Source organism: Salmo trutta, chromosome 25, assembly GCF_901001165.1.
Source record: "Salmo trutta chromosome 25, fSalTru1.1, whole genome shotgun sequence".
In the NCBI taxonomy this organism is placed as follows: Eukaryota; Metazoa; Chordata; class Actinopteri; order Salmoniformes; family Salmonidae; genus Salmo; species Salmo trutta.
In genome coordinates this window covers 22,815,513-22,951,229 of record NC_042981.1, presented here as the reverse complement: position 1 = coordinate 22,951,229, position 135,717 = coordinate 22,815,513, and the positions used below count along the sequence as shown (strand labels likewise).

Genomic DNA, 135,717 nt, shown 5'->3' with positions numbered 1-135,717 from the left:
CTCACAATAATCTAACCAGGAATAACTATGTATTTTCCATGAAGTAAGAAAATGCTTTAAAGAGACTCACCTGAAATGATGAGAAAAAGCACTTTAGGGGGATTACGAGTGTAGGTTACAGGTGACAAATTTGAGGACCTCTGTGTCAGCCCCACAGATGTATAGGTGCTCTGTGAAGGCCTCATCTCTATCCTCCATTGCTGAGGATCCCATGTCAAAGGCTAGCAAAAGAGTGAGGCATGAAATGTTATTTCATTAATTTGGATATGCAATGTTGTTTGTTGAGGTTAGTGCCATGCTCAAAGATACAACGGCTGGGATTTGAACAGACAATTCATTATTGCCTGCTGTCACTAACCTCAAGGCTATTGCCACCCCATGAGCCCTGATTATAACATGGCTGTAGCAAAGATATTAATAACCTCCATTATTATGGAGATAATCAGACATGCTCCCTATATTCATTTATTTAGAGAACTAGCCTAATATTTGCCATCCATCTATTGTACCTAGAGGTTCTCCTTTAGAAAATTGTCCAATTTGACTGAGATTCAAATTCTGTGTGATTGCATGTTGGAACACAGGCCACTGAACCGTTCACCTACTTGTTATCAGTTTAACGTTTCATTCCCTTTGACACCGACCCAGTCAGTGTAATAAATTAGCTGACCATTCGGAAATAGCAGGGATTAGGGAATCGTTTTTTGGTTGGTTGACAACATGCACATTTTTAGTCACAGCCTGGGCAGCTAGCTATAACATTGCATAGAACATACCTGCCTGTGAGCTGCTTAGCTAATTATGTTGCTAATGTTGTTGGAAATCGGATAGCCAGCTAGCTAGCTATTACTCCTAAGATTTTCACTGCGACGATTACCTACCAAATGCTTTGTCGAAATGAAATGTTTTGCTACGCTGATGACGGTCATGTACCAATGGATACTGAAGGGGCACCAGTGGTTTGTGCTCACCCGGCATCCGGCTGGTCCAGTCTCATAGTCTCGGTGGCGTTCCAGATAATCTTCACCAGATAACGTACATTTATGTGAATTTTAAAGTATTTATTTAATCAAAACAAGCACATACAGGCTTCATAATTCATGTTAACTGAATTATATTATCTCATAGAACAAAATGTATAAGATCTCATTAGCCTGTGCTAACCTAATACCTTATTTCTGGCGTTTATCCCAGAACCCCCTTCTTTACACATTCATTCCCCCATAGGAATGGCCAATGAACCATTTCTGTTGTTTAGGACTAGCCTACAAGGTGGCGAGCTCTATTGTCCAGCACCCCTGGAGTAATTAGGGTTAAGTGCCTTGCTCAAGGGCACATCGACTGATTTCTCACCTTGTCTGCTCAGAGATTCGAACTAGCGACCTTTTCAGTTACTTGCCCAAAGCTTTACCTGCTAGGCTACCTGGCACCCATAATAATCAGATCATTAAAAAACTACTATCGCATGTGAATGGATCTAAGACTATTTACATCTGTTTTAGATCTCTGTAAACATGTAAGAAGTGTTTAATATGGCAGGAATCCCATCCGTATGATTCAGCATTTTGATAATCTAAGCAACATGACTGCAATGTAGGCGGTCTGGAACACAGCCTCGTTCTTTGTCTTCTTCTTTCTCATTGAGGTTTAATGCCAGTGCACAAAACAATGTTTAGGTGCATTACCGCCACCTTCTGAGCTGGAGTATAAACAAACATACTTCTGGCATATTTTATGCTGGTCAATTATCATGCCTTGTGTGTGTGTGTCTATGCCTTGTGTGTGTGTCTGTGCCTTGTCTGTGTGTCTGTGTGTGTGTTCCAGTGAGTGCTCCTGTGTGTGCTTTGATTTCAGGAAACAAGTTAACACGCAGGACTGAGAGAGCCTCTCTCTGGGGAGAGGAGATAAAACTCTCCTCAACACATTGGATTTGGCCAACACACTACACCTAAATCACTTAGGCACATTTCAGAGCTTTAACTATGTAGGGGCTTATATACGCCTGACCAGGTCCATAAAACAGCAGCTGGGCAATGATTGAGAAACATATAAGAACCATAACATGCTTACAACTACCGTGCATCACATCCATAGTCCAGCAAAATTGCTCACTATCGCAGTGTGTTACTCGCTGTTGCACCTGCACCTTGTCAGATGGGGCAGCAGCACATTCAAAAGTTGGTCAGCATTTCCTGTTTGGCCTTCGCATTCACGCAACACCAATCCCCCCACTTCCAACCCTTGCTCTCTCTCTCTATCGCACTCTCTCCTCTCTCTCTCTATGGGCACTTCCCAGATTCACGCTGGCGGGCTGCTGTCAGACATTTCCTGCCGAGTGTTACGCTGCACCAGCTGTGATCCCTAATGTAGCAAAGGTGATGCCCCCCGTTGACTGTGAGTAGAGAGCCAGTGATGTACAGCCTACAGAGACACCTGCAAGTCATTTGGGTCCAGCTGTGAAGAGTTCATTCAGAGAGTAGCTAGGCTTGGCCCTGTGCGTAATAGAATTGGATGTGCTCCCAAACCTGCAGGGAGGGAGAGCAGGATGGGAGGGTGCAGGGGGTGAGGAGGAGGATTGCGGGGCTACATGCAGCCTGTGGGAGGCAAAAGGGGTGGTGATGTTGCTGCTGATGTTTCCAGCGGAATGTGACGTGATGCGATGTAGTCTGATGTGGTGTGGTGTGATGTGGTGTGATGTGATGTTATGTGGTATGATATGTGTTGTGATGTGATGGGATGGCTGAAAGGTTCTCAGACCTGACCTCAATATTTAGGAGCCACAGGCGGGGAGCTGTTAAAGCTCCAGGGCTAAAGGAGAGAGGACATCAGCAACTTGTGTGTAGCAATAAAATCCCTCCTCCTCCCAGGTGATGGATGTCCCTCTCCTGCTGCCAGAGGTGCCCCACTGAGCACAAACTGGTTGAATAAAACGTTGTTTCAACAGAATTTGTCAACGTATTGTGACGTAGAATCTATGTGTAAAATACGTTGGATATGCAAAAAGTCATCAAGGGAAAATATTGTTTAGAGGGTAATATTTCAACCACAAGATTATGTCATCATGGTAACCAATTTTAAACGTAGATAAATGTTGTTGATTTGTAGCTTTCAAACATCAGATTTTTCAACGTTATATCCAGTATCAGAAAAAAATCTATGATGGGCAGAACCTCCTGGAGAGTTGGACTATCTACAGTTATCTTTTTGGTCTCCCTTCCAGGGTTGTAACTGAGGCCATCTCTGCTTGGCTTTGATATTTCTCACTGACTACTACCAATGTGCTATCGTGAGAATTATTATTGAGAGATCTCTTAATAACTAAATAGATTCACTGTTGCTATTGAAGTCATTTAAAGGGTAGGCTTAACAGAGCAAATGAAATGTAATCATACTTTATACGTGTAACGAGTGCATTGAGAGTCGGGAAGCAAGTACAGGGAGGGAGTTTTTTAATAAATAAAAGAAAATAATAAACACGAAACACAAACAACGCACCGACATGAAACAGAATCAATAACACCTGAGGAAAGAACCAAGGGGAGGGACAGATATAGGGAAGATAATCAAGGAGGAGAGGGAGTATACGTGACAATACGTCATATATCGTCAATGATACTAGGCATATGTAGCATTTGTGAAGTCATTAGCAGCAATTGTTTCAATTTAACCCAGAGTTCAACAAAACAAATTACAATATAGTACATATAGGCATAGGTTTTCAAGCTTTGGTTGATTACAAATGTAATCTTCAAGTTAATTATTCATATGTTGGATTCATGTCTCCATCTCAACCAAAAATCTAAGATAAAGAATAGGACAAAATCTAATTAAACTTTATTCAAAGTGCTTTTAAAGTTTGATTTAGTCCTATTCTTTAACTTAGATTTTTGGTTGAAATGGAGACGTGAATCCAACATATCAATTATTAATGTGTAGACAAACTGGATATTGAATTGTGTTTGTGTCAGGGGCGTCGTAAAGGACAGACCAAGGCGCAGCGGGTATCGTGCTCATCTTCTTTTTTATTATGAGTTGTTACGTGTTACGTTTTTCTTGTTCCCCATTTTCCCCTGTTAGTGGGTTTGTGTCCTGGGCATTACAGGTGTACCGAGTTGCGGCTAACGATGGTGGGCGTGGCTGTAGCTGATTACAGAGGATATCTGTTTGCCGTGTGAGAAGAGAGAGGGAGAGAGAGGACACTTGTTTTTTTTGGTTGATTATTGGTGTTAATTTCTTTGTTTGTGTTTCAGCCTGTCCTCCTGAGGCGCTCCACCCTACCTAGGTCCTGGAGAAAGGAAAAGGTAGATCTGCCCATGGGTGTACATTCTCACGTAGATAACCTATTGTTTTATACACTAGGTTAGCCGGGCGGGTGTCACCCTTGTATTTTCTTGGAACCAGGTAGGACAGTGGGTTAGGGTTTAGAGTGTGTTAGGAAGGTTTAGGTGTGTAGAAGAGGGACCTTTTGTTTATTTTCATTACTTCGACCCCGATCCCAAACATTCTCTTCTCTTACCTTCCCTTGTTGTTGTTTTGTTTCTTACTGATTATTTATGGGTGTGTTATATTGTTTATTTAAATAATTCACTAAACATCACCTGAGGGGTAAAATTGAGTTCTGGTTGTGGTCTGATTTATTTATCGCTCATTGCACCCCACATTTCTTCCCCTTTCATCCGTGTTAGCTGGTGTGTTTAGGCCCAGGCATTTACGTCTCCTCCTCAGACGAGCTACACCCGAGGGGAGAACGTAAGATGAGTGAACACTTAAACAAAATAAACCAGTTCCGTAAGGACACAAGGACTATACGTAAAACAACCACCCACAAAACCCAAAGGAAAACAGGCTGCCTAAGACACCTTCCTCTGATTGGAAACCACACTCAGCCAAACCTGGAAAACGGAACATAGAAAATGAAAACTAGAACCCAAAACACACAAAACAAACCCCCTGCCACACCCTGACCATACTACAATGACAAAAGACCCCTTTACTGGTCAGGACGTGACAGTTTGGTTGTCAATGCAACCAAATATCACAATTGAAGGAGATGTATCTTCTGCTTGGATAGTTCCGTCTGTGTTGCTGACTTAGTCTGGCTTCAATTCCAGTTGGTCTACAAATGAATAATTTATGTGGGATTCACATCTCCATCTCAACCAAAAAGAATAGGACGAAATCAAATCGAACTTTAATTAGCCTAAAGTAAAGGCTATCTTGCAAACTAATGTAACAGTATTTTAAGAGTTTATTTCCAAAACACCTTATCCACCAATATTATTATTCATAGATTTTAGTGTATGTGTATGAAAATGTGTTTTTTTTTCTCGTCTAGCTATTTGAATATGGGATCGGTGTCATTTTAGGTGAAAATGTAAAAAAAGGTTCAGATCCTTTAGAGGTTTGAATAAACTTACTGTAAGTTGCTCTGAATAAGAGCATGTGCTAAATTACTAAAATGTCAAATGCAAAAGTCAAATGTAAATGCATATTTTTTTAATACCAATGTCACACAAATGTATAATTTGAACAGGACTTTATTAATGTTAATGTTGTTATTTGTCATATTTGACTATGCAAAACCTAGCAGTACTACTTACTTATACTTCTGAGACTGAAGATATAGCATTTAGCAAAAAAACATGATCTCTCTCAAATGAAACAATCAAGTGATAGATTTGAAACAAATGCATGTCTGTGATTGAACAACCCTATGCCATGATTAGATAGTGATAAAACACACCAATCTCTTTCATAATTTCTTTAAACAATAAAAGCTAATTTAACTATATTTCTGAAAATGGATATATAGCATTTCTGAATGAAACTCTTCATTTAATCAACCTCAAAATGAGTAACACGTCCATGGCCACATTTTGAGGTTGCTGTAACTATGCAGTTGAAGTCGGAAGTTTACATACACTTAGGTTGTAGTCATTAAAACTCATTTTTTTCAACCACTCCACAAATGTCTTGTAAACAAACTATAGTTTTGGCAAGTCAGTTAGGACATCTACTTTGTGCATGACACAAGTAATTTTTCCAACAATTGTTTACAGACAGATTATTTCACTTATAATTCATTGTATCACAATTCCAGTGGGTTAGAAGTTCACATACACTAAGTTGACTGTGCCTTTAAACAGCTTGGAAAATTCCAGAAAATTATGTCATGGCTTTAGAAGCTTCTGATAGGCTAATGGACATCATTTGAGTCAATTGGAGGTGTACCTGTGGATGTATTTCAAGGCCTACCTTCAAACCCAGTACCTCTTTTCTTGACATCATGGGAAAATCAAAAGAAATCAGCCAAGACCTCAGAAAAAAATTGGAGACCCCCACAAGTCTGGTTCATCCTTGGGAGCATTTTCCAAACCCCTGAAGGTACCACGTTCATCTGTACAAACAATAGCACACAAGTATAAACACCATCGGACCACGCAGCCATAATACTGCTCAGGAAGGAGACGCGTTCTGTCTTCTAGAGATGAACGTACTTTGGTGCAAAAAGTGCAAATCAATCCCAGAACAACAGCAAAGGACCTTGTGAAGATGCTGGAGGAAACAGGTACAAAAGTATCTATATCCACGGTAAAACAAGTCCTATATCGACATAACCTGGACCTTTTCTTTCTAAAATGATCTGCCGAAATTGTTGCAACCCCTATTACTAGCCTGTTTAACCTCTCTTTCGTGTCGTCTGAGATTCCAAAAGATAGGAAAGCAGCTGCTGTCATCCCCCTCTTCAATGGAGGGGACACTCTTGACCCAAACTGCTACAGACCTATATCTATCCTACCCTGCCTTTCTAAGGTCTTCGAAAGCCAAGTCAACAAACAGATTACCGACCATTTCGAATCGCACCGCACCTTCTCCGCTATGCAATCTGGATTCAGAGCTGGTCATGGGTTCACCTCAGCCACGCTCAAGGTGCTAAACAATATCGTAACCGCCATCGATAAGAAACAATACTGTGCTGCCGTATTCATTGATCTGGCCAAGGCATTCAACTCTGTCAATCACCACATCCTCATCGGCAGACTCAATAGCCTTGGTTTCTCAAATGATTGCCTCGCCTGGTTCTCTGATAGAGTTCAATGTGTCAAATCGGATGGCCTGTTGTCCGGGCCTCTGGTAGTCTCTATGGGGGTGCCACAGGGTTCAATTCTTGGGCCAACTCTTTTCTCTGTATACATCAATGATGTCGCTCTTGCTGCTGGTGAGTCTCTGATCCACCTCTACGCAGACGACAGCATTCTGTATACTTCTGGCCCTTCTTTGGACACTGTGTTAACAACCCTCCAGACGAGCTTCAATGCCATACAACTCTCCTTCCATGGCCTCCAACTGCTCTTAAATACAAGTAAAACTAAATGCATGCTCTTCAACCGATCGCTGCCCGCACCTGCCCGCCCATCCAGCATCACTACTCTGGACGGTTCTTACTTAGAATATGTGGACAACTACAAATACCTAGGTGTCTGGTTAGACTGTAAGCTCTCCTTCCAGACTCACATCAAACATCTCCAATCCAAAGTTAAATCGAGAATTGGCTTCCTATTTCGCAACAAAGCATCCTTCACTCATGCTGCCAAACATACCCTCGTAAAACTGACCATCCTTCCGATCCTCGACTTCAGCGATGTCATTTACAAAATAGCCTCCAATACCCTACTCAATAAACTGGACGCAGTCTATCACAGTGCCATCTGTTTTGTCACCCAACCCCATATACTACCCACCACTGCGACCTGTACGCTCTCGTTGGCTGGCCCTCGCTTCATACTCATCGCCAAACCCACTGGCTCCAGGGCATCTACAAGACCCTGCTAAGTAAAGTCCCCCCTTATCTCAGCACTAGTCACCATAGCAGCACCCACCTGTAGCATGCACTCCAGCAGGTATATCTCTCTGGTCACCCCCAAAGCCAAATCCTCCTTTGGCCATCTCTCCTTCCAGTTCTCTGCTGCCAATGACTGCAACAAACTACAAAAATATCTGAAACTGGAAAAACTTATCTCCCTCACTAGCTTTAAGCACCAGCTGTCAGAACAGCTCACAGATCACTGCACCTGTACATAGCCCATCTATAATTTAGCCCAAACAACTACCGCTTCCCCTACTGTATTTATTTATTTATTTTGCTCCTTTGTACCCCATTATTTCTATTTCTACTTTGCACTTTCTTCCACTACAAATCTACCATTCCAGTGCTTTACTTGCTGTATTGTATTTACTTTGCCACCATGGCTTTTTTTGCCTTTACCTCCCTTATCTCACCTCATTTGCTCACATTGTATATAGACTTATTTTTCTACTGTATTATTGACTGTATGTTTGTTTTACTCCATGTGTAACTCTGTTGTTGTATGTGTCAAACTGCTTTGCTTTATCTTGGCCAGGTCGCAATTGTAAATGACAACTTGTTCTCAACTTGCCTACCTGGTTAAATAAAGGTGAAATCTTTTTTTTTTAAATAACCTGAAAAGCCGCTCTGCAAGGAAGAAGCCACTGCTCCAAAACCGCCATAAAAAAGCCAGACTACGGTTTGACACTGCGCATGGGACAAAGATCCTACTTTTTGGATGTCCTCTGGTCTGATGAAACAAAAACAGAACTATTTGGTCATCGTTATGTTTGGAGGAAAAAGGGGGAGGCTTGCAAGCCGAAGAACACCATCCCAACCGTGAAGCACGGGGGTGGCAGCATCATGTTGTGGGGGTGCTTTGCTGCAGGAGGGACTGGTGCACTTCACAAAATAGATGGCATTCATGAGGAAGGAAAATATGTGGATATATTGAAGCAACATTTCAAGACATCAGTCATAAAGTTAAAGCTTGGTCGCAAATGGGTCTTCCAAATGGGTCTTCCAAATGGTCTTCCAAGCATACTTCCAAAGTTGTGGCAAAACGGTTTAAGGACAACAAAGTCAAGGTATTGGAGTGGCCATCACAAAGCCCTGACCTCAATCCTATAGAACATTTGTGGGCAGAACTGAAAAAGCGTGTGCGAGCAAGGAAGCCTACAAACCTGACTCAGTTACACCAACTCTGTCAGGAGGAATGGGCCAAAATTCACCCAACTTATTGTGGGAAGCTTGTGGAAGGCTACCCGAAACGTTTGACCCAAGTTAAACAGTTTAAAGGCAATGCTACCAAATACTAATTGAGTGTATGTAAACTTCTGACCCACTGGGAATGTGATGAAAGAAATAAAAGCTGAAATAAATCATTCTCTCTACTATTATTCTGACATTTCACATTCTTAAAATAAAGTGGTGATCCTAACTGACCTAAGACAGGGAATTGTTACTGGGATTAAATGTCAGGAATTGTGGAAAACTTAGTTTAAATGTATTTGGCTAAGGTGTATGTAAACGTACGACTTCAACTGTAAGTATTTTCTTATGTAATAATTGAAAGTGTACATGCTCAAGATAGCATGCAAAGGTCACAGTTCTGTGGAGATCTTCACAACTTCTTTAATAATATGAGCAGAATCTTGAAATGCATTGATCCCTTGCACTATGTACTTTTAATGTAATTTCAATTGCAATCCAGGTATTTTTGGTTGTGCTTTTAGACAAAGTACAGTGACATTAAATTGTTGTAAAATACAAAATATCTGACATTGTATTCCCATTTGGACCTTGGGCTAGATTGTATCAGATCCACACTAGCCGACACCTGAATAGTGGTTGTTTTGGCAGTGTTTGAGGTGGACCTACGTTAGAGCTGTCAAATCCACAAGCGGCTCCCGGCATTATACATAAAGTGGACATTAAGAGAAATCAGCTTTGTTTACAAGTTCAAACACTGGCACATGAGATGTAATCTACACCTCAATTAGGCTGATAGAGGAATTCTATTTTGTTTAATGATTTCAAATTTAAGTGTCCTTATTTCTATATAGCCTACACTTTCTCATTCTGTACTTCTAGCATGAGTGGGACGGGTGTGGCTTTGTAACTATGATCACACGAGCAACCACTTTGATTTGACAGCTCTACCTCCGACACTGCCAAAGCATCAGCTATTTCTTGTTAATGCTTGATCTGATCGAGGGCTTTGTTGTGCTTTTAAATGGTTGAAAATGCAATGATAGCACATGTTGATGACAACTAAACCAAAATCCGACATTTTTTTTATTGGAATTTGGTTGTGCTTTCAGATGATTGAAAGAATAGTAGTAACACATTGGGAATTCCAAACTTCTGGCTGTCTTTTTGAGTGGGTGAATAAAGGTTGAAATGTCATTGATCAACGTCTCCAAATAATACCCAAATGTGTGCCCAGTAAGGCCTCTCTTCCATTTGCAGATTTGTTCTTGGGGGCATCCTTCTTAGTAAGGTAGGCGGTGCGGTACTTTACTTTTGCACACAATTATCATGAGTATCATGACATAATATTTCAGAGTGGCAGAATATTGTGTTTATTTGCCTTTATGTGAAGTTTATGTTAGGTCAACTCAGATTGACTTAAGGAAAACATTTTAATTTCAAAGAGCGAAGGGTGTCAACAGGTGCGAGAGGAAAGCTACTGGCTGGCGTTGGTCTTTTTTAAGTAGCCATTGTGTCTTCATCAAGGCACTAATGGAAAGAAAACTGACCTTTTGACTAATACAATCCTGATGCAAGGTGCTGATTACAACGTCTCTCAGGAGCAAGGCTGCATCTGATCTTGAAGGTCAGAGATGAAACATTGCAAGAATTTACAATAAGTCATATGAGTTTTATCACTGTCCAGTTCAACACACAGCTGGCAATGTGCAGGAGGAATATTATGGGAAAGGGGTGGGGGTTTCACAGTGGATGTTTTATTGCCTTTTACGCACCTCGTAAATCACAGACATTTTGTTTTCTTTCGTAGCCTTGTTACTCCTTCACAGAAATGAGATTACTCATGGCTGGCAGTAATCCAATTCAGGGGTATTCAACAATAGGAAATCTTATTAATGACCTCTGAAGTCACTTTAACATCTGAGCAATGGCTTGTGTTATAGAGACTACCTTGTCAGTTAAGTTTGGCTACTTGCAGCCTACAGTGGCACCATCATGGCAGGCCAGTAGATGCCCAGGTAACCTGCGGACATACAGTATGATTCAGTTCCACGATGTCTGATACCTACCTACCTCAACTAACCGGTGCCTCCGCACATTGACCCTTGTATATATTGTTATTTTTTACTGCTTCTCCTTAATTACTTGTAATCTCTTATTGTTATCTGTATTTTTTGAAACTGCACTGTTGGTTAGGGGCTCGTAAGTAAGCATTTCACTAAGTTCTACACCTGTTGTATTCTGCGCATGTGACTAATACAATTTGATTTGATTTGCCTGAGACGTAATCGTGTGTGATCGTGTTGGTATGACAATGTAAAAATAAATGGGGTATTGGATGGTAAGGATGAGGGTGTTAGATTCAATTGATTGCGGAGCGAGCAGTCGCACTTCGCTTCACAGGTAATATTACACTTCTTTACATTACAACGGTTTGGTTTGTTTGATCTGAGCAATTTTTCTTAGCTATCAAAGATAATTGTGTAGTTTAGAGTAATTACCGAGGCTAGCTATTTTTTCGTCCTCTTAACGTAGTCAACACTGCTAGCTGCTAGCTGCTCAACACTGCTAGCTAGCCAACCGTTACCGACTAGCAGCGCTGTAGCAGCGCTGTAGATACTAATACATTACAACGGAACGATTTGACTAGTGCAGTGTTAGCTAGCTAGCTACATAGCTGTCTTTGTCATAGCTTGATAATTGTGTAGTTTAGTAATTATCGAGGTTAGCTAGGTTAGCTAGCCAGCTATTTCCGTCCCCCGCGACGCCATGGTTCCATACCTAGCCAACTATTACCGACGAGCAGCATTGTAGAAACTAAATACATTACAAAGGAACGTCTTGATTAGTGTTATGTTAGCTAGCTACAAAGTTGCTTTTGTATAATAGCCAACCTCTACCAACTAGCAGCACTGTAGAAACTATTACATTACAACGGAACGACTTGATTAGTGTAGTGTTGTTAGTTAGCTAGCATTTGTCATTTTAGTCAATAAGATTTTCGCAACGTAAGCTTAACTTTCTGAACATTCGAGACGTGTAGTCCACTTGTCATTCCAATCTCCTTTGCATCAGCGTAGCCTCTTCTGTAGCTTGTCAACTATGTGTCTGTCTATCCCTGTTCTCTCCCCTCTGCACAGGCCATACAAACGCTTCACACCGCGTGGCCGCTGCCACTCTAACCTGGTGGTCCCAGCGCGCACGACCCACGTGGAGTTCCAGGTCTCCGGCAGCCTCTGGAACTGCCGGTCTGCGGCCAACAAGGCTGAGTTCATCTCAGCCTATGCTACCCTCCAGTCCCTAGACTTCTTGGCGCTGACGGAAACATGGATTACCACAGATAACACTGCTACTCCTACTGCTCTCTCCTCGTCTGCCTACGTGTTCTCGCATACCCCTAGAGCATCGAGCCAGCGGGGTGGTGGCACTGGAATCCTCATCTCTCCCAAGTGGACATTCTCTCTTTCTCCCCTGACCCATCTGTCTATCTCCTCATTTGAATTCCATGCTGTCACAGTTACCAGCCCTTTCAAGCTTAACATCCTTATCATTTATCGCCCTCCAGGTTCCCTTGGAGAGTTCATCAATGAGCTTGATGCCTTGATAAGTTCCTTCCCTGAGGATGGCTCACCTCTCACAGTTCTGGGTGACTTTAACCTCCCCACGTCTACCTTTGACTCATTCCTCTCTGCCTCCTTCTTTCCACTTCTCTCCTCTTTTGACCTCACCCTCTCACTTTCCCCTTTCTCCTGATTCTGCCTCCTCAACCCTCCTCTCCTCCCTTTCTGCATCCTTTAATTTTCTCTGTCCCCTATCCTCCAGGCCGGCTCGGTCCTCCACTCCTGCGCCGTGGCTCGACGACTCACTGCGAGCTCACAGAACAGGGCTCCGGGCAGCCGAGCGGAAATGGAGGAAAACTCGCCTCCCTGCGGACCTGGCATCCTTTCATGCCCTCCTCTCTACATTTTCCTCTTCTGTCTTTGCTGCTAAAGCCACTTTCTACCACTCTAAATTCCAAGCATCTGCCTCTAACCCTAGGAAGCTCTTTGCTACCTTCTCCTCCCTCCTGAATCCTCCTCCCCCTCCCCCCCTCCTCTCTCTCTGCGGATGACTTCGTCAACCATTTTGAAAAGAAGGCTGATGACATCCGATCCTCGTTTGCTAATCCAAACGACACCGCTGGTTCTGCTCACTGCCCTACCCTGTGCTTTGACCTCTTTCTCCCCTCTCTCTCCAGATGAAATCTCGTGTCTCGTGACGGCCGGCCGCCCAACAACCTGCCCACTCGACCCTATCCCCTCCTCTCTTCTCCAGACCATTTCCAGAGACCTTCTCCCCTACCTCACCTCACTCATCAACTCATCCTTGACCGCTGGCTACGTCCCTTCCGTCTTCAAGAGAGCGAGAGTTGCACCCCTTCTGAAAAAACCTACACTCGATCCCTCCGATATCAACAACTACAGACCAGTATCCCTTCTTTCTTTTCTCTCCAAAACTCTTGAACGTGCCGTCCTTGGCCAGCTCTCCTGCTATCTCTCTCAGAATGACCTTCTTGATCCTAATCAGTCAGGTTTCAAGACTGGGCATTCAACTGAGACTGCTCTTCTCTGTGTCACGGAGGCTCTCCGCACTGCTAAAGCAAGTCTCTCTCCTCTGCTCTCATCCTTCTAGACCTATCTGCTGCCTTTGATACTGTGAACCATCAGATCCTCCTCTCCACCCTCTCCGAGCTGGGCATCTCCGGCGCGGCCCACGCTTGGATTGCGTTCTACCTGACAGGTCGCTCCTACCAGGTGGCGTGGCGAGAATCTGTCTCCGCACCACGTGCTCTCACCACTGGTGTCCCCCAGGGCTCTGTTCTAGGCCCTCTCCTATTCTCACTATACACCAAGTCACTTGGCTCGGTCATATCCTCACATGGTCTCTCCTATCATTGCTACGCAGACGACACACAATCTTCTCCTTTCCCCCCTTCTGATAACCAGGTGGCGAATCGCATCTCTGCATGTCTGGCAGACATATCAGTGTGGATGACGGCTCACCACCTCAAGCGGAACCTCGGCAAGACGGAGCTGCTCTTCCTCCCGGGGAAGGACTGCCCGTTCCATGATCTCACCATCACAGTTGACAACTCCCTTGTGTCCTCCTCCCAGAGTGCTAAGAACCTTGGCGTGACCCTGGACAACACCCTGTCGTTCTCCACTATCATCAAGGCGGTGACCCGATCCTGTAGGTTCATGCTCTACAACATTCACAGAGTACGACCCTGCCTCACACAGGAAGCGGCGCAGGTCCTAGTCCAGGCACTTGTCATCTCCCGTCTGGATTACTGCAACTCGCTGTTGGCTGGGCTCCCTGCCTGTGCCATTAAACCCCTACAACTCATCCAGAACGCCGCAGCCCGTCTGGTGTTCAACCTTCCCAAGTTCTCTCACGTCACCCCGCTCCTCCGCTCTCTCCACTGGCTTCCAGTTGAAGCTCGCATCTGCTACAAGTCCATGGTGCTTGCCTACGGAGCTGTGAGGGGAACGGCACTTCCGTACCTTCAAGCTCTGATCAGGCCCTACAGCCAAACAAGGGCACTGCGTTCATCCACCTCTGGCCTGCTCGCCTCCCTACCTCTGAGGAAGCACAGTTCCCGCTCAGCCCAGTCAAAACTGTTCACTGCTCTGGCACCCCAATGGTGGAACAAGCTCCCTCACAACGCCAGGACAGCGGAGTCAATCACCACCTTCCGGAGACACCTGAAACCCCACCTCTTTAAGGAATACCTGGGATAGGATAAAGTAATCCTTCTAACCCCCCCCCCCCCAAAAGATTTAGATGAACTATTGTAAAGTGGTTGTTCCACTGGATATCATAAGGTGAATGCACCAATTTGTAAGTCGCTCTGGATAAGAGCGTGTGCTAAATGACTTAAATGTAAATGTTAAATGGTGTTATGTTTTTTTTCTTTCATTTTTGGGGTCAGGTGGAGAGAGCAGCGGGTGGGATTGAAAATAAAAAATATTGTGTACAACTGTATAACTCCATATTTGACTGTTCAACTTCTATGTCTTCATAGAAATAAATTACAAAGAAACGAATATACTACCGTCCAACACCAAAACACATCCTCATTTGTTGACTGCTATGAATATTTAAAGAAATATAACGTATGATTGCTTCTAAAAATAAAGCCACACTGAACTTTTCATTTTTTACATTTTCTGAAATTGACATGAAACTCATATAGATACTTGTCCAAGTTGGACATGTGATTTAGTCACTTTAATCTGAAGGCGATTGCTCATAATGAAGTAATACATGAAGCCAACGTCTTTTCTGACTCCACATTCCAACAATGATCTTTAATCTTTTTTATTCTTATGTTAGTTATTTATGAGATATAATACATTTCAATATTTTATATATTTTTGAGCAAAGCTCAAACACAACACTTTTTGATAGACTACTGTGGGAAAAACAGTTCTCTTGCAACCATCACAGCCCTGAATTCCAAACAGATGACAGCCAGCAAGCTTAGCAACATTTGTTATGGGCCCCTCTTTGATAGAGTATATGAAATAGCAGTGGGGGGCATTAAGTGTCCAACCAGGTAACCAGGGGAAATAAGCAGGGGGAATGTGGCACACATTATGAAAGAGAGCAAGAGGCTGTATGGGATATTGGGAGTGAGAAAGAAGGGAGGGCAAAAAGGAGAGAAGAGGCAGGGTGAAGGGTGAATAACTGGACCTACAGATGTAGGATCTTAATTTGACCTGTATTGTCTCAGTGAAATAATCCCGCAGCAACAGGAGTTGAACGTTTAGTCCAAAATGTTGCTTGATCGGTGGTTAGGCTATAAGCTGGCCAAAATTAGACTACATGAAAAGTGCAATACTGTTAATATAGCCGTATATTAGTGCGGGTTTTCAGTTAATTTATGTAAATCACGAAGCTCATCTGCATTTTCTACAGTGCAGGAAGTTTTTCAGCAACCAAAGAGTGATCAAATTAAGATCCAACATCTGTAGCAAACAAAGGTTTTTAGCTTTCTATGTAGACAGTTGGAATTCTAAAACCAGAAGTATTCCAATGAGTTGGACTACCCTGCCATCTAAAGGCCACACGATTTTAACTTGAGCTCAAACAAAAGAAGAGTCTTGGAGTCTGTACTTTATGTGTGTGAACCATCTTCCTTAATTTGTTGGGATGTAAGAATATCACTTGAAATAACTCATATTAAATGTGTTGTTGACCATACCTGTAAAAATTCCCTTTATTGTCTCAATTAACATGGTCATCAAAAAGATGATTGTTCAGGCATAAAAAAAACTAGCTCTTTTAAAAATGAAACACAGTGATATATAATAACAGCTCAAATATAATGTATATGTATTAGTATAATATTTTTTGGTTCTCCACATAGCTCAAACATAAAGTATATGTTAGTATCACAGGAGGCTGCTGAGGGGAGAATGCCTCATAATAATGGCCGGAATGGAGCATATGGAATAGCCTCAATTACAGAAACCATGTGTTTGATGTATTTGATATCATTCCAATGATTCCGCTCCAGCCATTACCACAAGCCCGTTCTCCTCAATAAAGGTGCCACCAACCTCCTGTGCTTAGTATAGTGTTTTCTTTTCATATAGAAAAGTACATTTAGTTAGCTGTTCTTATTCAAGTGGTGGTAAAAGGCATTGCTCGCTCACTCACTGCCTGATCTGTGTTGGCCACTCACTGAAAGACTTCCAAAAGAAGGGAAGGGGAACATCAACATCCATCTTTTTCAATGTTACTCTTATGTATGGAGCTGTGCTTTGCGATGCCTGCTCCATTAGGTCGATAAATTCATTGAGTCCCCCATAAAAGTGAGACTGGAAAAAATTGACAAGCTCCTTGAGGTCATTGTTCACACGATCCACTGTCACCTCGTTATAGATTTCCTGGATCTTTATTTTGGCAGTATCTTTGTACTCACCAGCTTCAGATTTTGTCACGTGCATGTCACGCTCAAGAGAACGCAAAATTTCCTTCAGGTCTTGTGTCTTCAGAGAGGCGAGTAACTCTACTGCCCTCTGGAAACATAGCTGCAGGAGGTCATGAACTTTCTGGATCAGCTCCTCCAGACTCACGTGTTCCAAGCGTCTCACTACCTTGGTCATCTCATCATGGATGGCACTCATGGCAGACCTCAGGTTGGCAACAATCTTGTTTCCATTGACAACTACATTGCTACCAGGGATTGTGAACTGAACGCCTTTAATTAAAGTTTCAATTATATCAGTTATGGTCTCCATGAGATTTGAGAACCTTTTAGCAGCCCGGTCAATGGTTGCAGACACGGAGTGACTGGCCCTCTCGTAGAGCTCCTGTCCAGAAAGTCTCTCCTCTATTCTGGGCAGAGCAAAATTAGTTTCACGCAAGAACTTAAGAACACTGTTAAGCAGTTCAGTGATGTCGATAGACGGTATGCTGTCAGCTGCATTCCTAAACATCTCTCTCATAGAATTCTGTAGTGTATCAAAACCCAATGGGACCTCATGATAGGCTCTCTCAATGATGTTGGAGACAGAGTTCTTCAGCTTAATGGAGGCACGGTTTACACTGAAGCCAAAGATAGCTGTGTGATACTTGTTTATGAACTTGAGCAGCGCATCTGTGATGGCAGGCATCCGCTCTTTGAGCCCTTCGATGGTGTAATGCATGGTATCCATGTTCCAGGCAACCTGGAAACTCAACTTCTCAGAGTTCTTCAGAGTGGCTTTGACACTCACAATGTCCGTATCCTTATCAGGGGTAGACTGGATGGATAAGGAACAAGTAAGGGGATTAGAATTGTTTGTCTCATTCTTTCAGTATAAACACTGATTAAGGCAACAACAAAAAAGCTATGTATTGTCTCCATAGAAAATAACATATTGAAAACTCTAAGCTTTCAGTTTGACAATTTGTTGGCAGAGGTGTGTAGTATGCATATAAAACAAGTTCCAGTAATTCAGCTGTGTCTTACCAGGTAGCGACTAAACACTTTTCCGTACACCTGTGAAGGTGACCTCCAAGTAAAAAGGAACCCGAGGAAACCAATCGATGGGGAAGCCATGGAAGTGGTGATGCCATCCTTGCGGGAAGCATAGCGGAAGCTCACATCAACAAAGGTTGGGCTGGTGATATCCACATTCAAAGTATGACGAGATACACTGAAAGATAAAGGACACTTGGTTAGATTTTTATGCGATTATGATCTGTCTGTTGGGGAAAATCTGGGCTGAAAGATAGAAATGTACAGGATGTCTGGGGCGGCAGGTAGCCTAGAGGTTAGAGTGTTGGGCCAGTAACCGAAAGGTTGCCCAGGTTCTCCGTTCTACCCCTGAACAAGGCTGTTCCCCAGTAGGCCATCATTGTAAATAAGAATTTATTCTTAACTCACTTGCCTAGTAAAATAAAAAATATAATTATCTTGTGGTACTTACATAGCATCAGGAGAGGCTTGCCGTTTCATCCTAAGAAAAGAGATTACATTTAAATCAGAAAAATATGTTGTTATCTTATTATTTGGTAGCGTGGTATTTTCGAAAGCATCAGTCTTACTTTCATAACATATTTTACCTGAGATTTTGTGAGAAGACATGTTGCCAGTCGACATTTATGTCACTGTGAACCAAGTTGCATTTCCCATTCATGCGGACTGCTCCATTCTCAAAACGAAGAGTGGCGGTGGCTGCAGGGACAAATATACAAAATAAATGTAAACCTGAAAGTACTTGGAGAAAGTAATCCAAAGTAAATTTTTCAAATCTTACCATCGAGGTCATACTCCAGGAAGATCATAGTGGAGGTACAGATGGACTTCAGTGAAGTGACAACGTTGGACTCCTTGTTTTCCAGGGTTGCAGTTGATGTCACATTGTAAATTGGGGATAACACCTTCACAGTGGTGGAGAGGGCACCGAAGGCTGGGATAAACACACTTACAGGCAAGTTCAGGGAGATTTCAGGGATTTCAATCTTCTGTTCTGGGATGGTAATGGTTGGCATTTCAAAGTTGGAAATCTGACTAGCAATCTCATCCAAATGAATGGTGTGCTCACCAATGGTAATGGACTTGGGGAAGGTAAATGATGAGATAGTGATTTCATACTGTGGCAGCTTCACTGACAAGAAGGACATTCTGTTCTGTAGATACTCTGTATCAATAACAAAACTGGGAATTTCCACCTTGGGCAGACCAGGCAGCATGATGTCAAAGCCAGTGGTGCTTATCATCGTAGGGATCTCCAAATTCTTCAAATCAATTGAGAAGGCTGGCACATGGAGAGTGGTGAAGGGTAAATCGAAAGCTGGAACATCAATGACAGGTGGCACTGAGACCTGATCTGGGAGATCAATATTTTGGAATCGCATGTCAATCGTCCTTACAGCCTTTGGGATCTCTTTCACCCAGCTAGGCACTGCTAGTGTCAATTCTGGGATATTGAAGGTGACCCCATTCTCAAATAATTTGGATGGTAAAGTGAAAATTAGTCCCTCTTTGTTCTTTGTGTAAACTACAGTAGTGGACAGATTGAGGAATTGCAATTCATCCATTCTGGAGACCTGCTCTAACTTAAGCACATCCCAAATAGTCTTCTGGTAGACAGGGAGCCGGACAGACTTCAGGAAAGCAAGAGATCCTTCCACAGATTCAGCAATATCCATCTTCACTTCAGCCTCATCATTTGACAGAAGTAAGTCACAGGAATGTGTAACAGAGGAAAGTTGCTCTCTGCCACTCCAGCTGAATGTCTGCTTATCTGCAGTGATGGAAAGATAACATTTCTGATCCACTCCTGCGTCACCCGGAAGATCCATGTAATCAAATGGCTGGGTTGCATCAATGTCTACCTTAGCTGTCAGCGTTGTTAGAGGAACAAAGTCTACGTTTGCTTTAACAGAGTGCTTCCCATTTGTATCAAACCCTGCCCAAACAAGGTTAACCATATTGTTGCAGGTGTAATTCAAAGTTGCATACACACGCCTCAGAGATGCCTCAAGAGCTAGGTTGTTATTGATGTTCAGATTCAATATGGTAACCTTATCGTAAACAAGGTTGGAGTCTAGGTCAGTTTTCACTGTGGATCGCAAGCCATTTGCGTTTAGGTAAATGTTAGCCTCATTGTCTATAGCTCCATAGTAAACACTCCTTTTTACTGTTATGTCAGTTTTTCCTTTGGTAGAGGTCTCCAGTGAGACATAAGATGTAAGTCCCTCCAATGCCAAGTTTTGATCAATGTTCCCCTTGCCTACAGCCTCAATCAGTGGCATATTAAACATGTATTTTAGTTTAATCTTGGAGGCTACATTTGGTTTGGTCTTGGTATTTCCAAGAAGTTCCTGACTCAATTCCAGACTCACAAAGGGAAGGTTGACTCTTGCAACAGTTGCCAGAAAAGCTTCCATGTTCCTTTTAGAGAGACTAACAGTACAGTCGTGGCTGCCTTCTATGTTCTGGTGCTCCCAGGTCAGGGCAGTGGCAAGTTTTAAACCCCTTGACCTTGTCAGGCTGGTAGACCCGTCAAGTTTACCTTTTAGAATATCAAACACAGAAGTTGAGGAAGCTCCAAATCGGGCAACAATGTCAGACTGGTTATAGAGGCCTACATTAGCAGTCAGGGTAATCACAGTGGACTTGAAAGAGAAATCGTATGTCATGTTGCCCATGGCAGGGATCATGATGTTGTTCTGAATGGCAGGTAGTGTGAATGAGGGAAGGGTCAGCTGACTCAATGTTTCAGGAATATGTAAGACTGGCAGCTCCAGAGATGGCAGCACCAGGGTATAAGATGGCACAGAAAAACCCATTGTTGGAACTTTAAAACCTGGTGTACTGACCTCCTTAGGGATGAAAAAGCCAAATGCAGGTAACTCTGCTCTGAAGCTAGAGACTTCAATATTCAGGATGGGTATTTTGTATCCGGGGACTGTGACGAACCTGGGAGGTTGGTTGGATGTGTCAATCTTATATTTGTCAAAATGTGTCTTGGCTTCATTGTAAGAGGTTGTCAGAAGGTTTACAAGTTTGTTTCTCCCTAACCCAAAGTGAGCCCTAAAAATGTCTAAATTACTAATTGCATTGTAGAAGGGTTGTAGGTCATAATCAATGGTGTGCATGTCAGGGTTCTTCTGATACTGAAGCTTTAGGTTCATTTCAAATGATTGCCTAGGGGTGGTTAGAAGTTCCTTGAGGCCAGCATGCTCCCAAAGAGAAAGTTCTTGAATGTGAGGTGTTTTCAATCTAAGATAAGGCACTGTCATCTCAGGGATGGTGAGGGGAACGGTCAAAAATTCAACATTGGCTTCACCGTTCATTGCTGCATAGATTCCAATGTCTTTCTGATTGTTGTCCATGGTGAAATTATGATAGTACTTGTACTGATTGAATCGAGCTAAGCCAGCCCAGGAGGCACGCTGCATTTCAGAGTTAAGTATCACACCAAATTCATTTTGGAGATCAAACTTTCCTGTGAGTTTCAATGGGAAGATAACCTTTGAATTTCCTTCGTTTTTGCAATCTAGGACAATCTCAAAAGGACGGACCAAAAATTCCAAAGTGTTAGATATGGTTCCACTCATTCTTCCCGTAAGCTCTGCATTGTGGGAGGCTGTCAGTGCAATCTTTAGGTCTCCCACATGGGCATCTCCACTTAAAACCGCAATACTGCTCTTGACGAAAGGAAGTTCTGTCTCAGCCCTGGCATCAACAGTGAAGTGGCTGAAAATGACAGATTCAGCATTCATGGTTTGTTTCATTTTCAAGACCTTGCTTTCAGTTTCTCCAACAAAGGTTAATTTTGCAGTGATAACATTGATGTTGAATTCTAGATTGTTTTTGTGTGTGCCTTCATCTGAGTAGTCTTGAATGGACCACTTTCCACTTCCTTCATTTCCGACAGTCACAGAAATAATACCAGATTCAAGACTGGCTGCTGCAGTCTGGATCATGGTGGCTTGGCTTGAAGTTTCAACAGCTGGGATGTTCAAGTTGTGGCTGTAGGTAGTGTCTATTGATGCAGAAATTCCACTCTTTAGGGACAGTGCAATGTTGTTCACCAGATCAGCTGTGTACATCTCAGTAGTGGCCTTAGCAGTGGTCTTTGCTGTTGCTTCTGCAGAGGGTGCGCTGAAAGTCAGTGATCCCTCGTGATCTATAGAGAAGACCATGTGGGTGACATTCACAGTCTCAGTAAACACCAATGTTTCCATCTGAGAAGCTTCTAGACGAGCAGTAGCATCCAAGGAGTAGTCAAGGAATTCAAAGGCTGATTTGGCCTGAGAAGTAAGTGTGGCTGTGAACTTGGAAGTCTCTGGTGCATCTCTATTCAAATTAATTGTTGTTGAGTTCTCTAATGAAGCTACTGTCACAAGAGTGTAATGGGGGGAGTTCACTCTAAACTCGCCATAGAGCTTGCCAAAAGCAGGAATTTGAACTTCACTGTGGACCTGAGGGAACTTGAACTCCGGAATTGGAAGCATTGTAATTTCAAAGTTCTCCAGATTCAACTTTGGGAGGTTGATGGCTGGAAGCTTGATCTCTAAAATAGTTATTTCTGGGAAGGTCAAGTCTGGGAGGTCGGATAAGTAAAGTGCTCTCAAGTCTCCAAAGATGGCCTCGGGTGGAGGCATTGGAACCTCATATTCTCTTACTTGGTCGATGAATGCAATTATTTTTTCTTTGATTTCCTCAAAATCTATGTTCATGGCTGGGACAGTGTAAGAACTCAGGATGGTGAACTCAGGGACGGAGATTTGAGCCGGAATGCTTATGTCCTGCAGCCTGTTCAGGTTGATTTGGATGGCGGGAATGACGAGGTCAGTGAGAGGCACTACAAAAGAGGGAATCTCAACCTCTGCTGTCTTCAGTGCATCCAGAACACCATCCACAGCCTGACTGATCTGGTTTAGTATATCTTGGTCCTCAGCCACCCTGCGGATTTCCTCAATCAGCTTGTTGAACTGAACAGAAATGTAGGCGACCATGTTGGTATAGGAGTCACTTGCCCTTTGCAGATAGATGAGTATCTCCTCTCTAATATTCATGCCATCAACTCTATCTCTCATGTCTTGAAGGGCTTGCTGTACAATCGTCTTTATATCGTTGAAGGCTGTAGTGTCAATCACATCTTTCATCATCTTCACGACTTCTGCAATTTTTGTCTCTTTGAGTTGTTCCAAGTATTTGAAGATAGAACCCTGGATCTTTCTAACAAATTCTCTGGAGGCCTCTATTTTTTGTGCAATTCCATAGGTTTCAATCTGATTATTAACATAACTTGTTAGTTCACTGATCTTCTGGTTAGCATCATCAACAAATACATTGTAATCAAATTCCTTTATAATCTTGATGACTGAGCAAATGTATTCCTTTAGCTCATCAATACTTTGCTTGAAGTTAATTGATTTGAACTGATTTATAGACCCATCCAGTAGTTGCATAACTTTGTCATACATGACTTCAACGTCTATAGATTTCAAAGCATCAACCAGTGATTGCACAGTTTCTTGGATTCGGAATTCCTTGATCAGCACTACAGTCTGATCCATGAATACTTCAAATCTCTTGTCAAACTCATACCTGAGAAGCAGATCTCTGATATAAGAATACATAGCATTGATTTTGTCTGCAATTTCATATTCTTCAATCCAGTTGACAATTACATCCTTTATAGATTCAAGGACCCTGGCCATCTGCTCAGTGGGAATCTTAGCAGTTAGCTGCTCCACATATTTAGCTAAGTCAAAGTTGATTGAGAGTGTGTAATCCCTCAGATCCTGGAAAAACATTGTGACATCAAAGGTCTCGATAACCTGTTTCAATTCACTAATTTTATCTTGAAGTTTTTCTTTGATTCTAAATCTACTATCAATGTCCCCCAACCAGGCAACACTGCTGTCTCCTAGCTTCTGTAGATCAATCTGTCTGATGACATCCTCAATTGCATTAATGACTCTGACAATTGTCTCTCTGATATTAAAATGGTAATCGACATCCTTCAGCATATTTCTAATTTGTGAGAGGACATTTGAAATGGCGTCTGACAAGTCTCCGCTCTCAATGCTGCCCCTGACTGTCGCAATCAAGTCTCTGATTTTGGTTGCAATATCAATCAGGGTTTTTTCAATGTTCACCTTAAGATTCTCAACAGAGGCTTCCAAGTCTTCCAGCGTCACAGTATACTCTTGTGTCAAAATAATCAGTTTCTCTTTCACATCATTCACTTTGTTCTCCAAATCAATATCTGTCATGAAGTGACTGACTTGCTGCGGCAGATTGTCCAAATGGACTCTTAGCCCACCAATTAGCTGGTTAATGTCTAAGCTGATGATATATTGTTGCATGGCCTCCAGAGCACTGACAACAGCAGTCTTGAGAAGATCAAAAGCAGCAGGAAGGCTTTTAATGAAGGGAAGCTCGATGATATGTGAGTTACTGTTCTTGTCATATTTCAGGAAACCGGAGACACTGAATTCTTGGTTTTCCTTCTCTGACCTTTTGTCTCCACCCTCTCCAGCCTCGTTTAAAAGGTTTGTAGATATTATTCCCTCAAACTCAATTCCAAGCATCTGAGCATTGTTGTAAGTGCTGACGTCTTGATTATAAGCGTGGTTGTCAAACTTGGATTTAGTTTTCCAGGTTAATGACTGTTCACTGGGTGTTAGAAGACCATCAAACTTGTTATCCAGGTGAGCAGCAGATTGCCAACTCTCCAGCATATGTGTGGTTGTGGCCCGGCAGTCATGTGAGTAAGCAAGTGCAAGAGGCTCTGCTTTCACAAGCAATTTGCTGTAGAGCTGCCCAGTGTGCTTCCCAAACAGGTCCACCTCACCATCACTGTTGATTATGGCATTGACAGTGACACTAAATGGCAGTGCCATGGTGCGAATAGTGCTGACAAAACGTAATGATTCTGAGTTTATCCTTGCATCACAGTTAGACTTGGAGGTCAGTCCTGCAATCTCAATTTCACAGTTGTGGCTCATCTGTGCATCCATTATCTTCCCAGTTGTACTACACTTCAGAGTGCCAGCTAGGTCAGCATAGTTTATTTCATAAGTGTGTCTGAGCTCATGTTCGTCTCCGTAGGCTCCTCTTAAACTTCCACTCAGGTCCAGCTTGTTAGGCTCCATTTTTACCTGGCCTTCATTGTTCATACGGACATCAAAGAGCTTGAGATCATTTTTCATGTCAATGGAGGTAACAAAAGGCTTCACGTCAACCTTTATATCATGCTTGTAGGAGGTGTCCTCACAGATGAGGTTGTCTGTCTTAGAGCGGAAGGCCAGGGTCCATAATGTGAGAGTCAGACTATGGGTGTTTTCTGTCTTCATGTTCTGCAGAGATCCCTTCATGTTGTTGGAGAAGATTAAACCCCGCCTGTTCAATACCAGGTTTGTTGTACTTCTTGCATTTGAATCATAGGCGTTGCCTCTGAAGGCACTGCCTAGAGAAGCCTCAGTACTTGATATTCTGCCCTCGAAGCTTAGCTCGGCTCTGCTGTCTTCAGCCATTCCTTTCGTCGTGGAGGTCAGGGAGGCTCCACTACTATCTATGCCCCCATTGTAGATGTTCTCAAACGTCAAGGGACTGCACTGCAGGCTGTTGGTGCCACTGGTAACCAGGCCATTTCTGTTCACTGTCACAGTGGCCTTATGCAATCCACGTCCACCTTTAACGGTAAGGGAGCCTTCAGAGTTGACTTCAAGACCGTCCGTGTTCAGGGAACCTGTGAGAAGGGAGTAAGCCTGGTTTGTTGCATCATCAGCCTGGGACTCAACTCTCAGAATGATTACCTCACTGGAGATTCCAAGTTCAACTTTGTTTTTAAGTATATTGCCCAGGGCATTGGAAACAGCATCACACTTCAGAGATAGTTGGCCATCCTTGTACTTGATCTCTGCCACATGCTTGAGAGCATCATCCTGCACATTGGTTTTGGACACAATTGACAACTTGTCATTGGCATACACTCCCTTGATCATGTTCTGAGCCTGGATAAGTGGGGAGTTCACCCGCAGGTTGGACTCTCCTCTTCCTTCTCTATCGAGGGGGTGAATGGCATAGTTATATCTGTAGGTGGAGTCGGCTTTCCATGAGCCCACTCTGATGGTTCCATCCAAGCTACCATCCCCTGTGACCTCTTCAGAAGTGGATTCTGACATTGCTGAGTAGTACAGAGAGGTCTGCAGGCCCAGAGGACTTGAGGCTTCAATTTTGTAGTTGGCCTTAGCATTCAGTTTGTCTGTAACGCTCAAGGTTTCAAAGACACTGAAGCTGGCATTGATGAAACTGTGGCTCAGGGACCCATTGACTAGGTACTTCAGATTATCTTCCACTGTTCCTGAAATCATGCCTGTGCCTTTATGAAGACAAAAGGAGATGAAACCATTGTCATTATATAAACAGTGAAATATGGTGATCTTCTATATTCTTAAATGTATGTGTGGAAAATATACAGTGCATTCGGAAAGTGTTCAGACCCCTTTCCTTTTTCCACATTTTGTTAAGTTACAGCCGTATTCTAAAATGGATTAAATAAACAATTGTCCTCATCAATCTACATGCATTACCCCATAATGACAAAGCAAAAACAGTTTAAAAAAAAATTGTTGCAAATTTATTACAAATAAAAACAGAAATACATTATTTACATAAGTATTTAGACCATCTGCTATGAGACTCAAAATTGAGCTCAGGTGCATCCTTTTCCATTGATCATACTTGAGATGATGCTACAACTTGATTGGAGTTCCTCTGTGGTAAATACAATTGATTGGGCATGATTTGGAAAGACACACACCTGTCTATATAAGGTCCCACAGTTGACAGTGCATGTCAGAGCAAAAACCAAGCCATGAGGTCAAAAAATTCCCCGTAGAGCTCCGAGACAGGATTGTGTGGAAGCACAGATCTGGGGAAGGGTACCAAAACATTTCTGCATCATTCAAGGTCCCCAAGAACACAGCAGCCTCCATCATTCTTAAATGGAAGAAGTTTGGAAGCACCAAGACTCTTCCTAGAGCTGGCCACCCAGCCAAACTGAGCAATCGGGGGAGAAGGGCCTTGGTCAGGGAGGTGACCAAAAACCCAATGGTCACTTTGACAGAGCTCCAGAGTTCCTCTGTGGAGATGGGAGAACCTTCCAGAAAGACAACCATCTCTGTAGCACTCCACCAATCAGGCCTTTATGGTAGAGTGGCCAGACAGAAGCCACTCCTCAGTAAAGGCACATGACAGTCCGCTTGGAGTTTGCCAAAAGGCACCTAAAGTACTCTCAGATCATGAGAAACAAGATTCTCTGGTCTGATGAAACCAAGATTTAACTCTTTGGCCTGAATGCCAAGCATCACGTCTGCAAGAAACCTGCCACCATCCCTACGGTGAAGCATGGTGGTGGCAGCATCATGCTTTGGGGATGTTTTTCAGCGGCAGGGTCTGGGAAACTAATCAGGATCGAGAGAAAGATGAACGGAGCAATGTACAAAGAGATCCTTGATGAAAACCTGCAACCAGAGCGCTCAGGACAACAGACTGGGGCAACGGTTCACCTTCCAACAGGGCAACTACCCTGAGCACACAGCCAAGATAACGCAGGAGTGGTTTCGGGACAAGTCTCTGAATGTCCTTGAGTGCAACGGGTCTGAAAACTTATATAAATAGGGTATTTCTGTTTTTTATTTGAATACATTTGCAAACATTTCTAAAAACCCGTTTTCACTTTGTCATTTTAGGGTATTGTGTGTAGATTGATGAGGGAAAATAATCCATTTTAGAATAAGGCTGTACCGTAACAAAATATGGGAAAAGTCAAGGGGTCTGAATCCTTTCCGAATGCACTGTACATTAAAATATAGCAGCGACCAGCAATGAACGGGGTTCACAGGATGACAGAAAGGACAGAAGATCAGTTGGATAACACAGCAAACTGCAAACTCTATCATGTAGGAACTATCTTCCTTTATGTGCAATCAGTGAACATTACCATGTTTATCCTGTTAGGGATAGGGGGCAGTATTTACACGGCCGGATAAAAACGTACCCGATTTAATCTGGTTATTACTACTGCCCAGAAACTAGAATATGCATATAATTATTGGCTTTGGATAGAAAACACCCTAAAGTTTCTAAAACTGTTTGAATGGTGTCTGTGAGTATAACAGAACTCATATGGCAGGCAAAAACCTGAGAAGATTCCTTACAGGATGTGCCCTGTCTGACAATTTCTTGGGCTTCTTGACTCTCTTTATTGAAAACTGAGGATCTTTGCTGTAACGTGAGACTTCCTACGACTCCCATAGGCTCTCAAAAACCGGGAAAAAGCTGAATGATGTCTTTGGAGCCCCTGGCTGAAAAACATTAGCGCATTTGGATGGTGGTCTATCAGAGTACAATGAGACTGAGGCGCGTGCACGAGGCGACCCCATGTTTTTATTTTCTCTGTCTTTGAACTAAAACAACGACTCCCGGTCGGAATATTATCGCTTTTTTACGAGAAAAATGGCATAAAAATAGATTTTAAACAGCGTTTGACATGCTTCGAAGTACGGTAATGGAATATTTCGAATTTTTTTGTCACGAAACGCGTCGGGCTCGTCACCCTTCGGATAGTGTCTTGAACGCATGAACAAAACAGAGGATATTTGAACATAACTATGGATAATTTTGAACCAAACCAACATTTGTTATTGAAGTAGAAGTCCTGGGAGTGCATTCTGACGAAGAACAGCAAAGGTAATCACATTTTTCTTATAGTAAATCTGACTAAGGGCTAAACTTGGTGGGTGTCTAAATAGCTAGCCCGTGATGGCTGGGCTATCTACTCAGAATATTGCAAAATGTGCTTTCACCGAAAAGCCATTTTAAAATCGGACATAGCGAGTGCATAAAGGAGTTCTGTATCTATAATTCTTAAAATAATTGTTATGTTTTTTGTGAACGTTTATCGTGAGTAATTTAGTAAATTCACCGGAAGTTTGCGGTGGGTATGCTAGTTCTGAACGTCACATGCTAATGTAAAAAGCTGGTTAAAATCAGCGGTTGACCCTAGAGAGGTTAACTCTCAATACCACAAGAAGGATACAAGTGAAGTTTTGTCTAGCGCTGTAAGTTGTTATCTTTGATTGCAGCAGGTAACCATTCTTAAAGTCATTACTTAATGTACTGAGTTTATATACCAATTCTGGAGTCAATTTGACTAATGGTTAACCTGTTATGGATAGGGGCAGTATTTTCACGGCCGGATAAAAAACGTACCCGATTTAATCTGATTATTACTCCTGCCCAGAAACTAGAATATGCATATAATTATTAGCTTTGGATAGAACACACTCCAACGTTTCTAAAACTGTTTGAATGATGTCTGTGAGTATAACAGAACTCATATGGCAGGCAAACACCTGAGAAAAATCCAACCAGGGAGTGGGAAATCTGAGAATTGTATTTCTTCTTTTGAATCCCTATCAAAACTACAGTGTCTGTGGGGTCACGTTGCACTTCCTAAGGCTTCCATTGGCTGTCAACAGCCTTTAGAAATGTGTTTCATCCTTCTCCTGTTACTGGGCAGAAAATAGGAGCTCAGTCAATGAGTGGACTGCCTGAGGACAAAGGACTTGGTGATGCGCGAGCCCACCAGCGCACCCCTCCTTCTTTTTCTTCTTGAATGAATACGCTATTGTCCGGTTGGAATATTATCGACGTTTTATGTTAAAAAGACCCTAAGGATTGATTGTAAACAACGTTTGACATGTTTCTACGAACAGTAATGGAACTATTTGACTTTTCGTCTCTGGTACTGCGCTCGCGCATTATGCCTTTGGATAGTGATCTGAACGCACGAACAAAACGGAGGCATTTGGACATAAATATGGAGTATTTCGAACAAAAATAAAATTTCTTGTGGAAGTAGGAGTCCTGGTAGTGCATTCTGACGAAGATCAGCAAAGGTAAAAGAATATTTATAATACTAATTCTGAGTTTAGTTGACCCCAGAACTTGGCGGGTATCTGTATAGCTTGCTTTGATGGTTGAGCTATGTACTCAGAATATTGAAAAATGTGCTTTCTCCATAAAGCTATTTTAAAATCTGACACAGCGGTTGCATTAAGGAGAAGTAGATCTATAATTCTTTCAATAACTGTTGTAAATTTTATCAACGTTTATGATGAGTATTTTTGTAAATTGATGTGCACATTCACCGGCAGTTTTGGTGGGAATACATTTTCTGAACATCACTCGCCAATGTAAAATGGGGGTTTTGGATATAAATATGAACTTTATCGAGCAAAACATACATGTATTGTGTAACATGAAGTCCTATGAGTGCCATCTGATGAAGATCAAAGGTTAGTGAATATTTTAGCTGTAGTTTTGGTTTTGTGATGCATGTCCTTGCTTGGAAAATGGCTGTGTGGTTTTTCTTGTGAACTTTATGTCCTAACATAATCTAATTTTATGCTTTCACCGTAAAGCCTTTTTGAAATTGGACAATGTGGTGAGATAAACGAGAAGTTTCTTTAAAATGGTGTCAAATAGTTGATTGTTTGAGAAAATGAAATTATGAGATTTTTGCTGTTTTGTATTTCGCGCCATGCTATTTCATTGGCTGTTGAATAGTGTGTCCCGCAGGTGGGACAATCACGTCCCACCTAGCCCATAGAAGTTAAAGGAAAACTACACCCAAAAATGATCTTTTGGTATTTGTTGCATAAGTCCATTGATATAGTCCCAAAATGTTTTGCATGTCAGCAATCAAGTTGGTGGTTGTAGATATCCCTCTAGTGGTGTGGGGGCTGTGCTTTGGCAAAGTGGGTGGGGTTATATCCTGCCTGTTTGGCCCTGTCCGGGGGTATCATCGGATGGGGCCACAGTGTCTTCTGATCCCTCCTGTCTCAGCCTCCAGTATGTATGCTGCAGTAGTTTATGTGTCGGGGGGCTAGGGTCAGTCTGTTACATCTGGAGTATTCTCTTGTCTTATCCAGTGTCCTGTGTGAATGTAAATATGCTCTCTCTAATTCTCTCTTTCTTTCTTTCTTTCTTTCTCTCTTTCTCTCGGAGGACCTGAGCCCTAGGACTACCTGGCATGATGACTCCTTGCTGTCCCCAGTCCACCTGGCCATGCTGCTGCTCCAGTTTCAACTGTTCTGCCTGCGGCTACGGAACCCTGACCTGTTCACCGGACGTGCTTGTTGCACCCTCGACAATTACTATGATTATTATTATTTGACCATGCTGGTCATTTACGAACATTTTAACATCTTGACCATGTTCTGTTATAATATCCACCCGGCACAGCCAGAAGAGGACTGGCCACCCCTCATAGCCTGGTTCCTCTCTAGGTTTCTTCCTAGGTTTTTGGCCTTTCTCAGGAGTTTTTCCTAGGGAGTTTTTCCCAGCCACCGTGCTTCTTTCACATGCATTGCTTGCTGTTTGGGGTTTTAGGCTGGGTTTCTGTACAGCACTTTGAGATTTCAGCTGATGTACGAAGGGCTATATAAATACATTTGATTTGATTTGATTTGATTTGATTTGAAGTTCTCAAGTTATATAACTTCCAAAATAGAGAAATACAGGCGGAATGATGCATTTTGCATCATATGATGCTGCGTTTTGCATCATACCAGCGTCATCTATAGGCCAATCAGTTCAGTCATTTTTAATAAAGTTGCTCATGTTCTCTAGTTTCTGTGTGCACCCCCCCCAAAAACAAAACAATTACAGTCTATGCTTGTGTTATTTGACCATGTCAAGGAAAAACAAAATGTAAGAATAACAATAGGTTACACAGCTTCACTATGAACCCCTAATGAAACGTGGAAAGATCAGCAAAGTTTACCTTCAAGTCTGTAGGCGAGTGGGCTGACAGGCGACTGAGCCCTGACTTTAAAATGAGCAATATAGCTGGGAACATCAACAGTGTTGTTGCCCCCGGAGATGGATCCCTCCCAGTTGTAGAAGTTGCTGTTTACTTTGGAGGTCACCTCAGCAAGGCCAAGCAAGGGCAGCACGAAGTCAAAAGAGCGAGGTATGGTGAAAGTTGGGATTTGGATCTCATTGGCAGGAACCATCCAACCTATTTCAGGAACATCAATGGCAGGAATGGACAGGGTAGCGGGAATGTTTAACTCCTCAGAGGATTTTCCTCCCCAAGGCACAACAAGGGAGATTGCCATTTTGTTCTGGTTGAACTCGTATCTAAATAAACTGTCACTGTTGTAAAAACAAAAAAGAAGGTGACAAATTAATTCATTGTTATTAACGAAGAATTTATCCTGATTTCCCCTTACACTTTGCCATTATTACATTTCATTTTATCTCCTGAATTGAATCAAATCAAAGTTTATTTGTCACGGGCGCCGAATACAACAGGTGTAGACCTTACAGTGAAATGCTTACTTACAGGCTCTAACCAATAGTGCAAAAAAGGTATTAGGTGAACAATAGGTAAGTAAAGAAATAAAAAAACAGTAAAAAGACAGGCTACATACAGTAGCGAGGCTATATAAGTAGCGAGGCTACATACAGACACCGGTTAGGTTAGTCATGCTGATTGAGGTAGTATGTACATGTAGATATGGTTAAAGTGAATGGAATGGATTGACATGGAAATACAGTGCCTTCGGGAAGTATTCAGACCCCAAATGTATAGAAAATTATAAACAGAAATACCTTATTTACATACGTATTCAGATCCTTTGCTATGAGACTCAAAGTTGAGCTCAGGTGCATCCTGTTTCCATTGATCATACTTGAGATGTTTCTACAACTTGATTAGAGTCCACCTGTGGTAAATTGACTTCATTGGACATGATTTGGAAAGGCTGTCTATATAAGGTCCCACAGTTGACAGTGCATGTCAGAGCAAAAACCAAGCCATGAGGTCAAGGCACAGATCTGGGGGTGTGTACCAAAACATTTCTGCAGCATTGAAGGTCCCCAAGAACACTGTGGCCTCCATCATTCTTAAATGGAAGAAGTTTGGAACCACCAAGACTCTTCCTAGAGCTGGCCACCAGGGAGCTGACCAAAAACCCGATGGTGACTCTAACAGAGCTCTAGAGTTCCTCTGTGGAGATGGGAGAACCTTCCAGAAAGACAACCATCTCTGCTGCCCTCCACCAATCAGGTCTTTATGGTAGAGTGGCCAGACAGAAGCCACTCCTCAGTAAAAGGCACATGACAGCCCGCTTGGAGGTTGCCAAAAGGTACCTAAAGACTCTCAGACCATGAGAAACAAGATTCTCTGGTCTGATGATGAATCCAAGATTTAACTCTTGAATGCCAAGCGTCACGTCTGGAGGAAACCTGGCACCATCCCTACAGTGAACCATGGTGGTGACAGCATCATGCTGTCGGGATGTTTTTCAGTGGCAGGGACTGGGAGGCTAGCAGTAATAAAGCCTCTCTTGAAAAAGCCAAACCTTGACCCAGAAAATATAAAAAACTATCGGCCTATATCGAATCTCCCATTACTCTCAAAAAATTTTGAAACAGCTATTGCGCAGTAACTCACTGCCTTCCTGAAGACAAACAATGTATATGAAACGCTTCAGTCTGGTTTTACACCCCATCATAGCGCTGAAACTGCACTTGTGAAGGTGGTAAATGACCTTTTAATGGCATCAGACCGAGGCTCTGCATCTGTCCTCGTGCTCCTAGACTTTAGTGCTGCTTTTGATACCATCGATCACCACATTCTTTTGTAGAGGTTGGAAACCCAAATTGGTCTACATGGACAAGTTCTGGCCTGGTTTAGATCTTATCTGTTGGAAAGATATCAGTTTGTGTCACGTCCTGACCAGTATAGAGGATATTTTGTTATTGTAGTTTGGTCAGGACGTGGCAGAGGGTAGTTTATTTATGTATTACGGGGTTTTTTGGTCACTGGTTTATGTTGGTATTTCTATGGGTATGTTCTAGGTTAGCTTTTCTATGTGTAGGTTGGGTGCTGGACTCTCAATTGCAGGCAGGTGTTTCTAGTTGCCTCTGATTGGGAGTCCTATAAATAGGTGTGTGTTTTTGTTTGTCACTTGTGGGTAGTTCTATTTGCACTGCTGTTTGTTTAGCCTGCAAATCTGTTAGCTGTCGTTCTGTTTCTTGTTTTTTCCCGTTACTCACTTGAAATAATAATATTAAAGTATGAGTATTCCGGTACCCGCTGCGCCTTGGTCACATCTCTACGACGACAGCCGTGACAGTTTGTCTCTGTGGTTGGTTTATCCTCTGACAAATCAACTGTAAATTTCGGTGTTCCTCAAGGTTCCGTTTTAGGACCACTATTGTTTTCACTATATATTTTACCTCTTGGTGATGTATTTTGGAAACATAATGTTAACTTTCACTGCAATGCGGATGACACACAGCTGTACAATTCGAAGCCCCACAATTGCCCTCCCTGGAAGCCTGTGTTTCAGACATAAGGAAGTGGATGGCTGCAAATGTTCCACTTTTAAACTCGGACAAAACAGAGATGCTTGTTCTAGGTCCCAAGAAACAAAGAGATCTTCTGTTGAATCTGACAATTAATCTTGATGGTTGTACAGTTGTCTCAAATAAAACTGTGAAGGACCTTGGCGTTACTCTGGACCCTGATCTCTCTTTTGACGAACATATCAAGACTGTTTCAAGGACAGCTTTTTTTTCCATCTACGTAACATTGCAAAAATTAGAAACTTTCTGTCCAAAAATGACGCAGAAAAATATATCCATGCTTTTGTCACTTCTAGGTTAGACTACTGCAATGCTCTACTTTCCGGATACCCGGATAAAGCACTAAATAAACTTCAGTTAGTGCTAAACACGGCTGCTAGAATCTTGACTAGAACCCAAAAATGTGATCATATTACTCCAGTGCTAGCCTCTCTACACTGGCTTCCTGTTAAGGCAAGGGCTGATTTCAATGTTTTACTGCTAACCTACAAAGCATTACATGGGCTTGCTCCTACCTATCTTTCCGATTTGGTCCTGCCGTACATACCTACACGTACGCTACGGTCACAAGATGCAGGCCTCCTTACTGTCCCTAGAATTTCTAAGCAAACAGCTGGAGGCAGGGCTTTCTTCTATTTATGGAATGGTCTGTCTACCGATGTGAGAGACGCAGACTCGGTCTCAACTTTGAAGTCTTTATTGAAGACTCATCTCTTCAGTAGGTCCTATGATTGAGTGTAGTCTGGCCCAGGAGTGTGAAGGTGAACGGAAAGGCACTGGAGCAACGAACCGCCCTTGCCATCTCTGCCTGGCCGGTTCCCCTCTCTCCACTCGGATTCTCTGCCTCTAACCCTATTACAGGGGCTGAGTCACTGGCTTACTGGTGCTCTTCGATGAGGCCCTAGGAGGGGTGCGTCACTTGAGTGGGTTGAGTCACTGACGTGATCTTCCTGTCTGGGTTGGCGCCCCCCCTTGGGTTGAGCCGTGGCAGAGATCTTTGTGGGCCATACTCCGCCTTGTCTCAGGATGGTAAGTTGGTGGTTGAAGATATCTCTCTAGTGGTGTGGGGGCTGTGCTTTGGCAAAGTGGGTGGGGTCATATCCTGCCTGTTTGGCCCTGTCCGGGGGTATCGTCGGACGGGGCCACAGTGTCTTCGACCCCTCCTGTCTCAGCCTCCAGTATTTATGCTGCAGTAGTTTATGTGTCGGGGGGCTAGGGTCAGTCTGTTATATTTGGAGTATTTCTCCTGTCTTATCCGGTGTCCTGTGTGAATTTAAGTATGCTCTCTCTAATTCTTTCTTTCTTTCTCTCTCTCGGAGGACCTGAGCCCTAGGACCATGCCTCAGGACTACCTGGCCTGATGACTCCTTGCTGTCCCCAGTCCATCTGGCCATGCTGCTGCTCCAGTTTCAACTGTTCTGCCTGCGGCTATGGAACCCTGACCTGTTCAGCGGACGTGCTACCTGTCCCAGACCTGCTGTTTTAAACTCTCTAGAGGCAGCAGGAGAAGTAGAGATACTCTGAATGATCGGCTACAAAAAGCCAACTGACATTTACTCCTGAGGTGCTGACCTGTTGCACCCTCGACAACCACCGTGATTATTATTATTTGACCCTGCTGCTCATCTATGAACATTTGAACATCTTGGCCGTGTTCTGTTATAATCTCCACCCGGCACAGCCAGAAGAGGACTGGCCACCCCTCATAGCCTGGTTCCTCTCTAGGTTTCTTCCTAGGTTTTGGCCTTTCTAGGGAGTTTTTCCTAGCCACTGTGCTTCTACACCTGCATTGCTTGCTGTTTGGGGTTTTAGGCTGGGTTTCTGTACAGCACTTTGTGACATCAGCTGATGTAAGAAGGGCTTTATAAACACATTTGATTTGATTTGGCTAGTCAGGATTGAGGCAAAGATGAATGGAGCAAAGTACAGAGAGATCCTTGATGAAAACCTGCTCCAGGGTACTCAGGACCTCAGACTGGGGCGAAGGTTCACCTTCCAACAGGACAACGACCCTAAGCACACAGCCAAGACAACACAGGAGTGGCTTCGGGACAAGTCTCTGAATGTCCTTGAGTGGCCCAGCCAGAGCACGGTCTTGAACCCGATCGAACATCTCTGGAGAGATCTGAAAATAGCTGTGCAGCAACGCTCCCCATCCAACCTGACAGAGCTTGAGAGGATTTGCAGAGGAGAATGGGAGAAACTCCCAAAATACAGGTGTGCCAAGCTTGTAGCGTCATACCTAAGAAGACTCAATTCTGTAGTCGCTGACAAAGGTGCTTCAACAAAGTACTGAGAAAAGGGTCTGAATACTTAAAACCTGTTTTTGCTATGTCATTGTGTGGTATTGTGTGTAGATTGATGATGGGGAAAAAAACAATTTAATACATTTTAGAATAAGGCTGTAACATAACAAAATGCGTAAAAAGGGAAGGGGTCTGAATACTTTTCCGAATGCACTGTAATCCCAACCCCACTTAATATGTGAATTGTCAGATACTTACGATTGAAGGAACAGTTTCTCAGGCACGGTGGGTAGAGTGAGTTCTGCAAGTCTCCTCTTGTTTCTTCCAGCAACTTTGTCCAGCCAAATGTTACACGCCTAAAATGAGATGTACTTTCTAGATTGAGAATTGTTGTAGAGAAATGTTATCAATGGAAACAAAATTGTTGCAATTTGTTAACATTTTGTATTAATTTAACTAGGCAAGTCAATTGGGTGTAGAACATTTGAAAAATGACTGCCGATGCCATTAATCAAAAGATACAGTCAGCTCAAAGTATTGGGACAGTGACAATTTTTAGTTGTTTTGCTCTGTACTCCAGCACTTTGGATTTGATACAATGAGGTTAAAGTGCAGACTGTCAGCTTTAATTTGAGGGTATTTGAAATCATATCGGGTGTACATAGTCCTCCCATTTTAGGGGACCAAAAGTATTGGGACAAATTTACTTATATGTGTATTAAAGTAGTGAACATTTTAATATTTGTTCCCATATTCATAGCACACAATGATTACATAAAGCGTGAGTCTCTAGAAACTTGTTTGATCCATTTTCTATTTGTTTTGGTTGTGTTTCAGATTATTTTGTGCCCAAATTAAGGGTAAATTATGTATTGTGTCATTTTGGAGTGACTTAATATATTTCTAAACACTTCTACATTAATGTGGATGCTACCATGATTACGGATAGTCCTGAATGAATCATGAATAATGATAAGTGAGAAAGTTAGACACACAAATATCATACCCCCCCTCAAAAATAAAATAAATGCTAACCTCCCCAGTTATTGTAATGGTGAGCATGTCTTGGGGCACGATATTTGTGCGTCTGTAACTTTCTAACTCATCATTATTCACAATTCATTCGGGACTAGCTGTAATCATGGTAGCATCCTTATTAATATAGCAGTGATTATTCCCATTACTTTGGAGCTCACTGTATTTTAAAAACACAACTCTTACCTCAATGGCTTTGGTAACAATATGCCGCACTTTCATATCAGTCTTAGCCACCTTCTGATCTAGTATGTCATCAATTAGCTTTTGTAACTCCCTCTGGTAATCTTCTGTGTTTGGGATGAGTTTTGGGATCTCAGAGTTCAGGTCAGACTTCATCTCCACCTCAAACTTGTTGTCATCTGTATGGGAAAGCACATGTAAGACTTGAATCATTTCTGTTTGTAGTTACATTTAGCTATTGCCTTCAGGTCACACAGTACAGAGAAAAAGCTGTATGACACTTACCATATCTCACAATGACTGTTTGCACGGAGGAAGTCCCTGGAATATTGACTGCTGTCTCTAATTGCATGACTAGACCATCGGTGTTCTTCAGGGTTGCAGTAGCAGAGGCATCTGAACTCAGGGCCGGGATGGTCATCTGGACTTGCAGCATTCCATTTTCCATAGACTCAAGTCTAAGTTAATAAACATTCAAAGAAAGGCATGTTAGTTAGTTACAGTATTACCAACATTGCCAAAATGGTAAAAATATAATTCTGGGTTCTCTTTTACCTGGCACGACCAACTAGAGACAACTGTGGAATATTGTGGTTGGTCACATCTAAGGTGATGCCACGTATCTTCTTCCCATTCACATTGCTGTCTGTGACTGCCAGCTTAATCCCTGCCTCAATGTCATAATCAGGGACATGGACTTCAGTGGTCAGAGTGTTCTTGTTCCGGTTGTACTTCAGTGTTGCGGTCGCCTCTGTGGGCTCAGAACCTAATATGAAGAGGACAGATGTGCCTCAATTCATTTTATGTACATTCTATTGGAGTAGCTATATAATTTGCCAGTCTTAATTTGTTATTTAAAAAAAAAAAAATTATTGGACACATACCTGACGCCCTCAGGGTTAGCTTCAGAGAGTCCACTTTCTGGCGTCCCTCCTTACCCTCTCTGAGAGTTTCAGAAGTAATGGCAGCAGTGTATTCTGTTACCTCGTCTGTCGGTTGGATCTCCACAGCAAGCCTAATGAATTGATAGACATGTGTCTCTTAAAGATTATCCTTTGAATCAATAAAATGATGCAGTTGAAATCAAATGTGTTTGGAAATCCTGGCGATGGACTCAACTCTCACCTGCTCTCCCCTGTAAGGGGGTAGTACGGAGCATCATCTGTTGAGCTTGCATTGGTGTAACGCAGTGTTGTGCAGATATTCATACCAGTAAACAGGGGCTGGCATTCAGTGGAGTCTGTCATACCCTCCCCTATCGGCGGCACCATCTTAGTCTGGGTGGAGGACACTGACATCAGCTTGTTGCTGGATTTTGAAGAGATGCAGGAAAATAATGACAAAATCTTTAATATTACTTTTTACATAGTAATGCTTAATATAACTGATTCAAGTTTAGGCTGGTTTATGTAAAGTATTCTATGTTAAAAGATGATGGCATTTGATACAACTGGATTCTTAAGTACGTACTGCGATTCACACTGACAACAGTATGTGAGTTACCCTTAACGTTCCACTTATATTTAAAAACAATTATTTTAAGTAGACGTATTTTAAGTAGAAGTTGGAGTAATTCCCACCTGACACTGAATAGCTGAGTGGTTCCCTTGGGTGCAGGGATGGAGAGTTTGATCTCATTTCTGCTCATGGTGACTTTGGCGTTCAGGGAACTCTCATGGTACATGTTGGTGTGCATCTCAATGCCAGCCACCACAAACTCAGGAATTTGGATGCCCATTTGCGTAATAAACTCCACACCGACAGATGGCATGAAAGACAGCTGCTGCTACAGGTAAGAAAGGCATAATTCACACTTAAAAATAACCTAGGATCCTAAATGAATCATATAATTTGTTCAAATAGGGTTGAAATACATTCAAAGTGTTCCATAAGGCATATACATTTAATTGAATAGAAACAAAAGAGCAGGCAGCTTACCATGCCAGGGGAGAAGTTCAGACCTCCCTTGGCTCCAGGGGCAAAGACACCAGACAAGGAGAATTTCAAGGGTAAGCCAGATGCGGAGGGCAGAGAAAAGCTCTCATCCAGGAAGATATAGTGGGCATAAAGCTCGTTGTCAGTGCTCGACATTAAAGACTGCATGACCTGTGCAAAAATAAAGAGAATAAGGCTAATTGAAACAGAAGGAATTTGGGTCAGTGGAGGCTCCTCAAAAGAGGAAGGGGAGGAACATTCTCCTCAGTGAATGTCATAAAAATGTAAGTAGTGAAAGATTTAAAAAAAGTTATCCTTTTTAGATGAAACTATACTAAACATATTCACGTCACCAAATAATTGATTAAAACACACTGTTTTGCAATGAAGGTCAACAGTAGCCTCAACAGCACTCTGTAGGGTAGTACCATGGTGTAGCCGGAGGACAGCTAGTTTCCGTCCTCCTCTGGGTACACAAAACCTAGGAGGCTCATGGTTCTCAGCCCCTTCCATAGACTTGCACAGTAATTATGACAACTTTCCGAGGATGTCCTCCAACCTATCAAGGCTCGTGCAGCATGAATTGACATGTTGTCCACCCAATCAAAGGATCAGAGACTCAATCTACTACTGAAAGCATAAGCTACAGCTAACTAGCACTGCAGTGCATACAATGTGGTGAGTAGTTGACTCAAAGAGAAAGAAAGACGAAAGTTGAACAATTTTGAACAAATACATTTTTTTTCAAATGAAGGAGAAGCGAGAGAGAGAGGGGTAGCTATATTTAGTTGTATTTTTTTCACTTGCATTTTACTTAGCTAGCGAATGCCGGCTCAAACAGAAAGGGATGCTATGTTAGCTAGCTGGCTATGGCTATCCAACACTGGAACTCTTCCAAGTCAAGATAAGATTTTGGATTTATTAATTCATTGCCATCGAGGCCTGCCGGTGTAAGTGCTAAACTGCTTGCTGACTGTACACTGTACTGCATGATTGTAGAGGGTTTACTAACGCGTTAGTTCTAGTAGGTATGTTAACTAGCTATGACATTAGCTAATATGGTAACAACGATGTAAGATCTGTGTGTAGCGATTAGCGTTTATGATATGAAGGTTTGGCTTGGAAAGGTTTTTTCGCCTGGTCACAGACAGCTGATGTGTTGTGCACTAAAGTCCACAAGCGAAGGGAAAAGGTGAGAAGAGGAGAACGCGTAGATGCGAGAAGGAATTGTAAAATGAGCAAAATGATCATGCGGTGTCTATGTGGCTGCTATGAAAGTGAGTTGTGTTTGCGTGTGATTGGGAGTATATTCATTCTGCTGATTCTGTTGAAAAGGCAAAAGAATGAAACGGGGATAAATATACCTGAATTTATCCAATAGAAACTCTCGTTTGCAACTGTTGGACTAATGATTACACCCTAGATCAGCTAGATGCAGGCAAGAGTGTGAAAGGCGATATTGAATGTGTTAGTCTGTCACTGTCACGCCCTGACCTTAGACGTTTATTTTCCTCTAGTTTGGTTAGGTCAGGGTGTGATGTGGGCAATCTAGTTTTTCTATTTTTTTGTTTTGGCTGAGTGTGGTTTCCAATCAGAGGCAGCTGTCCATCGTTGTCTCCGATTGGAAACCATACTTAGGCACCCCTTTTTCCCTCCTTGAGTTGTGGGATCTTGTTTTTGTGTTGTGCCTGTGAGCACACCATGACTTCACGTTTCGTTTGCGTCTGTATTGGTTTTGGTGAGTTTAATTTATTAAAACATGTGGAACTCTACGCACGCTGCGCCTTGGTCTACTCATTTTGACGATCGTGACAGTCACTTTGATTACTCTAATTTTGCACCTAAGCTGTAAACTTTCATTCATAGGCTAAGTTGTAGCAACCTCATGATGGGGAAAATTAGAGTATCATGTAGTAGCCTAAACCTATCGACGTTACATTGAGCTGGGTGACTGGAATATGAATGACAGTCATCCAAAATGCTCTAATAGCGATAAGGCCTGCTCATAACAAAAAAAATCATCCTCCCTCTTCTTAAACATCACCGTCCGCCGCTGCTTTTGGTGTGGGTAAGTTCACTTTAACTCAATCAGTGTATGGAGATAATTAAAATCATGTTTCCCACTGGGCACAGACGTCAATTCAACGTCTATTCTACGATGGTTCTACGTACACTGAATACAAATGCAACAATTTCTACGATTTTACTGAGTTACAGTTCATATATGGAAATCAGTCAATTTAAATAAATAAGGCCCTAATCTATGGGTTTCCCATGACTGAGAATACAGATATGCATCAGTATCTGGTGTGTATCTGGTGTGACCATCATGCAGCATGACACATCTCCTTTGAATAGAGTTGATCAGGCTGTTGATTGTGGCCTGTGGAATGTTGTCCCACTCCTCTTCAATGTCTGTGCGAAGTTGCTGGATATTGTTGGGAACTGGAACACGGTGTTGTACACGTCCATTCAGAGCATCCCAAACATCAAACATGCTCAATGGGTGACATGTCTGGTGAGTATGCAGGCCATGGAAGAACTGGGACATTTTCAGCTTCCAGGAATTGTGTACAGATCCTTGCGACATGGGGCTGTGCATTATCATGCTGAAACATGAGGTGATGGCGGCGGATGAATGGCACGACAATGGGCCTCATGATCTCGTCACGGTATCTCTGTGCATTCAAATTGCCATTGATAAAATGCAATTGTGTTCATTGTCCGTAGCTTATGCCTGTACCACCACCACCATGAGGCACTCTGGTCACAACTTTGACATCAGCAGACCGCTTGCCCACACGACACCATGCACGCTGTCTTCAGGTGGATGGATTATCTTGGCAAAGGAGAAATTCTCACTAACAGGGATGTAAACAAATTTTTGCACAATATTTGAGAGAAAAAAGCTCTCTGTGCTTATGGGAAATTTCTGAATCATTGAACCAACACTTTACATGTTGCGTTTATATTTTTGTTCAGTGTACTTTCATTGAAATGATGTGGAAACAATGTTGATTCAACCAGTCCGGGTCCAGTGGGTTAGCTCTGTTTGTAATTTCCTGTTTTGTTGAGTTATCTAGTTCGCACTTAGTTCACATACCAAAAACAATAGCACCATTTTTCAATGTGATTATATGTTCTTTTTCCTTCAGAATGACCTGTTCAGTCAACCATGATTTACCTTAAGAGGCATGATCTTGAAGAACACCTCAGAGTACATGGCTAGGCTCTGGGCCATGTGTTCCATCTCACTGGACTTGATGTATCCAACTTCATTTTCAAGAATCGTTAGGTATGCCATAGCCTCAGGGGAGTCTTGAGAGCGAAGTTCCCTGACAAGCTTTTGGAAGTTCTGTCCAATGTCTCTTATGAGGTCCTGTGGGGCCTATAAGATATGGAGGATTAAACATGTCTTTAAAAAGCCAAACCAAAAAACTATTCCTTGAACATCAATACATAAAATCATACACTTTTACCTCTCTTTTCCTTCTCTCACTCCTCAAGTGGGGGATCCAGTTCTCCAGCACCTGCTGGACCGAGTCTGGCATCTTGTGACCCGCCCAGTACATGGCCTTGGAGACCGAGTCAGGGAAGAAACCCTGCTCTCCAAAAAGGGCCTCAAGTCTCGGTTCAAATCCATTACCTTCAATACCAACCTTAAAAAAATAAGTGAGAATACGTTATAAAACTTAAAAAACACATAAAGGGGAGACAAGATATCAATGTAATCACACCAATATAGATGCAATTATTCTTTGAAATAATATGCATTTAAATAAAATGTTTCATTTATTAGATAAATACACTTTTTGTGTCATATTTACCAAATATGTTTCTAAAGTCTTTTCAAACATTACCTCTAACATGTCACTGTTGTACCCAAAGGCTTTGAGGGTGGTCTCCAGCAGGACTTCCTTTGGCAGGGAGTCAGTGGAATCAAAGATCATGTTGCCCTTCATGGAGCCCATGGCAGTGTCCATTTTGTAGTTGCGGGACATTCTGGTGAAGGGGTTAGCAGGATGCTGGTGGTCTTGCAATGCCTCCTCGATATACTGTCTTATTCTTGAGGAAAAGAGAAAGAGCGCTTTTCAGAACCCACAACTTGTTGCACAGTGATTATGGGGATTGGGAAAATAAAGGGTATTATTTTGTTGCTGTGATTCTATTGAACACAATCATGCCCATGATTTTGTAGCTGGACAGACAGATGAAAAATATAACTAAATGAAGATGATTTTCTTACACAGATGTCAAAAACATATACAGTAGGAGATGCAGAAAACAACAACCCCTTCTACCACTGTGATCACACATATTAAGTTATCCTTGTAAACTACGTATATAAATGAATAGGGAGTGACTGAACACATCATACAGAAAACAGTCACTTACTGCTGCGTTGTGGGATCATCAGAGTGCCGGATGTTGTCAAGGTGGGAGGCCACAAAGCTCCTGACCTGTGGGTCCTGCTCGTCGTTCAGCGTGGTGATCACCTTGCTAAGGAGTGCATCGTCAGGACTCTTCATAAGCATCAGATAAGCTGCCACACGTTTCTGGACGGGGTTCTCAGCATCCTGGTACACCTCCAAGAGACTTTCTCTGACCTGTCATTCACAGCACAAACCTTTTAGCTTATTAGTACAGATTGTTATTGATTAGATTATGAACAGTGTGCTAAGTAATACAAGTATATAACTGAAGAGAACTCAAAGAAGAACGTTGAGAATTTATTGAGTAGGTTTAGGTGTTGGGTATGTTGGAGGGCATTGAATCACCTCCTGGTCGATGTCCATGAGTCTGAAGGCCTGAATTGCTGCCTTCTGGACAGATAGAGAAGCCCCGTTCCGCACACAGTTCATGAGGGACTTCTTCAAGCCCAGACCGACATCACCGGTAGATTTCATTGCTTTACCCATAACACCTACAACCTGGAATATGGTTGTGAAAAAATTAAGTTGCAAGGTGCAATACCGACTAGCTGTATCTGTATGTTAGGTATACAACAACACAATACTTAAAACAATACTTTTAATATTGCGTATAAGCGGTTGCATACCCTTAGTGTCAGGAAAGTCATATCCTCATTCCCTGAGCAGTCTCCCAACATGGTATCCATGAACTCTTTCACATCTCTGACCTCAGCGGTGGGATGTCCTGGGTGGAACCTGCAGATGAGTGTTGGGAATATGTTAAAGTAGCGCTGAATTGTGTTGGGATTAGGCTTGCAAAATTCTGGCCACTTTCAATAAATTCCCTGGTTGTCTTGAAATCCCGGTTGGAGGAGTATAAGCATTAAGCAGGAAATCTGTAATTCTCCAACCAGGATTTCGGGAAAACCAGGGAATTTATTGAAAGTTTTGCAACCCTAGTTGTGATGGTAATTATTGCCCTATGGTGGTTAGCTTCAACAATTAATTAAATAAAAAAATCTAAAAAGTTACAAAGCTATTATGGTTTCAGTCAAATAAACTTCAACCATATTCCCCCCTCCCCAAAAAAAGGCAATTGATGAGATAGATGATTTTAGTTATTTTGAGGTAGAGTAAAAAATAGTAAAGAGTGTAATTTCACTTACTTCCTGACTGTGTTTGCCAGAGCGTACATAATGGCTTTGCTCTGTCTGTGTTGGGCCACACTGAGCATATCTCTGACCCGGTGGGAATCAGGGCTCGACTGGAGGCTAAGGGCGTACACAAAGGCGTCCCCCTCCACAGCGGTGCTGTCCATCGTCCTGATGACTTGGAGGATGGCACTGGTGCACTCCGGTGTTCCACACTGGGCCAGGGCCTGCGAGGTCAGCATACCACCCTCCATCATCATCTCTTCCACAGCCGGGCTCAGTGTCTCGTTCTTAAGGGCACGGAGCTCGGAGACCAGTTTCTGGAAGAGACCTGGCCTCCTCTGGCCCTGGTCAGTGCTCGACAGATCACTGAGGTCTCGCAGCGTGCTCAGCACAGCTTCTTTGGTCTGAGTAGGAGCCTTGTCCTCTGGGTACTCCATGCGAAGGGGTTGAATGCGGCTGGTTTCAACCTCTACGTCAACGTACAGGGAGAAAATAACAGGTATGGAAAACCCTTTAAGAAGTTTCCTTCAACTCATGTTATCTGCATAATAATTTACACTTTACTTGACATATAATGGCCAAACGACAGGGTCATAACCCAAGCCAAATGAGCTGAATTTAATGTAATAAACTGATATCAGCTTTCATGGTATCAGTATGTAATTGTTAACACAATGTTACGCAGCTCTTATAACAAGGGGATATTTTTAGCAAGAGCCATCACAGATCACAACAAACACTCACACTTTTCCTGATAGTACAGTACATGCCTTCGTGTTCCTTACCAAAGACTCTGTTGTTGATCTTTGCTGAGTCTTTCAAGGTCAGGCTCTGTGTCACCACAGATGAGATTACACTATTCCTGCAGATGGGTAAAAATTGGCTTTACTGAAATCAATTCAAATATTTTTTGTAACACACATGATCTAGGCTTGAATATTTTCCAGAGAACCCTTTTGAAGCTTCTATAAAGAACCATGCTCATACAGTTCTAAATGGAACCGTGATGGTGCTATAGAGAACCCGTTCCCTATAAATAACTATTAAAAAAAGGTTATATATATCACCAAAAAGGGTTCCGCTATCGTTACAACCCCTTTTGCCGCTGTACAGAACCCTTTTCAATTGTTCTTTATCAAATCAAATGTTATTTGTCACATGTGCCGAATACAACAGGTTACAGGGAAATGCTTACTTACAAGCCCTTAACCAACAATACAGTTTTAAGAAAAATAAGTGTTAAGTGCAGTAGCAGAGAGAACAGTCTATGGCTGCGGTCCAAACACTTAAAATATACACCCTATCCCCTCAGCCCTCAAATGATATGGTTAAAGTATGGTTAAAATTCCCTAGTTTTTATTGTTGTGTTCATTGACAAGTTGAATCAGGTGTGCAGGCTCTGGAATGGCTGGGGGGTCCCTGAGGAGAGGTTTGAGAACCACTGATTTAGATATCAGTTCTCAATTGACGCAAGGCCATATATGAGTCTTTCACAAGACACCATCACTGGACATAATCACATTTAACATGTAATGGCATAGCACAACAGATTAGATAAACTGGAATGACACTCACTCACTGTTGCACAAAAAGAGCTGTGAGCAAACCACCACTGTGAACCGCAAAGAACCACTGTGAACCGCAAAGAACCACTGTGAACCGCAAAGAACCACTGTGAACCGCAAAGAACCACTGTGAACCGCAAAGAACCACTGTGAACCGCAAAGAACCACTGTGAACCGCAAAGAAGGGCTCAAAGGGTTCTTTTAGTCATTATTGTTCCACACAGAACCCTCACCCTTTTCAAAGAACCCTTGAGGAACACTCTTTTCTTAATGTGTAAGGGATGTTTTCTATTGGGGACTTCATTTTGAGTAAATATGATAAGCTGCTAGCATTGTGATGACTGGACTAATGTATGAATGAAGCCAGAGAGTTGATATGTTGCACGTGTAGTTTGTATTTCTGCATCTAGGCTAATATGCCCTTCTCGTTCTCTGCATATTCTCTCACCAGTTGTGATATGTTGGGGGATTCTTGGGGAGGTTGGGCTATGGCCATCTTTTTTTAGTGCTGATCTGATGTAGAATGTAGGCCTACTTGATGTTTGCAATGGCATTGTAGAAGAACCCGTCACACGTAGTGCTTTGAATTAATGGCGACTTAGCGTTATAGGCCCACAGTAGGCTACAACAGCACACACACACACACACACACACACACACACACACACACACACACACACACACACACACACACACACACACACACACACACACACACACACACACACACACACACACACACACACACACACACACACACACACACAGTGTTGATTGATCATGCCATTATTTATCTTGGGAAACGAGAATGGGTTTGTGCGGGAAATCATGGTAACCCGGTTCCCGCAATTAAACCCTAGCACACACACGCACAGTTGCACACCGCACATACACATAAATGTTTGTCGGTGACTTACTCATGTGAGAAGGGCAGGAAGATGTGCTTTTCTGTGCACACAGCATTGGTCATATGCTTTCTCCTGTTGTCAAACTGATAGTTGCAGTCCTGATTACTACTGATGAGCTTGGACAAAGGACCATGCTGAAGAAAGAGTGATAGCCGTATGTTGACATTATTACCTTTTTTAAATTTCCTGAAAATCGCACTTTTGAAGTAAAAAGAAAAGACACATATCTATCAAAATGGCTGTAAGGTTTGTTCAGGACTTCCTTGAAATGTCAGATATTTTATAGACTATAGTTGCTCTAACATAACATGACATCATATAATACATGATATGTCACTTTTAGCAGTCACTTTAAGAGCAAACATTTTTGTACAGGTGTAGGATTTTAATTTGATCACCCTGTTGTTGCAGGAAATGTGTAGTGTATTCAAGGTTAAAAAGGCGTCTAAAGTTTGTAATTTTCACTTTTGTACCAACCCCTACAAAAATGTCCATTCATTATAATCCACACAATATTTCACATTTCCTGTTGCTGTTGCTGTAGGATTATTTTTCTACTGTGAGAAACTGGTCAAATTAAGATCCTATATCTGTATGGGTGGACGCAGAGGGAATCGAACCCACAACATTTCCAACACAGTGAAGTTGTACAGGTTTAATGTTTTGGAAGTCAGGTCTCACCAGGCTTGGGAATAGGGCCAGCGGGCTGCTGGGGAGCTTCATTCTGCGGAACTGATCACACTGAGACAGATCTCTGGTGAGAGTCACATCTGTATCAATGTCCTTCCTGGAGTTGACCGTGTAGTCAGTCTTGCACAGGCCATGCACAGTGTTCTAATGAGGAAAGGGAAAAATATACATCAATTTTTCCCTGACTTTCCCTCGGTGCAATAGTGCACTTCTAAGAAACACCTGACCTACCATAATGTTGTTGCTCTCCTCCACGACAGGGACGTTGAGTGCGGAGATGATGCCCCTCTTGATGTTCAGGATGTTGACAGGCTCATCTGGCTCTGGGTAGAGGCGTATCCCAACGACCGGCTCCCATGTGATTTTCAGAAGGTTCCTGAATACACACAGTACACCAGACAATAAGTCAATATTGTCAAATTCATTATAGTTGAACTGTTCTTTCACAGGACTAAAAATAATAGACTATTCATTTTACAAGACTATTCATTTTACATGTTATTCATTTTACAAGTGAAAAACGATTGAAATAGTTTTTAAAAAATGAGGGAAAGTGATGGAGAACATTTTATGTTCAAATCATCATCAAATTGACAATACATGTTTTATCTTTATGGTAAATGTTTCCACTGACTTCTCCATAGCAGCCTGGAAGGCCTCAGCTCCTGCGGCCTGTTTATACACAGGCTCTCCCTGAGGGTCGATGACCGACACCTCACTGAGAGCACAGTCCGCTGTGTGAAGAACGAAGCTGCATTCTTGTGGGACTTCGAGTTCAACCTAAACAAGAGAGGTCAAGCAAACAGAGAGAGGGAGGGTCAGTAAGATAAGAGCTCACCCGTTTACCAGGAGAAACAAGAAAAAGTGGAGCCACAAAAACAGACATAGGCCTACCTGACATGTGACTTTGGGGCCATTCCTGAGATTGGATGTACCACTCACACCGTTTATGCTCTCTGTTGTGTATTGGTACACATATTTCTTAAAGGTCTTAAACCTTGCTGACACTGGAGATCACAAATAACGGGCAAATCAATTTGAATAATGTCACTGAATGTACAAGTATTATATGAAGTATAATATAATTTCCATCAATACTTCTAATATATTAGTTACTAGCCACGTTTTAGATGCACAGTACCAGTCAAAAGTTTGGACACACCTACTCGTTCCAGGGTTTTTCTTTATTTTAATAATATTACTATTACTGAAATAACACACATGGAATCATGTAGTAACCAAAAAAGTGTTAAACAAATCAAAATATATTTTATATTTGAGATTCTTCAAAGTAGCCACCCTTTACCTTGATGACAGCTTCACACACTCCTGGCATTCTCTCAACCAGCATCATGAGGTAGTCGCCTGGACTGCATTTCAATTAACAGGTGTGCCTTGTTAAAAGTTAATTTGTGGAATTTCTTTCCTTGTAAATCCATTTGAGCTAATCAGTTGTGTTATGATAAGGTAGGGGTGGTATACAGAAGATAGCCTTATTTGGTAAAAGACCAAGTCCATATTATGGAAAGAATAGCTCAAATAAGCAAAGAGAAATGACAGTCCATCATTACTTCAAGACATGAAGGTCAGTCAATGCGGAAAGTTTCAAGAACTAGAGTTACCAGCCTCAGAAATTGCAGCCCAAATAAATGCTTCACAGAGTTCAGTAAGTAACAGACACATCTCAACATCAACTGTTCAGAGGACACTTCATGAATCAGGCCTTCATGGTCGAATTTCTGCAAAGAAACCACTACTAAAGGACACCAATAATAAGATAGACTTGCATGGACCAAGAAACACGAGCAATGGACATTAGACCAGTGTAAATCTGTCCTTTGGTCTGATGAGTCCAAATTTGAGATCTTTGGTTCCAACCGCCGTGTCTTTGTGAGACGTAGAGTAGGTGAACGGATGATCGCTGCATGTGTGGTTCCCACCGTGAAGCATGGAGGAGGTGTGATAGTGTGCCTTGCTGGTGACACTGTCTGTGATTTATTTAGAATTCAAGGCACACTTAACCAGCATGGCGACCACAGCATTCTGCAGCGATACACCATCCCATCTGGTTCGTGCTTAGTGGGACTATCATTTGTTTTTCAACAGGACAATGACCCAAAACACATCTCCAGGCTGTGTAAGGGCTATTTGACCAAGGTATAACGGCTGTCGTATAGAGGGGACCAAAGCGCAGCGTGTTGAGTGCTCATTATGATATTTACTAACTCAAAAACAAAATAACTGCCCACAAACACAGGTGGAAAAAAACCCTACTTAAATATGATCTCCAATTAGAGACAACGAGGACCAGCTGCCTCTAATTGGAGATCATTCCAAAAAACAACAACATAGAAATAGAAACATAGAATTTAAACATAGAAATAGAAAACATATAAAACCACCCAAAAACACCCCCTGTCACGCCCTGACCTACTCTACTATAGAAAATGACATCTTACAAGGGTCAGGATGTGACACAAGGAGAGTGATTAAGTGCTGCATTAGATGACCTGGCCTCCACAATCACCCGACGTCAACCCAATTGAGATGGTATTGGATGAGTTGGTGTCACGCCCTGACCTTAGAGAGTCGTTTTATTTCTCTATTTGGTTAGGTCAGGGTGTGATGTGGAGTGGGCATTCTATGTTGTTTATTTCTTTGTTTTTGGCCGAGTATGGTTCCTAATCAGAGGCAGCTGTCTATCTTTGTCTCTGATTGGGAATCATACTTAGGCAGCCCTTTTCCCACCTGTGATTGGGGATTCTTGTTTTTGTGTAGCTGCCTGTGAGCAGTCCCAGAATGTCACGTTTCGTTTTTCTCCTGTTTTGTTGTTTTGGTGAGTTTCATTTTCATTACAAGATGTGGAATTCCATGCACGCTGCGCCTTGGTTTATATATGACCGGGAGTTTGAAGATAGCGATCGTGACAGAAGATCCCACCACAAAAAGACCAAGCAGCGTGCGCCTACGGTGAAGACGAGTTGGACATGGGAGGACATCCTGGACGGCAAAGGATCCTGGACGTGGGAGGAGATCCAGGCCGGAAGGGATCGCCTCCCATGGGAACAAGTGGAAGCAGCGAGGGAGGAACAGCGACGAGATCGGGAGTCACGGCAACGACGGAAGCCCAAGAGGCAGCTCCAAAAATGGGGGCGGGAGGGCACACGGGGAGATTGGCGGAGTCAGGGTTGAGACCTGCGCCAACTCCCCGTGCTTACCGTGGGGAGCATGTGACCAGTCAGGCACCGTGTTATGCGGTGATGCGCACCGTATCTCCAGTGCGCATTCACAGACCGGTGCGCTCGTTGCCTGCGCCCCGCATTTGCCGGGCTAAAGGGAGCATTCAGCCAGGACGGGTTGTGCCGGCTCAGCGCTCCTGGTCTCCAGTACTCCTCCTCGGTCCAGGATATCCTGTGCCAGCTCTACGCACTGTGTCGCCAGTGCGCCTGCACAGCCCAGTTCGTCCTGTGCCAGCGCCCCGCACTTGTCGGGCTAAAGTGAGCATCCAGCCAGGACGGGTTGTGCCAGCCCTACGCTCCAGACCTCCAGTGCGCCTCCACGGCCCAGTATATCCTGTGCCAGCCCCACGCACCCGGTCTCCAGTGTGTCTCCCCAGTCCGGTGAGACCTGTTCCAGCTCCACGTACGAAGCCTCCAGTGATAATCCATGGCCCGGAGTCTCCAGTGATAATCCATGGCAAGAAGTCTCCTGTGATGATCCATGGCCCAGAGCCTGTAGTGATGATCCATGGCACAAATCCTCCAGTGATAATCCATGGCCCGGAGCCTCCAGTCATAATCCATGGCACAAAGCCTCCAGTGATGATTCATGGCCCGGTGCCTCCAGTGATGATCCATGGCACGGAGCCTGTAGTGATGATCCATGTCACGGAGCCTGCAGCGACGTCCCCCAGTCCGGAGCTTCCGGCAACAGTTCCCAGTCCAGAGCTTCCGGCGACAGTTCCCAGTCCAGAGCTTCCGGCGACAGTTCCCAGTCCAGAGCTTCCGGCGACGTTTCACAGTCCGGAACCTGCTGAGACGGCCTGCAGTCCGGAACCTCCTGAGACGGCCCGCAGTCCAGGAACCTCCTGAGACTGCCCGCAGTCCGGAACCTCCTGAGACGGCCCGCAGTCCGGAACCTCCTGAGACGGCCCACAGTCCGGAACCTCCTGAGACGGTCCGGAGTCTCCAGTGACGGTCCCCATTCACGGAGTCACCAGCGACGGTCCCCAGTCCGGAGTCCCCAGCGACGGTCCGCGGTCCAGAGTCCCCAGCGACGGTCCGCGGTCCAGAGTACCCATCGACGGTCCACGGTCCAGAGTCCCCAGCGACGGTCCGCGGTCCAGAGTCTCCAGCGACGGTCCGCGGTCCAGAGTCTCCAGCGACGATCTGCGGTCCAGAGTCTCCAGCGACGGTCGGCGGTCCAGAGCCTCCAGCGACGGTTGGCGGTCCAGAGCCTCCAACGACGGTCAGCAGTTTGGAGCCTCCAGCGGGGGTTCCCAGGTCGGAGCTTCCAGCGATGATCCACGGTCCGGTTCCTCCGGCGATGATCCACGGTCCGGTGACACAAACGCGGAGGGATCAGCGGGCGGAGCGGGGGCTACGCCCCGAACCAGAGCAGCCACCAAGGGTAGATGCCCACCCGGACCCTCCCTTATAGGTTCAGGTTTGCGCCTGGGAATCCGCACCTTTGGGGGGGGGGGGGTACTGTCACGCCCTGACCTTAGAGAGCCGTTTTATATCTCTATTTGGTTAGGTCAGGGTGTGATGTGGGGTGGGCATTCTATGTTTATTTCTTTGTTTTTGGCCGAGTATGGTTCCTAATCAGAGGCAGCTGTCTATCGTTGTCTCTGATTGGGAATCATACTTAGGCAGCCCTTTTCCCACCTGTGATTGTGGGATCTTGTTTTTGTGTAGCTACCTGTGAGCAGTCCCAGAATGTCACGTTTCGTTTTTTTGTTGTTTTGGTGAGTTTCATTTTCATTAAAAGATGTGGAATTCCATGCACGCTGCGCCTTGGTTTATTTATGATCGGGAGTTTGAAGATAGCGATCGTGACAGTTGGACTGCAGAGTGAACGAAAAACAGCCAACAAGTGCTCAGCCAATGTGGGAACTCCTTCAATACCGTTGGAAAAGCATTCCTCGTGATGCTGGTTGAGAGAATGCCAAGGCTGTTCAAAGCTGTTATCAAGGCAAAGGGTGGCTTCTTTTAAGAATCTCAAATCTAAAATATATTTTGATTTGTTTAAGACTTTTTTGGTTACTACATGATTCCATATGTGTCATTTCATAGTTGTGATGTCTTCACTATTATTCTACAATGTAGAAAATAGTAAAAAAATTAATTAATGAGTAGTTTTCACTGGTACTGTACATCTACATAATGAAAAACAAAACATCATTTTTTTAAATGAAGAATAAAAAAAATGTTTTCCCTTAATTAAGTCAATATTTTTTACACAACATCCTGGGTTCACAGTCGAAGTTCCACATCACCACTTGAACTCTGGACCTTTACTGAGTAAATGGAAATTCTCTTAGTGAATAACATCAATTGTACTAATCATGAACATCATGGCGCAAGAGTTCAGATCCAGCCAGGTTATCTCTGTTATCTCCAGTTCCACTAAAACTCAAAAACCAGGACAGGCATCGATCTAAAAGCATTTATTTACTGAATGTAAGATTAACAGTTCAAGTAAATCCTTAGAGACTTACATGGGCATGATGACATCTGTTCATCAGCATTCTCACTGCCTTTCTCTAAAAAGCAAATAAAAGAGTCTTAATTTTTGTGAAAACTTTTACGTTGGTGTAGCATTTATTTATACTGAACAAAATATAAAAGCAACATGCAACAATTTCTAAAAATTTGACTAAGTTACAGTTCATATAAGGAAATCAGTCAATTCAAATAAATTCATTAGGCACTAATCTACAGATTTCACATGACTGGGAATACAGGTATGCATCTGTGTGACCACCATTTGCCTCATGTAGTGTGTGACACATCTCCTTCGCATAGAGTTGATCAGGCTGTTGATTGTGGCCTGTGGAATGTTGTCCCACTCCTCGTCGATGGCTATGCGAAGTTGCTGGATATCGGAGGTTACTGGAACATGATGTCGAACAGGTCGATCCAGAGCATCCCAAACATGCTCAATGGGTGACATGTCTGGTGAGTATGCAGGCCATGGAAGAACTGGGAAATTTTCAGCTTCCAGGAATTGTTTATAGATCTTGCAACACGGGGCCATGCATTATCATGCTGAAACATGAGGTGATGGTGGTGGATGAATGGCATGACAATGGACCTCAGGATCTCGTCGCGGTATCTCTATACATTCAAATTGCCATTGATAAAATGCAATTGTGTTCATTGTCCGAAGCTTATGCCAGCCCATACGTTAACCCCACCGCCACCATGGGGCACTCTGTTCACAACGTTGACATCAGCAAACCGCTCACTCGAACAATGCCAAACAAGTGGTCGGCGGTTGTGATGCCGGTTGGACGTACTGCCAAATTCATAAAAACGACATTGGAGGAGGCTTTTGGTAGAGACATTAACATTTAATTCTCTAGCAACAGCTCTGGTGGACATTCCTGCAGTCAGCATGCCAATTGCTCACTCCCTCAAAACTTGAGACATCTGTGTCATTGCGTTGTGTGACAATCCTGCACATTGTAGAGCAGCCTTTTATTGTCCCCATCACAAGGCGCACCTGCGTAATGATCATGCTGTTTACTAAGCTTTTTAATGTGCCACACCTGTCAGGTGGATGATTATCTTGGCAAAGGAGAAATGCTCACTAACAGGGATGTAAACAAATTTTTGCACAAAATATGAGAGAAATAAGCGTTTTGTGCGTATGGACAATTTCTAGGATCTTTTATTTCAGCTCGTGAAACATGGGACCAACACTTTACATGTTGTTTTTATATTTTTGTTCAGTATACTTAGCTACATTGAATCTGTGTAAATATCAGACATGCAGTCGAGCATACATTAATAGACATCTATTTTTCAAACTATCCAAAATAATTTAATGTCATTAATTAAAGTAGATTGTAGTATAGAATATAATTATTTTCCTAATATATTAGTAAAATATGGATCTTCCTATATTGACTAAATAAAATGCAAATGATGAACGGTTTTCACTATCTTATGAAAATCAGAGAGTAATAAAATATTAAAACTTACGAGCAAAGACATTGGTGCTCAGAAGAAGTAATAGCCAGATCTTGGGGTCCCCCATGATGGGCGCTCAACGACAAAAAAAAGCTCTGTCCCTTATGTTTGGTTGAGCTCTCTCTCAACCGTAACTGATTCACTAACCACAGGACCTAGATTTTTTATAATGTCTCCCCATATCTCTCCTAGTCCCTCCCAAAGACAGCCCAACTGAGAGCTATGGTAGATAAATCAAAGTTGCAAATGTTGTGGCCAATCCAAAGGTCATCAACTTTGACTAGTTAAACAAAGGAGACAATTGTCACTATTCTAGAATATGTGAATTGCACATTTGTCAGTATTGATTCTCCCGTTTAGCAATTGTTTTGGATCAAAATATCATTGTCTCCTGTTTTGTTTCTCAGGGATCTACTGCCCTGTAGCAACTTGCAACAACTACCCGTTGCAATAATATGTAGGTCAGTATACTGTATGAGGAATTATAGCTATGCCCTGATCCATGTATAGTTTTTAGAAAAGTTGGAAAAGGTTTTTGTACATGATTTGAATTACACAAAAGTCTATTATAGAGATGCACGCTGAACAGTAGGATTTGGTATATACAGTATCAGTTAAAAGTTTGGACACACCTACTCATTCCAGGGTTTCTCTTTATTTTACTATTTTCTACATTGTAGAATAATAGTGAAGACATCAAAACTGATATAACACACATGGAATCTTGTAGTAACCAAAGAAGTGTTAAACAAATCAAAATAAATGGTATATTTGAGATTCTTCAAAGTAGCCACCCTTTGCCTTGATGACAGCTTTGCACACTCTTGGCATTCTCTCAACCAGCATCATGAGGTAGTCACCTGGAATGCATTTCAATTAACAGGTGTGCCTTGTTAAAAGTTAATTTGTGGAATTTCTTTCCTTCTTAATGCGTTTGAGCCAATCAGTTGTGTTGTGACAAGGTAGGGGTGATATACAGAAGATAGCAGTATTTGGTAAAAGACCAAGTCCATATTATGGCAAGAACAGCTCAAATAAGCAAAGAGAAATGACAGTCCATCATTACTTCAAGACATGAAGGTCAGTCAATGCTGTAAAATTCAAGAACTTTGAAAGTTTCTTCAAGTGCAGTCCCAAAAACCATCAAGCGCATTGGCTCTCATGAGGACCACCACAGGAAAGGAAGACCCAGAGTTACTTCTGCTGCAGAGGATAAGTTCATTAGAGTTACCAGTCTCAGAAATTGCAGCCCAAATAAATGCTTCACAGATTTCAAGTAACAGACACATCTCAACATCAACTGTTCAGAGGACACTCGTGAATCAGACCTTCATGGCCGAATTTCTGCAAAGAAACCACTACTAAAGGATACCAATAATAACCAACAATACGCCATCCCATCTGGTTTGCTCTTAGTCGGACTATCATTTGTTTTTCAACAGGACAATGACCCAACACACCTCCAAGCTGTGTAAGGGCTATTTAACCAAGAAGGAGAGTGATGGAATGCTGCATTAGAAGACCTGGCCTCCACAATCACCCGATCTCAACCCAACTGAGATGGCTTGGGATGAGTTGGACTGCAGAGTGGAGGAAAAGCAGCCAACAAGTGCTCAGCATATGTGGGAACTCCTTCAAGACTGTTGGAAAAACCTTCCAGGTGAAGCTGGAGTCCAAGAATGTGCAAAGGTGTCATCAAGGCAAAGGGTGGCTACTTTGAAAAATCTCAAATATAAAATATATTTTGATTTGTTTAACACTTTTTTGGTTACTACATGATTCCATATGTGTTATTTCATAAATGTAATGTCTTCACTATTATTCTACAATGTAGAAAATAGCAAAAAAAATAAGAAAACCATGTGGCTCAGTTGGTAGAGCATGGTGTTTGCAACGGCAGCATGGTGTGTGCAACGCCAGGGTTGTGGATTCGATTCCCACGGGGGGCCAGTACAACATCAAAAAAAATGAAATGTATGTATTCACTACTGTAAGTCGCTCTGGATAAGAGCGTCTACTAAAATGTAAATTAGTAGGTGTGTCCAAACTTTTGACTGGTACTCTGTATTTATATTTTTAAGATTTTGGAACTTGCAGAGATCTGATACAGGTCTGATAAACGTTCAGTTTAATATCTGTTTAACATTCCAAGAACCCTATCAGTATGACTTAACGATCTGATAACCTGTGCAACCCTACTGCTATATAAGCGGCCTGGAACATGACATGCTGCTTCTGCGGCTGGTGTATGTAGTGTGCCTCATTGATTACAGTGGGGGTGTTTCAACTACAGCTAAAGAAACATTAAAGAAACAGACATTCAACGCTTGAAGTGTACTTTTGGCGGGAGCTGTGTGACCCATCAGACTCAGCCTATTTTCTCAGCTTTTCTGCCGTAGTTTAAAATCTTATGCCAACCTACAACTTGTCAACAAAAATGTAAGGATTCTATACTTGGCAAAATAGTTTTTCCCAAACAGGTTAAATGGCACAAGATGTGACTTGATATCAAACATAAGGATAGCATTGTATTTTTAAAAGCAAACACACCAGTTAATGCACACCTGAGATGCAAAGTAATGTTCGTTTTTCAGTAAACAGTGTTATTTGAATATAACCTCTGAGGTAGCTGACATGGTCTGCCAAAGCACTTTTTTTATTTTTTAACTTTCAATTAACCCCATAGTCGGATGTTGAGGCGTGTGTGCTGATTGGTCACCATACATTTGTTTTCCTGGAGGTGCCAGACCTATTACTGTTTGAATTTAGCTTAACCTTGGTGGTGAGAAAATATGTAGGTATGAAAGCATCCGTTTTTTCAACAAGCAAAAACTGCACTTTGTCACGGGCGTCATAATGAGTAGACCAAGGTGCAGCGTGGAATATGTTCATCTTGTAGTTTTAATGAAAGAAGAATGAACACTTGCAAATTAAACCAAAAAATGACAGCAGACAGTTCCGTCAGGTACTTTACAACTAAACAGAAAATAATTACCCACAAAACACAAAGGAAAAACAGGCTGCCTAAGTATGGCTTCCAATCAGAGACAACGATAGACACCTGCCTCTGATTGGAAACCATACCCGGCCAAAACATGGAAAACAAAATATAGAATGCCCACCTACCTATCACACCCTGGCCTAGCTAAACAGAGTAAACACAGCTCTCCTAGGTCAGAGCGTGACACACTTTTTCTGGCATGTGTCAGACTATGTCTTTTTTTGGGGGGGGGGGGGGTGCTGCACCTAGTCTACCCACATCCCCAGTGTAAGCCTGCCTTAGCAAATGGGTTTCCCAACAATCACTATGCGTAAATAAAAATCGGGTCACTAAACTCGCTAAAGATAATAAAAAAGCTTTCTAAGCTTTTTCACACGGCAATGCACAGTAGCTGTAAAATGCTGATTGTACAGTGAGAGCACAACAGCCTAACGTTTAGTGACCCCTGATGAACTGTAAATAATGAATGTATAGTTCACCTGGTTGGGCAATAGCCAACTACAGCCATCCAATATATGACACAGGGGAAGCAGGCAAGTAGTTGGAGTATCACTATCAAGTCAGATGGTATAGGCTTTGAGATGAGGAATTCCTAAGCAAAACTGTTGCCATAGGGTCAATTCCATGATAACAAGATGCTGAGACTCTGATTTTTCCATTTAAAATGTATGTCAAACAAAATCCAATGATTGCAATATTAAACAAACCACACAACTCTATGCACAGTGACTACTTTAAAAAATGTCCTTTGAAAATGTTACAACATTTCGCACTGTTGTTCATGTACATTAGTTTTTGTACAGTTGAAGTCAGAAGTTTACATACACCGTAGCCATATACATTTAAACTCAGTTTTTCACAATTCCTGACATTTAATCCTAGTAAACATTTCCTGTCTTAGGTCTGTTAGGATCACCACTTTATTTTAAGAATATGAAATGATTGAATAATAGTAGAGAGAATTATTTATTTCAGCTTTTATTTATTTCATCACATTCCCAGTGGGTCAGAAGTTTACATACACTCAATTAGTATTTGGTAGCGTTGCCTTTAAATTGTATAACTTGGGTCAAACGTTTTGGGGAGCCTTCCACAAGCTTCCCACAGTAAGTTGGGTGAATTTTGGCCCATTCCTCCTGACAGAGCTGGTGTAACTGAGTTAGGTTTGTTGGCTTCCTTGCTCGCACACGCTTTTTCAGTTCTGCCCACAAATTTTCTATAGGATTGAGGTCAGGGCTTTGTGATGGCCACTCCAATACCTTGACTTTGTTGTCCTTAAGCCATTTTGCCACAACTTTGGAAGTATGCTTGGGATCATTGTCCATTTGGAAGACCCATTTGCAACCAAGCTTTAACTTCCTGACTGATGTCTTGAGATGTTGCTTCAATATATCCACACATTTTCCCTACCTCATGATGCCATCGATTTGTGAAGTGCACCAGTCCCTCCTGCAGCAAAGCACCCCCACAACATGATGCTGCCACCCCCGTGCTTCACGGTTGGGATGGTGTTCTTCGGCGTGCAAGCCTCCCCTTTTCCTTCCAAACATAATGATGGTCATTATGGCCAAACAGTTCTAATTTTGTTTCATCAGACCAGAGGACATTTCTCCAAAAAGTACGATCTATGTCCGCATATGCAGTTGCAAACCGTAGTCTTTTTATATGGCGGTTTTGGAGCAGTGGCTTCTTCCTTGCTGAGCGGCCTTTCAGGTTATGTCGATATAGGACTCATTTTACTGTGGATATAGATACTTTTGTACCTGTTTCCTCCAGCATCTTCACAAGGTCCTTTGCTGTTGTTCTGGGATTGATTTGCACTTTTCGTACCAAAGTACGTTCATCTCTAGGAAACAGAACGCGTCTCCTTCCTGAGTGGTATGACGGCTGCGTGGTCCCATGGTGTTTATACTTGCGTACTATTGTTTGTACAGATGAACGTGGTACCTTCAGGGGTTTGGAAATTGCTACCAAAGATGAACCAGACTTGTGGAGGTCTACAATGTTCTTTCTGAGTTCTAAAGGCAAAGTCAACTTGGTGTATGTAAACTTCTGACCCACTGGAACTGTAATACAGTGAATTATAAGTGAAATAATCTGTCTGTAAACAATTGTTGGAAAAATTACTTGTGGCATGCACAAAGTAGATGTCCTAACCGACTTGCCAAAACTATAGTTTATTAACATGAAATCTGTGGAGTGATTGAAAAACGAGTTTTAATGACTGCAACCTAAATGTATGTAAACTTCCGACTTCAACTGTAAATGTTCAGTGGACATTGTTAGAGGTCTTTGTGCATAGTTGTAGGATTTCTTTAACTTTTCAATCATTGTTTTTGATTGAAATACATTTGAAATAGTCTCAGCATCACTCTGCTACCGTGGAATTATAGTCAAGTCAACCTTGTTCATTCTAAATTGAGGGATGTAATTTATGAGAGACCTGGAAATCAGATTTACATCAAATGCAGAAAAGGGCTTTATTACAGACAGAAATGCTCCTCAGTTTCATCAGCTGTCCTGGTGGCTGGTCTGAGACTATCCCGCAGGTGAAGAAGCTGGATGTGGAGGTCCTGGGCTGGCATGGTTACTCGGGGTCTGCAGTTGTGAGGCCGGTTGGACGTACTGCCAAATTCTCTAAAACGTCATTGTAGGAGGCTTATGGTAGAGAAATGAGCATTCAATTCTCTGGCAACAGCTCTGGTGGAAATTCCTGCAGTCTGCATGCCAATTGCATGCTCCCTCAAAACTTGAGACATCTGTGTCATTGTGTTGTGTGACAAAACTGCACATTGTAGTGGCCTTTTATTGTCCCCAGTACAAGGTGCACCTGTGTAATGACCATGCTGTTTAATCAGCTACTTGATGTGCCACACCTGTCAGGTGGATGGATTATCTTGGCAAAGGAGAAATGCTCACTAACATGGCTGTAAACAAATGTGTGCACAACATTTGAGAGAAATAAGCTTTTTGTGCATATGGAACATTTCTGGGATCTTTTATTTTAGCTCATGAAACATGGGACCAACACTTGACATGTTGCCTTTATATTTTTGTTCAGTATATTTTACTCAACTAGAGATAAAAAATAAATTGTTTATTTAAAAAGATGGGCCTGGCTAACACGGACTGTTTCCTCACCTTATTTGTTGGTTATTTACCTACCTGGTAGGTATCTCTATTACAGAAAGTCAAATAAAGGTTTGTGCCAACCGGGAGTGTGACTTCTTTCCCCAATGATTTCCTATGGCTGAGGTATTTTGTCAGTTATCAGTTATTCTATACCAAGGCTAGATGAGGCTGAATGGCAACAACAACAACACACACACAACTGCAATACTTGTGAATCTCATTGGTACATGACTGTTCAGTATAATGTCCATCATGAATATCCACCAGTTGAAAATATGGATTTCTTGTCTGAATTATTATATATTTTTTAAATGTTTTATTTTACTAGGCAAGTCAGTTAAGAACAAATTCTAATTTACAATGACCGCCTAAACCCGGGACAATTGTGCATCCCCCTATGGGACTCCCAATCACGGCCAGATGTGATGCAGTCTGGATTCAAACCAGGGACTGCAGTGATGCCTCTTACACTGAGCTGCTGTACCTTAGACCGCTGCGCAACTCGGGAGCCAATTAAGGTTTTATTAACAGGGACATACATACACAACAAAGGAAGTTTATAAAATAAAGTAATTGATAGGAAATGCAATTTACTACATAAATTATAGTCAGAGCCTCGCCCCTTTGTTTGCTTAACTGGGGGAATGGGATGGATAAATGGATAACAATAGGCAGGGTGGGGCTCAACAGGCGGAATGTGTCCCAAAGCCCTATGGGCCCTGGTCAAAATTAGTGCACTTTTTACGTCCTGACCATAGTAAGTTGTTATTTTCTATGGTAGAGTAGGTCAGGGCGTGATTGTCCGTTTTTGTATTTCTATGTTTAGTTTCTAGTTTTGTATTTCTAGGTTGGTTTTTGTTTGGCATGACCTCCAATTAGAGGCAGCCGGTTGTCGTTGTCTCTATTTGGAGGTCATATTTAAGTTGATGTTTGTCCCACTTGTTTTTTGTGGGTGATTATATTTTGTGAGTAGTGTTTGTTCCTCCTGCGTCACAGTTTGTTGTTTTGTCCTTCAGTTTATTTTTTTGTATTGCATTAAGTTTCACAGTTTAATAAATATGTGGAACGAAACAGACGCAGAATTTTGGTCCAATCATTCAAACAGCCATGACAGCACTATGTATACGTGTCATAAGCGTCGTAATGATCGGACCAAACTGCAGCGGGTATGTGAAACATCTTCTTGATTTATTAAAGAAATGAACACTGAACAAAAGAATGACGAAAAACAGTCCTGTAAGGTACTCTGACTATACATGGAACAACCACCCACAAAACACAAGACAAAAACCCCTACTTAAATATGGACTCTAATCAGAGTCAACGAGATACAGCTGCCTCCAATTAGAGACCAATCCCAAACAATACCACATAGAAATAGAAATACTAGAAATGATTGAACCCAGGTCTGTATTGACGCCTCTAGCAATAAAATGCAGTGCCTTAGACCGCTGCGCAACTTGGAAAGCCCTCAGGCCCATCTTTTTAAAGAAGCACCATTTATTTAAGTAGTTTTGTTCTGGTCACAAGATAATCCAGATAATTACAATAAACAGAGCCACAATCAGGCAGAAAACCTAATGTTCTATTCTCAGCAAGGGCCATCTTTTCAAAGAAAACAATGAAATTATCTCTATTTCAGCTAAATAAGCAGATTTGTTGAGATTACAAGAAAATCCTAATAATTCAGCTGAAGAGCGCCACAGTCATGCAGAAAAATCTGATTGTTCTATTAGAACAATCAGTTTCCTTGGCTGATGTGGCTGCTACTTAGAAATACTATAACAGTAAATGAATAGATGACATTCACTGCTATGAGGCCGTCTCCAGTATAACGGCATAGTTTACACAGCCCACCGCGGACCTTTGACAAATACATCTCCGTCCAATAGTCTGTTTTGCAGTGGTGTAAAGTACTTAATTAAAATTACTTGAAAGTACTACTTAAGTATTTTTTGGGGGTATCTGTACTTTACTGTTTATATTTTTGACAACTTTTACTTCACTATATTCCTAAAGAAGAATATGTACTTTTTACGCCATACATGTTCCCTGACACTCAAAAGTACTCGTTGCATTTTGAATGGTTAGCAGGACAGAACAATTGTGGAATTCACACACTTATCAAGAGAACATCCCTGGTCTTCCCATTTGCCTCTGATCTGGCGGACTCACTAAACACACATGCTTTGTTTGTAAATTATGTCGGAGTGTTGGAGCATGCCCCTGGCTATAGGTACATTTAAAAATCAAAGACAATGGTACCTTCTGGTTTACTTAATAAGGAATTTGAAAAGATTTATACATTTACTTTTGATACTTAATTATATTTAAAACCAAATACTTTAGACTTTTACTCAAGTACTTTTTTACTGGGTGACTTTCACTTTTACTTGAGTCATTTTCGATAAAAGGTACCTTTATTTTTACTCAAGTATGACAATTGGGTACTTTTTCCACCACTGCTGTTTTGTCAACGAACTCAGTGTATTCGAACACTGGTGGTAACCATATGATCCCAATGTAGGGATCATGTAGGTAGCCTAGTAAAACGATGCCCCCCTCTGGTATATTATTTTACGAACTATCTGGATCCTAGGGTGAGGTTAAATGCGGCAAACACATTTTGGTTGAATGCATTCAGCTGTGAAACTGACTTGGTATCTCCTTTCACTTCGTTGTTGTTTCCTTGTTTACTACTGAAATATATGGGCGGACTGAAATGGACGGACCCACTGTAAATGTATTTTTTCATATAAAACGTGTCCCAGTGCAACATGCCTAGATCTTCCCACTGGGGCATGGCTTATGGAGAGTTCTATGAAATAAGCGCTGGTATGGCCGTATTGTAGCCCAACGAGTTCTCACACGGGTTCCGATGGCTATAGTGTAGCAGGGCTGCAAGCAAAAGCCATAAAGGCAAAGAGGGATGGGCTATCAGCTGATCATAGCCAATGTAGATGATGACCTAGTTACCTAGCTTTGCTATCGAAACAGGCTAGTTTTTACTTGATTTGAGCTTGTTCTGCTACTGAGATATGCCTCGACTTACTATCAAGGAGTCGATGTGCAGCAGCGCGCTTTTATTTTGAAGGCTAAAACCGGAAGTTCCTGTTTTGTATGCTGGCAGCAGAAACAGTATCTAGTTCCCATCCCATGACTTGTATCATAACAGTAGGGAATGGGGGTGGTCAGGTTGACTACAGCTAAACAGAGACTAGACAGGACCGCAATCTTACCACAATGCCAGACGGACTTATTACAAGCAGGTAAAATTAAGAAAATTTCGTAGCTGTCTTTCTTTGACGTTTCGGGGTTGCCTGATAACATGAACACTTGTGAAACACATCCCCATCGTTGTTTACTTGTTGAAGCCAGTCTTTGTTTTTCCCTGTACCAACCCAGGGGTCCCTTTGACTTAGTTGCAACTATTCACCAAACTATTGTGCACATATTAATTAATACCAGCATGTAGTGAAATAAAAGTTGTCATTGACATGTTTGCTGGATTCCTTTCTTGCTGTTTACCGTTGGGACAGTGTGGAATGATGTTTATGCAAGATGTCACTCCACAGTTCTGTTCTTGTATGAATCTTGCACTTTGTGCAGTTACTTTTGGTCAATGTCACAATGTTTTTCATCCCAGGCCGTTGCAGAATGAGGTGACAGGCATAGATCTGCAGGTGCCTCTTTACCAGGAGATCCGTGGTACCATGATGACAGGTCATGTGGAGTACCAGATAATTGTGGTGACTCGGCTGGCTGCCTTCAAATCCGCCAAGCACAAACCTGAAGACATTGTACAGCTGTTGGTAGGTAGTCACAGGTAGTCGTAGTCCCATGTAAGTTAGGTGGAAACATAAGTATTAGCATCCTGCCCCTGTGCCCCTAATCACCTCTAATTGAAAGTGATGGTGTAGCAGCTACTGCTTGGTCTGAAATTGTGGTAACACTTCACTGTAGCATTCAGTATGTACAGTATGCATTCCTAAACCCTTTATAACAGCTACATAATGCATAATAACATTAAGATTTTGAACAACAACCAAATTTCGTAGCTGTCTTTCTTTGACGTTTCGGTTGGATTTGTAACGGTTGGATTTGAACCCCAAAGCATTGCTATAAAAGCTACAGGCGTACCTATACCATGCATGTTTTACATGTGTTTTGCAGGTTTCAAAGAAATACAGTGAAATTGATGAGTTTTACTACAGACTCATGGGTCAGTATCCGAAGATCACCTTACCAGCCATGCCTCGCAAGGCCCTGTTTGTAGGCGAGGCAGACATCCGGGAGCGTAGGGTGGCCTTTGACGAACTGGTCAAGTTCATCTCCAAGAATTCTACACTTGCTACTTGCCCAGAGGTGTTGGAGCTCTTAGGTAATGTACCACAATGCACTACAGTAAATAGTATTTTTTCTATAGAATTTTTTGACATTTTAATGTGCTCTTTCCTACTCGTTCCTTCTAAATATGGCATCATGCACTGTAAATAACTTGTTTGATTTGCTTGTCTGACTGAAACTTGCACTTTCTAACTCATTCACCTACATTAATGCCACCCCTCTATCTTAATGCAAACTACATAGGTCAGAAAATGTTCAACTTTGGGGATTAATACTACTGCACTGCACCAAACTGTGAAATTATTATTTGAACAATGAGGTTACTGTATATCAAGGCGGTCAGGGGTTCAAATTGACATGTATCTGCCTGGCTAGTTATTTAACAAAAGTATAAATTATTAACCAACAGAAAAAATAAACAGTACTTCCCTGTAGTGTAGAAGTTGCCTTATTTAATCAAGAATATAATATCATAAAGAATATTTGGCTCACAGTTCATATTTCTGTAGGGGCGAAGTCCACAATGGCAGATTTGAAAACCAGGAACGTTGCAGATTGGCAGGACCAGGATAAAGAAGAAGGCTTTAATTTCTTTGAAAGTGAGGAGACCCCTGCTGCTGCTGCGAAAGTAACCAAACATGTTCCACCAGTGAAACCTAGGGAAGAGGAGCAGGAACATGACGATGATGATGAGTACCTTGGACCTCTAGGCAATTTAAAGTAAGAACCTTGCTGAGGTTGTGTTCATTTTAGATGTTTTTCTCAATGGTTTTGGCGTCTTCTCAAATATCTGTATTCTGGATCAAATGGATGAAGAGAAAATATCATTTCAGACTGTAAATCAACAACATTTGAAAATTGGGATACTTTCTACAGGCACTGTATGGTATTTAATATGTTCTGTCACCCTTTCCCCCAGGTGCACGAGGCAGAAGAAGAAAAAGCCTCCACAGGCTAAAGTATCTACCCAGCCTAAGTTATCTCTGTTTGATGAGGCTGAGGATATAGATGATGACTTGTTTCAACCTGCAGCCAAAGACAGTTAGTATAAATATTTAAATACAGATTCTGTGTTCCATTTATTGCTTCCATAGAAACTGTCATAATAATGTCATAAGCTGTCTACAAACAGTGTCAGTGTCAGAGATTCCAGACTGACATCCCGTAAATGAAAATATCAGATCTGGTCCCAAGGAAGCCTGCCTCTTGTCCAATTTAAGTTAAACTCATATCTTCATTGTGCTAACAGGCAACGTTAAGCTGTTTAAGGAGCCAGACTTGATAGGGAAAGTGAAGTTGGGGGACCCTTTACTACTTCCAACAGCATACAAGGATGTGGCATCTGCAGATTCAGGACTGGATGAGGATACAGATGAACTTTTCAGGTATACAGTCACAGTTATTTGCGAGACAAGGTGGTTATTACAACATTGTATTAGCCATTCAACATTGTCCTTGTTTCCCTTTTCAGGATAGAAGACAACTTTGACAAGCTCCTCCAGTTGAAGAAAAGTATCAAGGCAAGGCCAGTTCCTGCCCCCAAACCCAAACTGGCCCCAAAGCCAAAACTGCCTGTGAAGCCCTCCTCTCTAATCTCAGGTGGTGGGGGCCCAGTTGTGTGTGTTCTTCCAGTTGCAGATGAGGTGAAGGATCAAATCGACATTCTCAAGTATATCCAACAAAATGAGTCTACATCTATTGATGATCTGGATCTATTTTAATTGGCAACTAAATGATAGTAACTGATTAGGACTCATGAAGTTGTTAGCAGGCTACAGAGGAAAATAACAGCCTAAAATTATGCCTATGATTATATTTTGACATTACCCAGGATTATTCCATCAAGGATGACTTTTTGAAGTCTGATTCTAATAAAAAGTCTACTGAACATGTGTAGTTACAATCAGTGCCGGAAATGGGCCTGTATGGTATAATTTATTGTTACCCATATTGCTTTCCTACTTTTTATACTGGAAATGCTGTATACATTACCATGATTGAGTGGTTCCAAATGCAATGTCTTCACAAATAAATCAAACTCATTTTTTTTAATACCTGCACAGTCATTTTGGATTTATCCTACTAAATGTCTTGTCGGAACATATTCATGTAAAAATGTTTTTAAACAACAAATTTTACAAAATGGTATGTTTACTTGCATTATTTATTGAAAGCATCCTATATTACAGTACAAGTCAGCACAAATGAAGTCTGATAGTTACTGAATTTTATAACAATTTCAGTTTTTTTTAAAGTTCCATCCTAAATACTATTGAAAATCAGGTTATGGTGGTGCCCATCTGAGATGTAAATTATTTTGGTCCAGCTATTACTCAGAAGACAGCATTGTCATAGATTTTTGTCTGCTGGGGCCACCTCTAGGAAGAGCTGCAGGAACACAGTGACTTTCTCCAACAGTCCAGGGCAGAGTTTGTAGTGAATGAATGGCACATAAACCAATACACCACTGAAGATGAATATGGTGACGTAGAGGTACTCTATTGTGGGGTTGTCAATGATAGGTGCCATCACGAGGAAAATCGCTGCCATGATGACCAAGATGGGGATTACAATGGGAACCTGGGTGAATAAACAAAAACAGTGGTACTGTCACAAGAGTTGAGAAAGCAGATGGGTCCATTCAGGCAATTTAATTTTAATAAATCAATCGTGTGTTGTTCAAAAGGGCTCAGACCTTTATAAATAAAATAAGAAATTAGATATCTTATGAGACTCACGCTATATGTCCTGGGAAGTTCAGGTTTCTTGATCTTGAGGTAGAGAAGCCCAGACAGAGTGATTGTATAGAAGAACCAGGCTGTAAAACTGGCAATATCAATGGAGAGGGATGGAAGATAAATAAAGCAACAATTTGATAAATGTATTGAGACATTTTGAAGTCAAAGCATAAACTACCTGAAGAAGTTGACAATGCTCTGGAAGTCCCCAGGGATGAGAACCAGAAGTGAGATAGCCGTGGTGAAGATCAGGGCTGGAGAGGGGGTCAGTCGATTCACATGGGCCATGGCAAGAATATCAGGCTGGAGACAAAAACAACACAAATGTTGACATAAAAACTACAAAACTATCTAACTCAACACCTACATCAGACTATGCCAAGGTTTCCTTTTGAAAAATGTCAGTTAAAATTGCCTGTCTCTTGCATGTGTTTCTCACCATGTGTCCCTCTCTTGCAGCCACAAAGCACACCCGGCCACCACTAAAGAATGTTCCATTCAGGGAGCCAAAAGCAGACAAAGCAGCTGCGATGGACATCACCCATCCCCAGCTCCCGAGCACCTTATTCCTGTTAAAGACAACAATGTAATTTGTCAGCTCATCAAACATTGACATTTCTTTTGAGAGAGGTGTGTGGATGGAGTTAAGCTCTCTCACCCCCAGGTGACAGCCACTGCACTCGACAACATCAGTTCTCTGGGCGTCATGGCAGCCAAGTAGCTCACATTGACCAGTAGATAGAGCATGGTTACCATGGGGATGGCAATCATAACGGCCCTGGGCAGATTTACCTGAGAGGGTGCAAGATGGATAAAGATATGTTAAGTCCTTAAGATCATGGAACAAAGGACATTACTTATTACAGTGCATTCTTACCTCAGGTCTTTTCAGTTGTTCTTTCACATAGTTTAAGTTGTACAAGCCAGTGACGGACCAGAGGCCTTAGTAAAAAGCCATCCCTATGGAGCTCACACCCAAGTTCGTACAGTCAAAATATTTTTTTTTGTACAGTAACATTCCCCTGTGCAATTTTCACTACTCCTCCGATTACTATAACCATCAGGGCAAATAAGTAGCTTTGCCACCAAGAAGACCACCTGAATTCTCATGGATAAATGTACATTCAAGATTCTGGCCATGGCTACAACCATGGTGGCTGCAACAGCAGCACATTTCACTATTAGCTGAAAGGAGAACAGTCTTGGTAGAAAGAAGTCCCCTCCTGATTCTTTAATAATGGTTCCTAGCTCAGCTTACGAGAGTGCCCCCAGCATGGCTACTAGGCCAGACAGGGCCCAAATGATCAGGCTTGCCTTTGGACTTCCAATGTAGGACAGCACAAACTGAGGGGACATGAATATACCCGATCCAATCATGATTCCTGCTACCAGTGAAACAGCACCGACTAAACCCAACTTGCACTTCAGTTGAAGCCCTTCTGTTTCTGTTTTTGCCATGGCCAGCTTACTGATTCAAACAACAGGAGAAACTGTTGTCAATGGTCAATCCTTTCTTCTTAAGCAAGACAAATAAATACAAAGACCTGGAAAATCTTTGATGCTGGGTGCAAAGTACTTAGTAGTTAATATTAACTTCTCAGGTTGCAAAAAGTATATTGTTGTGTCTTCTTTGTTTATAGATGTAAAATGGTTCCCATACAGATTACCCCCCCAAAGTGTTTGTTAAAGATTCACCAAATTATTACTGCAACAAAAAAAAGGTCTGATTGACTAGGAGAGTGAGAAAGGGGGATGCTATGTCATTGTACACTTGGATAATTCCTTTGCCTGAAGGTTGGAAAGGTTAAGGCCAAGGTTGACCTACAGTATCTCACCATTGTTATATGTGTTGGTCATAAAGCCACCTGCAATTGCTGTCAAAAGCCATGTAAATGTAAAAATGACAGCTGAGGTCTTGCCCTCTAGCTAATGATGTAGTTCTGCAGACATTTTACACCATATTTCCATCCTGATAAGTGTATCAGATGCAGTTAAAAAAATAGATAAGGGCACACTATATCTCTGTTGGTGGGGTGGTCCAAAGATCAAGACCATTTGGCAGGATGCGATAGAGTAGACTTGTCAGGTATTGTCTCAGTTGATTTGCCTGTATATCCTATACTCTGTATTTTTGGTTTATTTCCTGTGGGCTATAACCTCAGTAGTACAAAAAAGAAAACGGTTTGTTTTTGCCTACTCCAGGAAAAACATACTTTCGCAGCACTCAATATCAAACTGTTTAATTGTTCTTTACCTCAGGGTGTTTTAGTTCTTCTGTGACATAATTCAAAGTGTTTCAACCATCATAGGACCATAGTCGCTTTAAAGGAATCATCAATGTTTTCAGTGTACCCCTCGAAAAGCAGCACCACATCTCCAATAATTATCAATGCCAAGACCTCCAGCTTGACCACCATGCAAAATACCTATATGAACATATGACGTACATTCATACTGTTCATGAATTTCTTATTTAAGCCTGCCAGCACCATCTTGCAGATGTCCTCCAGCACAGGTAGTCTCCAATGAAGACTGACATCAAACAAAGTCCATAGGCTGTACAGTTTCAATTATAGTCTTATTCAAAGTTGACTTAAAGGTGCAATATGCAGAAATCACACCGCCATTTCCTGGTTGCAAAAATTCTAATAGTTTGCCTAATTTCATTTCATGTGACAAAACAAGCAATGTAAAGTGGTGAGAATCATTGTACCATCAAAACCGCTGTGAAATATATTCTATGTTTAAAGCTGTTGTACAAAACCGAAAATAAACAAACTTAAGAACATTAAAACAACAATCAATATCGACATTTCACTATCAATCATGTTACTAGTATGCAAATCATCAAGACACATTTCAGCATGGCTAAGAACCCACTAACAAAAATCTCCTCAGAGTCAAGTGAAGCTACCTAGCCATTTCATTTGCGCTCACCCTTAGAGCACAATGTCAACAGCAGAATGATATCAAATCAAATCAAACTTTATTTGTCACATGCGCTGAATACAACAAGTGTAGACCTTGCAGTGAAATGCTTACTTACAAGCCCTTAACCAACAGCGCAGTTCAAGAAGAGTTAAGAAAATATTTACCAAATTAACAAATGTAAAAAATAATAAAGTGGTAATTGAGGCCTGCAAGCCTTATATGGATTTCCTGCCTCAACGAGGCAAGACTGTGTTTTGTTAAGCCAGGGAACGCTTGGGGATAAAATAGGAAGCAGCCTGCACAAACGGGCAGAGGAGGTGAGAGACAAGAGAGCGATGAAGAGTGAGAGAAATGAGAGCGATGAAGAGTGAGAGAAATGAGAACGATGAAGAGTGAGAAATGAGAGTTATGAAGAGTGAGAGTTATGAAGAGTGAGAGAAACGAGAGTTATGAAGAGTGAGAGAAAAGAGAACAAAATCTGTGTGAGTACCCGTTGTGACCTGGACTGTCGGACTACCTCCCTTGTGTACCAGACCGGATTGGCTGAGAACTCGAGTGTGAGGATTACCCCTGAAAAACGGAACGGACAACATGAACGGCTTGTGGACTGTGAGGTGATTGGTGAATTACCCCTTCTTTCCCCGTGTACAAAACCCCCTAATAAACGTCCCTTTTGCATTCTATTTGTGCTACTGGTGCCTGTTTGTTACTGAACTTGGTCAAGTGGAAACCCCACAGCCTTGAGCCTGCTACGGGGGCACAGGTTAGAAATCATTTGTACATGTAGGTAGGGGTGAAGTGACTATGCATTGATGATAAACAGCGAGTAGCAGCAGTGTACAAAACAAATGGGTGGGTCAATGTAATAGTCCGGTGGCCATTTGATTTAATTGTTAAGCAGTCTTATGGCTTGGGGGTAAAAGCTGTTAAGGAGCCTTTTGGTCCTAGACTTGGCACTCCGGTACCGCTTGCTGTGCGGTAGCAGAGAAAAGTCTGACTTGAGTCTCTGACAATTTTAGGGTCTTTCCTCTGACACCGCCTATTATAGGTCCTGGATTGCAAGAAGCTTGGCCCCAGTGATGTACTGGGCCGTACGCACTACCCTCTGTAGCGCCTTACGGTCAGATGCCGAGCAGTTGCCATACCAGGTGGTGATGCAACTGGTTAGGATGCTCTTGATGGTGCAGCTGTAGAACATTTTGAGGATCTGGGGACCAAATCTTTTAAGTCTCCTGAAGGGGAAAAGGTTTTGTCGTGCCCTCTTCACAACTGTCTTGGTGTGTTTGGACCATGATAGATCGCTGGTGATGTGGACACCAAGGAACTTGAAACTCTCGACCCGCTCCACTACAGCCCGTTGATGTTAATGGGGGCCTGTTCGGCCCACCTTTTCCTGTAGTCCACAATCGCCTCCTTAGTCTTGCTTACAATGAGGAAGATGTTGTCCTGGCACCACACTGCCAGTTCTCTGACCTCCTATAGGCTGTCTTGTTGTCAGTGATCAGACCGACCACTGTTGTGTTGTCAGCAAACTTAATGATGGTGTTGGAGTCGTGTTTCACCACGCAGTCGTGGGTGAACAGGGAGTACAGGAGAGGACTAAGTACACATCCCTGAGGGGCCCCAGTGTTGAGGATCATCTTGGCAGACGTGCTGTTGCCTACCCTTACAACCTGGGGGTGGCCTGTCAGGAAGTCCAGGATCCAGTTGCAAAGGGAGGCGTTTAGTCCCAGGGTCCTTAGCTTAGTGATAAGCTTCGTGGGCACTATGGTGTTGAACGCTGAGCTGTAGTCAGTGAACAGCATTCTCACAAAGGTGTTCCTTTTGTCCAGGTTGTAAAGGGCAGTGTGGATTGAGATGGCGTCATCTGTGGATCTGTTGGGGCGGTATGCAAATTGGAGTGGGTCTAGGGTATCCGGGAGGATGCTGTTGACGTGGGCACGGGGACTATGGTGGTCTGCTTGAAACATGTAGGTATTACAGACTCAGTCAGGGAGAGGATGAAAATGTCAGTGAACACACTTGCCAGTTGGTCCGTGCATGCTTTGCGTACACGTCCTGGCAATCCATCTGGCCCCGCGGCTTTGTGAGATTAGCTCGTTACCTGTATAAAAGACACCTGGGAGCCAGAAATCTTTCTGATTGAGGGGGTCAAATACTTATTTCCCTCATTAAAATGCAAATAATTTTATAACATTTTTGACATGCCTTTTTCTGGATTCTTTTGTTGTTATTCTGTCTCTCACTGTTCAAATAAACCTACCATTAAAATTATAGACTGATCATTTCTTTGTCAGTGGGCAAACATACAAAATCAGCAGGGGATCAAATACTTTTTTCCCTCACTGTAGTTTTCAAGCCCTGCCACATCCGACGAGCGTCAGAGCTGGTGTAGTAGGATTCAATCTTAATCCTGTATTGATGCTTTGCTTGTTTGATGGTTCATCTGAGGGCATAGCAGGATTTCTTATAGGCGTCCGGATTAGTGTCCTGCTCTTTGAATGGGGCTGCTCTTGCCTTTAGCTCGATGCGGAGGTTGTCTGTAATCCACGGCTTCTGGTTGGGATATGTACGTACGATCACTGTGGGGATGAGGTCGTCGATGCACTTATCGATGAAGCCGATGACTATACTCCTCAATGCCATTGGATGAATCCCTAAACACATTCCAGTCTGTGTTAGCAAAACAGTCCTGTAGCGTAGCACCCGCGTCATCTGACCACTTCCGCATTTAGCGAGTCACTGGTACTTCTTGCTTTAATTTTTGCTTGTAAGCAAGAATCAGGAGGATATAATTATGGTCAGATTTGCCAAATGGAAGACGGGGGAGAGCTTTGTATGCATTTCTGTGTGTGGAGTAAAACTTTGGTAAAACTGTTTTAAGTTTGACTGCATTAAAGTCCCCGGCCGCTAGGAGCGCCGCTTCTGTGTGAGCATTTTCTTGTTTGCTTATGGCCTTATAGAGTTGGTTGAGTGCAGTCTTAGTGCCATCATCGGCCTGTGGTGGTAAATAGACGGCTACAAATAATATAGATGAGAACTCTCTTGGTAGATAATGTGGTCTACAACTTATCATAAGGTACTCTACCTCAGGCAAGCAATACCATAACTTCTCTGTTCTGCTGGTGTATCGAAAATCCTCCAGCTCTATATTATCCATGTCGTCGTTCAGCCACGACTCGGTGAAACAAAAGATATTACATTTCTTAATGTCCCGTTGGTAGGATAATCGTAATCGTAGGTCATCGATTTTCTTTTCCAATCATTGCATGTTAGCAAGTAGAATTGATGGCAGTGGGAGTTTACTCGCTCGCCTACGGAATCTCAGAAGGCAGCCCAATCTGCGTCCTCTTTTCCTCCGTCTTTCTTCACGCAAATTACGTAGATCTGTGCCTGTTCCCAGGAGAGCAGTATATCTTTCTCGTCAGACTCATTAAAGGAAAAAGCTTCCTCCAGTTTGTGGTGAGTAATCCCAGTTCTGATGTCCAGAAGTTATTTTGGTCATAAGAGACGGTAGCAGCAACATTATGTACAACACAAGTTAAAAAATAAGTTACAAACAAAGCAAAAAAACGAACAAAATAGCACAATTAGTTACGGGCATGTAAAACCTCAGCCATCCTCTTCGGCGCCATTTTAACAAGTCTGAAAGCACAGATAGAATCATGAGCCAAATGTTTCACCGGATGTATAAATCTGAAGCATCCGGTTGGCATTTCCACTCACCACAAAATATGGTAATGAAAGAAAGCCCAGTGGCCGGTAGTTGAAGCAAGATGGATTTTGGCCAACGTTCTGCAAATTTTGTCATTGATGCAACATTTCATCCCAGTACAGTTTTCTGTTCCCAAAACTAGAATCTGCTATGAACAGAGTGGACTACGTTTTTAATACTTTAGCCTTTGCAAAAGTTAAAAAAAATGTTGTTGTTTAGAAGGAGCGGAAGGGCGAATTGAGTTATTGCACACACGCACTTCACAGAGTAGGCGTTCCCTAATGTAAATATGCAAATACATGCCAGAATGCGCCAATAGGGTTTAGCTAGCTTGTGCTTGGCTCTGCCCACCTCATTGCTTGTTCTGCCAGCTATAATTAATTTGCTACCATTGGAAATGACAGGCTGTGGTCTATCTTGGGTTAGTTATACAAATCTTTGGTACAAGTACAATCCACACAGAGTAACTAGAAAAAGCACAAGTTCCTCCAAAAATGTACTTTAGTACATGTAACTGTTATTTGTAGCACATTACTACCCACCTCAGAGCAGAGGGAACCCAATGTGGCCTGCATGCTACAGCCTGCCCAGATCACCTGGCTGGCTTTGGGGCTTCCTATGTTGGCCAGCACAGACTGAGGGGACATAAAAATGTCAGCTCCCTTCATGGTCCCAGCAATGAATGAGAACACCAATAAGCCCCACTTGAGGCTGAGTTTCTGTGTTTCAGCCATGTGGTAGGAGATCTATCCTCAACAGTTATTTGTATTAAGCTGGAGAGAGGTGTAAATGTTTTGTTCTTATAGGACAAGTTGCACCTACTGTTACATCAGTTAATAATTACAAGATTGTGAGTGGTCAACTTTAATCTCCTCAAAAATGAAACGTACCAGTAACAATGTATACCCATTTTCCATAATTTCAAACATTCTGGAATAGTAGTAACACCTCAGAGACCTGAGGAGGGATGACTAACTAAAATGTTTATGATGTTGCACATTGTTTTCGATTAAGTTGTTTCTAAACCGTCAATGGGAGCCAAGGAAAAACACTTTTTGTCAGGGTCAGTGACACTCAGAATGTGGATGGAATATTTTTTGAGCAGCCTAGCTTGTCAATGTTCTGAATGTTGAACCCCACATTACTGAATAAGTTAAGTAAGGCATGTTATGTCACCCTGTGTCCTGGAGCAAAGCATGCTGCATTATTGAAAATACAGTAGACTGAAAAGATGGGCACAGTTTTGGCGCCAGAAATTGTGTACCTAAACCAGTGTTAGTGTTCCATTGTAATCAACCTGTATGAGATAAGAAATATAATGTATTATGTACTCAAAATCAGCACTAATATAACTTCAATGTACAGTTTATATAATGGAAGTGAATGCATCTCTTTACCTCAGGACGTTTCAGCTCTTCTGTCACATAATTCAAGTTATTCCATCCATCGTAGGACCACAGTCCCTGGTAGAAAGCAATACCTATCGGATTGATGCCCAAGTTGGTCCCATTAAAAGAATCCTCAAAACTTTCTGTTTCCCCTCTGACGAGCAACACCACTCCCCCAATAATTATTACTGAAAGAGCCAGCACCTTGGCCACCATGAAGAACACTTGCATTGACATGGCGAATCGTACATTCAGACAGTTAACAATGGCTGTCACCACAATCCCTGCTGCAGCCACAGACTTCACCACCAGCTGTGGGCATGGACAGTCCTGGTAGAAAGGTGCCAATGCATATTCAGCAAAGCTCAGTGAGATCCCTGCCACACTGGCAGGTCTCACAAATATGACTGAGCTGAAAATTAAAATGAAGGCCAATACTGGGCCTGACGTCCGTAGGATATAGATGTACTCTCCCCCCGACTCTCGGATGACTGTCCCCAGTTCAGCATAGCAGAGAGAGCCAAGCATAGCCAGCAGGCCACAGGCAGCCCAGACCACCAGGCTTCCTCCTGGGCTTCCTATGTTGACCAGAACGAATTGAGGGGACATAAAAATCCCAGATCCAATCATAGTGCCAGCCACGAGCGACACAGCGCCAACCAGTCCCACTTCCCGTTTCAGGCTGAGCTTCTGTGGTTTGCCATCCAGAACTTCAACTGCTGGAAAATTGTGCTCACCAGTCATGTTTTACCATAGAGCAACAAGATATTTGCTGAAGTAAAGCTTTAAAGTCTGTGTCCAAGTCACTTGTACCACCATGAGTGGGTTAATAATTACAGAAGTAAGAGTGAGTATGACTATTTTACAACCACATTTCAGTGCCAAGGGAGTGTTACAGATTAGATAGAGAGATTTTTTTTTTTGGGGGGGGGGGGTCACTGGGGGAGTAAATAAGTACACAGACAAAAATAAATAACTTTATTTTGCACCAATGTCTGAATAGTTTTTCCCCAAGCATTTCTGTAAAATGAATGTGTGTACAGTGCCTTCGGAAAGTATTCAGACACCTTGACTTTTTCACATTTGTTCCGTTATAGCTTTATTCTAAAATTGATTAATAAATACAAATCTTCAGCAATCTACACACAATACCCCATAATGACAATGTGAAAACAGGTTGTTAGAAATTTTTGCAAATGTATTAAACATAAAAACATAAATACCTGATTTACATAAGTATTCAGACCCTTTTCTATAAGACTAGAAGTTGAACTCAGGTGCATCCTGTATTCATTGATCCTCCTTGAAATGTTTCTACAACTTGATTGGAGTCCATCTGTGGTAAATTCAATTGATTGGACATGACTTGGAAAGGCACACACCTGGCACACACATGACAGCCTGCTTGGAGTTTGCCAAAAGGCCCCTAAAGACTCTCAGATGATGAGAAACCGTATTCTCTGGTCTGAGGAAACCAAGATTGATCTCTTTGGCCTGAATGCCAAGCGTCACGTCTGGAGGAAGCCTGGCACCATCCCTACGTTGAAGCATGGTGGTGGCAGCAGCAGTCCGGCAGGGACTGGGAGACTAGTCAGGATCGAGGGAAAGATGAACGGAGCAAAGTAAAGAGAGATCCTTGATGAAAACCTGCTCCAGAGCTCTCAGGGCCTCAACCTGGGGTGAAGGTTCACCTTCCAACAGGACAACAACACTAAGCACACAGTCAAGAAAAACCAAGAGTGGCTTCAGGACAAATCTCTGAATGTCCTTGAGTGGCCCAGCCAGAGCCCGGACTTGAACCCGATCTAACATCTCTGGAGAGACCTGAAAATAGCTGTGCAGTGACGCTCCACATCCAACCTGACAGAGCTTGAGAGGATCTGTAGAGAAGAATGGGAGAAACTCCCCAAATACAGGTGTGCCAAGCTTATAGCATCATACCCAAGAAGACTTGAGGCTGTAATCGCTGCCAAAGGTGCTTCAACAAAGTTCTGAGTAAAGGGTCTGAATACTTATGTAAATTAGATATTTCAGTTAAAAACATTTATATAAAATTGCAATACATTTTAAAAACCTGTTTTTGCTTTGTCATTATGAGGTATTGTGTGCAGAATGATGAGAAAAAAACGAATGATTTAATCAATTTTAGAATATGGCTTTTTGTCGTAACAAAATGTGGAAAAGGTCTGGGGGTTTGAATACTTTCCGAATGCACTGTAGGTAGGGGTATAGTGACAAGCAGCAGCCTATGTGGTGAGTGTGAAAGTATGTGTGTGTGTGAGTGCGTGGCATCAGTATGCATGTGTGTGCATGTAGTGTGTGTACAATATGTGTGTGTTGGAGTGTCGGTGTGAGTGTGTGGGTAGAGTCCAGTGTGTGTGCATGGAGTCATTGCAAGAGAGCTAATGCAAAGGTAGTCCGGGTAGCCATTTCATTAGCTATTTAACAGTCTTGTTTAGAAGTCTTACGGCTTGGGGGTAGAATCTGTTCAGGGTACTGTTGGTTCCAGACTTGGTGCATTGGTACCACTTGCTGTGCGGTAGCAGAGAGAACAGTCAGTCTGTGGCTTGGGTGGATGGAGTCTTTGACAATTTCTTGGGCCTTCCTCTGACACCGCAGGGAGTCAGTGTTGTACTGGGCCATACTGTATGCACTACCCTCTGTAGCGCCTTGCAGTCGGATGCCAAGCAGTACCATACCAAGCGGTGATGCAGCCAGTCAAGATGCTTTTTGCGGATCTGAGGGCCCATGCCATATCTTTTCAGCTTCCTGAGTGGGAAGTGGCATTGTCGTGCCCTCTTCACAACTGTGTTGTTGTGTTTGGACCATGATAGATCCTTAGTGATGGGGACACCAAGGAGCTTGAAGCTCTCAATCCTCTCCACTACAGCGCCGTCGATGTGATTGGGGGAGTGCTCGGCCCACGATCAGCTCCTTTGTCTTACTGATGTTGAGGGAGAGGTTGTTATCCTGGCATCACACTGCCAGGTTTCTGACGTCATCCATATAGGCTGTCTCATCGTTGTCTGTGATCAGGCCTACCACCGTTGTGTTGTCATCAAACTTAATGATGGTGTTGGAATCGTGTACGGCCACACAGGGAGTACAGGAGGGGATTAAGCACCCACTCCTGAGGGGCCCCCGTGTTGAGGGTCAGCATTTGCGGATGTGTTGTAGCCTACCTTCACCACCTGTGGTTGGCCCGTCAGGAAGTCCAGGATCCAGTTGCAGAGGGAAGTGTTCAGTCCCAGGGACCATAGCTTAATGATGAGCTTAGATGGCACTATGGTGTTGAACGCTGCGATGTAGTCAATGAACTGCATTCTCACATAGGTGTTCCTTTTGTGGGAAATGGCAGTGTGGGGTGCAATAGAGATTGTGTCATCTATGGTGGTATGCGAATTGGAGTGGGTCCAGCATGTCTGGGATGATGGTGCTGATGTGTGCCATGACCAGCCTTTCAAAGTATTTCATGACTACAGATGTGAGTGCTAAGGGGCGATAGTCATTTAGACAGGTTACCTTGGTGTACTTAGGCACAGAGACTATAGTGGTCTGCTTGAAACATGTAAGTATTTCAGACTGGGTCAGGGAGAGGTTGAAAATATCAGTGAAGACACTTGCCAGCTGGAAAGCGCATGCTCTGAGTACGCATCCAGGTAATTCATCTGGCCATGTGGCCTTGTGAATTTGAACCTATTTAAAGGCCTTACTCACATCGGCTCCGGAGAGCGTGATCATGCAGTCGTCCATAACAGCTGGTGCTCTCATGCATGGTTCAGTGTTGCTTGCCTCAAAGGGAGCATAGAAGGCATTTAGCTCATCTGGTAGGCTTGCGTCACTGGGCAGCTCGTGGCTAGGTTTCTCTTTGTAATCTGTGATAGTTTGCAAGCCCTGCCACATCCGACGAGCATCAAAACCAGTGTAGTTGGATTTGATCTAAGTCCTGTATTGACACTTTGCCTCTTTGTTGGTACATCAGAGGGCATAGCGGGATTTCTTATAAGCATCCGGTTTAGTGTCCTGTTCCTTGAAAGTGGCAGCTTTAGCCTTTAGCTCAATGCGGATGTTGCTTGTAATCCATGGCCTCTGGTTGGGAGATCTACCTACGGACACCGTGGGGAAGACGTCGTCGATGCATTTATTAATGAAGCTGGTGACTGATGTGGTAAACTCCTCAATGCCATCGGATGAATCCCGAAACCTATTCCAGTCTGTGCTAACAAAACATTCCTGTAGCTCAGCATTCGTTTCATTGGTCCACTTCTGAATTGAGCGTCACTGGTACTTCCTGTTTGAGTTTTTGCTTGTAAGTAGGAATCAGGACGATAGAGTTATGGTCAAACTTGCCAAATGGAGGGCGAGGGAGAGCTTTGTATGCGTCTCTGTGTGTGGAGTCAAGGTGATGTAGTTGCACAAGTGACATGCTGGTAGAAATGAGGCAAAACAGATTTCAGTTTTCCTGCATTAAAACAACCGGCCACTAGGAGCGCTGTCTCTGGATGAGCATTTTCTTGTTGGCTTATGGCCCTATAAAGCTAGTTGAGTGTGGTTTTAGTCCCAGCATCGGTTTGTGGTGGTAAATAGACAGCTACGAAAAACATAGATGAAAACACTCTTGGTAAATAGTATGGTCTACATCTTCTCATGTGGTATTCTAACTCAGGCGAGCAGAACCTGGAGACTTCCTTGATATTAGAGATCGTGCACCAGCTGTTCTTAACAAAGAGACACATACCCCGCCCTTGAGTTTGTGAGACGCTGCCATTCTGTCTTGCCGATGCATAAAAATAGCAGCTAGATTTATGTTAACCATGTCCTTGTTCAGCCACGACTCCGTGAAGCATAGGATATTACAGTTCACCATAAGCACACACATACAACGTATGAAGCAACAGTACACCCATCATCAGTACTTTTATTTTAAAAAAGAAACAATTGTCAATTTTATAACTAAAAATGTACAATTATTTGCGTAAAACTAAGAGTGAAATATGACAGACTCGTCCTCTGGCTTCAAAACAGAAGTCCTAACTCTCGTTGTACGGTAGTTAAATGAAAACAGTCTAACCCAGCGATTCTCAAATGGTGGGTCGCAAACCAGATTTGGGTCGAGGGAGGTTTGGAATGGGTCGCGATTGTCTGAGTAAATGTTTTTGTCATTTTTATTTTATTACAACGAAAAAATACTCGTCTGAACTGAAATGATTTAAACCAGGAAGAAAGTGTATAGAAGTGATAGTATATATTTTCTTCAATCACAGTATTTTCATTATAGAGCTATTAGCAGTGCTATTATGGTTGATTTTGGGCTCTTAAACCATTGAGTTACGAACATTCTTCATCAAGAATATGGGCAAAATTGTATTATTGACAATGAGAGTTGGGAATGTTGTTCCCTTGGCAAATAATTGATACATTTACTATCAATATAGCATTTAAAATAGCTTTCCAGATTATATTTTGCAGATCATTTTTCACTATGCCAAATTCAGAATTCCACTTCCTGTTTCAATCGGTCTCGGGGTTTTGACTGCCATATGAGTTCTGTTATACTCACAGACACCATTCAAACAGTTTTAGAAACTTTAGGGTGTTTTCTATCCACAGGTATTAATTATATGCATATCCTAGCTTCTGAGTTTGATTAGTAGGCCGTTTAAAATGGGCACGAATTTTTTTCAAAATGCGCTGTGGCGCCCCCTATCCTAGGGTAACGTCAAGAGGTTAATAAGGATCCGACCCTTTTTTTGTTGTTGTCTAAAATGACATACCCAAATCTAACTGCCTGTAGCTCAGGACCTGAAGCAAGGATATGCATATTCTTGATACAATTTGAAAGGAAACACTTTGAAGTTTGTTGAAATGTGAAATGAAAGGTATTGGTATTCTTTCACTGTAAAATATACTGTAAATTGGACAGTGCAGTTAGATTAACAAGAATGTAAGCTTTTTGCCAATATCAGATATGTCTATGTTCTGGGGATATTTTCTTGTTACTTAGAACCTCATGCTAATCGCATTAATTTACGTTAGCTCAACCCCGCAGGGGACCCACCGATCCTGTTGAGGCTAGCTCCCGCCTTTCTTTGGATTGGTGGATACAGATCATTATTGTAATTTATTTATGAATATTCTATGAGAGTTGTTGACGTCAACCACCTGTATTCAATGGAGATAGATGCTATGCTACTAGCCTCATGACATGAATATGCATAGCCATCTCGAGACAAAGCCGATATAAAGTGTTTTTTTATCAAAGCTGCAGGGATGTCACGTGTCCTATATTAGTACACTCGAAACAACATAAGCATTACGAAACTTATATTCCATTATATAAACCTCATGTAGCAAAATAGCTATTTCGGTTGCCCAAATTCGACACTCTCTCATTGACCTCAATACTAAAACGTATTCCTTGGTGAAACAACGCAAAAATGGCACCTGCTGGATGGAGCCATATTTTCCACGGAGTTGGGTCTTATTATTATTAATTTATTTGTATTTTTTTTTTATCGAGTTGGGCCTCTTCCTTTCCCTCTGAACCAGTTGAGAACTGTTCTAACCTATAGGAGAGCGCTTCGACACACCCCCTCCTTTACACACGCCTACTACTTTCCTTTGGACACAACCACTTCCTTCCACACGCTTGCTACTTTCCTTTCAACACACCCACTCGCCCATATTCCGGTCGCCATATTGAGCTGTAGCTACCTCCTTCTCAAACTATTTGGTTGAAAAATCTTACTAACCCTACCCACTAGAGAGCAGAATACTGTGTTCATAGCTGGAATGCTGTTCGATCTAAGTGCCAGTGCGACGTTCTACGTCACGTCAACATACCGGATGTTGATACAGAATCCGCAGGAACAGCTGGGAGAGAACAACAAAGCGACAACGAACCCAACAGACTTTGGGGAATAAAATAATTAACGTGGAAAAGGACGGCTTAGCTAAAAATAGCTAAAGCCCAACTAGTCGAAAAGTCTTTAAACGGTAAGACTGGGTTGTGTTTAGGTAACATGTCATATTTTTCCGACCTTCTCTTGATGCCATCGACGTCGTTTGCTAAATATGGCGTTACTGAGTTTGGCAAGACGGCCATGAAAGAGAGAGTTCGTGCGCGAGAAACAGCGTCGTTAGGGACTGTATTATCGTTAGGGACTGTATTATGACAGTTGTCAGGGATTTGTGTTCTTCATTGAACAGTTTTTTGAACAGAGTATAGAGATGTAATTTAAATGATCTCTCTGTCTTATCTTTCAGAGAACACCATTTACCTTCCGTTTGGTCCTGCAGGTGAGTGTGTACTGAACCATGGGGCGGATCTTCCTGGACCACATCGGGGGCACACGCCTCTTCTCCTGCGCCAACTGTGATACTATCCTGACCAACCGCTCAGAACTCATCTCCACCCGCTTCACCGGAGCCACCGGCCGAGCCTTCCTCTTCAACAAGGCAAGCGACACCTCCGCTGTAACACCATGACACCAGCCAGAAAACTCCTTTTATGCATAAACACTCAAACTAATATATTTTATTCCAGGCTCACTATCACTATACTTAGCTAAGTATAACACACAAGTGTACTCACATTATTTACACAGCAAGTTACACTACACGTGACACCTAGAAAACCCACTTCCACAAATGACAGAAGTAACACACCTAGCAAACACATACATGTTTATTACCATGTTATGACTGTGGAATAACCTCTTCATTATTATTATTCATTATCTTTAAGGTGGTGAACCTGCAGTACAGCGAGGTGCAGGACCGCGTGATGCTGACGGGCAGACACATGGTGCGAGATGTCAGCTGTAAGAACTGCAACAGCAAGCTGGGCTGGATCTATGAGTTTGCCACCGAGGACAGCCAGCGCTACAAGGAGGGCCGCGTCATCCTGGAGAGAGCACTCGTCAGGGAGAGCGAGGGCTTCGAAGAACATGTCCCCTCTGACAACTCCTGAGCTGATGCTCAAAATACTTGCTCATCCCCACGCCCCTGCCCTAACCCTCCATAGCCCCAAGCTCATTATTCCAGAGACTGGTCAATAGTCTTGGCTCCACCCACAGCTTTGACCTAACTAGGACTTTTTAACCTCTCCTGATTGGCTGGATCTCTTGATGCGTTGTTGGCCTCTCCTAAACCCCTCTCTCTTTCAGAGACCACCTTCTGTCACCTAGAGACATCGACGGGCCCGCTTTCACATAGCTATGGACTCCATGCACACGTGCACACACAGGATTTTGAAGGCAACTACACACACTGGAAGGCACAAAGACTAATATTTACACACTTGACATGCTCACATGCAGGATTAGTAGATATATTCACTGACTCTGGATATTTTGTCAACTTTACAGCTGCAGTCACTATAACTCCCTCCCAGTGCTGTGTGTACTGTGTATCCTTATCCTCTATCTGGCTGCTGTGCCTGTGCATGCATTGTGAGGACCTGCTTGTTGCCATGCACATCCCCACAAGTCCCTCCTTCTGTGTGTGAGGAGTGCGAGCAGCCTATTGGCTCTTAGTAAGTTAGGAACTGAGCAGGGTAGTATCATGCCCAAAGACTGGTGGCCTGCTGGGCTGGCCTTCATATGAACTGTTGCTGTTCCTCACAATCTCTGACAATTCCCAGCTAGTTGGAATGAAGGGATCTGTGTTCTCTGTCATGCTGTTCTTTGTTTCCAATCTCTGCCCAGGTTAATGTTCAATAGATAGAAATAACACATGATCATCAGAAATTATTATAATTGTATTAATGGTTAGTATCATTATTGTATTTTTATTCTCAGTGGAGTCATTGTTTTAATTGGTTTGCTTTTCAAATCAAAGTTTATTAGTCGCGTACACAGATTTGCAGGTGTTATAGCAGGTGCAGCAAAATTCTTATGTTACTAGCTCCAACAGTGCAGTATAATGTCACGTGAATACAATACAAATAATTGAAAAACATTTACCTAGAAATTACAGAATGAGTATAAAAAAATATTGCTTTTATTATGATTATTATTGGTTTTTTTAATGTATTTTTAAAAAACAAGGTCTGATGTTTTTCTTGATATGAGGTATAAAAAAAGAGTAAGATTGTCTCTTTTTCCAGTTAGCCTGCTTGGGCAATTTTTCCTCTGTACTGATGATTTCTGAATAAAGTGTGTATTCTTGCTAAAAGTAATGTTTCCAAATGTTGTTTGGTGCAGTTTGAGCTTTAGATCACTAGATGGCACCAGAATACTGATTACATACTAAAAATACAATGCGTGCTGTGATGTAACAATGGTTATCCTATAGACCAGTGGTTTCCAAACTGTAATAGTAAAATGCACAACATGGAATTTCGAAATTGGGTAGTGCATCATCAGTTCCTCTTGTCATGTTAGTCATTGCAGACCTTTTGAGAGCTATTTAGAACCTGTCAGAAATGTCCAGATCAACTAGCCCATGTCAGCTAAGGTCTTTTAATGTCGTTTTTTTAGCCCAGAGATATTGTTGTAATTTTTTTGTCACTCAAATATCACATGAATAAACATTAGACATGGCAAAATGTATAGAATTCCAAGAAAATTTGCTTTAGATAAACTGCAAAATGTTCTTGCACCCTAGAATTGTAGAATTGCAGGAAATAAGCTTTAAACCTGCACAATTCTCTCTGCAAACAAGAGGGGTGTGAACATTTTGTGTCATGAACAGTGCTTGTGCCCATAGAAATAGATGTGGCGCAGGATGTTCCCCAATGCTGGAAGGGGAGCCCCAAGTGAAAAAGTATGTAAACCCCTGCTTTAGACAGTGGACGTGTTTGACATTGCAGCTGAGTCGAGACTGAGTGATCTACAAATCGCCTTGCATCATAAATAACCTCAATAGTATTTGGAGATCAGTGAGTCAGTCACTATTTTTTTATAGACTGAGGGCTAGATTCGTGACAATGACCACACGAGCAGCCGCTCTTATTTGACAGCTCTAACACAGTTACACCAGCTAAGCAGGTGTCAGCTATCTCTGGTTAACACTTGATCTGATTGAATCTAAGGCTAAGAATAACAGCAAAGTTGGAGGGTTAATCACACTGCGTTAGTGAATAGCCTACACAGGAACCACCTCACCACTTTCACCTGTCTCAAACTTTGTTACATCACTGCTAAAGAATGTAAAGATTCTAAATGGAAACATACAATTTGAATAATTTTTACACATACAACACAATTGAAAATACAAGGAAGATGCTCTCCATTAGGGGAAAGTGGAGAATTAACACACATAAAAAATGAATATAAAACTACTAACTCACATCAAACTGATTGTGGAGATCGTCAAGGTGGGTACAAAGAGTAGTGGAAAATGTGAGAATGGGAACCAAGTCAACCCAGATAAGGAGTCAAACAGGCACAGCTGTCTGAACACAGACCAAGCAACCACAATAATTTGTTCTGTGACTCAACACAGGCCACAAATATCACCACTATAAAGGGGTTTGGTGGTGTGTGAAATTGGCTTATTAACAGGCAGTGACAAAGCATTCCTAATCCACCCATACATATTACAGAGCTGAACACGGGGGATATTTTTACAGTTGATCCTGTTGGAAGCCATCTTTGTCTGTGGGTGTTAGTCTGAGTGTGTTTGTGTTATGGATGGTAGAATCAGCAGCATCTGTAATCACTCAAGCAAGAGTGCTACCAATCACTTACCAGGCAAGCTCTAACAAATCCTGATTAACTGCACAGGTTTTGCGGGACAGAATGGGTTACCCTGTGTGATCCATTTTGTTAGAACTAGCTGTGGTTTGTGCACAGTAGTGTACTTGTGAGGCATCTCAGGTGATTGAACTAAAGAGGATGAGGGTCAGGGTGTTAAAGGAGGGTGGATTAAAATAGCAATGTTGAGTGCCAGACATAACCAGCTCCACCAATACTCAAGGTAGACAAAACAATCAGATGAACAAACAAGTTTCTTGTCCCCAATATGTATTGTGTTGGTTATCCTTTTCCCCTCTGACATGCTGACAACATTGCCCATGTTGCGTGTGCAAGCGTTGCAAAATACATTTACACATACATGTTATTCAATAATTTCATCCAAATCACTTGCGCACGTCTGTGTAGCCAGGTGCTAAAATAGAACTTGGTTACATTTTTGACGCATGACATGCATCAAGTCCCACCTCTCCCATCTCCTCATTGGTTTTTAGAAGCATATACCACGTGGGTGATTGAAAGATAAACTGAGGTCCACACTCCAGTCCAGTTGGTAGCGGTAATGCACCTTAAAGTTGGTTGCCAACCACCATCTAAAGTCCACAAAAGAAGAAGAAGACTGAAGGAAGAGAGATTACTAGAAACTAACTAGGTTTCCCCTTTTATCTGTGGATTAAGAAAGCTATGCTAAAAAGAGCTCCTGGTTTCATGTTCCTCCAGGGATGAGAAGGAATAGGAACATGTCTCGTGATGTGTCATTGCAACCAGTCAACAGAATGATGGAAGCTGTATCATCATCCTTCCACCCACTGTAATATCTATCATAGTGAGTGTGGACTTCATTTCAGCCAAAGCACAAGGATGATGAAAGCAACAGTTAAGGTAATAATTAGAGCCATATGCATAATTGCCCTGTGATTTATAGTCCCTGGAGTGGCTATTTCTAAAAGTCCTGTATCAACCTGGCCTGCATTCGCCCTCATTTATTCGCAAGGATGTCAGCGTCACTCCCTCCCTCTCTACCTCAAGCATTAATGAGCTGGGATTTAAAATCAGAGCAGAGACTCATGCTTGCAGACACAGCTCATAGACCCAACACCCACGCAATGCACACACACTGACACACACACTGACTCATACACAACTGGCATCATACCGTTAGCAGTAGAGGAAAAAATAGCATGCTTTCCATTGACATCATTCTGCATCACGTTGCTAGGGTACGGATGAGTCAACATTTGTTGCCACGGAAACACTGCTTCACCTTCAAATCGCTTGCCCTCTGTCTGTCAGTGCCACAGCAGACTGGTGTGGTGAGTGTGTTTATATATATGGTCTATGGTGTGAGCTCACTATGGCTGTAACATGAGCGTGCACGGTCTTATTGATTCATTCACTACAATGTTTACTAGGACTGCTCCAAGAGACCACAACTACAATATTCTAATGGTAGTACAGCTTGTCAAAGTAGTTTTGTTGAATTTTTGGACCACCGACAGTGGTGAGCTGATATAATGTTGGGTCAGCATCCTGAACACCAATCAGTGAAGAATGAATTTTACATTGCACATTTTCAAACAAGACACACAAAGCAGGGCATCTGCATGGGATGAAATGTTATATTTATTGAACAGCGTGATAACTGACAACATTGGCCTGTAAAGATTTATCTGAGGACAGTGATTGTAAAAGAGTCCAGCATCAGAAGTTGATTCTATTATGGACAATAACAAAACACAGAGAAAACCCAACAGAGAAATAGAGAATTTTGAGAAACCAAGAAAGATAAAGGAAAACAAAGAGAACAGATGAGAGAGAGACGGAGAGAGATGGGTGAAATGTGTAAATTCCAACTGTTTCAGAGATTCTAGTAATAGAAAGATGAGTAGTTATTTGGTAAGCCATTGACATCCTGATGAGAGAATTGTTAACGCAGTCTAATCACAGTGGCTGGAACCAGCCCATACACCTGAACAACAGGGCCTCGTATTCCAAGAAACAAAAACACATCGATAACCATCGATGGTTACCATCTCATTTTATTCTTACAAAAATTATAATTTGACCTGCAGTATTGAGGTGGTCGGTAGATCAAACAGTGTCCTTCATAAAAATGGTTCTGGATTGGCAGTCCACTAGGTTACTAGTGGACATAGCACTGCCCATGCTATCGTTTTAATTTCTTTGTTTTTTTTGTCATAATCGGTAGAGCCTTCTCAGCTGTCGTTCGCTAATTGAGTTTAGCGCACTGAGAGCATCGATGCAAGTTTTCTGGGGAGAGAAAGAGGTGGGCATGAGGCTTCTTTGGATTAGGGCGACTTCAAGGCCAGTTTTCCACTCCAAGTCTGGTCCTCTGTGTCCCCCTTGGACGTTGTGGGTGTTGTCTAAATTACATTCTTCCACCCTCCACCCTCTCTTTCTAAGCTGCTTTGCATTTGCTCAGTCTCAGATCTCGATTCCTGAACCTTCGCCCATTCCAATAAAGAGTGTATGAAAGTGTTGCTGCAGTCCACAAATACCTTAGCAGCGATGCGTGGTGGAACTGCCCTGCCCAGTTTTGGCAGACTACTACATTTAGTTTGATTCCATTCTACATCACATGGCTGATTTCTGCCTTTGGATTTCCTGGTGCAAAAGCTACTTCCAGCATGTATACAAAAATGATCAGGTTTACAGGTTTATCGAGAGGTAAGCAATGAAAACAGCTTAGCTCGTCTATAAAGGCTCAATGTAAATGGATTGATAGTAGCCTTAATGTGTTAGACAGTGTTCAGATTCCCTGCCAGCAAACACTTTAAGTGCACGATTGACTCATCACTTCGACTGAAAGCATTCAGTTCTACCGGTAATCAGTTTTTGTTGGCTAATGATTGCTTGCAGAAACAGTGATTAATTTGGCTTGACTAATGGATAATCTACATTGGCTAAACACAGAACAATAAAGGCAAAAATGATCATAGCATACACACATCTAATGTATGAGTGCTCTATACTATGGCTCTCTTCCATCACTTAAAATAAATAAATACATAACCAAGGGAAACACAAAACAATAATAAAATCAATTTAAAACACATAGCTATAACTGAACTAAGAAATAGTATTCTGGCTATTATTATGACACTCTGGTTCAAGAATGATATGAAATAAAATCATATAAGAGCAGAAAGGATGAACGAGGAGTCCTCTTAATTGTATAATGCAAGGAAAGACCGCAACAGACGGTCAGACACATGAAGGCGTTACATCTTAATGGCTATGATGAGTCACTATGACCACTTCCCGTTCCCACCCACCACCTTTTTCTTTTCGTCCCCGGTCACAGACTTCCAGTTGAGATGACAGGCCAGCTCCAATAGTTCCAGCCCTCCAATCAGCTTCTGTCCGAAGTAGACCCATCATCAACAGGAAGTACAAATGGAGCGGGACCCAGAGCCAGAGGTATGCGTAGTTAGGTTATGAAGGAGCTCCAGTAGAACAGAGAGGCTGTTTTGATCAGAGCCATGTGGAGCTCTGTCTTACATGGGGGCACGCGGCACACTCCCTGTGGAAAGCCCCGGGGCTCAGCGGCGTAGAGGTCACTCAGGCGGACCTCCATTTCAGCCCAGTGCTCCTGGGTCCTTTTATTTTTTAATTTTATTTCACCTTTTTTTAACCAGGTAGGCCAGTTGAGAACAAGTTCTCATTTACAACTGCGACCTGGCCAAGATGAAGCAAAGCAGTGCGACAAAAACACCAACACAGTGTTACACATAAACGAACGTACAGCCAATAACACAATAGAACAAATCTATGTACAGTGTGTGCAAATGTAGAAGAATAGGGAGGTAGGCAATAAATAGGCCATAGAGGTGAAATAATTACAATTTAGCATTAACACTGGAGTGATGGATGTGCAGATGATGATGTGCAAGTAGAGACGCTGGGGTGCAAAAGAGCAAGAGGGTAAGTAATAATATGGGGGTGAGGTAGTTGGGTGTGCTATTTACAGATCGGCAATGTACAGGTACAGTCCTGCAGGACGGAAGGGGAGGATAGAGGCCTCGCAGCAACGCAAAGGGAAGTGGATCTCCCGGGGGAACTCCCCCAGGATCAGGTGGTGCTCTGTCTGGGGGATGTTCTTGGGGTAGGCCACGGTGATGTCATGGACGGCATCCAGGTTGTTTCCTGTAAAGGAGGGGAGGGGTGGTTACACAACCTGTATGACCAACATCGTGCATCTTTATTTTAACCGTGGGGTTTGTGCAGACGCTGATGTGGAAGACCCATACACTTGAGTCAATGTAACTAAAGAAGTGAGGGAACAAGTCCGATGACATCACCGCGGTTCAGAACACTGGCCAGCTAAGCGGCGCAAGCGGCAGTACTTAAGACTGCTGGAGGGCTGCCAGGATTATGTAACAAGGCAATATGAGATGCCTGGGGGTGCTGTAATGTGTCACAGTGTTGATGAAGCACTAGTCTGAGATTTCTAAAGAAAAACACTGTTTGATGTGGCTTGTTATTTTTTTATTTAACCTTTATTTAATGAGGTTCATCTCATTGAGATAAAAATCTACTTTCCCTTCACGCTTGAATCATTTGAATGACATAGGCTAACGCTTGTCATAACAAGTGCTAACTAATGAGGACTACAATACAAAGTCACTAAAACACCCTTGGTTAAACTTTAGTGCATGTTGTGCAAAATGGGTAAAGAATAACAGTATATATCAATAAAGTGAACCCCTGACCTTTGCAGAGAGAGTCCATGATGAAGGTGAATCCGGTGGTGCGGTGTTGCAGCACATACTCAAACCTAGGCAGGTCGGTCATTTCCGCAAAGTCATCACTTCTTGCTCTAGTGTAGTCTGCAGGAGAGAGAGGACAACAGAGAATGTGAAGTAGCCTCAATAATATTGTCAACATCTATAATAATTGACTGTCACAAGATGACATTTTACATTCAATTCTTCGATAGGGTTTAACACACTACTGTAAGAGTGAGAGAACATTAGTTTTATATCATGTTCCTCCATAGATATTAATAAAATATCATTTTTTATCAAGTTGATTTAACTAAAAGATATGACACTAGCCTAGCTGGAGCTCTACACCTGTGGATCCCTAGCTATCCTCTGAGGGACAATGCTAAGACATTTTTGATCCAGAAAGGGTCACAGAAATAGTCAGGGGGCCACACTGATCCAAATCCCACCACCAGCCGTCCGGGAGAGTAGGAGGGAATGTAGGATGTATTACTAAAACTATTACTTATAATGTGTCATATCTGGCCCTGGGTCTGTAAGTCAAACTGATTTTAAGAACATTGTATGCACATACACAGAGATACACATAGACCACCCATACATCCTCAGGGAGTTACAGTATAAAACCAATGTTAACAGGCTTGGGGATGAGAGCTGGAAACGGTTGATGCAGGGTGCTCATGTCCTATCCAACAATCATTGCCCTGGTTGGCTGGTTGGCTGATGTCACTGAAAGCTGTTACCGGTCAGGTCAGTGCCCTCAGGGAAGAGGAGGAGCTGCAGGGGCTCTCTGATGTCACAGAAGTATTCCAGCATGTTCCCCATGTGGCTGTGGTCCTCCTCCCACTGACGCTTGATGAAGATGAAGCACTGTGTAACCCATGCTGAGGTGTGTGTGTGCGCACATGTTTATCTGTGTGTGTGCGTATGTTGCCTATACCCACCTTGAGGTAGATCTTCTCCAGGTGCAGGTAGCTATACCTCAGCAGGCAGCACCACAGGAACATCCAGTCCAGGTGGGTCCGGTGGTTCATGATGATCACACTATGCTCCCCTGGGATGAAGCCATCACCCGTGATCACCACCATTACCCCAAACACCAGCTCCAGCAAGGCCTGCACAGAGGGAGGGAGGGAGAGAAGGAAGGAAGGAAGGAAGGAAGGAAGGAAGGAAGGAAGGAAGGAAGGAAGGAAGGAAGGAAGGAAGGAAGGAAGGAAGGAGGAACAGAAAGACTGTCATTTAATTTGGTCCTACTGTATTCCCCTGTATTTGCATTCTTATTCACAAGAGCACCCTGTATAAACCTCATCATCTCTAGACAAAAAAAAGGCCAAGAATAGTACAAAACAAGGTCAGTGAGAGGTCAAAAAACATCAGGGCAAGAGATCAAGAAAGGTCTAGGGAACACATCAAAGAAGGTTAGGAGGTCAAAACCAAAAAGGCAAAACAGTTAAACCACCGTGGTCAAACAAAGGTGATAAAAAAGACAGATATAAGTAAGAAGATGCAGAGGTAAGGAACACAGACAGAGACAGGAACAGATTGGTGTAAATATATGAACCACATGCAGTCTGTGATCCAGCGGTACCAGGCGGGTGACATCAGCATGAGAGGAAGCACAGAGACTAGCATTAAGATGCTGCCAAGGAAACTACCCAGAAACAGGGTCACCACAAAGTAAAGCCCCCGCACTGACACCACCATACCTGGAAGAGAGAGAGAGAGAGAGAGATGATTTCACATTTATATTTGGACTCTCTTAATGCATCAGTGAACTTGTTAGTTCACTACAGTAAAAGCAGTTAAACTGATCATGAAGCAGATATACTGTACATAGGATATTAACACTTCCAAAGTAAGCTAATCAATTCTCTAGAATTCTCGGCGGATATGGAACAGCAAGCTTAGGAGTAATGAGGAAGGATTGGATGAATCATGGAGTTGCCTAACGTAAGACAAATGGAGTTATCAATGTCCTCATAACTAGTAAACCCTCCTGTTCTGTTCATCTTCCTAAACACTTCCACACAAACAGTGGAAAAACCAAGGCAGACATTCCTATTGTGGAATGTAAATAGGGGTTGGAGCCAGGAGTTTCTTACTGTTAAAATTCTGTGAGCAGGGAGACTGGAATATATGCAGCTCGCCTGACAACCTTTTTTTAGACCTGAACATTTCACATTTCCACTGAATAGCCTAAATATTTTTGCATATAACTCAGCCTACAGCTGTCTTTTGTTGGATCATGCTTTCGAGAATGATGCCATCTGGGGTCCACTCAACACTGTCATACGCCTTGGCCTATATTCCATTTTGTTCTTTTCAAAGCTACTGCTGTATTACAGTAGGTGTTATTTCTAATAAATCAGATGTAACATAAACATGCTGAAATTCAAAACCCAGTACAGAGACTTTGACAGCTGACGGCAAATCTCCATATGATCATGTCAGATGATATTTAGTCTTGCCCCACAGGGACCCTTTGTGTCTACTAGTGTTCATAGAAATCAGTTGCTGAGTGGAGCAGTGTATCAGATTTAGGTTTATGGGGCCTTAACAGCTCAGTATTGCCAACCAATGAGCATATCCTAACAAAAAGTATAAACCCAGCAGGTGGGACAAACTTTCCCAGAACTACTGTCAGTGTCACCTATTACCCTAAAAATGGGGATGTTGGCTATGTATGCTATGCATGTGGCTTTGGATAAAAGTATAAGCCTATGAAGAAAAAAATAAATCATAACACTAAATCAGTAGAACATATGGCTTTATTCATGCTGTTAGTCTTTATTGCTTGGTCTTGCAGACACAGTGAACCTGAGCTCGGCTACAGGGAGTTCTGCTCTACCAAGCAGGTGTTTTGAACTGTGGTTCACACTCCTCCACCTCCATTAACGCTGTAATCGCACAAGTCTCCCATTTCCATCCCCCTCACGTAATTACCACCACGCTTAGCAACAGCAGTACCATTACACGGCAGGTCTCCCGGTAGCAGCATTCAAAGTGGTTGATGGAATAACAACTCAGGTGTGTGTCATACAGAGCCAGGATGGGCGTATAAGGGTTGTTGTTTTTTAGCAATGGAAAATATGAAGCACGGGAGAGGTGAGGAACACGCTGGCTCAGCACAATTGTCACAATTACGCCTCCCCTGTTACTGCTCTCCCCCATAACATACTTACACACACACACACACACACACACACACACACACACACACACACACACACACACACACACACACACACACACACACACACACACACACACAAACACACACAAACACACACACACACACACACACACACATACGTGTCGGCAGGAACATGCTAGAGCACACACACCTTTATGGTCCCCAGAGGATGAGAGGTGAAAAGTGATAAAGTCATCACATCATGAGGGATGTAGGCAAGGGAGGGATGTAGGCTATTCACACGCTCACGGAAAACATTTTCTTTCGATGTTCAATGGTGTAGGACTAATAAAATCATAGAAAATGTGATTTTAAGTCTATATAATGAGGGTTGATTAAATGTTTATTCAATCACCATAGCAAAATGTGATCTAGCCTAACTGCAATGAAACATATATATCTGCTCGTAGTCTGACCCTGCATAATCTGGAAATCATTTTGAGTGGAGACCAGATATCACCATAGAGGAAATGGAAATGAGAGGTCAACCATGTCTAAACAACAAGACGTGCCCATTCTTGGTTCTCTGCTCTCAAAACCATTAGCCAGAGTAATTCAACTTGTGAGTTAGGCTAGCTGAACAACCCTCTATGTTGCAGTGGAAAAACAGAGAGGACTTCAACCCCTGGGTTCCATCTCCACTGTGCTCACAGCTAATTGCTGCCTGCTGTCTGTGATGAGTGCTGCAGTTCGCAGGGAGGGGAGGGTGAGGGTTAGTCAGCGGGGAAAAGAACAACGCTTTAATAACTTTTACCCATTGGATCTCTGATAAAGATCAGGGAGAGTACAAAAAAGCCAGAACACAAACACACACCCAGATACACACACACACACTCACACCTGTAAAAAGGCTTAGTTGTGCCAATGATCAATACGCAGCCTGTGGACCTAGTCAGTACATACAGTAGACTGTAAGGTTAGCCCACTTTCAATATGAACTGTGCCTGTAATAGACAGGGCACACTGATTGCACTTGAATAGGACAATGGGGCCAGTGTAGCCCATTCATAGATGCTAACCACCTTTAGCGTCTATGAGTGAAGGTATCTTCTGGCCTGGGAAGTTCTGTTAACACTCATCTCTTGCGGTACAGTTTTGGAAACATAAGGAACATATCTTTCATATCAGCAAGTAATAATAATAATAATAAAAAGGTTCAATTACTATACACCTTTATAAGGTTGGGGTTAGTGTTCCCACACAGCCATATCTCCATGTTACAGCGTTTATTTACGGAAGACAGACAGAAGACAGAGGCGACCACCTGTGCTAATTAGCTATCTAGTGTGCTCGAACACCTTTGTGTAAGTGTAACTGGGGAGGAATTGTAGTGAAAGTGTAGTTCGTCGGTTTTAGGGACACAACTGTATGGATGTGTGCAAACCGGCTACAGTAAGGGTATACTTTTTATTTGAAAGATTCTTTCTTGCTGATATGAAAGATAAGTGATGATAATTGACGTTTGTAAACGTTAAAACAGAGTGTCGGGATTGTAGTTCACATGGTCCCCCTGGTTAGCAGTGCTTATAGCAAAACATTATTGGGATAATGCCTTGGGTTCTAGAGAGCAAGTGCCAGTGCAGTGATGACTTCATATCTAAGAGGCCGACCATTCAGTTAGGACTCTCGTCAGGGTTAGGCCAGTTGGCCCGGATACTGTGCCCACAGAGGCCCACATAAAGCACTGCCATCCCTCCTCCAGAAAGAAACACCTTGTGCAGAATGTGTGCGCACGTGTGTGTAAAGCTTTCTAAAAATCTCATCAAGAATGATAAGGCCTAGAAGTGTTTGGAATGTGACCAGGAGATAGCCTGCTCATTTCGCTAATGGACATCACCACTGTGAGGATTTGTGTTGGTGTCAGAACACATAGAGGGCAAATGGTCTTATTATGGGTTGTGCTTAATCCCTGGAAAATAACTCAATTTGACAGAGAGAATGCAGTTTAATGAGGTTGATGCTGCAGTCTAAACTGGAAGAAAAACATCAAAAGCATAGTAGTTAGTAGACTCTTCATTTATTCATCATGAGCTGAGCCATTTTCACATTCCAACAGCACACCTTGATTTCAACTCAATGACAGGGATTATTGGGTAGGTTACCAGCTAAATCCTTTTTAGCTACTGCAATGACCTGGCAGTGTGGAAAGCATCACTGCTTGGTATGGCAACAGCACCGCCCTCGATCGCATGCCACTACTTAGGGTGGTGCGGACAGAACCAGTACATCATCCAGGACTCTAAATTAGGTGGTGTACGTGACATTAAAACTTTTCCACCTTCACATGCAATACCTAGGCTAGTTCTGCACCCCTAAACAAATAAAAAAGGTCTTAATGTGTGTTCTTGTAAAATAGTAGTGTCAGCTGTAAACATAATTGCTAGCTAGCTAGTTTTTCCCCCCAAAAACTAAAGCAATGCTTTAACTGAAATGTAATATACTCTTTACTAACTAGTTATCTGCTTTTATTTTAGCTGCTTAGTTAGCACGCTAGATTCGCTAGCTACCTCAGCTTTGCCAGTCCTGGTAGACAGTTAGCCTAACGTTAGCAAGCTAGTCTAAATAACAGCTGCTGGCAACGGCTGGCTTGCTAACACAGGCTTATAAACTGGTTCGCCAAAAGAAAGTTTCACTCAGTATCAGAGGATCATGAGAAATGTAAACATTTGGCAAAAATTGTTACCCACCTGAATGTTATTCGCTTCAAATTCACTACAAATTAGCACCTGTCGGGTGGGGCAAGACGAAATGTCAACAACTTGGTTGCAACATAGCTACTAGCCAGCTAGCATTAGCAAGCTAGCATAAAACCAGTTGCTGAAGCGAAACCTCTTTTGCGGACACGCTGGTTGTTGTGAACGCATGCGTGGTAGATGCACAAATATTATTTTTGTATATTAAGATTGCATTTATGAAAGTTAACGTTGTGAGATGGATGCATGCTTTGCAGCCGCCATAGCTAGCTAGCTAACCTTTTAACTCGAATGACCTCTCAACTTCTTACTCTCACTCAAGCACATGCCATCAGGGGACCCTGTTTATGTGGGCTGGGTGAGGAAAAGTGGACAGCAGGCCTGCTGTGTTGGCTTGAAGGGGACTCGAACAGCTTTATCAGACTTCCTCCTCTAATCAAAGTGCATAAGAGAGAAGAAGATAGTGTTGGTGATTATGTGTATTTGTGATGCATATAATTAGCAATCAACTGTACTTCATAATGATTGTGATCTGGAATCTCTGCTCCAAGACTTTTAAAGGAATGACAAAGAACAAGCTGGTGTCATTTTGTTATTTTACCCAAAGCTGTGACCAGTTCCTCTGTTACTAAATTACCACAGCAGTCAGTGAAGTGTTTATTTCTCTCTCTCTCAAGACTTTTCATGGCCTGCTCCCTGTGTCATGCACATTATCTGAGTGTCTGAGTGGACTGTAGGGGTTCATCAGTTAACATCTCCAGGGTCAGCGCATCACTTCAGAGGGATACTGAAAGCTATGCTGTGAAACAACCTCACTGAGTTCTGTTTCAATGCTAGTTCACATTTGACAACAGAGAAAGACACAGATGAGATGAGCACACACACCCGGCCATTGCTGCATCCTTCCTGTTGAATGGTGCCTGCAAGCTCAAACTGAAGAAGAAAACACGTGATGACCTTATCCATCATCAGTACCACTGAATTTTTGACAAGAGTATTTAAGTTAATGGACCACGTGAAGAGGTGACACTACAAGTCCCTCTTGAAATAGCCTACTTGGCTTTTAATTAAACATGTCAATACGACACTCAGCGGTATGCTTCCATTTCTCAGAAGAGATTCTTAATAAAAGAACCTGGGTGAAAACATAGGGTGAAAACATTCAACATATAACAGTGTAAGAACATTGTCGTTTCACTCGGACTGTGAGACAGACAGAGGATGTTGTTTTCGGGCATTGGACATTGTGTCTTGGGTTTATTTTCAAAGGAGTCTATAGATAGCGCTTTAACAAGACTTTATTGGAGAGAAAACATTTCTTCTGGTTTGTTGTTTTTAAACATTCTTGTCCCTTCTGACCCCTTGTACTATTTGGGAGATGTGGCAGCCAGTGGGGAGGTGTGATGTCACTGACCAGAGCTAGGCTAGGTTTCTATTACAGAGGCTCATGGGGCAGGGTAAATTCAAAACAAAATAGATTTTTTTGCTTATAAGGTTCCAACCTAAACGATCTCTTCAAGAATCAAGAAATGTTCAGCAAATAAAACTTGCAACTAGAGCTACCTGCTCTCTCAGTCCTCTTCCCCGTGAGGGGAAACCAGCAGCTGATAAGTGTGGCGCCTGATTGAGTAGCCAGCCACACCCTTAACGAGTTTATTGAAGTCAGCCGTGCCTGTTCATCTTCAAGCCAGTGTGCGCATTCCCGGCTGACTGATTGGCTTGTGGTGCTGGTGAGGACATGGACATTAGGTGGATGACCCTCATGGTACCATACTCCTTTCTTCTCATGAGGGAAGCTGTCAGGGGACCAACAATGACCCATCCCAAGGATTCAAGCTGATAGCTGAATTCCAGGCTGACCACCTGGCTTGTAGTGCTGGTCGTGGTAGTAGGGTTGGCCCTGACAGCTTCACAGGAGAAAAGAGAGGGGAGGAGAAAGGGGTGCATGGGGTTCAGAAAAGAGACAGGGATGATTTAACTCAAGTCTTCTTCCCTTTCACCCCACCCCTCTTACTGGGTCTTGCATAATTGTCTAATTTCCTTATCTCCTGTCTTTCTCGTTTACTCTCTCTCTCTACCTCATCACTCAAATCAAAATCAAATCAAATCAAATTTATTTATATAGCCCTTCGTATATCAGCTGAAATCTCAAAGTGCTGTACAGAAACCCAGCCTAAAACCCCAAACAGCAAGCAATGCATGTGAAAGAGGCACGGTGGCTAGGAAAAACTCCCTAGGAAAAACTCCCTAGAAAGGCCAAAAACCTAGGAAGAAACCTAGAGAGGAACCAGGCTATGAGGGGTGGCCAGTCCTCTTCTGGCTGTGCCGGGTGGATATTATAACAGAACATGGTCAAGATGTTAAAATGTTCATAAATAATAATAATCATTGTAGTTGTCGAGGGTGCAACAAGCACGTCCAGTGAACAGGTCAGGGTTCCGTAGCCGCAGGCAGAACAGTTGAAACTAGAGCAGCAGCATGGCCAGGTGGACTGGGGACAGCAAGGAGTCATCATGCCAGGTAGTCCCGAGGCATGGTCCTAGGGCTCAGGTCCTCCGAGAGAAAGAAAGAAAGAGAGAAAGAGAGAATTAGAGAGAGCATATTTAAATTCACACAGGACACCGGATAAGACAAGAGAATACTCCAGATGAAACAGACTGACCCTAGCCCCCCTGCACATAAACTACTGCAGCATAAATACTGGAGGCTGAGACAGGAGGGATCAGAAGACACTGTGGCCCCATCCGATGATACCCCCGGACAGGGCCAAACAGGCAGGATATAACCCCACCCACTTTGCCAAAGCACAGCCCCCACACCACTAGAGGGATGTCTACAACCACCAACTTACCGTCCGAAGACAAGGCCGAGTATAGCCCACAAAATTCTCCACCATGGCACAACCCAAGGGGGGGGCGCCAACCCAGACAGGAAGACCACGTCAGTGACTCAACCCACTCAAGTGATGCACCCCTCCCATGGACGGCATGGAAGAACACCAGTAAGTCAGTGACTCAGCCCCTGTAATAGGGTTAGAGGCAGAGAATCCCAGTGGAAAGAGGGGAACCGGCAAGGCAGAGACAGCAAGGGCGGTTCGTTGCTCCAGCCTTTCCGTTCAGCTTCACACTCCTGGGCCAGACTACACTTAATCATAGGACCTACTGAAGAGATAAGTCTTCAGTAAAGACTTAAAGGTTGAGACTGAGTCTGCGTCTCTCACATGGGTAGGCAGACTATTCCATAAAAATGGAGCTCTATAGGAGAAAGCCCTACCTCCAGCCGTTTGCTTAGAAATTCTAGGGACAATTAGGAGGCCTGCGTCTTGTGACCGTAGCGTACCTCATCTCTCTCATCTCTCTCTCCCCCATCTTTCTCTCTCTCTACCTTCCTCTCTATATCTAATCTCTCTCGCTCACCTTCTCTCTACCGCATCTTTCTCTCTCTACCGCATGTCAATTCAATTCAAAGGGCTTTATTGGCATGGGAAACATATGTTTACATTGCTAAAGAAAGTGAAATAGATAATAAACCAATGTGAAATACACAATGAGAAATTAACTTGAAACACATTCTCTCTCTCTCTCTCTCTCTCTCTCTCGCTCTCTCTCTCTCTCTCTCTCTCTCTCTCTCTCTCTCTCTCTCTCTCTCTCTCTCTCTCTCTCTCTCTCTCGCTCTCTCTCTCTCTCTCTCTCTCTCTCTCTCTTTCTCTCTCTCTCTCTCTCTCTCTCTCTCTCTCTCTCTCGCTCTCTCTCTCTCTCTCTCTCACTCTCTCTCTCTCTCTCTCTCTATCTCTCGCTCTCTCTCTCTCTCTCCCTCTCTCTCTCTGAATGGTGAGGTGAGGCTGTTTTTTCTACTCTGGGCTCCAGTCAATAAGGATTCCGTTTTTTGGGGGGGAAATCACACGTGCCATGTGTCACAGTGTGCAAACATAGAGTGATTGAATTAACATAATACAATCAGTGACAAAGCTCCTTTGCTGTGCTGTAATCTTTTCAAATCTTCACCTTCCTTATCTTATCCTTGACTTTATGTTATCTTTGTTTGCCTACTTTGTAAGTCACCAAAGCATTCACGTGACTGTTGATGAACCCCTTGGCCCAATGTACTTCACTGCTATGCTCGCTCCCTTTGGCCAACGTACCTCTCGCTACACTCTCTCTTGGCCCAGCCCTACTCTGACCTCCTTTATGTCTCTACCCATTCCCATCATTATCTCTTCTGTTTCTTCTCTTGTTATGCCAATATGTGCATATTTATTTTATTTATTTATTTCACCTTTATTTAACCAGGTAGGCAAGTTGAGAACAAGTTCTCATGAGTGGAGGTCGTTTGACCGCTGACCCATTACGGATGCAGGCAATGAGGCAGTGATTGCTGAGATCTTGGTTGAAAACAGCAGAGGTGTATTTAGAGGGCAAGTTGGTTAGGATGATATCTATGAGGGTGCCTGTGTTTACGGCTTTGGGGTGGTACCTGGTAGGTTCATTGATCATTTGTGTGAGATTGAGGGCATCAAGCTTAGATTGTATATATTGACTATATAGTGGATTAATTAGAAAAGAAAAGCAGCATGATTGAGAAATAAGAGGTGTGCTGTGTGAGCGTGTGAAGAGGGTCAAATGTGGGTGGCCCCTGGCCAATGCCTGAGAGTTGGCAGCACTGCCAATCCATGTGTACAATCGTGCAGTAGGTACAGTGGACAACAAGCAGTTTAGCAGTTACACCGGTGGGCCCCCCTGGGTAAATTAATAAAACCGAAAATTTACCTTGACTTGGAAGAGTTGGATAGCCTTAGCCAGATAACTAACATAAATAGCATTCCTCTATGTTTGAGTCAAGTTGTTGAGTAAGCTAAATTAGCTGCATTAGCTAGCTAAGTAAGTGAAACTGACGAAATACAACGAAATATAGCTGTCTCTCTCTGCTGCTTCTCCTTAATTTTTGAAGAATTGAATTTGTTCAAAACTGTTAATCTATTGTCATTCTCTCTTGAGTCAACTATTCACCACATTTTATGCACTGCAGTGCTAGCTAGCAGTAGCTTATGCTTTCAGTACTAGCTCTGATCCTTTGATTGGATGTTCATGCTGCAAGAGCTCTGATAGGTTGGAGGATATTCTCCGGAAGTCGTCATAATTACTGTGTAAGTCTATGGAATCATGAGCCACTAAGGGTTTGTATTAAAGTCACTGTACCCAGAGCAGGATGGAAAATATCTGTCCTCCAGCTACACCATGGTGCTACCCTACAGAGTGCTGTTGAGGCTACTGTAGACCTTCATTGCAAAATAGTGTGTTTTAATCAGTTATTTGGGGACATGTGAATATATTTAGTATATGTTTTTTTTAATGTTTTTCTAAAAGGGATAACTTTTTTAATGTTCAGAGCATTACACAGAGCAGTATAGTGAATGGTGGTTGGAGATGTCAGAGACAGAAGATTAAAGTAAGAGAGAGAGAGAGAGAAATAGAGCCAGCAAGAGCTTATACTGTTCATAAGCCACTGTGTCAACCAACATATCATGCTTGTGCGAGAGGGTGTGTGTTGTGTGTGAGGGGTGTGGGTCCAGGTGTGAGTGTGAGTGTGTTTGAATGTGGGGAATGGTGCTGAGGTTAGAGGGGAGAGTGAGGGAATGAGAGAGCGAAGCGAGTTGTTGACTGCAGGAATCAGAGAAAAGTTGGAGGGTGAAGGGGTCAGACTGTGCTGACACACTGGGATCTGTGGCAGATTGTTTCCATAGGAAAGAATTTCAAGAATTGGCTAGGAGAGATATCAGTAATATGCTGTGATCACTCCGACAACAGTTTAATACACAGCCAGGCACCCATACACACACTCACTCATGCACATTCTTGCACCCAGCACCACAAGCCAACAACGGTGTGCGAGACACAATCCGTCCCAGTGTCACTGTGGAATTTCTGATGTTATCGCTGCCCAAATGAAAGCTGTCGCCCTTGCAGACCACCATGTACTTAAATGGTTGTTCACACAAGGACATTGCCAAAGAAATTACATTTATCGAACAACATGGAGGGCAAGAGAAAGAAATGGATTAAAATCAGATGTCAGTTCACTAAGGGGTTGAGTTATGTACTGTTGGAGCTAGTAACACAAACAGTTTGCTGCACCTGCCATAATACCTGCAAATCTGTGTACACGACAAATAAACTTTTATTTGATGTAACAACTACATGATTAGTTCTCGATTTACTCCAACTTGATTAAGGGATGGAGTGTTGGACCTTTGAACTGAGTGGATTTAATGCTACTGTTACGATGATGCCAGATAACTGATTTGAACAAAAACCTCTCTAACCTATATACTATAAACAATTAGATCCTGCAATGGCTTTTTTGTTTGTTTACTGTATTGTATCCTATACATTTTTAGCATTCTTATCACCAGAGTGTCATGACTATATAGCGGTGGCGACAAGACAAAGCAAGTCATGATTACTGATTGGCTGGGCCCAACCTTGAGAGAATCCAAGATGGTGTAGCAGTCGTACGTGTGTTTGTCTTGTCCCGTCTTGTCCCATGTAATAATCGGTTTCATCATTTTTTCGTATATATTTTAATCTCACTTTCCATCTACGATCTAAATATACTTTCCTGCAACCCGCTTCACCCAATGTGGTACAGATCTGCTATTTTTATATACGTTATAACTGGAACCTCCATCAGAAGCTAGCCAGCTAACTAGCTACTAGCTAGTAGTCACTGTTAGCAGTCTTCACCTTTAGCTCGGTCAATACCTGCCAATCTGCACAGCGCGATATCAACCCAGAGCATATCGGATTGTTTTTCTCCACCACATCACCGGATTCCAGCCGCAAGCTCTGGGCCATTACACCGGATCATCGCAGCTAGCTAGCTGCAACCGAGTGGCTACTGCTGGCTAACGCCTCTGTCGAAAAGCAAGCACCAGTTAGCCTTGAGCTAGCCTCGTGCTAGGCCCAACTCCCGGCAAGCCGAAGTGGTATACCCGCTAATTCATGGGCTACAAAAACTCTTTTGCCAATTGGCCTGGACCCTTTATTGCTGACACATAGCCCCGCCGATCCAGCATGACTGGTCTGCCAACGTAATTGTCCGATGTGGTTTCAACAGGCTTTTCCGTTGCGATGTCGCCGAAGACCCATCTGCTAGCCCTGGCCCGCTAGCTTTCTGAACGCCTTGCCTCCTGCTTGCCTAGCATAGTAGCGACTACCGAACGGCTCCCTGATTCACCTATTGCATGCCTCTCTCTAATGTCAATTTGCCTTGTCTTCTGCTGTCTTGGTCAGTTATTATTGTTTTATTTCACTGTACAGCCCCTAGTCCAGCTCAACATGCCTTAGATAGTTATTTTGTCGCACATCCCACTCATGGGGAGACCTCATCTGGCTTAACTGGTGTCTCCAGAGATGCAAGCTCTCTCATCGTCACTCAATTATCCATAGCATTGACCAGTGGCTCAATGCTATGGATAATGGCAAGTTTGTAGGGGTACTATTTTTAGATTTCAGTGCAGCATTTGATTTAGTGGATCATGAGATAATTTTGACAAAATTAATGCATTATGGTTTTAAGGAGGTAGCATTGAATTGGGTACAGTCATATCTAACTGACAGGAAACAGTCCACCTATATCAATGGTTCATTTTCTTCCCCTCATGCTTTAAACTGTGGAATACCGCAGGGCAGCTGCCTTGGGCCACTTCTTTATTTAATATATACCAACGACCTTTCCTATGCCCTAGCTGAAACTCAAGCTACTGTATTTGCAGATGATACTACAATTTATGCAGCAGGACAATCGGTTCAACAGGTACAGCAAGCTTTACAAGGAGATTTGGAGAATATTAGGGAGTGGGTTTGCCAGAATAAACTTGTTTTAAACACCAAGAAAACCAAAGTTATGTTGGTCTGTTCCACTAGGAAAAGGCCAAAACAGCATGGGAAACAATTAAGTATGGGAGGAGTACAAATTGAAGAAGTGGCAGAAACCAAACTATTAGGAGTGCAGCTAGACAACTGCTTATCATGGTCATCTCAAATAACTAATCTATGTAAAAAAATTATTAAAACAGCATGCATAATCAGAAGGATAGCTAAATATTTACCAGGAAAAATTCTTAAGCAAATAACACAAGCTTTAATTGAGAGTCAAGTGAACTACTGTTCTGTGGTCTGGGGAAATGCATCATCAAGTGAAGTTAGGAGGCTGCAGATTGCACAGAACAAAGCAGCAAGGATTGTTTTACGGTGGAGATATGGTTTTTCTGTTGCAGTCATACGCAATGTTCTTGGTTGGTCATCAATCGACAAGATAATTGAAAAAAACATGCTTATTTTATTTCATAATATACATCATTTAAAACGGCCAAGTACAATTCACAACGGCAATCAGTTGGTAAGAGACAGACATTCCGTAAATACTAGGAATAGATTGTCCACCATCTATGCGTTATCCAGACAGAAAAGAGAAATAGGCAAAAGAACATTTCGATTTAGAGCAATAAAGAAATGGAATAAATTAACTGAGCAAACCAGAAACCTTTCAATATATACATTTAAACATTATTTTAAAACAATTTAAATATAATACACAGAAATGTTGTGGGATTACAGTAGATGAAGAATTCATATTTTTTAGATTGATTATTTATTTTTATTACGTTAGTATATTATGTATGTTTGTAATAGTGTGTTATATGTGAAAATGTGTTCGTATATAAATTGTATTTTAATATTTAAGGACTCTTGGAAGATTAGTCCAAATGGGGACTAAAAGAGATCCAATTAAAATAAAATCAAATCAATGCCTAGGTTTACCCCCACTCTACTCACATCCTACCCTACCCTTGTCTGTACATTATGCCCTGAATCTATTCTACCACACCCAGAAATCTGCTCCTTTTATTCTCTGTTCCTAACGCACTAGACGACCAGTTCTTATAGCCTTCAGCCGTACCCTTATCCTACTCCTCCTCTGTTCCTCTGGTGATGTAGAGGTTAACCCAGGCCCTATAGCCCCCAGGCATTACACCTATTCCCCAGGCGCTCTCATTTGTTGACTTCTGTAACCGTAAAAGCCTCGTTTTCATGCATGTTAACATCAGAAGCTTCCTCCCTAAATGTGTTTTATTCACTGCTTTAGCACACTCCGCCAACCCTGATGTCTGAATCCTGGCTTAGGAAGGCCACCAAAAATTCTGAAATTTCCATCCCCAACTACATAATTTTCCGTTAAGATAGAACTGCCAAAGGGGGTGGAGTTGCAATCTACTGCAGAGATAGCCTGCAGAGTTCTGTCATACTATCCAGGTCTGTGCCCAAACAGTTTGAGCTTCTACTTTTAAAAATCCACCTTTCCAGAAAAAAGTCTCTCACTGTTGCCGCTTGTTATAGACCCCCTCAGCCCCCAGCTGTGCCCTGGACACCATATGTGAATTGATTGCCCAACATCTATCTTTAGAGTTTGTACTGTTAGGTGACCTAAACTGGGATATGCTTAGCACCCCGGCAGTCCTACAATCTAAGCTAGATGCCCTCAATCTTACACAAATTGTCAAGGAACCTACCAGGTACAACCCTAAATCCGTAAACATGGGCACCCTCGTAGATATCATCCTGACCGACTTGCCCTCTAAATACACCTCTGCTGTCTTCAACCAGGATCTCAGCGATCACTGCCTCATTGCCTGCGTCCATAATGGGCCTGCGGTCAAACAACCACTCCTCATCACTGTTAAATGCTCCCTAAAATACTTCAGCAAGCAGGCCTTTCTATCCTGGAAGGATATTGACCTCATCCCATCAGTAGAGGATGCCTGGTTGTTCTTTAAAGTGCTTTCCTCCCCATCTTAAATAAGCATACCCCATTCAAAAAATGTAGAACTAAGAACAGATATAGCCCTTGGTTCATTCCAGACTTAACTGCCCTTGACCAGCACAAAAACATCCTGTGGCATTCTGCATTAGCATCGAATAGCCCCCGCGATATGCAACTTTTCAGGGAAGTCAGGAACCAATATACACAGTCAGTTAGGAAAGCTAAGGCTAGCTTTTTCAAGCAGAAATTGGCATCCTGTAGCACTAATTCCAAAAAGTTTTTGGGACACCGTAAAGTCCATGGAGAATAAGAGCACCTCCTCCCAGATGCACACTGCACTGAGGCTAGGAAACACTGTCACCACCGATAAATCTACGATAATTGAGAATTTCAGTAAACATTTTTCTACGGCTGGCCATGCTTTCCACCTGGCTTCCCCAACCCGGCCAACAGCTCTGCACCCCCCGCAGCAACTTGCCCAAGCCCCCTCCCCTGCTTCTCCTTCACCCAAATCCAGATAGCTGATGTTCTGAAAGAGCTGCAAAATCTGGATCCCTACAAATCAGCAGGGCTAGAAAATATGGACCCTCTCTTTCTAAAATGATCCACCGAAATTGTCCTAGCCTGTTCAACCTCTCTTTCATATCGTCTGAGATCCCTAAAGATTGTAAAGCTGACGCGGTCATCCCCCTCTTCAAAGGGGGAGACACTCTAGACCCAAACTGTTATAGTGTCACGTCCTGACCAGCAGAGGGCATATTGCTTAGTCTAGGTCAGGATGTGGCAGGTGGTTTGTGTTTGTTTAATGTTGGATGATTGGGACTTCCAATTGAAGGCAGGTGTGTATAGTTGCCTTTGATTGGAAGTCCTATATAGGTGTGTGTGTTTGTCTTTGGGGTTGTGGGGAATTGTTGTGAGCACTGCTGTGTTTGGTATAGCCTGCCACACCGTCACATTGTGAGTACCGTTCATTGTTTTGTTTATTGGTTTTCAGTGGATGCTCTACTCCTTTTGTTTTCAACATTAAAAACATGAGTATCCACACTTCCGCTGCGCCTTGGTCCTCTTTCACTGAAGACAATTGTGACAGAATTCCCCACCTACAAAGGACCAAGCAGCGGAAGAAGGCTGGCGAGGTAAGGGAGACCGAGAGGCACCCCCAAGAATTTTTTAGGGGGGGGCACAAGGGGAGTGTTGCGGGGCAAGTATGGAGCCCCAGGCCAGCTCCCCGCACTAGCATGGAGGTGCGTGGTCACAATCGGGTACGCCCAGTACCAGCACCACGCACCAGGCTTCAAGTGCGTGAACCCAGCCTCATCAGTCAACAGTCGTCAGTGCGGCCCGCCAGTCAACAGTCGACAGAGCTGCCCGCCAGTCAACAGTCGTCAGAGCTGCCCGCCAGTCAACAGTCGTCAGAGCTGCCCGCCAGTCAACCATCACCAGAGCTGCCCGCCAGTCAACAGTCATCAGAGCTGCCCGCCAGTCAACAGTCGTCAGAGCTGCCCGCCAGTCAACAGTCGTCAGAGCTGCCCGCCAGTCAACAGTCGTCAGAGCTGCCCGCCAGTCAACAGTCGTCAGAGCTGCCCGTCAGTCAACAGTCGCCAGAGAGGTCAGACTGCGCTGAACTGCCGGAGTGGCCAGACTGCGCTGAACTGCCGGAGTGGCCAGACTGCGCTGAACTGTCGGAGTGGCCAGACTGCGCTGAACTGCCGGAGTGGCCAGACTGCGCTGAACTGCCGGAGTGGCCAGACTGCGCTGAACTGCCGGAGTGGCCAGACTGCGCTGAACTGCCGGAGTGGCCAGACTGCCCTGAACTGCCGGAGTGGCCAGACTGCCCTGAACTGCCGGAGTGGCCAGACTGCCCTGAACTGCCGGAGTGGCCAGACTGCCCTGAACTGCCGGAGTGGCCAGACTGCCCTGAACTGCCGATGTGGCCAGACTGCGCTGAACTGCCGGAGTGGCCAGACTGCGCTGAACTGCCGGAGTGGCCAGACTGCGCTGAACTGCCGGAGTGGCCAGACTGCGCTGAACTGCCGGAGTGGTCAGACTGCGCTGAACTGCCGGAGTGGCCAGACTGCGCTGAACTGCCGGAGTGGCCAGACTGCGCTGAACTGCCGGAGTGGCCAGACTGCCCTGACCTGCCGGAGTGGCCAGACTGCCCTGACCTGCCGGAGTGGCCAGACTGCCCTGACCTGCCGGAGTGGCCAGACTGCCCTGACCTGCCGGAGTGGCCAGACTGCCCTGACCTGCCGGAGTGGCCAGACTGCCCTGACCTGCCGGAGTGGCCAGACTGCCCTGACCTGCCGGAGTGGCCAGACTGCCCTGACCGCCCCGAGCTGACAGACTGCCCAGACCGCCCCGAGCCGCCAGACTGCCCAGACCGTCCCGAGCCGCCAGACTGCCCCGACCGTCCCGAGCCGCCAGACTGCCCCGACCGTCCCGAGCCGCCAGACTGCCCCGACCGTCCCGAGCCGCCAGACTGCCCCGACCGTCCCGAGCCGCCAGACTGCCCCGACCGTCCCGAGCCGCCAGACTGCCCCGACCGTCCCGAGCCGCCAGACTGCCCCGACTGCCCCGACTGCCTGGAACGGCCAGCACCTGAGCCACCTCCAGGATAGGTGGGTTGGGGAGGGAGGGTGTAGCACAGTGCCGTCGGTGACGGCAGCCACCCTCCCTTCCCTCCCTTTTTGTTTAGGGGGTATTGTTTGTTGGTTTTGTTGGGGTATTGGGGATTTTCTTGTGTTTTTCTTTTTTAGGTGCATCCCGGAGTCTGCACCTTGAGAGGGGGGTACTGTCACGTCCTGACCAGCAGAGGGCATATTGCTTAGTCTAGGTCAGGATGTGGCAGGTGGTTTGTGTTTGTTTAATGTTGGATGATTGGGACTTCCAATTGAAGGCAGGTGTGTATAGTTGCCTTTGATTGGAAGTCCTATATAGGTGTGTGTGTTTGTCTTTGGGGTTGTGGGGAATTGTTGTGAGCACTGCTGTGTTTGGTATAGCCTGCCACACCGTCACATTGTGAGTACCGTTCATTGTTTTGTTTATTGGTTTTCAGTGGATGCTCTACTCCTTTTGTTTTCAACATTAAAAACATGAGTATCCACACTTCCGCTGCGCCTTGGTCCTCTTTCACTGAAGACAATTGTGACATATAGACCTATTTCCATCCTGCCCTGCCTCTCTAAAGTCTTCAAAAACCAAGTTAACAAACAGATTACCGACCATTTCGAATCCCGCCATACCTTATCCACTATGCAATCTGGTTTCCGAGCTGGTCACGGGTGCACCTCAGCCACGCTCAAGGTCCTAAATGATATCATAACCTCCATAGATAAAATACAGTACTGTGCAGCTGTTTTCATCGACCTGGCCAAGGCTTTTGACTCTGTCAATCACTGCATTCGTATCGGCAGACTCAATAGCCTTGGTTTCTCAAATGACTGCCTCGCCTGGTTCACCAACTACTTCTCAGACACAGTTCACTGTGTCAAATCGGAGGGCCTGTTGTTTGGACCTCTGGCAGTCTCTATGGAGGTGCCACAGGGTTCAATTCTTGGGCCGACTCTTTTCTCTGTATATATAAATGATGTCGCTCTTGCTGCTGGTGATTCTCTGATCCACCTCTACGCAGATGACACCATTCTGTATACATCTGGCCCTTCCTTGGACACTGTGTTAACTTCATTGGGGTAGCCCCCCCTTCTTCTCAATTTCCGCCTGAAGACATACCCAAATCTAACTGCCTGTAGCTCAGGTCCAGAAGCAAGGATATGCATATTCTTGGTATCATTTGAAAGGAAACACTCTGAATGTTGTGTAAATGTGAATTGAATGTAGGAGAATATAACACAATAGATCTGGTAGAAGATAATACAAGGAAAAAAACATACGTTTTCTGTTTTTTATTGTTGTTGCATCATCTTTCAAATGAACAAGAACAGCCAAACATTCAGATAGGATGCTGGGGATAATTTGAATGAAGAACATAAGAGGACAACAATAGTGGAGCAAAGTTTCAGACAGATAACTTCAAGGATGAGCGAGCTACATGACATTGAGCATAAAGTCACCCAGGTGTCCCACACAAATGTACCCAAATGTACCCAAGTGGCCGAAATTGGTACAGTGATACATTTTGAAGCAAATAACTATATACATAAATGCTATTCTAACACATCCCCCCCCCAAATTTTTTTTAAATAAAAATAAAATAATAATAATAGTAATTTAAAATCAAAAATAACAAGGGTAACTATTTACACACTTTCTATTTACAATATTGGGAAGACCCTCAGTCCTCTACACAAAATTGTGCTGCTGATGCCACGGCCCATAGCAGTCTCTTTCTGCTGTAAAGCAGAGGGTTACTGAACAAGTGGTGCAGGTGACGGCGCATTTCCTGTGACAAAGCGCACAACGACGCCTCCCTACTTTGCCCTTTTTGCCCCGAGACACATTCATGCCTGCAGAGATGAATTTGGGCAGGTGAACACCACTGGTTGAAGGAGCAGAAGGGACAGAGGTAGAAGGGACAGAAGGTGATGCAGTGGACTTGCTGTAGCTAGCAAGCTCCTGGATGAGCAGCTCCCTGAAGGCTAGCTGTGAGATAGGGGGCTGTCCACAGCTCTTAGCCATTTCCTTCTGGAGGATGAAGGAATTCACCACAGCAATGTCGATGAAATTATAGAAAAATGTCTTGTACCATTTCATTGTCTTGTGGAGAACATTGTAGTATCCTATCAGTGTGTCTGACAGGTCCACACCTCCCATGCCCTTGTTGTAGTCCTTTACAGCAGCAGGAATGGGGACATTGTTTGTGGTCCGTGCCCCGGTACCGTCCTTCACACGCCTGACGACGTGATCGCCACTGAAGGACTTGTGGATACTTGTGCACATGACCACCTCTCTGGTATCCATCCACTTTACAAAGAGCAGGCCATCTTCACGAATCCATCGCATGGTACCCCGCTCAGCCCGCTTAGGCATGTCATTCATCTTTGTTTTCAGAAAGCCCACTCTGTTGGTCCGAATGGTGCTACAAGCCCACACATCCCGCTTCCTCAGGTCTGTAAACAGGGTAGGGCTTGTGAAGAAGTTGTCCACAAACAGTTTGTTGCAATTCCCCAGCAGTTGAAAATCCAATAACTCCATAATGGAATCATAACTAAGTCCATTACCAGTAGAAAAACTGTTTTTCCCCTCATAAACAAAAAAATTGCAAGTGTAGGCACACACAGAATCAGCCAAAACAAACAGTTTGTAACCCCATTTTGTTAGTTTGTTACACATGCATTGTTTGAGGCCAATTCTGGCCTTTGAGGCTAATTCTGGCCTTTGAGGCTACCATCCTGTCATCTATGGACAGGTTCTGGGCGGGCTGAAAATAGGTCTTGCAGGACTCAACGATGTTGGGGTAGAGAGGTCTGATTTTGCAGAGCCTATCAAATCTTGCTGTGCCTCTCTTCTTGTCATTCTCCCCATCAACTTCTGGGTCACTGATGTGAAGCGCCCGTGAGATAGACAGACATCTTTTACAAGACATGACAGTGGCGGGGAAAGGCAGTTGATAGAGAGCTGACATTTTCCAGTAGTCCCTCAGAGTTTTCAACTTCACCAGCCCCATGTAAATGACCAGTGAAAGGTAGCAGAAAAGGTCTTTCCTGCCTGCTTCTTAGCCCCATACTTATTTGTGTTAGACACCAGGGAATCAATAACAGACGAGGTGAAAAATAGTTGAAAAAGTTGAAGGGGGCTGTACTTTGCAGTCATGTCTAGTTGAGGTCCTGGCTGCCTTTTCGGTCTAAATACTGGTGGAATTGGTTCCACATCATCTTCTAGCACAGAGTGCCAACGGCCCTCTGCCCCTCTGTCTGCAGGTATCTCTCTTCCCCACCTCCACTTCTTGGTCACTGTCTTCACACCTCTAGATGGCTGTGTAGGTGTGGAGCCGGAGACAGCAGGGATCTGGCTGGATGAACCAGCTTCAGAGGGGGATGGACACCTAGACATTGGGGGCTCATATTCAATCACTGCCACTGTGAAATAAAAAAAAATCAGTAAGAATACTTTCACGTATGAGCCCTGTATCAACACGTAAAATAAACAGATATGTATTATATAGAGAACAGGGAATATAATCATTATGGTGAAGTGCTGTTCCATTCCATGTTTATATAAAATACATTTAAAAAATATATAAGACACACACACACACACACATCCACAATGTATAGCCAATGTGTACTTTACACGTTTCATTGCACATTTCATTACTGATGAAATTTTTATATATTGCAAATAAAATAAGAAAATCTATAAAAAAAATCTCAAATGAATAATATTTGATATTATTAATTTCAAACAACGACATTAGCATGAGAATTAGCCTTATCAGTCCAACATAGCATCCTCTCCATGGAGAAACATGTCTTCTGCCTGTGAGTCAAAACTAGCCTCGCTGAATGATTCATCTTCCTGAAGCAACACGGTCTCGCTTTCTCTATCAATTTCCTCTATAATTTGGGTTAAATCTGTATACCTAGACTTTGTTTTAGCTTTTCCTGATTTATTCGCCATAATTTAAATATATAACATTTCTGAAAATGCTCTTGGTTATGTACTGCTATGCATAACACTCGTGGCTCCGTCAAGTAGGATTTGCAATGGCGAATTAACCTCTTTTACGCCAGAGTTTACGACAAAGGTTGGTCTTCGAACGTATAACCATTACATATTGCCGTTTACCTCAGCTCATTGGCTATCTTCAAAGCTAGATTTCAAGATGATCAGTGGTCATTGGGCCAAAATACAGTCAATCAACGATAGACCGGTCCTACCATTGGTGCGCAATGAGGTCATTGATTGGTGTCTTCAAATCGGTTTTCTTCGGTCAATACGCCCCGGGAAAAGAACCATGACATTTGGTTGTGTTACTAACACCCAGAGGATTGCAATGAAACCAACCATGACTTGATAAACGTTTGTTTAGTGTGTGTAATTACCATGAATGTTTCGTCGAAAGTTGAATGAGACGGAAATCACGACGCAAGCGGATTACAAATGTTTCGTGTTAGGCTATAAAAATGGATTTTATCAAACAAAACAAACATTCACTGTGTAGTTTGGACACATGGCATTGCCACCAGAGAAAGATCTTCAAAGGTAAGCGATTTATTTTATTGTTATTTATGAATTTCGTGACGCTAGTGCTTGGTTGGAAAATGCTAGTAATACTTTTGTGTTCTGGGCGCTGTCCTCAGATAATCGCATGGTATGCTTTCGCCGTAAAGCCTTTTTGCAATCTGACACAGCGGCTGGATTAACAAGAAGTTAAGCTTTTAAATGATGTAAGGTACATGTATTTACAAGAATGTTTAATATTACGAATGGTGTATTTAGAATTTTAGCGCTCTGCAATTTCACCGGATGTTGGCCAGGTGGGTCGCTACCGTCCCACGTACCCTAGTGAAGTTAACAAACCTCCAAACGAGCTTTGATGCCATATAACACTCCATCCGTGGCCTCAAAATGCTCTTAAATGCTAGTAAAACTAAATGCATGCTCTTCAACCGGTTGTTGCCCGCACCCACCCGCCCGCCTAGCATCACTACTCTGGACGGTTCTGACTTAGAATATGTGGACAACTACAAATACCTAGGTGTCTGGTTAGGCTGTAAACTCTCCTTCCAGACTCACATTAAGCATCTCCAATCCCAAATTAAATCTAGAATTGGCTACCTATTTCGCAACAAAGCCTCCTTCACTCATGCTGCCAAACATACCCTCTTAAAACTGACCATCCTTCCGATCCTTGACTTCGGCGATGTCATTTACAAAATAGCCTTCAACACTCTACTCAGCAAACTGGATGTAGTCTATCACAGTGCCATCCGTTTTGTCAACAAAGTCCCATATACTACCCAGCACTGTGACCTGTACGCTCTCGTTGGCTGGCCCTTGCTACATATTCGTTGCCAAACCCACTGGCTCCAGGTCATCTAAGTCTTTGCTAGCAAAGCCCCGCCTCATCTCAGCTCACTGGTCACCATAGCAACACACACCCGTAGCACGCGCTCCAGCAGTTATATTTCACAGGTGATCCCCAAAGCCAACACCTCCTTTGGCCGCCTTTCCTTCCAGTTCTCTGCTTCCAATGACTGGAACGAATTGCAAAAATCACTGAAGCTGGAGGCTTATATCTCCCTTACTAACTTTAAGCATCAGCTGTTAGAGCAGCTTACTGATCACTGTACCTGTACACAGCCCATCTGTAAATAGCACACCGAACTACCTCATATTTTTCCCCCTTTTGCAACCCAGTATCTCTACTCGCACATCATCATCTGCACATCTATCACTCCAGTGTTAATGCTAAATTGTAATTATTTTGCCACTATGGCCTATTTATTGCCTTACCTCCCTACTATTTATTGCCTTACTACATTTGCACACACTGTTCATAGATTTTTCTATTGTGTTATTGACGGTACGTTTGCTTATCCCATGTGTAACTCTGTATTGTTTTTGTCGCACTGCTTTGCTTTATCTTGGCCAGGTCGCAGTTGTAAAGGAGAACTTGTTCTCAACTGGCCTACCTGGTCAAATAAAAAAATAAAAACTTCTCCCTGCGGTCCCACGGCCTCATCATTATCAGCCTCTGTATATTAATAACTCTTTATGCACTGCTTTTTTTCCCAGCAAGGGGAGAATGTCAGCTCATTGTTCTGTTTCCAGGAAGTGTCCCAAAGACCTTGGGAGTGCCCCCTGGACAATCTGAGAGGCCCTTGCCCCCCTCAGTCCCACCCTCTTCACTTTGATGGACAGCTCCAGGTACAAGTCAATCAAACTTGACCAGACCATGTTACAAGCACAAAGCAGTGATTCACCTGTAAAGTGTGTTTTCACAGAGACACTTCATTTGTTCCTGTAAAGTATAAGCATGTGTGTTTTCAGCATTGTACTATGTCACTGTTGCTAGCAATTCATAGCAATCTACAAACATCTTAACTGACTTCGGAATTAGCAATATGCTTCAGTAGGATGTAGAGATTAAATCATTTTAGTGCCTGAGAAGAGGGGGGAGGTTAGAAAACAGGAAGACGTGTGGTCTGTGCTGCTATATATATTCTGTATACATGCATCAAGAACAAGGCAAAATAAAGACGCAATGATGTGCAGGAAGTAAAACCAAAGGCACTAGATCCTGTAACCATGGCAGGTAAGGGGGATAAAATGTTGTTTTACAAAAGAGAAAACAAGAGTTTGTGCATTTCTTGAAAGCAATATGATGCACTATAGGGTTACCCCAGAAAAAGTGGTTTTACCCCAAAGCAGTGGATCTGCTTTTGCAACCTCTGACATAGCACAAGGAATCAGTCAGACAGTTAGAAGCAAATTCAAATGTTTATTTACAACCTCTGTTCATCAGAGTAAAGTGGTCTAAATACAAAAAATTACAGCAAAATGGCAGCTAATCTCCCTGAGCTTTACAAAAACTACACAGGGCTTGTGGGTGACAGCAGAGAGACAAAGATATTCTGTACAGAGCTCTAATGCCATGTACAGGGAAATGAAATGTGCGAGAGAGAGAGAGAGAGAGACATACACAACGCTTCATATACAGTATCATAAATGAAATACATAAGTCTTTTTTTTCTCCAGAAAACAACATGCTTTTAACAATATACATCCTTCCAAGAAGACTGGACATGGTGATGTAGAATATAAATAGATAGCAAAACACCGTTGGTCTTTCAAATTGCATACAAACCCTGTGGCAATTTATGAGACAGGATCAATGAGTTGGCCAACTAACTAACTGACAGACACCGGTAACTGTTTTCAAGATCATAAAATTAAGCTACTTTTGAGGACTGGTTAGTAACAGTGCAGAGTCCATGAACCAATGCCCTTTTTTATGAACTGGAAAATTGGAATTTCAGAAATTTACAAAAGTTATCTGGCCAAGTCACTGACCCCGCGTCATGTTATACCTTACTGGTTGAACATTGAGGCTGACATACCCATCATGGATTTCAAAAGAACAGGAAGACTAGATTAGGGAACTCTGAGCTCAGGTGAGAATAACCTAGAACTAATTTCAGTCTCATGAATGTTTTGCGACAATAATAAAATAAACCAAATCAACAGTAAACTCAGGTATTGGTTCTGAGGGCAAACATGTCCTTCAGTGAGTCTGTGTCCATTATAGTGACTGTTGGTTTTAAATCACTACATAATCTCAAAAATATATTGACACTTACCGTCCCCCACTTCCAATACCTATCCAATGACATCAGGGGTACACAACAAGGACAAAAGCAAAGCACATGAGTGCTTCAGGGCACAACCAGTCTTCATAACATACTGTACATATTATTAATTGTTATAGAAGTAGGGAAGCGTTTCCTCTCTTTCCATCTCAGTGTAAAAAACTACTACTTTACCCAACGGAGACCAAAGGTCTCCTTGTGTTTAGACAGTAACCCCTACTTCCTGTCAACCACCAGAATCCACCGACACGAACAAAACAAACCCCACCAACCTATGCACAAGCACTGACTTTTAAAGACTGGCTATGAGATCCATAGACTGCAATCCATATACTGAAGGAAAGTATGAAAAACAGAAGTCCGCTTGGGTACCACAGCAGTAGTCTATATGGGTATGAGGAGTCTCTGGAGCCATGTGGCCAGCAGATTTGGCCGAATGGTGTGGGAACTGTAGTATCCTGCAGTACTAGATTTGTCCATAAAGCCCAGAGCTGACACCGTTTAACTGGGCCTCTATTTTGGGGTGTGACACTGGGGTGTTTGGTGTTGGTTTAAATTGTGTGTGTGTGTGTGCTTTCATGCATATGGAGTGTGAGTGTAAGGTAAAGCAACAGAGGTTAAATCTGGAGTGTAGATAAGGTACTGCATATTGCTTCTCTTGAGAGTGATGCTTTGGTGTCAAGGGAAGGAAAGTGAGCATCACTGACATGTGTGCCCCTGTTCAGTCTGTTTGAGTGGTTAGGTGCGAGTGGGATCTCCTGCTGGTGTGTGTAGGAGGGTGGGTGGGGTCTGTTTGGCCTCTAGTGCTCGTTGTTATGCGTCGGCTGTCCAGTTTGGCTTTTGCCATGGTTCTCCTCCTCCTCCTCACAGACAATGAACTCCTCCGGTGGCCAACGCAGCTCACCGCTCTCCACTTCCCCCTCCGTGGGCTCCACTACGATGGACGGCAGGCGGTCTTTCAGCTTACAGCAACGCTCAAAGTCCGAGGGGTCCGGGAATATCTGAGGAAAGGACAAAAACACAGTTAAAGTCCTGGGTGCCACTGGGTCTGATCAGTCTTTCATGCTGCTAAATTTAATAGCTTTGGAAGGCATGGTGCCAAAGCTGCTTTTAAGTGCTTACAAATGGGGATATTATACGAGAGCTAATCATAGTATTGCAAGTCTACAGTAAGTTTGTTACAGTCAAAACACCGAGCACATTTTAAGGCAGTAGAGCTTTCTGTTAGCTTAACCAAAAGAACACTAGGTGGTAGATATTGTCAAGTAAAGTTTATTTGTCATATGCACAGGGTACATGTGGTACACAGTACAATGAAATGCTTACTTGCAGGTTCACGCTCATCAGGTTCACTCTGATAGGATGACTAAATTACCCCCATGATACTGAAAGCTAAGCAATGGGTATTAGATCTCTGGAGTCTGCTCTTTTTTATGATTTTGTTCACAATAAAAGCTAGACCTAAATGGGTTGTGGTTGTGCAATGCCAGACTTGCTGAAGAAGAACCCAGGAAGATGTGCAGACTGTTTTGGATCTAAAATGAAGAGCATGAGAGAAAGATACTCTGACAAGGGATTACAGCCATTCCTAGTCAAAGAACAGCATTTTTTGCTGTTTGGATGAAGTGGAAGAATATTTTTAGAGCTGCATATTTCAGTGGGAGACATTGGAAGGGGAAAGTGATGTCGCTGTCTGGGCAAAAAGCCCAGTGGAAAAAAAGCATTAGATGAGGCTGAGAGGGAGACACAGTGAGAGAGAGGGAGGAAGAGGCTGGGAGAGAAAGAGAGGGTCCAAGTCTCCCTGAATACCATGAGAGGGGGATGAGGAGGAAAAGGACAAAATGTTCTGAAAACTGCCGTGTTTCAGTATGTTTGGCTGTGAGTGCCTGGTTAGTGGGACAGATTTAGCATTTGCATCTCCAGACATCAGCTTGAGTGTGTGCATATGTGGGACTGAGTATAAATGTTAGTCAGTGCCTGTGAGTATGTGTTAGTGCATGTGTGTGTAGGGAGGTTTAGTATCTGCATATCTTTGCCTGTGTTGTGAATGTCTGTGCGTCAGCACCAAGGGGGATGGCAGAGAGTGACCTTGCTATAAGACCCCAAGCAACAACGTCACAGCTCAGTTCACTTCCAGCTGCAGGAAATGGCAACACATCGCTAGCGAGGCACAATGACAGCTATTTTGGGTTGTGGTAGGGTGGGGGTAGGGGGGGGGTGATAGGAGCGTTGGGCAATCAGGAATCACTCAAGTGCAGACTCCAAATGAAGCTGCTGCAGAGAAGCCCTCACCTCCGTAACCAACCTCCAGTTACTTTGCTCTATAAAATGCCTCTGTGCATCATTCTTTTGCCGATTGTTTTATACAGCAACTCTCAAACATGGGGGTTAATGCAAAATGTAATGCTGTGTTGCCTAACAGTCAGAGACGCAGTTGGCATTCAGGTGATGGACTCAAAAATTGTATCAAAGTCAACAGTACATTGAGAAGGAGCCCCTTGAGGGGGAAGAGGCATTGTCATGCCCTCTTCAAGACTGTGTTTGGACCATGATAGATCCTTAGTGGACTAAGCACACTCCATGAGGGGCCCGCGTGTTAAGGGTCAGCGTGACAGATGTGTCGTTTCCTACCCTTACCACTCGGGGGCATCCCGTTAAGAAGTCCAGGATCCAGTTGCAGAGGGAGGTGTTCAGTCCCAGGGTCCATAGCTTAGTGTTGACCTTAGAGGTCACTATGGTGTTGAATGCAGAGATGTAGTCAATGAACAGCATTTTCACATAGGTCTTCCTTTGGTCCAAGTGGGAAAGGGCAGTGTGGAGTGCAATAAAGATTGCGTCATCTGTGGATCTGAGCCATGACCAGCCTTTCAAAGAATTTCATGGCTACAGATGCGAGTGCAATGGGGCGATAGCCATTTAAACATTACCTTGGTGTTGTTGGGCACAGGGACTATATCGATCTGCTTGAAACATGTAGGCATTACAGACTGGGTCAGGGTGAGGTTGAAAATGTTAAAGACATTTGTCAACTGGTCAGCGCATGCTCCGAGTACACGTCCTGATAATCCGTCTAGCCCTTGGCTACAGAGAGCGTGATCACAGTCATCTGTAACAGCTGGTGCTCTCACACATGGTTGAGTGTTGCTTGCCTCAAAGCGAGTATAGATGGCATTTAGCTCATCTGGTGCCCCGCTCCTTGAAAGCGGTAGGTCGTCTTTAGCTCAGTGTGGCTGTTGCCTTTAATCCATGGCTTCTGTTTGGGATATATACGTACGGTCATGTAGGAGATGACAATGTTAATGCACTTATTATTGAAGCCGGTGACTGATGTGGTAAACTCCTCAATGTCATTGGATGAGTCCTGCAACATATTCTGGTCTGTGCTAGCGAAACAGTCCTGTAGCTTAACATCCACTTCATTGGATCACATCACTGGTACTTCCCATTTGAGTTTTTTCTTGTAAGCAGGAATCAGTAGGATATGGTCAGATTTGTTTAATACAGGGCGAGGGAGAGCTTTGGATGCGTCTCTGTGTGTGGAGTAAAGGTGATCTGTTTTTTTCACCTCTAGTTGCACAGGTGACATGCTGGTAGAAATTAGGTTTTCCTGCATTAAAATCACCGGCCACTAGGAGTGCTGCCTCCTAGTGGCCTCACAGGACAGAGAGTTTGGGTGTAAATTGTGAGAGGAAGGCAGCCCACCTTCCCAAAGGGTCAGTCTGCATCATCTGGGTCTCTGACACGTAGTCACAAACACTCATAAAGGAGTGGTTTTGCCTTAAATTTGGCTCAGATTCTTTCCAAACAAAACTTGTCAAGGCCACCTGATGGCCTGCTACAAAGAAAGTTCTGAGTTGTATTGTCGTGACATGCTATCAGGCCCCCACAGTAAAGTCCGGAAGATTCAACTAACTCCTATTAATTTCCTTTGCATGTTTTTAAAAGTCTGTGCAATCATCTCGAACTCCATCTCAAGGCAAATACAATTGTTTCATTAAATATCCCCCCTTGAAATCCCTAAAAAAAGGTTGTTTGCATAACTTGTTACAACAATAATAATGCTAATGATTAGACCTCCTGGTTAGAAAACAAACCTCTCCTTACCCATGGTCCCCTGGGTGAGCTGCTTACATTAAGAACTATGATGGAACATGCAGCCCTGTCCTTAATCCAACCTCAACCTTTTGTTCAAAATCCAAGACCATTTTTGGGTTACTAATAGCGGTGAGGACTTCTAAACAGGGACGTGTACCATAAACCAATTAAAACTACAGTGGGGGAAAAAAGTATTTCATCCCCTGCTGATTTTGTACGTTTTCCCACTTACAAAGAAATGATCAGTCCATCATTTTAATGGTAGGTTTATTTGAACAGTGAGAGACAGAATAACAAAGAAATCCAGAAAAACGCATGTCAAAAATGATTTGCATTTTAATGAGGGAAATAAGTATTTGACCCCCCTGCAAAACATGACTTAGTACTTGGTGGCAAAACCCTTGTTGGCAATCAGAGGTCAGACGTTTCTTGTAGTTGGCCACCAGGTTTGCACACATCTCAGGAGGGATTTTGTCCCACTCCTCTTTGCAGATCTTCTCCAAGTCATTAAGGTCGAGGCTGACGTTTGGCAACTTGAACCTTCAGCTCCCTCCACAGATTTTCTATGGGATTAAGGTCTGGAGACTGGCTTGGCCACTCCAGGACCTTAATGTGCTTCTTCTTGAGCCACTCCTTTGTTGCCTTGGCCGTGTGTTTTGGGTCATTGTCATGCTTAAATACCCATCCACGACCCATTTTCAATGCCCTGGCTGAGGGAAGGAGGTTCTCACCCAAGATTTGACAGTACATGGCCCCGTCAAATGATGCAGTGAAGTTGTCCTGTCCCCTTAGCAGAAAAACACCCCCAAAGCATAATGTTTCCACCTCCATGTTTGACGGTAAGATGGTGTTCTTGGGGTCATAGACAGCATTCCTCCTCCTCCAAACACGGCGAGTTGAGTTGATGCCAAAGAGCTCAATTTTGGTCTCATCTGACCACAACACTTTCACCCAGTTGTCTTCTGAATCATTCAGATGTTCATTGGCAAACTTCAGACAGGCATGTATATGTATTCTTGAGCAGGGGGACCTTGCGGGCGCTGCAGGATTTCAGTCATTCACGGCGTAGTGTGTTACCAATTGTTTTCTTGGTGACTATGGTCCCAGCTGCCTTGAGATCATTGACAAGATCCTCCCGTGTAGTTCTGGGCTGATTCCTCACCGTTCTCATGATCATTGCAACTCCACGAGGTGAGATCTTGCATGGAGCCCCAGGCCGAGGGATATTGACAGCTCTTTTGGATTTCTTCCATTTGCGAATAATCGCACCAAATGTTGTCACCTTCTCACCAAGCTGCTTGGCGATGGTCTTGTAGCCCATTCCAGCCTTGGGTAGTTCTACAATCTTGTCCCTGACATCCTTGGAGAGCTCTTTGGTCTTGGCCATGGTGGAGAGTTTGGAATATGATTGCTTCTGTGGACAGGCGTCTTTTTTACAGGTAACAAGCTGCAGTTAGTATCACTCCCTTTTAGAGTGTGCTCCTAATCTCAGCTCGTTACCTGTATAAAAGACACCTGGGAGCCAGAAATCTTTCTGATTGAGAGGGGGTCAAATACTTATTTCCCTCATTAAAATGGAAATCAATTAATAACATTTCTGACATGCGTTTTTTCTGGATTTTTTGTTGTTATTCTGTCTCTCACTGTTCAAATAAATCTACCATTAAAATTATAGACTGATCCTTTCTTTGTCAGTGGGCAAACGTACAAAATCAGCAGGGGATCAAATACTTTTTCCCCCCACTGTAGTCCACCCTCTGCCTCCTAGTTTTGCTTACCCCTTATAAAAGGGCTCTACAGTGTGACCATTTTACTCGCATATGCGCCTAAATATTTTCCTGTGCGACCTGGAATTTGTATTAAGCAGTACCAGAGCGCCTAAAAAAAAGTAGGATTCTGGCTTTATTACCTCATATTTTTAATTGTGCTCCTAAATTTCTCTGTGTGCTTAAATTTTCCAACTTAAGCATACAAGTACTCCTTGTAAAAAAGGTCAGCGTAGAGCCCTGCCCTTATGGGTTATATACCACGATTTTGCCTCAAACCAATTTCCCTTTAGGACAAAAACTGGTGTTAGTATGGTGTTAGTTACCTGGAAAGAGAGCCGGTCCTTGCTGGGGCTGAGCCTCATGTCCTCCATGGGGGTGTTACTGATCATCACCTCAGTCATGTCTCCGCTCGGCACAAACACTGGGCTGGACAGAGACATAAGGGAAAGTACTGGGTTATTCCACTATTCAGGATCCAATATCAGTCCCAAACTTTCACACTGAGGAGCAGAATACAATCATTTCAAATGCCTTATATTGAGCAAACCAGGAAGCACCATTTTCTTGTTTTTATTTACTGATAGCCAGGGCACACTCCAACACTCAGACATAATTTACAAACAAAGCATGTGTATTTAGTGAGTCTGCCAGATCAGAGACAGTAGGGATGGTCTATTGATAAATGGGTGAACTGAACCATTTCTGGCCTGCTAACCATTCAAAATCTAACAAGTACTTTTGGGTGTCAGGGAAATTGTAAAAAGTACATAATTTTCTTTAGGAATGTAGTGAAGTAAAAGTTGTCAAAAAATATAAACAGTAAAAAAATTAAAACATCTTAAGTATTTTTATACCGATGCAGAGCTGGTACGTGTCCCAATCAGTGCTGTACAAGAGGCCGCATAATGGAGAACGGATAGGTTGGTGCAATATCATTTACATGTAGCTATTACTTTGGCAAGTGTTATTGTAATGGAAATTATATGATTAAAGGTTTGACTAAATGATTTCACTCAGAAACCCTATAAACTGTTGAAATGTATTTGAAATAAGGCTATAATAATGGGTTAAAAACTACATTCCAATACTGTGTGTGAGCAAGACACTGTTACCACTTCAAAATGAGCAGGGCAGAGTTGATAAGACGACCTTGGGAAAGGAACAGGAGAAGATGTCTCCCTAAGTTAGGGAGAGAAACAATGGCCTGGGAACAGCTAGGCTGGCAAAAGATAAGGAGACAGGTGGTCTGGGTACTGTGGAAAAATACAGCCACCTAAAGCTGGGTGGAGCTTTCTACTGATGTGTGTGTGTGTGTGTGTGTGTGTGTGTGTGTGTGTGTGTGTGTGTGTGTGTGTGTGTGTGTGTGTGTTAATATAAAAGGCTTTGTACATTGTAAGGATTTCAGAGCTCTCAAAAATAAAGGTTTTGACCCTTGTAGGCTGGCTATCCGTCTGCTTCATTCAACCAGAATCTTACACACTCTGGTGGGGTAGAGTGAGTAGTTTAATTGATGTTCGGTTTAAGAACATTGATAACTTAAATTCATGTAACAGTTATGCAAATTCATCCTATCAGCGAGAATGACAGAGTACGACTTTCAGTCATGTAGTTGCATGAGATTTGGCCCTTTGGAATTATTTTTGCAATGAAAAAGCTGCACATAAGCCTTGTTCAGTATTTTGTTTAGTCTCTATGCATGCATTTGCTTTCACTTTGTCTGACCACTGACAGGCTCTGCAGCATACATTTGGTGCACTGCAAAGCTACACCACCACTGAGATGTGGTTTGCATTGGGTAGCCATGTCTAAATACAGGACGAGGTATGCTTCAACTAGGAGTGAGGGGACACAGTCATAGCGAGAATGCATTGTGGGCGTGCAGTGCAATTTGACTGGGACCCATAACATGGGAGGGACCGAAAACATTCAACTTTAGTTGAAGCAAGACGCACTGTATATGCACTGTAAGAAATTACTGAACAGGAGGATTGAACTGAGGTACTATGTGGCAGGAAATCTATTCTTGGGACGTTTGAGAACCAAGATGGCAGCCGAGCAGAGCGCACATCTCAAGCTTTCTATTTCAAGTCTGGTGGCACAGCGGTCAGTGTCCACAGGACTGTGGTCAGGGTGGCCAACCCACCATAGGGGACAGGAAACAGAACATAGATCACCACCTGCCTCAGATGAGAAGACTTGTTCCAAATATAACAAGTCAGTTTGTTTCTGCGAAAAATCTGAATACTGGGCGCCATTTTAACCTCCTTTTACAGTAGAAACAATGGAAGATTTAGTGGTTGGTCATGTCAACATACCGTAGCCATGACCAACAAAACATTTTAGGTAAAACCAATGAAGTGCACTTCAAAAAAGGAGCCTACATTATTTTCATATACATGTTGCTCCGGATGGACTCTTCGTCTCAACTTCATCTTAAAAACTCTCTATTCCAAATATTTGTCAAGTTGCCTCTGAGGTATTTTGACAGTAATGCTATGTACAATGTTTGACAAGACCCTGAACTGGACTTCAATACTCTTTATGGATAAATCGACAGTGGAACCTCAGTGACACTTTCAGTTTGTAAACTTTCTGTGATCGGAAAATGAAAATGTTTTCACCATAAGAGATTGTGGGCAAAAATAGAGATGTGTCGTATGACTCATAGTTTGCCACTCACTCATGTTCCTTCACTGCTTTGTTGAATTCTTTAAGACATGTTTATTGTTCAAGAACCTATTAAATCCCCACACATTAAAAATAAGGCAGTCTGCAGTGGGAATCAAGACCTTTCATCGAAAGAACACCTGTCTGACAGCGGTTTAAAAAGCACCAAAAGTGTTCCCTCATACTCTGATTGGAGAAAAACAAATGGAGATCAACAACCATTCTTTCATTCTATGGGGATTAAGTTCCAGATTAACTATTTAAATTTATGTCAATCCAATAATAGCAAATAACGCCCTTAGGCCATCCACATTTTCCAACAGGTCACTTTCATGTAAAAAGGCTTGGCCTTATGGTACCATAATAAAAGGACTGAGGTGGATGTATACATTCCTTAGGATAAAGGACAAAGCCCCTATACATTATATTGTTCATCTATCCTGAATCTGTCAGAAAGAAAGTGTCAATTGCTTCAAACTGAAAAGGAGAGATGCTGTGTAAATTGATTTATTGCACACAACACATTGCCATACCCTGAAGCAATGGCTACTGCTGTTTAACAATCAATATTTCCATTCCCAAATGTGCATACCACGTGTCACATTCAAATTAGAAGAAGGAAAACTATTTTTGTGCAGGTGGGGGCCACAGGGGGAAAGCACAAGCCAAGACCCAAAGGCAGAATAGGTTTCGGGAATCTTCTCATATGTTTACAAACTAATCGACTTGGTTCAACGACAACAATAGCCGGAAGTCTAAAAATAATAAACTAGTCCAAAGGATATGCAAGGTTGTGTGTGGAAAATATGTCAAAAGACCCATTTCATTCTTGAGAGAGGAGAGAGGGTAAGCCAGAGACACATGGAGAGGGATGGACGCAGAGTGGTGACAGCACAGACCTGTGCAGAAGTGCGGGTAGAAAGATAAACACTCTGCCTTTGCCAGTCATATTTCTGCTCGGGGATCGTATAAACATCCTGCTCAGCTAAGAATAACAGAACATTGGCCTAATAAAACATAAAGGGGCACAATGAGAAGTGGAGGAGCACACGTACTGTAACAATTCAACCAGTGAGAGAACATACCATTCAAATCCATTACTGCTAAAAGTATCTGCCCGATGTTACAAAACGTGTCCCTTTTTTTTTCCAAAAAAGAATGTGAAAATGTTTTCAAGGAGCCATGTTAAGTGTTCTGTAGAATTAAACAACTCCAAATGTATGAGGATAATGATTACCATGGGCTATGCAGTTAAGAAACACTTCACAAGTTCATTGTGCATTAGTTGGCACAATGAAGCCATTGTGCCAACTAACGTAGAGGCCAAGAGGTGAAATGTTGTGCATTCCTACTTCTACCCTGGCAGCACCCATCCAAGTACAAATTCATTCTGAAAGGGCACCCCAAATTCTCTAATGCCCACTGCCAAAGATCAGTTACGGCACTCCACTTGTCACGGACACATTTACTCAAAACCACTTTTAAATTATCTTAATCTTAGACCAGGATCAGCCCGAGATGACTCCTTTGACTATTGCCAAGTAGAACTTCTGTCTGGACTTGCTGTCCCATCTTCCATGGGCATGCAACATGACCAGGTACTGGCCAGCTTGGCACTTCAGTGACCATCTTTAGCACTGTCAACAGAAACAACTGGGCCTACATACTGTACACAGTCACATGCTCATATAGGCTAATGCCAGTCCTATGTGGGCTAATGCCAGTCCTAGACACATTCCAGTCAGAGGTCTGGCATGGGCATGAGACGGGGCATCTCAGACTGACACGTGTCCTGGCTAAATAAAGAAAACTAAGGATCACAGAGGTTGCCTGCGGCTTTGGCTGATCATTATGGAGCATGTGTGAAGGTCTGTCTGTCCAACATTACATTTACAGTGTCAAAGATATTTTTAGATTAATCTGTGGTGAGGACAGTGTGACGACTCCAATTCCTAGATCGATGCCAGTCAGGATTTGTTCTTTAGGGTAGGTCTCTCTACAAAGCTGCACAATCCCATCAACTCTAAATGGTAAATGACTCAGTAACTAAAAATAATATTACCCTACCCTCTATGCTGCATCATCCTCCAAGTGTGTATGGTATGGACACGAATTGAGGACACATTGTTCTACACAGTCATGCCAAGTCATCTGCCAGTCTGTGCTGACAGAGACAAAACGTATATCCCCATAGCAATGCGACCCGGTGCACACGATAGGATATTACGTCTTGCATAATTAACACTGTTTCCCCTCTACTCCTCCCGAGTCTCGCTATGCGCATTATACATCTGAGGAGGCTTGGCGAAAAGGCAAAGCTGCTGCGGAGGTTCCATACCAACACTGGGCGGTAACACTATTTCTATAGTCCATCTGTAGATGCTCTCCAGACTATCTACAGCAGGGGTCTCCAACCTTTTCTAGCACAAGAGCTACTTTTAAAAAATTCAACATGTTGCAAGACATTATTTATTTTATTTTTTTACATCTTTCAAATAGGCACATTCTTCTCCCCTGCAACTTTTCACTGGGTCCTTATTGTACAAGAGAACGTAGCGCACTGTTTTCTGTCAATTTACAGTACCTGGTAAAATAATGGTTAATTAAAAAAACTATGGGGGGGCCACATAAAATCTGTGATTTGTTTTCCAAATTATGTTCCCAGAAAAAAAATTCAGGTTTTAGTTTTTTTTTTTTTTTCACTCAAATTAACAATTGTTGATAGAAAAACAACAAAACTGGATGTTGAGTGTCAATGATTAAATCATATGAGAATACACCTTTTTTTTTGGTCTGGAAGAAAACTAACACATTTAGATTTGAGTGTAATTCCCCTTTAATTGCGCATCTAGGGAGTGAGGAATATGCAGTCTAGCGATGGTTCTGTACCACTGCTGCTCATTTAATGGCAAAATTTGCAAATAACAGATACAAATTATATACTTCTGCCAGGTAAGCCTACTTCGCAGTTAACATTTAATTGAGAAGGTTTTGGGTAAGGTATCTCTGTCAACCCACCAGACGGTTATCACATCAACTGGCGACACACGGAGTCATAGACAAATGTGCGCACCACACAGGCAGACGGGCAATATTGCTGGAAATTAATTGCCAGATAAGTTTTTTTAAGCCAATAGTGGCTAACCAGGGATGGGATCATGTCAAATTTCGATTGATTAGATATTAGCTGGGAGCTTGCAGTGTCTGATACTTGTGAGATTGGTTTATGACAGTTTGCAGTGGAACACGTGAAAATTGCATTTACTTTCAGAATTGTTTGGCGAACTACTCATAGCTGGGCTGCGAGCTACTGGTAGCAAGCGATCGACCTGTTGGAGACCCCTGATCTACAGTAACATTTCAACTAACTATCCTCACCTTGCCCCTAACCCTTATTCTAAACCTAACTGCAGGGTTGGCTCTAGCTTTTTTGGGGCCCTAAGCGAGATTTGGTTGGGGGCCCCTCCCCACCTCACGGTTCAACATTTTAGCGGTCCCCCCTAGACAGCGGAGAGAAATATTTACATTTTAAAACCTTTTCACATGCGAGTTCCAAATATCTCTAACGGTCGACGGAATGCTCACTGTTCCAAAATGTGATTGTTACGCAACAGGACAGTTAACACGCGCTGCCTGATTCTAACAAGTTGTATTTTATAACAGTTTGAATTGAGTTATGTTCCGTATGTAATTTACATGGAAGTAGCCCATTTCAGTGTTGCCGACAATTTATGTTCGAGGGTTTATTGAACTGGACAAACTTCCCTCTTCGAGGAGAGCTGTTCCCCATTTCTTCCTTCCGCGCATCAAGTATGTAGACATTTGCGCAATCTTGCATGAACTGACATTTTCTGGCTGGCACTCGCATTGCCTCCATTGTTGTTTTCCATAGAAATAATAACTTCGGACGAGTACATTCCTATCAAAGTAAGTGCCTTATTTTCTGTATATCGTGTTGTCGTTTCTACTTTTGCATTTACATTTTTTTTACCTTTATTTAACTAGGCAAGTCAGTTAAGAACAAATTCTTATTTTCAATGACGGCCTAGGAACAGTGGGTTAACTGCCTTGTTCAGGGGCAGAACGGCAGATTTGTACCTTGTCAGCTCAGGGATTTGAACTTGCAACCTTTCGGTTACTAGCCCAACACTCTAACCATTAGGCTACCCTGCCGCATGAAGTATGGTTGTATGGAGCATAATGTATTTACAGTTTTATTCACGTTTTCAAGTACTGGTGACAAATATTGCATTCCGATTATTGCATAGATTGCAACGGACACCTATGATGTGTGCAAAATACTTTTTTGAAGGTTGTACTGATTATAATGAGCTAATGCTAAGCTATTTGCCAGCTATGTGTGGTGCCATGTTTGTTGACATTATACAATGGATTCTGGGTGTCACGTCAACGTCTGTCAGACCAAAGATTTTATAATGGAGGTGAAGTAATGATTCCCTCATCTTTCGGGTAAACTTCCGGAAGTAGACGACACACCCCCTTCAACATGCATACTGCAAACAGACCAAACTCAAACTTATTATCTTTGGTTGACGCAGAAAACAAACATGGCGGTGCGCACAAACTACCCCTCGTCGGGTTAATTTAGATTTCCATAAAGTGTTTTACTCAATTATTTCAATCAATGTTGAGCTCACCCGTGATATGATGAATTATAAATAGTATTTGCTATTAGCTAATTCAAATTGTGGTTTGTCAGCCGAGAGTTATCTAAATATGACTGCTTGTGTTACGTCAATCTTTCCTCAGTTAGTGGTAGGGCTAATGTAGCATACATTTTCATTTGGATGATTGTGTACGCTGTTGCTACTTATGTGAATGTCTGAACGCCGCATCCAAAAATTAACTGGTCACATTCAGGACATAACTTTGTAAGGACTGTGTTTGTGCAAAATGTTTCTGTGAAAAAACAGTGTGGCTAGCTCAAATGCTGACTGTTGTGTCAATCGAATCTGGACGTTCTAAATAATCCCACCGTAGAATGATCACACCCGTTTGTTGGTACGTTGGAAAAGGTTCAAGTGAATTTCCTGGAATTCTACACATTTTGCAATGGGGCAGAGAGACAATTTAGGATTTAATAAAAAATTAAAAAATTAAAAAAATCATGCAATTGCAGTCATTATGCCAAGGGGCAGAGAAAATATTTGCAGTTCTAAATTAATTTCCTGTAATTCTACACATTTTGCCTTGACTTATGCCATCTTAAATGATACCTGAGTGAGAGTGACAAAAAAGAAATAGGGGGCCCCTGGAGGTCTGGGCCCCCTGGGCACGTGCCCTGCATGACCGGTCGGTATTTGGCCATGATTACTACAAGTTTAGATAGCTGGCAAGTCTACTTTACCAATCTATAAATGTTTAGCTGACATGGCTAATTGAGTGACTGTCAGTGACTGACATAAGAGAAAAATTGCTGATGCACAACCACATTTCCAACTTGCACTTTGTGTATTCTACTATTCTAAGTAGACCGCTTATGCCTGGAGCTGGATGGCCCTGCCTAACAGTAACCTTAGCAAGCAGTTGCTTATCAATATAGCTTGTTGATAGCATGACCAGCTGTAGAGCATCTACAGATGGAAAATCCAGACTATCCAAATAAAATTGTGACCCGCTGGGCTGCCTGGCGACCGGCCAAATCACACAACCTGGAGGTGTGTGTGTGTGTGTGTGTGTGCTGCTCCAGTCCATAGGCTTCCTTGTTGAGCTCAGCCTTCTCAGAATACAGGAAACACTGTTACTGTGTTACTGACTGGACAGAACATGCTCATTTTTAGGTCCAGCTCCAGCACAACTGGAGTACATAATGCCAAGGTGCCAAAGCAGAGGCGTTTGGTCCACGATGACCTGATCACTTTATAGGAGAATTACATGTTCTTGTTTCAAGAGTTCAAACGTGTAAAAAGAAAAGATAGAAATTAAAGTAAAGAAGTCTTTCTGTTTACCAGGGGTGAGATAGTGTGAGTAGTCACTCACCTACAAGTGTAACACCCACAAATGCAACAACTGCCCCTGGCAAAACATTGAAAGCTATCAAATGGCTCCCATGGGAATGCACTTATGCCTTATAACATGATAAACCTGAAACAATAACTTTTTTCCTGCAGTGAGCTTTGAAAAATAAACTGCAAAGTGCTATATTAGGCAGCAATAAATGGGGAAACAAGAGATCTTAGCAAAAGGGTCCCCATGTAGCAGTGGTATCTGAAGAACAGAGAAGAACAGAGAAGCACACAAAGCGGAGACGAGAAGCTTTGTGGTTACTGTAAGTCACAGGGTCGGGTCTTCACTTCCTGGTGCAGGCAAACAGACTAGCAGAGTAAAACATTTTTTATTTTTTATAGAAGCAAAAAAAATGTATTGCATGAAGTCTTGGACGAAGTCTTCTAATCCTTAATGCAATGTTACAAGCCTATATGGAGGTCGGAGTACACAGAGTAAAATGGAGAGATTGAGTCACAGGCCTCCTTTGGGTGATGGATGGACTGTCAGTGGGTTAAGAGCCTCATTCCACCTCCCTCTATTGCACCCCACCACAATAGCTTACCAATAAAAGGTAAATTGTCTCACCACTAAAAATCAAACAATGTGAAACAGTAGTATGGTTGAACAGTTCCCTATCGTTGCTCATGTTATTACTGCTGCAATTATCAGCAGTTTGACTAAAAGGCATTGCATCGCAATGCTCCCATTGCAACGTGAAAACATTAGGTTGCCAATCTAGGATGTGCATGTTGACGTTTATTTTCACGAATCTTGCCCTGGAGGCAGAACGGAGTGATTTCGCCTCGATGGGCCATCTGCAAAGTCAAAATTGACTATATTGTAAAAATGATTGAAAACCCCCGCAAAAAAATGTGCATTTGGTTTAAGGTTAGGTTTCAAATCCGATGTTATGACTTTGTGGCTGTGCCAGCTAGTGACCACTCTGCAAAAAACGTTAACCTGCCTATGATGTCCCCTTATGAAAGGAAAAGGCTCAACTTCAGACATGGCACCTGGATAAGGAGTCTTGGTGGACAGCTTGACTCCTGTCACCACTTGAAAAACAGAACTCCAAAAATGTGGAGTGCTTTGTTTGTTATTTGACCTTTCTTTCAGGTGGCTTTATAAAGGTTATAAAACAAAAACAACGCCACTGACTGCACCCTGACACATTCAATAGCGCAGTTGTAATGGTTTGAAGCAGTAAATACTTTCTTTTGATTTACATACATTCTTCCAAGCATCTTAGTTTTCTATTGATTATAGCCATTAGCAAATATAAAAGGCAATGCTAAAAATCACATAGGCTACATGCAATAATGAAACTTTATTCGAAAATGTTTCAACATCGAAGTGAAGTCTCAGGTGTAAAAAAAAGAAGACAAAAATCATACTTACCAGTATATTTGGGGAGAATATACAGACATGAATTCACACCTGCAGTTGATTATGATTATTAAGGAATTACTTCGATATTGACGCCTTCTTTAAAAAAAAAAAAAAATTCCGCCTGTCACACGTAAATTAAAAGCGAGCGTTTGTACAGAAAAGTAGAACTCGAAGCTGAGTCGTGACCTTGGTTAAACAAACAGCTCTCGTGTATTTTGCCTTTTTGATATCTCGACTAGCAGAAATTAGTTTTTATATAAGAGGCGTGTACTGTCACTGCAGACACACCCCCTTCACATGGGCTCCAAATTCTTCAATGGCAGCAGGATCACTACGGACCAATCAAAGGACAGGTGCCACGTACCCGCAGTGACGATAGCAAGGGATAAACAATTTCGAAAAAAAGAAACCAGAAATGATACTGCGTCATGCTCTTTATCAGAGAGGATGAGTCGAAGCAAGAGGTTTCACTCTCGCCAAAATATGTTAAAAAAAAAAGAAGAACCACAATGCATTTCTATGGGCTTATTTTGGACCTGAACTTGTCGCCTGCCTTCCCGCCTTTGGGACAACTATTACCATTGTTAGGGTGGAGACATGAGCATCTCGTCCTTATATAAAAAATATTTATCTTCATTGATAGTCACTAAGGCAATATGAAATTAAGCTGAATGAACAAAAAATAGTCACACCATTGTCTACTTATTTCTCACTTTCATAACGATTTATGTTATGTAATACAAGTCAGAATATCCAAGTGTCTATGTCAAAAGAAATATACATTTGTTTTTCAATTATTGCAACTATATTTGCATAACTGGAGGGGATGATGATACGGTACCAGAGTAGGCAAAGAAGCTCTTTTTCTGAATACATTGACATACAAATGTCACCGGTTAAGACCATGAATCCCGGAATGCAGATTTTAGGATAAACAATACTGAAAATGTGAAGATCACAAGTCATCAGAGGTAGCCTATATACAATATTTACAAGACCATGTAAAGGTTAAAGCTGGGGTATGTCAAATACAGGATGCTGTCCTCTCTAGCCTGCGACATAGCAAGCATTTGGCAGACTATTAAGTTCTGTGTGTATGTATTCTACCACCACCTTGTGGCCGTAATTATTTTAACTGACCCGTAATTATTCGAGCTGACTGTTCCCCATAACCTCAAAAGAAGTTAATTGAAAGTGCAAAACCTTCATGGGGATCGAAAAGTAGGACAGCATATGTATTGACAGGGTGACATTTTTATTGCAGCAAGTTTTAGAGGGGCATC

General features: G+C 42.8%; 6 protein-coding genes across 7 annotated transcripts; 2 read left to right on the top strand and 4 right to left on the bottom strand.

The window, feature by feature from the left end:
* Positions 1-15,376: 15,376 nt before the first annotated feature.
* apoba (apolipoprotein Ba) lies at positions 15,377-56,019 on the bottom strand. The gene is made up of 29 exons (XM_029713210.1): positions 55,842-56,019; positions 54,353-54,397; positions 49,528-49,640; positions 49,268-49,413; positions 48,865-49,009; positions 48,625-48,777; positions 47,953-48,077; positions 46,256-46,332; positions 45,483-45,939; positions 44,964-45,072; positions 44,683-44,835; positions 44,300-44,511; positions 43,765-43,969; positions 43,384-43,563; positions 43,089-43,292; positions 39,908-40,075; positions 39,550-39,755; positions 39,095-39,277; positions 38,854-38,984; positions 38,525-38,735; positions 38,255-38,427; positions 37,973-38,148; positions 37,010-37,107; positions 31,912-32,285; positions 18,850-26,439; positions 18,656-18,767; positions 18,520-18,549; positions 18,060-18,246; positions 15,377-17,850 (listed from the first exon to the last, which is right to left on the bottom strand). Exons 1-29 carry the CDS (start codon positions 55,894-55,896, stop codon positions 16,759-16,761), a joined length of 13,110 nt encoding a protein of 4,369 aa, XP_029569070.1. The 5' UTR covers positions 55,897-56,019; the 3' UTR covers positions 15,377-16,758.
* A 9,061-nt stretch (positions 56,020-65,080) lies between these two features.
* hs1bp3 (HCLS1 binding protein 3) lies at positions 65,081-68,361 on the top strand. The gene is made up of 7 exons (XM_029713209.1): positions 65,081-65,231; positions 65,609-65,774; positions 66,136-66,343; positions 66,819-67,029; positions 67,229-67,350; positions 67,559-67,694; positions 67,781-68,361. Exons 1-7 carry the CDS (start codon positions 65,206-65,208, stop codon positions 68,028-68,030), a joined length of 1,119 nt encoding a protein of 372 aa, XP_029569069.1. The 5' UTR covers positions 65,081-65,205; the 3' UTR covers positions 68,031-68,361.
* A 115-nt stretch (positions 68,362-68,476) lies between these two features.
* LOC115162167 (b(0,+)-type amino acid transporter 1-like) lies at positions 68,477-77,883 on the bottom strand. The gene is made up of 6 exons (XM_029713208.1): positions 77,091-77,883; positions 69,706-69,839; positions 69,487-69,616; positions 69,226-69,350; positions 69,048-69,135; positions 68,477-68,889 (listed from the first exon to the last, which is right to left on the bottom strand). Exons 1-6 carry the CDS (start codon positions 77,823-77,825, stop codon positions 68,659-68,661), a joined length of 1,443 nt encoding a protein of 480 aa, XP_029569068.1. The 5' UTR covers positions 77,826-77,883; the 3' UTR covers positions 68,477-68,658.
* Positions 77,884-83,730: 5,847 nt separating this feature from the next.
* Positions 83,731-86,258, top strand: LOC115162166 (protein yippee-like 5). Of its 2 annotated transcripts, none has more exons than XM_029713207.1 (3): positions 83,731-84,077; positions 84,381-84,539; positions 84,829-86,258. In XM_029713207.1, exons 2-3 carry the CDS (start codon positions 84,399-84,401, stop codon positions 85,051-85,053), a joined length of 366 nt encoding a protein of 121 aa, XP_029569067.1. In that variant the 5' UTR covers positions 83,731-84,077; positions 84,381-84,398; the 3' UTR covers positions 85,054-86,258. The 2 variants fall into 2 exon arrangements, with proteins under 2 accessions (XP_029569067.1, XP_029569065.1); XM_029713205.1 differs by having other exon boundaries at positions 83,736-84,077; positions 84,348-84,539.
* A 5,508-nt stretch (positions 86,259-91,766) lies between these two features.
* Positions 91,767-94,233, bottom strand: LOC115161794 (lysocardiolipin acyltransferase 1-like). Its single transcript, XM_029712573.1, has 5 exons — positions 94,057-94,233; positions 93,455-93,644; positions 93,273-93,413; positions 92,515-92,631; positions 91,767-91,948 (listed from the first exon to the last, which is right to left on the bottom strand). Exons 1-5 carry the CDS (start codon positions 94,231-94,233, stop codon positions 91,767-91,769), a joined length of 807 nt encoding a protein of 268 aa, XP_029568433.1.
* A 23,384-nt stretch (positions 94,234-117,617) lies between these two features.
* Positions 117,618-134,679, bottom strand: lbh (LBH regulator of WNT signaling pathway). The gene is made up of 3 exons (XM_029713204.1): positions 134,444-134,679; positions 124,693-124,795; positions 117,618-119,506 (listed from the first exon to the last, which is right to left on the bottom strand). Exons 1-3 carry the CDS (start codon positions 134,470-134,472, stop codon positions 119,306-119,308), a joined length of 333 nt encoding a protein of 110 aa, XP_029569064.1. The 5' UTR covers positions 134,473-134,679; the 3' UTR covers positions 117,618-119,305.
* Positions 134,680-135,717: the final 1,038 nt, after the last annotated feature.

Coding starts and splice junctions, on each gene's coding strand:
- apoba (XM_029713210.1), bottom strand. CDS start 55,896: ATGGGGGACCCCAAGATCTGGCTATTACTTCTTCTGAGCACCAATGTC. Junction 44,836..44,963: donor TGACTTTCCTGACACTAAGG/GTATGCAACCGC, acceptor ACCATATTCCAG/GTTGTAGGTGTTATGGGTAA. Junction 43,293..43,383: donor GTGAGAGAAGGAAAAGAGAG/GTAAAAGTGTAT, acceptor CATATCTTATAG/GCCCCACAGGACCTCATAAG.
- hs1bp3 (XM_029713209.1), top strand. CDS start 65,206: ATGCCAGACGGACTTATTACAAGCAG. Junction 67,030..67,228: donor GGACCTCTAGGCAATTTAAA/GTAAGAACCTTG, acceptor CCTTTCCCCCAG/GTGCACGAGGCAGAAGAAGA. Junction 67,351..67,558: donor TCAACCTGCAGCCAAAGACA/GTTAGTATAAAT, acceptor TTGTGCTAACAG/GCAACGTTAAGCTGTTTAAG.
- LOC115162167 (XM_029713208.1), bottom strand. CDS start 77,825: ATGACTGGTGAGCACAATTTTCCAGCAGTTGAAGTTCTGGATGGCAAA. Junction 69,617..69,705: donor GCAGTGGCTGTCACCTGGGG/GTGAGAGAGCTT, acceptor TGTCTTTAACAG/GAATAAGGTGCTCGGGAGCT. Junction 69,351..69,486: donor CTGCAAGAGAGGGACACATG/GTGAGAAACACA, acceptor TTTTGTCTCCAG/CCTGATATTCTTGCCATGGC.
- LOC115162166 (XM_029713207.1), top strand. CDS start 84,399: ATGGGGCGGATCTTCCTGGACCACATCGGGGGCACACGCCTCTTCTCC. Junction 84,540..84,828: donor GAGCCTTCCTCTTCAACAAG/GCAAGCGACACC, acceptor ATTATCTTTAAG/GTGGTGAACCTGCAGTACAG.
- LOC115161794 (XM_029712573.1), bottom strand. CDS start 94,233: ATGGTGGTGTCAGTGCGGGGGCTTTACTTTGTGGTGACCCTGTTTCTG. Junction 93,414..93,454: donor GGTGGGTATAGGCAACATAC/GCACACACACAG, acceptor CACACACCTCAG/CATGGGTTACACAGTGCTTC. Junction 91,949..92,514: donor CATGGACTCTCTCTGCAAAG/GTCAGGGGTTCA, acceptor CCTCCTTTACAG/GAAACAACCTGGATGCCGTC.
- lbh (XM_029713204.1), bottom strand. CDS start 134,472: ATGTCTGTATATTCTCCCCAAATATACTG. Junction 124,796..134,443: donor TATTCTCCCCAAATATACTG/GTAAGTATGATT, acceptor GTCTCTGTCCAG/CCCAGTGTTTGTGCCGAGCG. Junction 119,507..124,692: donor AGGACCGGCTCTCTTTCCAG/GTAACTAACACC, acceptor TCCTTTCCTCAG/ATATTCCCGGACCCCTCGGA.